This window comes from Petromyzon marinus, chromosome 15 (assembly GCF_048934315.1).
Source record: "Petromyzon marinus isolate PM22_M1 ecotype Great Lakes invasive population chromosome 15, UKy_Petmar_22M1.pri1.0, whole genome shotgun sequence".
In the NCBI taxonomy this organism is placed as follows: domain Eukaryota; kingdom Metazoa; phylum Chordata; class Hyperoartia; order Petromyzontiformes; family Petromyzontidae; genus Petromyzon; species Petromyzon marinus.
The window spans coordinates 13,767,256-13,883,531 of NC_133681.1; the positions used below are offsets into that span (position 1 = coordinate 13,767,256).

Genomic DNA, 116,276 nt, shown 5'->3' on the forward strand with positions numbered 1-116,276 from the left:
GCCGTTGTGTATTTCCGACCGAAACTAAAAAATAAGTGTTCGTAAGTTATCTTTGTGGGAGTAGAGGGGAGGTCGGATTTAAAAAGATGACCACCGCAACGAAAACACGGCGAGGCAGCGGGTCTCGCCGTGTGTGTCAGCCCCAGCTCGAAGATAAACACAGCCGGGGCTGGGAAAATAAACGGGCAGAGCGGCGAAGAGATAACGGGGCCATCCCGAGGGGCGAGCGGAGAGAGAGGGAGAGGAGAGGACCCTGCCGAGAGCGAGCGTTGTCCCTCCGTGCAGACATCCCGATGCGGAGCCCACAGCGGTGAGCGCGAGCCATCGGCGGTTTGTCATTGGGGCTCAGTCTCGCGACGTTCACAACCAAGCGACAGTAACGCCTTAAAAGTGAATTCTTCAATAAATCTAAAAAAATGTAATGTCTGATGGGTTAAACTGCTCAAGTGGTTTTTTGTATTTTGCAGTGGATTGGCGAGATATTTGTCCAGTGCTGGATTGACCATGGCTGATAACGATGTGTATTATTACATTGTAATATAACTTGTGTAGTGGCTCGTGTACGACGCTATGAACCCAGTGACCTGAGTTGAATTCCCCCCGTCCATGGCTATAATGATATATCAGAAGTGGTCGTGGGTTTCTCCCCCATACTTCACCAATCAGCGTATATGAAGTATGGTCAAACAACCCCCATAAACTGACAAGGCATAGTGGGTCCTACATCCAACAGTGGATTGCTAAAGGGCTGTAATATTATTTTCTTCTATATCTAAAAGACATTAAAAAAAAAACCCTTCAAATGTTCATTCTAGATTTGAAGTTTTCGTGACTGCAAGGATCCATATTCTTTGGTTCTTTCAGTAAACTCACCACAATAGCCTTAAAATGTTGTAAGATCCCAAAGCCCCAAAAAATGTGGGAATTTCATTATTGGCCCCATGATAACGGTGAGTAGAATTACAAATTCCAAAACGCAGTTTCCACGATTGGATGCTGGGCAAATCCTGGTGGTAATTATATCCAACACCCCCCCCCACCTCGCAATGTTAATATGAATTGCTCGGAAATAGTTTCACAAATTCGCGTTGAGATATCACCAAAAAAACCACGTCAACACACGTCGTGGGGAGAATTTCCAAATGAGGTTTTTTTAATGGTAAAATTCCATGTATCTTACTCCACGTAGCGCTATCGCGATCCTTTATTCCCTGCAGGAGGAATGGGGATGGGGGGTTGGAATAATTTTCCGCCCGGCGGTGTGGCCCAGCTGCTCGAACGCGACGTTTGATCCGCTTGTCAATGGCTGTCGAGTCGGCTTGACGGCTCCATCGCGCCCCCTTTTATCTCTGTCCCCTTTGCACTCCGTGGCTGTGCAAAACTGCATGGTGGCCCACAGAGCCAGACACCACGAGACGCTGGGAGGGCAAAAATATGTGAAACGGTTTCTCAAAAGTCAACAAATCAAAAACGGCGTTCTCGAGCAGGTGAATGAATGAATTAATAAAGTGCTATAATGGGGGTGTTTTGGCCGGGGGGGGGGGGGGTGCTCGCTGTGGTGACACCTACTGATACCGTGTGATGGTGGGGGAGGTGTGACTGGGGTGAGAGGTCAGGCGAGGCCAACTGATTAATTGTGTCTTGGTTGCCTGATTGTGGCAATGATACGGTTTGAGAGACGGGATAATTCATTACCAGTGACGAATGCCCAGTGATAGGGATAAATCAAAATGATTGTCTTTTAAAAGCCTAATACGTTGTTTTTGTGTTACCTACCACATTGTATTTCTACTGATTTGTTCACGATGCTTTTTTACGTAAAATAGAAGATACTATATGTGCGATAATGTGTCGACGTAAATACTGGGTTTTTTTCACAGATGTGAATTAATCACAACAAAGTGAGCTTGGAAAGGTGAAATTGTATGATTTATCAATGAACATCAATCATTAAGCTCATAACGCGTGCATTTCATCGTTTGTCTAATAATATGTTTCTATTCATATCTACTGTATGCAATAGACTCATGATGTGACCCCTCCTGCCATTCGAGGCCACTACCTTCACCACAAGGTAAGAAAGAAACTTGAATCAAATCGTAACCATGAATTAGTGACAGTTCAATTACCATTACGAGGCAGCATTTAGGATGAAAGTGCCGAGTGTACTGTGCTGTATTTTGCAGAGTGTCTTGAGATTTGCGGTTGCATTCAGACCGTGGCTCCGGGTTGGAGACGCAACAAAGGCAGCCTCGGCATTTCCCAGTTTCGGGCGATATCGCGTTGCAGGTGGAGTGATTGAGAAACTTGAATGCGCTGGCGGTAGCATCATCATCAGCAAGCGCTAAAGCCTCACACGAATCACACGGAGACGTATAGACTCGTAAAGACACCCATAGACTTACATAGAGACCGATTGAACAAAACTTGAATGCGCTGGCGGTAGCCTCATCGCCAGCGTTTTCTCCAGCAGACGGGGGCACTCGCAGTGTACGCAGGCTCCCAGGAGAACCGCTCTGGTGAGAACTCCGCACTGATGAAGCGTCATCCCCAAACGCTGCCTCTTTCTCCCAATTATTATCAACGAGTTCCACCCGCACGAGCTATCACCTGAGACTGGAAAACCCAAGGTGGACTTCGTCTGATCTGACCGGACACATGTATGTGCATCACCCCCAGCTATCCGCTTAAGAGCAATGCACGGTCATATTGGAGTGTGCGCGTTCACAGTGTGCTGAGCCTTGCATTGCCTAATCGCCCTGAAACAGAGAGAGAGACAGTCAAGGTGAGACTCACCACGAGAATGATTCCTCTCGTCTCGTCATGTCGGCCTCCCAATGAGCACTCGTAGTGCCATGACCTCAGTTGAATCGGGCGGTGCCGTCTGCTCCTTCGTGGACAGTTCGACAATTCCAAGGATGTACATTTCAGACACTTCAAAATGTGGCGTTGGTGGCGCAGTGGTTCGCGCTGTGCTTTGAACACAACGACCTGAGGTTGATTTTCATAACTACCACCACGACTAACACGGCGTTGGCTGTGTTTGCACATAGGCCTGCAATTCAGCACTGTGTATGGAGGCGAGGGTTTGGTGGATCACACATCCATGTCATGTGCCGTGTGGAGGTTGTCTCCAGGTGCTCCGGTTTCATGTGCCATACTCTGGCTTGCCAGAAGAAAGCGGTTCAGCCAAGTGCGCTCTAATCTTCATCTGTCCCATCTGCATGGGATAGAGTGCTGCACCCTCGCATGTGTCGGATTTCTCCGGGCGCTCAGGTTTCCTCCCACATGTGTTAACACTCGTAAATTGGCTGAATACATCTTCATATATATCATAGCCACCCCCGCGTGTTGCGGATTGCACAGCGTTTTAAGATGCAGTTTGCACGAATAATGCAATATTAAAACACTGATATTAATTGTTGTTATTTACTACATTGGCGAGTCGTATCTGAACCTGGGCTCCAACCCCTCCCCCCCACCCCTTCACTGTTTGTATTTAAATTTTGATTTAAAGCTTTCGTGACTGCAGTAATTCATATTCTTAGTTATTTCGGTAAAGTCACGTTGAAGGGAAACAACAAAATAATAAAATATATATAAAACAATAAAAATTCTCAAGACGTTTCGACCATAACACAAACGGTCGTCTTCAGGTGTTATGGTCGAAACGTCTTGAGAATGTTTTTATTGTTTCATATATATTTTATTATTTTGTTGTTTCCCTTCAACGTTACTTTACCGAAAAAAACTAAGAATATGTTTGTGTTTAGTTTGTTGTCCTTCCCCCGCACCTCCAATGAACACGGTTGGCTACGTACGGTGCGAACGAAGTTGTGCATACATACTACCTCGTACTGTCCTGCGTAGTAGAGTGTGGTCAATAACCACCGTGACCAGGGTAAATATTTATCCAGCAGTGGATTTGATGAAGGACGTGCTCAGACAACCAGACTTTTGATATCCACACTGGGACGGTGACGGCACATTCAGTTTCGTGTCTGCGTCAAAGCACTCACATTCTGTAAGATATACTTTCAAAATTGTATGTGTGTACGGTGGAACTTCTTTTGCGCCGTACGTAGCCAACCACGCCAATCGAAGGTGCGGGGGAAGGACAATAAACTAAACACAAAATAAATGATAATCACCTTCAAAATTACATCAGATATGTGAGATTGCCTAATTTGTGGAACTCCCCTCGTGTTATAATATACACAATATTGCCCAAGCTGAGTGTGGCTTATTGAGGGACACCTTTAAACCACACATTATTATTTTTTCTGACCTCAATTAGTCACAGGTACGACCACCAGTATATCCATAACAATAACAACGCTGTGCGAAGCGCAGCTCGACAAAAATAAACCCCGCTAATGCCTTTATGATCAACTTGAGCGGGCCATTCACATTTTCGCTTCGCGACTCTGTTCCTCCTTCGTGTGCAACTCTCAACTTTAAACCACGCTGCACGCTGCGGGTCGCAAAGGGACACAGCGCCATCTGGCGGCTCGGCTAAATCTCTTGTCCAGTTGTGAGTTTGGCTGGCCACGCACGGCGCGAACGAAGTTCAACGTATATGCAAGTGATCACTGACTGCACTTTAACGAGTCACCACGCTCCACGATACAATACTGCGCGGTCTGTAAAAGGCCCTCGTGGGTGAATTATTAGAGGCAAAGCCATACGGTGAAGAACAGAAGTCGACGGAAGCCCGCAAATGTGTTTTAAAAAAAATAATAATAGAGGTTGTTGGGTTAGATCGCGTAAATATATAAACGTTGTGTCGTTAAACCCGTCGCCACCCGACACAGCCAACTAGTAAGGGTTGTCACGTAAACAGAACGTGGCCAATTCGTCACTAGTGCAGCACACCGGTGTGTTGGAGATCTGGCTGTCCGGCTGTCTGGCTGTCGCCTGATGAAGCTAGTTATAATTACTAGCGAAACGTCGTACTCTGATTGTAAATGTTGTCGCTTGGCTCTCCAACACACCGGTGTGCTGTACTAGTGACGAATTGCCATGTTCTATTTACATGACAACCCTTACTAGTTGGTTGTGTCGGGTGGTGGCGGGCTTTAACGACACATTTATATATTTGTGATCTAACCCAAAAACCCTCGATTATGGATGATATTGGTCGCAAAAGCCTACGTGTTAAACTGTTAAAGAATGCTTAGTATAATTCCATAGCAGTCATTACAAACCATGATGTTGTCGTAAACAAAGACATCCTCCGACGAAAGTTAAATCATTAATCAGTCGACACTTTAAAAGCACTGACATTGCAGTGTTATTGCGGTGTTACTGTACAACAAACACCTACTGATAATTGTACAGATATTCTGGTGTCATTTGCATGTTGTGACTTTCTCCCCCGCATGATTCCCTTTAAGCCTTCCATCATCCACCGCCGGAGTGTGGAAAAACAACGTCGCCTTTGTGGCCGACGGAGACCTGGTGGCAGGATGGCGACTCAAGTGACAACAAAGACAAAGATCCCCCACCCAGTATAGCCTTAACAGACTGTAGGGGCAAGTGTTGTTGGCGAGCACCTACGAAGGCCGGCACGGCACACGAGTGGGGTGGGTGGCCAGCACCACGCACGGCCGCCTTTGTCTCCCCAGTGGCGATGTTTTTCCGCACCGCACCAGGTCCTCATTTGAGGCTGAGTCGACCTAGGGGATGCCCAGGACCGGTTCAGATAATCGTCACTGGGTGTTCGTAGCACACCGCGTCGGCAGGTTCGTAGCGCAGCGCGCTAACCGCTGCACTACCGCTCTCCAACACCCATGAATAATAAAGTTAGAGTATGAATTATTCATTCTCATTGTCCGAAAAACAAATGTTAATCTTTCCTTCTACGTGAAAATAGATAGACGGTATGTACTGCATATTAAATGTCCCCACAAATGTACAGGATATTACTTTAAAACTCATTCCGACGGTGTGGCACTCGACCTAAAATATCTCAGTTCAAATCTTAGCTAAAATATTCGAGACCGCACCATTACTCTATATTATAAAAGTGCACTTAAAATATGTTTATCGGAAGCCCTTTTTAAAATGCTAAAAATGATTTACCAAAATCTCTGTTTTCTGTTTCACTGACTTACAACATTAACTAAAATGTTCAGAGGAATTGAAGAGGAAATGGTAATACAATCACATTACAGCTGACGGTAAACATTGAAATTGTGGAATACCGTACAGTGTTTCAGGAGGGCTTCCTAAGGATAACTGTTTCCTAAATTTACGTTTGACATTGAGGAACAGGTAGTTGATTATGGGGACTAATCACAAGGCAGGCTGACTTGCAGGGAGAGTAGGTGTTCTGTTGTTCAATGCTTTTGCCTCATGATATTTACGTCTGGTTTGAATAAAATCACCGTGGCGAGATGTTAACTATCTCGCCTGATTTACAGGAGGTCATTGGTTCCATCCCAACTCTGGCGCCTGTATATTTGGAGTTTGCATGTATTTCTCTCTCCCCGTAGTTGTAGATTTTTCTCAGGATCCTCCGCTATTTCCCTCCACATTTCAAAACATTCATTTCGAGTATTTGGCTGCTTCAAATTTCCACGTGATAAGCCACTTCGTTGAGCTATAATTTATGATAAGTTTAGTTGTTTTTAGTTTTAAATCCCAAACTTAATGTCCACTGTGGTGGGGACATTACCAAAAAGCGCAGACTGAGTGAGGATGCATTGAGAGTTCCCATGAGGATTGCGAGAGTAAACCATTTTACATCACTGCCATTAGTGACACCCTGTTTAGAAAACTGCCCTCACATTTGCTAAATCGTCTCTTTGGACACTTGCCTGAGATAATGGTCCATTTGAGCTAAGAGCCTTGGGGGATTTTCCAAGGCCAATCTGTCATAAAGGGGCCCTGGTGACTATGGAAGTCCCCAAGTGACGAGATTGACTACCAGGCCAGACGAACGGCCGGGCAGCACAGCACGTGACGCAACAAATTCACGGCAGCTGGGGTTTCAGTCGGTGATGCCCAGAGGGTGGCTAGGAAAATCCACCCAGGTCCTTTCACAAACGATAGCCGAAAAGCTCCAAACATTGATGAAGCTTGTTGTAATTACTGACGAAACGTCGAACTCGGATTGTAATATTGTGGCTTTGCTCTCCAACACACCGGTGTTGCTGTACTAGTAACGAATTGGCACGTTCTGTTTACGTGACAAACCTTACTAATTGGCTGTCGGGTGGTGGCGGGTTTAACGACACATTTATATACTTACGCGATTTAACCCAAAATAAACCTTTATTGTGGAGGTAGTTAATTATTTGCAGTGCAATGTAATTTGTATGTTACAAGTCCTTCAACACCCACGATAATGGTCATACAGCGTGTATTTGTCTGTTTGGTTGTTCTTTTCTCCACAAGTTTCAGGACTCACCGAGTAGCGCCTCAATTACTGTTTTCAAGCCAATGTAGTTGAGTTTATAAGAAACTGACGTTTTATAATGGACTGACGTTCTTTAGGCTCTTCACTGAAACCTATTTGAAACCCAATTTCATCTCAAAATGCCTTTTCTAATGCTACGTCTTGCTGATGGATTTCGGAGTAGCTCCAGTTGAATATCTTGAGTGACGTTGAGGTGGATGGATGGACGGATCTGTAACGAGAGCATTCAGCCAGAATCGCTGAGACCCTGGGTTTGAATCCAAGCAACAACCACCTCTGTTTAAACTGTACTCTTAAATGTATACATTTGATGATGTCGGCCAAATCACCAATGACTACGCAAACATCACACTAAAATAGTTTTCACTTAATTTCAGCCAAATTCCACTTCTACAAATATTTTTTTTCACCATAATTTGACTCATCCAATAAACACGTTTTTCTCCTCATTGCAGGGCATGATGGAAAGCGTGCCCCCCTCTGGGTGTGTGTGTGTGAATCAAAGGTCACCTGAAGGGAATCTCAGAAACGTTTGCCAAATCCGCCTCCCAAATTGCCGTTCTCGAACGAGCGGGGGGGGGGGGAGCTTGTCGCACCGCCCTGCGAGACTTACAGACGGAGACCGCGTCGAATGAAATGATACGGAACGCACGTTTGGTATAGCGTTCTGGGGGAAAAAATCAAGGCCGTAGCCATGGAGTCAACATTGGGGGGGGGGGGGAAATCTTCCAGGGGGTCTGGGGTCCCCCCCCCCACCAGAAAAAAAATCTAAAGTTGAAAACGAATTTTCCTGCCATATCTTGCCTAAAATATAAAAAAAATTCACTAACACATAGGATGGACCTTTTTTTTTACAATAATCTCTAATAGTGTATTGTATTACATTGCTCTGTTTTGTATTTTTTAAACTTTTTTTCATTGTATTATAATGGCAGAGATTAGGGATTAATAAAGTACAACCATAACCACAATCATATAAACAGAAATCTCTTTTATAGCAATATATTGGGGGGGGGGACATTTTGAGCATATTTGATGTATCCCCCCCCCCCCCCAATATATATTACAATTACGGCCTTGGAAAAAATACACCAAAAACATATCCGATTATAGTTAGGGCGTGCGTGCAACTGTCCCAATGAAGCAAATCGTGTGGTAAAGTGAGCTGGCCTGCCTTTGCTTATCAGCATGAAAGAGGTGTGCTTTGTATAAACCACGTGGGCCCGACATACAAACACCGTGTATCTAACCATGTTAACAATCTCGACAAACTGCACACCTCTGTTAAATCTAAGAGTTCACTCCGTGTAAACGCGCCGTGGGTATTGCTCGCAGCACAGCTGTTGTGCGTCGTGCAAACGCACTATTTACGCGTGCTGTGCACGATAAACACACACACACAGCACGTCGGTCAATCCCCTGCTAGGTGAGGGCCTTCCCCATGCCTTGGGGGCCGTCCATAAATGACGTCACGCGATTCTGGACGATTTTTGCCCCCCCCCCCCTCGTCACACGGCGTCACAAAAAGTCAGACCCCCACCCCCCAAAAAAAACACATGCCTCAAATCGCTTTAAACTCTTAGTCATCGTAGTGCGTATTTAATGTGGCGCTGCACTCTGATGTTGTAGGAGGAAACATTTATTAAAAAGTCTAATTCATTAAGTAGAACGTTTTGTTTATCACCCCCCCCCCAGGTGCGTGACGTCATTTATGGACGGCCCCTTGCTTGCTACGAGGAACGTTTGTTCATACTTCACCACATTGGTCAGTGCAGGTTAGTGAAGGCGGCGTGGGTGGTGGGGGGGGAGATACAACACAACAAATCATTCTGCGCTGCCCCGCCACTGCCTACAAAGCATTGGATGGTCGCCCATCCAAGCACTATCCAGGTTCAACCCTTGCTTAGCTTCCGAGATCTGACAAGAGGTTGGGCACATTAATTCACGTACGCGAAATGAACTGCTTAAATCGGCATCACTGCGTAAAGAGCATTGGACTACTGCAGCAGTTCGTGCTTTTGTAAAAGAAAGTCGCGTTATTTTCAGCTGTTGTTGACATTGCTGGCTGTAAAGCACGCGAAGGTTTATATGGATGTAGACGGATGCATGCCGCTATATGCTCTTCATTTTGCTCACATTGTGAAGGGGCTAAAGGTGCGGCCTTGCAATTTCTTGCTCACACGACTGCTCGTGCAAGAGCCTCCGCTCGAGGGAGCTCTAGAGAATACTTTTTACAGGGTAGTTGGCCTACTCTTCCATGCTGGCCAGACGTCGTAGAAAGGGTTAGGAGTACCCACACTTTACCCCACCACACACGACACGCTAATCGACCGTAGTGTCCTGAATTGCACTGCTGGGTGGACAGAGAACGGGAGATTTAAGAAACTTGCACCATCGATTCAACAGCCGCGCTGGGAAGATGAACCAGTGACCTCGGGATTGCCAAGTCCGGCGTGCCACACATCACACAACGGCAGCTTTCAAAATTCACCCCACGTCACTTGAAAATTCAAAGCGTCGTAGATTCCCCTTTAAGTACACACCCATTATTTTGTAACGATGTGACCCGTGATCATTCGTAACCAATCCGTGGCCGTGGCTCTGCCTGTGTGTGTGTGTGAGCCGTGTTTATTCAGACTCGGGAGAATTTCCCCGGAGATGTGGTGATCTATGTCCTCCACGCGTCCCCACTGTGTAAGCACCAGGGGGTTGGTGTGTAGTGGTCGTGAAATATTGAGTGCTCTTGCTGGGCTGCCGACTGACATGTCATTCAGTTTTAATTTCTGCGGTCCCATCGCATGTGCCTTTTGACACGTTGCTCACAGCACGATGTGCAGGAAAAGGTGGTGCTTTCAGCCGATTATTGCAGAGAGGACGTAAACCTTTTTTGGCCTCTTGCCTAAAATAAAATCCGAATGGTGTGAACGAATTGATCTATTTGCCAGGTAAGGCCCCCACTGAGCTGTATAGCTCTTTTTTTTTCTTCAGAAGCGACCACAAATGATAGCTCAACGACGTGGCTTATCGCGTGGAAATGTATTGCGAACAAATACTCTAAACGCGTGATGTTGATTCTAAAAGTGGAGGGATAAACCGGAGGACCCGGAGAAAAATCCACACGACCATGGGAAGAGAACATACAAACTCCAAATACACAGGCGTCAGGGTAAGGATCAAACCCACCACCTCCTGTACACCAGGCGAGGAAGTTAACATCTCGCCACCGCCGGCACCCCAAATAGGTCTGGAAGCACTCCAAGTGTCCTTTTGTTAGATGGCTTGGCAGACTTTATGTTAGTCCCCATTGCATTTTACATTTCACACGTCACGCTTTTCATGTATGGCCTTATTATATTGTTGGGCACATGCTTTTGTTTTCATTCATGAATGCTTGCAAAGGAGCGCTTAAATCATACGCTCTTCCCATTTATCCCCTGCTGGCTCAGGATAAACTTAGGTGAGTGCACTTCCTTCCATAAAAAAAACCCAAACATAATGGAATTTTTATATCGCATTTGGCACCATGTGCTGAACACTTGCGTATAAATTTGCTGTCCTTGAACACTTCATCTTACTACTCTGTGTATCATAATATGCATTTATTGGCGTATTAGAAGTTACCTTTGGGGTAATTTCAGAATCACGCTGGGATTGTAATAATAATTGTTCACTTATACAAAAGCAGAATTCAAATAACCTGCACGACAGGTGTACGCCATCTGTAACCCTGTGATAGTGAGGTTCATATGAATGGTTCGTCCAGAAAGGTAGGTACAAACATTACATCAGAGGATATATCAATATTTATCGATACAAGGCACAGAAATTCACTGTAATATTGTCAGGTGTAAATAATGACACTGGATCGTTTCAGTGTTGCTTTCACATCGGCATGTTTACGCACCGCATCTTTATAATAAATGTTGCAGCCAGAGGGGAAAAAATAAGAGGGGAAAAAATAATGTACTTGCTTCTGTAAACTGCACTCGGAATCCGCGCAACCGATACTGACGGCTACCTATTGGACTGCTTCATTTCATCATTACCGTGTTCAACCACCGTACTGCATATCAAACACTTCTCTGTTTGCACAGCTCGACTTTGGAATTACCTCCTATTGTCTATTTTCCCCAGCTGTGACCTTGTTCAATTCAAGCAATTTTTAACCCTTATACCATGAATAGTGCTGTTTGTTATTCTTGGTTCTTTCGGTAAAGTCACGTAGAAGGGAAACAATAAAATACAAATATAAAACAATAAAATTCTCACGTTTCGACTGCAACACAAGCAATCATCATCAGGTGTGAAAACCACAAAAAAAATTGAAAAAAATGGCAGGTTTTTTTTACCTTAGCACCACGGAGAGCGATTTGACAGTTTGTTCAGATGGACGAGTCCATATATGTTCGGAAAAGAGGGGGGAGACTAAAAATAATGGATGCGGTCTGAAAGCCACCTTAAGCGTGATCAATCAAATAAGACCCGAAATGGTTTATCAAATCCTTCCAATGATTGCTAAGCCAGAACCCATCTTCTCGGTTGAAATTGTCTGTTTGTATATGTGGATAACCTCATGAACGAATCTCTCATGGTAGCCAGATGGCTTGCAAAGAACCTCTGTCTTGGAGAGGAAAAAAAAACGCCACTTTTTTCAAATTTTCTTGTTGTGGTTTTCACACCTGATGATGATTGCTTGTGTTGCAGTCGAAACGTCGTGAGAATTTTATTGTTTCATATTTTTATTATTTTATTGTTTCCCTTCTACGTGACTTTACCGAAAGAACCAAGAATATGAATCCCTGCAGTCACGAAAGCTTTAAATAAAAAGTGCTGTTTGTTGCTGGCCGCTTAACTTTCTGGGCTTTTGTGCTCGGTAATTGTGATACAAAAAAATAATCCACCTTTATTCTTGTAAGAAAATGCATTTTGCAAGCAAATTTGTGTACCAATTAAATGATGCAATACAACACTGCAAATATTTACAAATGTAGTGGGTAATAACACATACATGCATAAATGAATGATATAATGAAACTTTAGTCAGATTATATTTAGCTAAGTAGCAAAGTATATTTATTTGTTCACGTGAATCTCATACATCTGATAATTTCCAACTTTACGTAACTACAGCGGACTGGACACATAAAATTATTTAGTCATTCAACCAAGGGTGAATTAAGAGTTGTATGTACAAACAGTAACGGATAACATTGTGTCTTTATAGTTAGACCATTGATATTAATGGTGATACTGCATATGTATTTTGAACTTCTCTCGCACCATATGTACTCAACCGTGCTCTTAAAGCTACAAGAAATGTTCTTCCTTAATGACACACATTTGGTTATTTGTGGTCATTTTATCAATTAACGATAAAACTCTAATTTAAATACTGTACGAAATATTGGTTCCAGTTAGAAATTCAATGGTACAGTATAAAAAATAATTAATTTCCAGATAGAATTTTTTTCTGGAATACCAATTTTAAACCCAAGCAAAATTAGACATATTTTTTATACTGGAATCAAACTTTTAACCTCTGCAGTCATATTAGCCACATGCACTAGTCGCCTTACTCCAGTGAAGTACAACACAAGCATCTGCTGATGCACTGGTGAATGTGAAATCCTGGGATTAAACCACTAACAAACATTAAAAAAAACTTCCTCACCAATCACCCTAATACCAATGCACAATTCACTCAGGTGAGTTCGCTGTAATGGATACGAACAAAATCTCAGCATCAGTTAGGAGGAATGTAAATACAATTTTTATCACTGGCTTTGTGTTCTGCTCAAGAAAAAACACTTTGGAATGTACATTTTGTATAATGGACACAACAAACGTTTAATTTCATGTACCTTTCAATATCAAAACAACGTAAACAGACTTAACATTAGAGCACAAATCCTTTTTGAAAATTATCTGCCCGTTAGCTAACATGGAGAGCTCGTTAAACGTCAGCAATAGTATATTTCATCTGATGCAGCTTATATGTTGTTGACATGAAGAAAATAACAGTACAATGTACAGAGAAAGGATAATTTTTTTTTTTATAAACATCTTAGCTGCTGTCCAGTTGACAGCTCTTCAAAATCAACATTTTAAATGGCAGCAACTTAAAACGACAAACGTGGACACTCCGCGTTTCATGCTTTTAGCGTTCATAAGCACATACATAGTCAGGCTGCACAATTGCCAAAGTGTACACCAAGACATTATGGGAAAGAGCAAACACAAATGCATTTACCCTCCCGAATACTAAACACATAAGTGCTGCTTCACAGAAGTGCTCTTTCAACATTTAGAACGAAAGTGCTCTACCACAGGCACAGCCGTGAGTATTTGTAAATGGAACATTAATTAAGCTCGTTTCAATTTTACTCGCCAAAGCCGCGTGAAATTGGGGGCCGCGTCTTCAAATGGAGGCATTCTGGGCTTGACAAGGGGGGGCTTCCTGCCGTATGCCTCAAGTGTTTAGACAAGAGGCGTCATCTCAGACGATGCCAATAACACAATTAGTGCAGTGCCTCATGTTAGCCAGTGCAGGTACTCAATATAAATAAAAATGTACATTTAATGTGTAGATTTATATATGCTCTAATTAAGTGGATTGAATGTTATCATTTTAACCACAACATAACTCTTAACTGAAATCCTATTTAATACATTTTAACGAATGTTCGTGTCCAAATCGCCTTAGATACAGCCCAATCTCATCAGATCTTGAAAACCAAGCAGGGTTGAGCTCGGTTCGTAGTAATAGGATGGGCGACCAGCACAGATTGCCAGGTGATGTAGGCATGGGGCTGCCAGACGGTCAGAAGATTACATGCGACGTGTCAGACCCTTGTATATACGACTTTCTCTGGGTTCTTCAGTTTTTGCGCACATTAAACCATCCCGCTCATCAACCGTATTTACCAACCATCCCAATACAGGACCCTCCTAAAATTTAAGTAATGTTCTGCAAGTATTTAGTGTTATATGCTTATTATATTTCACCCGGCCATCAATTCTGCCAAGCTACCACAATTTAACCTTTACAATTAAAATAAAGAAATGTAGCAGTGAAAGGCCGACAAAAAATTAATACCGCACCTAGGTGGTTATGCTTTTTAACGGAGCTTGGTACTGGCAGCAAATCAAAAGTGTCAGTCCAATAAATCGTTCCCCCCCCCCCCCGCATTTTGAACCTAGCAAGCAGATGGATAAAATGTAAATATTTATAAACTATATTTTTTAATCCATGTAATCTGCACAAGTCTGTACAATTACCTATCTAAAATTACTGTACACACATTTATCACATTTTAAATAACATTTTAAATAATGCCTGAAGTTCTGCAAGAAGCTCTAACAATTTAATTTCCACTGCGAGATCATATGGTTAAAAGTTTCTTCATTAATTACAAATCCAATGACTCGGGCATAGGCCACTTGTGAAACCAAAATTCATAACAGTTATATAATTACTTCAAAGCTAAAGTTTGTTCAGAAAACACATCGCGAGTCAAGAGAAAACGCAGAGCAATAAAGCTTCAGGGCACAACTTTAACCAAATAATGTTACATTTCTGACATTTTCACACCTGGTAATCTCTACATTAAATTCTCACAAAAACGAAAGAGCAATGTCGAGTGCATTAAGTAGAAAAATAATATATTATTGCTCTCCGATGTGTGTTCGGGTTGTACCGTATGTTGTCCAGCACCACGTCTGACGTTTCGCTTTACGTGCTGGGAGTTCGTTCCCAAAGAAGTTTCGGTTTCTAACACTGCTCCCAACGCGTGAAGCGGACGTCATGCCGAACAGGTACAACACAACCCCGAAAACACATTGGAGAGTTATACAGCACAACTGCGAAAAACCTACACAGTAAGAATATATTATAATCATTTTAAAAGTCGAATTAGAAAAATCTTGGTTTAACACTTGACACATTGTTTTAAGTTTACAAGTTCATAAACCCCCGCCCTGTACTTCTCAAAATATTGCAGAGGCTCCTCTTGGCAAGAAGCTAAAGCACTGCAGCCCCAGCGATGTGAGAAATGTCCGAGCCGTCGCCTCCTCCTCCTCCTCCTCCCATGAGCTGCGATGGCGACAGGGGCGACGCGTGCTGTCCGTGCATCGTGTTGAGGTGCCGCTTGAGGTCCGACGTCTTCCCGAACGCCTTGAGGCAGACGCGGCACACGAAGGGGCGCTCACCGCGGTGCCGCCGCTCGTGGTCCTTGAGGTGCGACTTGTGCTTGAACGCCTTGAGGCAGAGCGGGCACATGAAGGGGCGCTCGTTGGTGTGGACGCGCTCGTGTTTCTTCAGGTCGGGCCCCCGCGCAAACGCCTTGCCGCAGCGCGTGCACGCAAACGGCTTCAGGCCCATGTGCACCTGCTTCAGAGGCCAAACAATAGCGAGGCAAACACGTAAACTGTTTGCATCTCCAAAGGCGGTAGTAGAGGTGCCTAAACATTACTTAACTTTGAAAAAGAAACAATATCGAGTGTATCTGGCGTGGAGATGGGGAAGCTTTAATACAGCAGCAGCAGATTAATCATGGCTGATGATTTGAACGGCCTCAATTAATGCCAATTTGTATGTACCATGTTAACAATCACTTGTTAGCTTCTGACTAATTTTTGTTATCTATAATGTGCTATTAACCCACTTCTTCCAATTTGCTCAAGATTATAGTTACTGAATGGGAATGTATCACGATCTCCAAGTCAGAAAAAAGCCCTATAACACCTGAGAATGCATCCCACTGCCTGAGGCTCAGTCTTTTGTAACAAAAAAAACTTTTCTATCCGTGGAAATGTCTTCCTCCACCTCTATCCCCACTTTATCATTTCAAATGCTGGGTATGTCATAAGTGACAAATTAGTACTGAACAAAGTGAGAAAATCCTCATGTTGTCAAGTAATGCAGTAAATGTGAAAATAATTGATTAAAACAGTCATGGATAATGAGAGTCCTTTATTTACCTGGGAAAACCTTGCCAGAGTCGCTAGACATTTTCAAGAGTGTTGTGGCCAAATCTTTATTGTGTTTGTGCTGGGGGAAAAACTAAATTGTCACAAAAATCCCACATATGTACTGTATACGAGAGGAGGGTAATACATCAAAAATCCACAAATGGGTCAATAACCTAATTCTTTCTTAAAATTGTCACGTGCCGTTTCAGTGAACTGGAGGTAAAAAAAGAAAAAACACAAGCATCCATTTCAAAAGCATTAAAGGTCGATGTGACCAAAAGGCTTTCCAAGCTAATGTGTTTCAGCTATTGGTCGACAAGGCATTGGTCCAGGTTTTTCTGGTCGATGGCCATAAGAATATTTTTAATATATATTAATCACAACTTCTATCTCACCATAACATGGCAAGCCATATGAAACAGACCCTTGTGCGTTGATTTACATAATACGTTCTGCACTGAATTAAGGCCATTTCGTAACCCTAAACCTGGGAACATGACGGACATGGCGACCAACCGCCACCACCTCCAAAGAGCTGCAGCGAGATGTCTTCTGCCACAGCGATCGTTAGTCAAGACGGCATTGGTACCATGTCCACACTTAACAAGATGCATAACTCAGCTACGTTCAGAGCATCTGGACACATCCATCAAGGATGATAAAGAGTTTGAAAGAGCCCGGAACCTCTTTCTTAAGAAGTGTGGTGAAATTGTAAATTGACAGGACGACTTGGCTGTATTCTGTAGTTGCCTCTCGATTTGAAACGTTGCAAGATATTTTTAGCTGTGGCACCCCTTCCCACCCCACATAAGTATTTGTCACTGAAAAGGCAGGTTTTAATGATGGCAATGGTTAATGAAATAAAGATACTGACTTGGGATGCCTTATCGTTGCACAGAAGCTGGATATAAGCACACCTCTTGGGAGCAAGTCCAGGTGTGCTAATATCAGAAGTGTGCTTGTATCAGAATTTACCCGTTTCCATTCCCCACCAGTGTAATGTAATGTGTTGCATAAATCATAACGGCGGTTGTATGAGATCTGCTTTATTCAGCTTCTATTCGATGTTGTTGTATTATTGTCATGAATTAAAGTTTACACCAAAACGCTGGCACACACACTCACCTTCATGTGCTCTCTGAGATGGGGCTGCTGCATGTAGGCCTTGTCGCACATGACGCACGTGAATGGCCGCTCGGCAACATGGTGCTGCTCGTGAGCACGCAGTCTCGGCTCGGACGAGAACGCACGACCGCACTGCTCGCAGAAGTACGTTCCGCCACCACCGCCACCACCGCCGCCGCTGCCACCAACACCCACGAAGTAGTCCAGGTTCTCTGTGGCCTCCGAGTCCACGGCAGCTTTGCGCAGCGCGTCCATGTCCTCTCCGCCTAGGAAGTCCTGCTCGCTTGGCATCAGGTGACGGTGGTGGTGGTGGTGGTGGCGTGACTGCTCGGCCACAGAGGCGAGCGCCACAGGGCCGGCGAGGGCTCCCGGTGTGCTGCAGCGGTAGAGGCCGCCACTTACGCCGCACGCGTGCTCGCAGCTGCTGCCATGGCCGCTCACTCCAGAGCCCAGCGCTTCGCCAAGGCTGCCCGAGTAGGGCCCGCTCACGACGATGGCAGCGGCTCCCTGCCCTTTCTCCGCCTCCAGGCAGTCATGCGAGCGACGCCTGCACGCCAAAGCGACCGACCGCAAAGAAGCGGGCGCGTAATTGTGCACCGATTCGCCGATTGATACACGGTATTGACTGATGTGTGTGAGGATTGATCACTTACAATCTATGCAGATTACATGTAAGTGGCATGCCGTTTCCTTTCAGTGCATCTCAAGCAAAAAAAATGTAGAGGCAGCAACAAAGGAGAAACAATAATAAAGAGACAAAATAGAATAGATTTGACTTGAATCGTGACCCACAAAGAGTGGCAGTTAATGACATTGCTAGGGGGTGAATCGTTACATGCCTACAACAAAGGTGCATTGTTCTCATAACAGCTCTGCAACAGCAGTCCAAATACTGTCTCCACCGCACTACTGCGGTCCGTATTATTGGGTGACGTTGCAATGGCAGTAGTGCAGAAGCACAAAGAACCAAAAAAAAACATTCTTCAATAACACTTCCTTAGAAGAAAAAAATGTGTCTCACATATTTGTACACGCTGTGAGGAAGGGCCATTGCCTGAAACGTGGCCTACTGTGATTCAGGTTTCCCTATAACTGCTCTATTCTTATGAAGATATAGGCAGTACAATAAATAAATAAAAACACATTTCAATCATCTGCTGATTGGCAATAACTCGATCTGGGTTGCGGTCGAAATGTGGTTTAAATGAAGATGAAATGCAGCAAATAGATTGTTTCTTGTCGTTTAGTACCGAGGCTGCGATCTGATTGTCCAACACCAATTTAAAGCAATGTTAATGAGAAAAAAGCTATAAAGATGTGGTCAAGCACATGATAGTGAGTTTCATCTCTGTTTAAAAAACAGTGAAACTAAAGCAATACTTCCTTTCATCAACTTAATATATTTTCCAGATTCACAAGACAGCCTAAATTGCAGACAGCAGTGCAGAATATCCATTGTGCTACTGTACCATACACCCCCGGCTATGCTTCCCACCACCAACCCAAACTGACTAGTGAGAAATATGGTCAAATAACCCACGTGACCGATACGGCATGGGGGGAGGACCTAATCAAGCAGTGGATTGACAAAGTGATTTTACTGGATATGTACATGTCACAAGACAGCCGGTAATAAGAACATAAAATAACCTAAACATCTATGCTGCTTTTATAAACATCCTCATTTAGTTGATGTGCCTCTCTCGAACAATTACACTATGCCTGCTGCCATCCCCGTGCATGGCAATGAAACAAATAATTGACTCAATAACATTTTACCAAGAAACTATATAAATAACGTATGAATGCCTCACATGAATGTAACACGTGACATTTATAAATCACCAGTGCTGCTACAACCAAAGTAATGGCTTCGAAATGTTTTGAGGCACAAATTCATAACCAGCTAGTTGATAATACAACTACAAAATCAGTTGCCACGTTGAGAAAATTCCACAGCTACTTATTATTTTATCAGCATAGCCTGAACTGCAACAAGCCAGAACGAGTGAAATATGGGAAGATATGTTGCGCTATAGCCAACAAAAACAAAACGTGAATCTTCACTGTCAACAGATACCCGACTGGTAATCTTCTATCGGTAGGTTTTCTCTGTGTCCACTGCATGGAACACACGAAAGTGCACATTAAGCATATCTTCCAAAAGGAACTGCATTCATGAGGCTTAAGAGTGTTGTTTGGGAAATATTTACTTATTTTAAACAAACCTTTCAATAAAAAAATGAATCTCACATTGTAGCATAATGCCAGTGAAAATATTTGATTTAAAGGCAATCTAACACTGTGCTATGAACCCAGTGAATCAAGTTTGATTCCCTCCTCGGCTTACATCATTGGCGAGGGGTATCTTAACCGGTCCTCAGCACAACCCTTCACCAACCTGCACTGACCAGTGAGCTAAAGTTTGGTCAATTAAACCCCACGACCCACAGCATGAGGAGGCCCTCATCAAGCAGTGCATTAAATTTCATGTTACATTACTCAATGTCACCGCATTACAGTATTACGCTCTCACATGTCCTGATACAATTTTACGACGACCTTTATAACCAAATAAGAGTGCCCAACAGCTCTTACAACCAAAATGTGATTTGGCAAAGTGTTGTAATTTTTTTTTAAATCAATGCCTTCCTTGTAAAATTTTCCCTACATTTCGTGTTGACCGGTACAGCTACCTGCAGGGTGCCATGACGGGCCGGTGGATGCGATCGCTGATGCTGTAGGGGTAGCGCGCTTTGCGTCGTCCCTCCGATGGTGAAACCGGTATGGGTCGCGGAGCGGACCCTGCCACGGACGACGGCATCGGCTGGCAGGAGTGGCCCTCGCACAACGCGCCGCGCTTCTCCGCACAGATCTCATCGACGAAGGCCACGCCGAGCGCCCGCCCGGACGCCACTACCAGCTCGAGGTCCTCGGGCTGGACGCTGATCTCGGCCGTGTACATGTAAGCGAGAACGGCCTCGAACACGGCCGGGCGCACAAAGTCGAGCTGCAGGACAGCCGGCCGGTCTGTGCCTGGGTGGCCGCACAGCAGCCTACGGAAGTAAGAGCTGCACGCAGCCAGAACACAGCAGTGCGCGGGGTAACACACGCCCTCGACGATCACCGAGACGTCGCACAGCGCACCGCCCTCCATGCGCTGGTCGTTCAGCAGGCGCAGCAGCGTGCTGGAGTGGCGAGCATCGCGAAAACGCCGGCGTTCAAAGGCTGCCATGGCACCACCCTGTTGCCGCCAACCCTACACCACCAGGTTCCTGCAACAGATGTCTTGGCTTTTAATACAGTAAAGTGTATGGCAGAACCGTGAGAGATGGCTATGATTTGAGGCCTCCAACCAGCAGTGGGCTGATCTGGGCTGATGATGTTGAATGGGAGGATTGGGGAACCGATGGCCCATAGGCCAGACCGCTTCATATGGCCTGCTGCTACATGCGGCCCAACATTAAAAATGGGTCACAAATTATACTTATCACCGCAGGTATCTTAGCCGCGTGCCTACGTTGCAACTGTGACCCGACATCAATGTGTGTAGTAAAGGTAAGCCTTCACCATATTTTGTATTCTTATTGTATAATTACAAAATGTGCGGTTTACCAAATATATTTCAAAGTCCTATTTGGCCCTCACGGAGGAAATGCTTCCCCAACTCATGGAATTTATTGCACTTACACAAGCACGGAGGTAGAACTGTTAGCATCGAAAATTTATTGTCCAGCAGTGGATTGGGAATGTGTAACACGCCAGAGCTTGGACCAAAGTTAAATCCATTTGCCAACTAATTGGAAAGGTAAGTAAATTAAGTTTACTCATGCTAATGCCTTTTGATATGAAATGCATTTGGCCCCTTTTATGTGGGCTACCAGAACAAATTGATGGTACATTACTTGCAATTAGAAGCACTGTCTTTTCAGTTATGCTTAATTACTCAGGCAAATATTTTTAAAAGTCAAACGTTGTAGTGCATTACTATATTAAGCATAATTGGCATTCTGTCTATTTATTGTAGTTTTTACAGAGCTGGTCGATTAGGGATGCTAAAGAGTCTTATTGTGTAGACCACGCTAAAATGGACAAACCTGGTAGTCCCAGCCCGATTCCTAACCCCACCAACAGAGCCACTTGGTCAATAAATGAGGTCTTTGACCTCCTTCATGAATGCATGGCTTCACCTTTAGACCCATAAAGTTGAAGATCTCACGTGGGTGACCTCGTGACAGTCACACAAAGTCACTTGTGAGGACCAGCAGCAAAATTCAATGTGGAGAGGAACTTGCAAACGGCACAATATACAAGCAGTGCCCCAAGATTGCATCACAGCACCTAATTCCATGAAATTACAGTCCAGTATCTGGAATCTAGTTACTACAGTATTATATGATGGGGGAGTGGTGGCATAGTGGTCTGCAAACTGTGGTATCAACTGGAAATCGAAGTTTAATTCCCGGCCACAGCTAACATCTGTGATGAGTGATATTTAAACCAGTATTGGGTCACTCCCTCCACCAACCTGCACTGGCCAGCGTGATGGGAGTACTATACAGGAAAACAACCGCCTTAACCGAAAGGCATTGAATCATATTTATTTATATTGGAGGAATCCAATGCGCTACAAAGCTCTTGTTCACAAGTATCCAGTTGGGGTGGGTCATCTAGTAATGGATGACAAAGGGCTGTACATTAAACTTTGCATTACATTCGTTAATGCTATTGCATTGGTTTTATGGTTTAGTATTTTATGATGTAAATAGATGATGATGTAACCGAATAAGAGCACCCATTGAGCCCACAAGGCTATTTTTCAAAGGAGACCTGCGATTAAACACTCCTTATTGTGGGAATTGGACAAACATGTCAATGAAAATGTCTGGATATTATGAAGCTTTTACACGCATCATTATCATAAATATAGCAACATTAATATTGCAATGAAGGCATTGTAATTATTCTAGTGTGAACTTCAAGTTGCTATTTTTTGGGTCAGTAAGATTAACACTAACTTGCATTTTTAAACGATATAATGCAAACACTTAATATAAAACAAAACATTCGCCAAAAGTATTGGACTGTAGCTAACAGGAGGCAAACAGCCTTAGCCCAACAATATCTTAAACTCAAACTAAACTATTTTTTTTATTTTTACCAGGTAAGGCCCACTGACCTATAATGTATATCTCTTTTTCAGAAGCGGCCCGGCCACAAATTATAGCTCAAATAAGTGGCTTATCATGTGTGAATTAATAGCAGCCAAATACTCTAAACGCAATTTTTAAAAATGTGGAGGGAAAACCTGGAGAAAAATCCACGTGACCGCGGGGAGACGATGCAAACTCCAAATATACAGCAGCCGTCAGGGTCGGGATCGAACCCACGACCTCATGTATACCAGGTGAGGTAGTTAACATCTTGCCGCAGTGTTTTTAAAATAACGATCAGACCACCGGACTTTCTGGACCAATATTTGACGGCACAATTTGTTCAGCAGGTGACACCCTGCTGATGAAGCTCAAACAAGGCAAAAACGGCCAAGGGTTTGCTGCGTAAACAAATACTGTTGGGGAAACTCTGATCCAGAAGGCCTATATTTTGAGGGATCTAAGTGTTATTTATTTTTTCATGCCGACAAGATATAACCTTGTCTCTGCTTTAGTTATCTTAACGTGCATAATAGTCCAAGTCCTAGTCTTGATTCTGAGCACTCGATCCATTACACACACGAACACACACACACCAATATGTACGTATGAAGAAGTGTTACGTATAAATAAAAACAATAATTAGAAAACAACATTAACCCAGCACAAACTAAAAAAACCACAGCAACGGGCAGCACCACGCCCGTCCGTTCGTGTCCAGCCAACCCCCTGGCGGTAACGGAGTCAGAAGCGAGCTTTGGCACACAGGCTGTCCGTCCGTCGGTCAATACGCAACACTTAACAACGAACACCAAAACAGTGGAACACTGACCAGCACAGTAATATTAACTTAAAAACAACCAAGACCCGCCGAGCGAGGCCTAGGCGGCGCGTAGGCCCCTCACGTCACCACGGCAACTTTTACACGCGGGCTGGTTTTTAACGTTAAAAAGTCGTTCAAGTTGCACCGCGGCACGGCGAGTGTGTTCGCCAAACACGTGCGTTGTCCTCGTTAAGCAATTGTTTGCGACATTTGGCGTGCTTTCTGTATCATAACTGGTACATGCTCACGACGGTTAAAGACGGTTGTGGGAATTGCATGCGGTCTATCGCAGCGTGTGTGTTGTGTGTGTGTGAGACACACGTGAGGTAGCCCTCATCCCAGCAGTGGATGTAACACAAAGGTGCTTCAGATGTACATGACTTGTGTTTGTGTACAACACGTACGGTACATAACGCGTACACGATTGCACGTGGATACTGTAGGTACAACCTATGCGTGTTCGTTTTGTTTGCGTGTATGCAGGTGTGTAATGTTTGTATGTAACACGTGGGTACTGTATACACATATTTTGTACGTATGTTGTTGTTGCAAGTGTGTGTGTGTATATATATAACGTGTCTAACGTGTGGGTAATGTCTGTGTAACCTATGTGTGTGTGATTATAACATGTGCATACTGTAAAAAATGTGTATATGCAAGTGTGTGTATACTGTGTATAACATGTAGGTACTGTATGTATACCATGTGTGTAATGTATGTAAGCTTAAATATGTATATGGCAGGACCTGTGTAAATGTATCTAACACACGTGTGTGTTAAAATGTGCATATAACAAGTGTGAAAAACGTTTGCGTACATAACGCTTTTAATGTATTAACATATATGCTTAGGTCATTATACTATTATTGTTTGTGTATTAAAACCTAAGTGTATAGTGTCATGATGTTGCTGTTAGTGTATGAATACCCGCGTTGTTGTACTTATGTGTTATGCTATTTATGTATATTACTATATGTATTCCCTGGTCGTAGAGCTATCACTGTTGTCTACCAGACATCTGTGTACGCTCCCACAGTCATTCCTAGTGTACTAACACCAACCAGGGGCATGTGTAATCACAACGTTGTCGTTATCTACATGTGTAGATATATATTGTTACGCTACTACTTTTAACTAATTCACACGTACGTATGTACGCACGCACTATGTATTATCACATTGCCATCATCGTTAGCCTATCAGCTGATGATAGCAGCTGACAAAGCGGCAACAAGCAGGCGTGGGTGGATGTGATCACTCTACCTGGACGGGGACACGCGGCCTCCTCCCGCGGCCTGGCGGGTGGGCGGGCGCGAAACGTCGGGGACGGCGCGCCCGGGGTCGCGGCTCGGAGGCTGTGAGGCGCGAAGCGACGCGCAGGGCCCTAGAGCCCCGCCCCCCCTCCACCACAAGTTCCCCCGCCCCCCCACCACAATTTCCACCGCCCCCCCACCACAAGTTCCCCCGCCCCCTCCACCACAAGTTCCCCCGCCCCCTCCACCACAAGTTCCCCCGCCCCCTCCACCACAAGTTCCCCCGCCCCCCTCCACAAGTTCCCCCGCCCCCCCCACCACAATTTCCCCCGCCCCCCACCACAAGGTCCCCCGCCCCCCACCACAAGTTCCCCCGCCCCTCCCACCACCACAATTTCCCCCGCCCCCCACCACAAGTTCCCCCGCCCCCAACACCACAAGTTCCCCCGCCCCCCACCACAAGTTCCCCCGCCCCTCCCACCACCACAATTTCCCCCGCCCCCTCCACCACAAGTTCCCCCACCCCCCTCCCACCACCACAAGTTCCCCCGCCCCCCTCCCACCACCACAAGTTCCCCCGCCCCCCCCCACCACAATTCACGTCGCCCCTAATTCCCCCCGCCACAATTCCCCAACCCCCGCCTCCATTCTCTCCCCCCGCCCCTATTCCCGCCACCCCGCCTCCTTGGCGCTTAACTTTGCCCCCAACCCTCCACCCTGCCCGCCCCCGAGAGCACGCCCCTCCCTCCCTCCCGCTTGATTATTCATGCCCCGCCCCGCTTCCCCCGAGTCCTGAGACCCCGCCCCCTTTCCCTCCACCACCCACCGCTCTTTAGTCCCGCCCCTTCATAATGCCCCCGCCCTCTCCGATTATTTAACCCCCCCCTCACCCTTTCTCTCGCCCCCTCCCCACCGGCCCCGCCCCGCCCGTTTGTCGCGCGACTCAACTCCACAACCCCCGCCCTCCTTCCTCACCCCTCCCCTCAACCCACTCCGTCGCCTCCCCGCCCCGCCCCTCCGCTCACACGGGGGGGGAGGGGGGGGTGTGCCCAGACGCTCCCTGCGCGTGACAAGAAAAGAGCGAGCACGCGCGCGCGCCCCGTGACCAACGTTGCCAGGGCAACAGGCGCCCCGGTTAACCCGAGCGGAATACCGAAATTAGAGTTATAGAAAACGCGAAACAACGCAATCCACGGTACCGTCACCAGAAGCACTAAATGCTACCGAATACTTGCATCTAACTCCGGCCCAAGAGGGAGGTCGGCCCCTTCTCCCGTGCTGCGTACAATGTCCGAAAAGGGCCACATCTCCATTTAATGCGACTTTCAGACAAATGCTGTCAATTACATTGCAAATGCTGAACTCCATACTTTACGCAGGATAATTTTCACTTGTAACGCACACTTTTCTCACAACTGAGGCGTGAGAAACCACGCTGGAAGGCAGCGGTGGTGCAACAATTTCCCAAGCTCTGCGGTCCTGTTTATATTAAGGCGTTATCGGCCAATTGGGAAGCAAACAGAGAACCTGGAGAAATATTCTTGGTTCTTTCGGTAAAGTCACGTAGAAGGGAAACAATAAAATAATAAAAATTTAAAACAAAATTCTCACGACGTTTAGACTGCAACACAAGCAATCATCTGATGATCATCGGATGATCATCGGATGATGATTGCTTGTGTTGCAGTCGAAACGTCGTGAGAATTTTGTTTTAAATTTTTATTATTTTATTGTTTCCCTTCTACGTGACTTTACCGAAAGAACCAAGAATATGAATCCCTGCAGTCACGAAAGCTTTAAATCAAAACTTGGAGAAAATCCACGCATACAGAGGGAATAGATGCAGATTAGTCCACATGTTCTGTACTGCTTTTTAGCAAACCAGAGTATAATGTATCACGTCGACACCCGTGGGAAGGGAGTTTCAAAACATTATCCATTAACCCTCACCTCCACAGTGCTGGATTACAGGTGTGCACCACCACACACTTTATTGGTTTACTTCAATAGAGGGTTCTTTGGATATCTGCCATAGGAACTTTGGACATTTCCACCACCTAACCATATGAAACAAAACAAACATACCATATTCGTCATCAACACTGCCTTATTAAATAAAAGTTACAATTAATGGTTACAATTTTAGATCTTCAGTTACAAGGCAATGTTAATGACGAATTTGGTGCTTAATTTCTGTGTACAACTGCCAATGTGGTTCCTTGATTTTTTTGTAAACACCATTATCCATATTAATTGCATAATTATAAGAATGTATGAGCATACTAAAAAAAACTACTAGACCATCAACTATAACCAATCTGAACTTTTAAAATTCAACAGAGTCTTTGAGGTAATCTACAGCAACATCAACTGAACCCAATTCCTGGATAAACGATCAGGGCACAGTCTGATAAGGTGATATGCATCCAGGTAGATGAAAGAAGACCTTTGGCCACGTGCCCATATTCAAGGCAGGAGATGAGTACTGTACTGACCATCGTTATACAAAGCATGGGGCATATAAATTGGTTGGCTTTTGTTGCATTAAAGCTGCTGCTTAGGTTTAAGCCTACACAATGGAATCGACATCATCAGGAACAATGTAAATTGTGCAGAAAGAGGAGCAACCACATCATAAAGGGGCACCCATATAATAAAAATAGCAGACCTTGAAGGTCAGTATCAACTGTCCAATCGCTATGGGATCTCGCAGAATGAAGAAAGTGATGGTAAAATGTTGCGGCATCAATTGCATTGGCTTTCGTGATCTTTTTTTACTTTCCTGAATAGTCAACATGAATCCCTGCAGTCACGAAAGCTTTAAATAAAAAATGATTATTCTGTAATAATAGGGGTTTTCCCTTTTTTCTGGCAACAAAACTGAAACCTTTTTACAAGGATTCATGTCTGCATTAACCACAATACCTGCAGTCAAAATGCAAACAAAAAACATACTATGATAATATATGCATTGTCTTTGAAACTGATTGGGCCACACCAAGGGACGGCTTTCTTTTGAGCCTCGACCCAATTGGTGCTCGACCAGGTGACACCTTTATTATGAATGATGCTCCTGTTTTGTATTTGTTCCCTCATCCATGGGTTCCTTTTTATATCTTTCAGTGTAATTTGAAGCACACTTATCTTATATCTTTTCTGAGTGTACTTTTCCAGATTCTGATCCATATCGCATTTCAGGTAATGTGCACTGATTGCTAAAGTTCTTCTTTAGGCCCATTGGTTTGTTGCTTTACATTATTGAATCCCAGCTTTTAATAATACTCGATACACTACATGTTCACTTTATTTAATGCTTTTCACGCCAAACTATATCAACAATAGCCTTAGGTAATCGTATTTTGCTGTTTTCTAGTATTATCCCTCCAACAATTATTGCTTTTTATAAAATTGTTGTACATGACTTATGCTAATATATATTCACCCCAACTCTGTGGAATTTTTTTGTTAAGTTATTCCATTAGTTTCCATAGTTAATTATTTTTTTGTTATAATGACTATTTCCTCACCAAATCTGAGATGGCTTTTGCTTTCTGCATTTATGTTCATACAGTACGGTACTCTTTCTATTTCTCAAATTTAATCTTTAGAATAACTTTCCTAATGTTGTGATAGATAATATTGGTAAGGGCATATTTCATTGCCTAACTGATTTTCTGGCTTGTCTTTTTTGTGATCTTCATACAATATTATTGTAAAAGTTCCCTCTTTGTAAACGGTCCCTATATTTTCTATATATTTTCATGAAGGCCTTGGTTTTTGTGACCTTGGATGGCTGCATAAATTTCCACTGCGTCGAATTGCCTTTTCATATTCTGCAAATTCTAGGTATGATATGTGAAATAAATTTGCCTTTTCCGGAATCTGAATGACAGTCTGTATGTAGTCGATGGTAAAGCATTTCTTTCGTAACCTTGTCTGCTAACATGATAGGGTTGGAATTGCAGCATCATGAAGGATGGCAACGGCTTGGGGAGACCTTCACCTAGCAGTGCATTGACGATAGCTGATGATGCTAATGAAGATCTACTTGATTTTGTGGTCAATGGTACCATCTGATACTTTATCTATATGGCATTCATCTAACATTGTTACCCCTTTGAGCTCAGCTGTTTCAGAGTCCCGGTTTCAGTCCCCCCGCCCACACACTGATCATTACAAGTGAGCAGTAAATTATTTACTCTGTGTACAAGAGTCGGGGTGAGGGCAACACTAGGGGGTTACCCCGAGGCAATGGTTGTCTCAACTAGGGGTCTGTGATTACAGCAAATCCTCACTGGGGCGCTTTTGGCTCTTCCGTGGCTGTCGGCAGATGTCGCTTTGTCTCTGTTATTACTGGTTCACACTTTATAATATCTTCGTGTTAAAATTTATAAGCCACCTAAAAGCCCTTAATGGGGATCCTTCAGTGTTTGATAGTAAATGCCTGGAGGGCACTACGCGACCCTCTCTCCACAGTTCATTTGTTTCAATTACTAGAGAAGCATTGTTTAAAAGCATCGCTATAAATCGCCCAAAATAATTAACACATACTCTATATACATTATGCTAATTGCAGTGCACTTGGTGCGTGAAGAGAATTGAACACTAAATCATGACATAGATTACTGTACAATATTTCTTTATCATCTAAGATAAAAGTACATAAACAACATACATTACGTAGTGTAATACAATTGAATTGTGCAACATACGTAACAAATACTTACCCTGAGCAATAATGCTAATTATGAAAAGGACGGTTCAACTCACCAAGGCCATGGTCATAAATCGAGCAAGATTTAACTGAAACTGTGTTAAGGATTATCCACAATTGAGGAGACAGCAAAGCAACATTACAGTATATGGCTTTTAGCAGCCATAGAAAGTGATGGAAGCAAATTGCTCCAATGTGAAAGTGAAACCCAGTAATCTTTGCATATGGTATATGACATCAGAAGCACTTTCCCTCTTGTTACAGACATTTAGAGTTATGATGGAGTGGTAGTGCAAATATAAACAAAGGAGCAAGGGGAAAATATCTTCCTGTTATTTTTAAGTTATGCAGCCTTGCATACAAATGATAAAGGAGTGGTGCCAAGTGCTGCGTTTGGCACCGGTTGCAGTGCGCGGTCTACTAAAAACGCCTGTTTATTTTAATAAGGCTGGGAGGCGAAGAATACTGAGCTAGCTAAACACTGAAATCCTGAGTGTGAATATGGGGTTGGCCGCCTATGATCAAACCAAGCTCAGTTTAACAATTCAGTGGGCTTTGCCTGGCAGGATGGGGATGGTTTAGCTTTATTTGTATGTTTTTTGATGATTTGCTTACCTTTCTTGTACTTTGCACTCCTATCGTGTATTGTTTGTTGTAACATTCTTAGCCGCCCCTGCTGGACATCTGTGAAAAGAGCTTAATAGAGTATCGGATTCCTCCAGTATAAATACATCATCTGATTCCGAGAAGTTAATATCCTCGGCCCAGTTTTTACTTAATTTGGCTAAATACCAGCTGTGACAGTACATTTTTTTATTTGATTGAAATGCAGCAAACATTTTTCTGTCGTAGGGTGTATGGGAAAGTGCATACCGTAGTGTGTGGATAAATACATATCACTTGAAGGGAACTAAAAAGCAGTTTAAGATTTCGAACACATTGTAGTTGCACAGCTATGCCTGTTCGAATGGATACTGTATCGTGCTATGATGCCGAAAGGAGAACTGGAAGCAAACTGTGGAAAAAACAATTAAAGTAAACAAAGAAAATTGGTCTGGATGACTGGGTGGTTCAGAGGTCACAGAACTGAGCCGGCACCACTGAGATTCTGGGTTTAAATCCAAACAGCCTGCCATGATTAATTAAATCAGGTTTTAAAGTTGTCAGGAGCATATCATCTCAGCCCAGTGAACAATTACTTCACAAAAAAGAAATCACTTTAAATTTTATTTGGCATTTGATTGAGATAAATTCAAGGTCGGATCATTGAAAATACTGGGTTGACTGTTACGTGACGTACACTTCTCTTCGTGGTAGAGCAGATGGGAGAGTGTTGCATACTAGTGTGAATAAGATGTCACTTTCAGAAGCAGTGCTGTGATATCTCCTACCACGGGCTGTTCTAGAACAAGGGGCGATGCACTGCGAGTTCCCAAAATACTGTTTGTTTCATGCCATGACGTAGATAGCACTGTGAGGATACAATTTGAGTGAAGAAAAACGACCCCATCACATGATATCACGGTTCACAAGACCTTGGCCCTCGTCATTTGGTGGCAAATCCCAAATTTCAAAGACAGCGCATACAATTTATACAGGTAAGGGACGCCCATATATGGCTCAGTGGCATAAAAGGACAAGGTGCAGCCCAATATTTTCATGCTCATCTAAAGTGGCATCTGACCGGGTTAAATAAAGCTCATCAATCAAGACAAAGATCTCCCGTATAGCCTTAACAGACTGTTGGGGCAAGTGCTGTTAGTGAGTACCTATGTAGGCCGGCACGACACACGTGGGGGTGGGTGGCCAACACCACGCCCGGGCGCCTTTATCTCCCTAGAGGCGATGTTTACACATGGCACCTGCTACTCATTTGAGGCTGAGTCGATCTAGGGGAGGCCCAGGACCGGTTCAAATAATCGTCACTGGTGTTGGCCGTGAGCGGGAATCGAACCCGGTTGCCAGGTTGGTAGCGCAGCGCGCTAACCTCGACACTACCTCTCCCCACCATCACATGTAAACACACAGGTAAACGCATTCAGCTTGGGATGCTGGAATGAATAAACACGTGAACGTTGACCCCTAGAGTGGGCGTGGCCCTGCAACGCCCCTTGCTCTCATTGGCCAATGGCCTTTGCTTTGGCGCCACATGGAGCGCACGTGTTGGCCACTACCGTGGGCATTTAAGCTCTCGGCTGAGGCTGCGCGATTTAAGTTGCTCGGGACACTCCTTTTGAACAACAACGGCAATTGTAATATCCCAACAACAGCACGCTACTTTGTGCACAGATGGCGCGGAACTGCGTCCTGCTGGTGCTGGAGAACTACATCAATGGCGAGTTCGTGGCCAGCGAGACGCACGTGGACTCGTTTGAACCATCAACCGGCAACGTGTACTGCAGAGTCCCCGACAGCGGCGAAGCCGAGGTGTGTGGGCGCGTAATCTTATTATTGTCGTTGTGGGTAGCCGTAGTGTAGCCCTGAACATACTACTTGTTCATGCAAACGCCGGTGGAAGGGATTCCAACTGCAGGGAATTTCTAGAGCTCAACTCGTGGGTATTTGGCCTACTCTTCCACGTGGACACACGGGAGGATGGCCATTTTATCTGCGACGCGAGTAGAACGAACCAGCGACTTTGGGCTTCAAATTACATTGTTGCCTCCCATTAGAGCTGCATTCTAATACGTTACGAGTTTGACTTTAGAGCAGTCTTTCTGAAATGTGTTTGGCTCGCGGACCATTTGGCCGATGCAAACATTTCCACGGACCACCCGGCCCCTCACCCCTGATGGCAAAACGCATTCACTTCTCTCTAAATAGCAGTCAAAATTATTTCGTATTACCCGTACGTGTAAACTTTTTTTTTTAACGCAGCTTTACGTTTTTTAGTGAGGTGGGGGGGGGCATTTAGACCATATGGCGCGGGTAGCTCAATATGGGTGGTTTGCCTAACTTAAAATTTGTATGTAAATATCATAAGTCAAATCTTAATGTTTTAAAAAGGTGATTGTCTGGATCAACCTCCATTTGCATCACAGCTCGTGGACCCACATGGGAGGTCCGTGTCACGGACCACTGGTGGCCCAGGGGACCACACTTTGAGAGCACACCACTGCTTTTAACAACACGCGCAGTGTACGGTGTTGCATGACATCTCTCTCCTCTTGCTGCCGTTGGGAGCAGGTGAACGCCGCGGTGGAAGCAGCCAAGCGTGCCTTCCCGGCGTGGGCTGCCAGGAGCCCCCAGGAGCGCGGCAGGATCCTCACCAGGCTCGCTGAGCTCATCGAGTCCCGGCTGGAGGAGCTGGCAATAGCAGAGTCCCATGACCAGGGTACGCCTGTTACCTCTCGTCCACTTGACAACCGAGCTACGGCGGTATCATGCCTTGCCAGCCATGTACGGCTCAGGAGGCACCAGGTTGTTTTACCCTGCCCTCGCAGTGTTTGCTCCTGAGCGAGCTAGATTTAGATGTCTTTGTGGAGCCGATGTTTCAGTTTGCTTCTGGCTCGGCTCGGTAAATTGCCATTGGGAAAACCCACCCTTGCCACGAGAGCCCCGCACTGGCGTGGCTCAGATGCGCCAGTGGAAAAGGGATATGTGTGACTAGAGCCATGCCACACTGATACCCAGTTTTCATGGGCAGCAGTCGCTGGTCTTTTCCATAAACACGACTAATGAAGAATTTCAAGAGAAATACTTGCCAGTCAAAGATCAGTCGGAGTGCATATCTGACGAAATGAAAGTCAAATGAAGTGTAAAATTAACTATTCCAGACACAAACTTGATTTGATGCTTCCGTGACTGCAGGAATTACTCTTTGGTTCTTTCGGTAAAGTCACATAGAAAGAAAATAAATTAAATAATAGAATACGACGTTTCGTATGCAACACAAGCAGTCGTCATCAGTTAGAACTAAATTTGAGAGACAAAACACAGACACGGAGACACACAGACATACACACAAGCGGAGAAAGACAACACAGAGACACACAGAGGTATACACACAACATAGACACACATAAACCCAATGCCTCTGTGTCGTGGCCTTAAATAGAGAGGGGGTGGGCGCACGACATGTGTAATGATGTATCTCTGCTCAGCCTGGATTCTGACGTGGACTTTAATCTAGCCCACAAAGCGAAATCGGTCTGCAGCATTTGGGCTTTAGCACAATGTCAGTTGAATAAAATTATGGAAATGCGTGGTTAAAGGTGCAACTAGAATACTGTAAAAAATGTAAGAATACTTTGATACTGGCAAAAAGGTTCCATTTAGAGTAATGTACATACTCGAGTTGTGTCGCTCATGGAAACATATCTAATTATATATCATACTAGTTTATTATGGGAGGTATCCTCCATGATTGGAAATGCTCACCCCCAAATTAGTTTGGCTTCCAAAAGGCTTTGCTGTATTAATAGTGCGTTATTGGAGTGTGTAATTGTATTGATTATAACACGGCATACTGTGTATATCGGCAATGCTCTTTAATGTGAGCAGTCGCTGCATAACTATTAACAATAACAAAGACAATTTCTCCTGCACCGAAGAATGGCAAGCCATAGCACGGGTTTGCCACGTGACGGTAATGTATTATATATATACTGACTAGCTTTACTACCCGACTCGTCCGAGACTTGGATTCTTGTCTTGGATTAATACACGCCTACGCGGAGGGTGGAGGAGGGGGATGCGTGACGTCAGCAGGCACACTACGTAACGCTTCCGCATGCGGGTGACATCACAGATGTGACGTCATCGCTCACTTGCCATGCAAAATATTTCCATTATTGCGCCTACCCACCCCCCTCAAAACACAAGTCTATTTTTATACTTTTTGCATTGTGTACAGTCTGGAAGCTACCCACATGCCAAATTTCAAGTTTGTTGCATGTCGGGAAGTATGCTAAACATTTCGAACAGACACACATTCACAAATTTCCCTTTTTTATATATACACTGTAGCTGATGCTCGTGTTGTTGGCCTTTACCATTAAACAGTACTGTACATATATTATGCAAAGCAGGACTTGCCTGCCTGCATGTAAATTAGTTTTGCATTCACAAAATGTTAACCTTTCACAAATGCTAACATTTTGACGCTTTGAAAATGGGCGCTCACATGTTTTGTGAATAGATGAGGTTTAGTGGATCATCCACGTGATTTCATATAATTTCTAACTGCTTGTTGGCAGTGCCAATATTTGAATGTAAGCTTGCGTTGCAATCGAAACGTCGTATGCTATTATGTAATTTTATTTTATTATTTCTTATTTCTATGTGACTTTACCGAAAAAAACAAATTTGTATTTAAAAATATGCAATGTTATTGTAACAAGCGTCACTGGCAGATGCATTTGAGCAAATTTGCAATTTGTTTTCGAACGTTCATTAAAAACTTGCTCGTTTGCAAATGTTGTATTGCATCGACCAGGAATGTTTTTTTTTTACAATAACATTTGGCTCCACTCATGTTTCTGTTTCCAGGCTCATACAATAGAGTAACTGGAAACAGTTTTTGCACAAGAGGCATTGCATAAACAATATACAATTTAATAATAGGGTTTTCCCCCTTTTTTCTGGCAACAAAACTGAAACCTTTTTTTTTACAAGGATTCATGTCTGCATTAACCACAATACCTGCAGTTAAAATGCAAACAACAAACATACTATGATAATATATGCATTGTCCTTGAAACTGATTGGTCCACACCAAGGGACGGCTTTCTTTTGAGCCTCGACCCAATTGGTGCTCGACTAGATGACGCCAGATGACGCCAAAAAGCCTTTTTGCGTCATCTGGTCGAGCACCAATTGGGTCGAGGCTCAAAAGAAAGCCGTCCCTTGGTGTGGACCAATCAGTTTCAAGGACAGTGCATATATTATCATAGTATGTTTGTTGTTTGCATTTTGACTGTAGGTATTGTGGTTAATGCAGACATGAATCCTTGTAAAAAAAAGGTTTCAGTTTTGTTGCCAGAAAAAAGGGGAAAACCCCTATTATTAAATTTTAGTACTGGCAAAGGAGGTCTAATGAAATATACAATTTTTTCGTGTGTAGTTGTCCTTCCTCCGCACCTCCGATCAGCACGGTTGGCTTTGTAGGGTGCGAAAGAAGTTAAACATACGATGATTTTTTTCTGAGCTGTTTGTGCACACAGATTGTCGAATGATCAACAATATTAAGTAAACAATTCTTTTAACTCGGTGCATGCTGGCTAAGGCATTCCTGAGTATTGGAGAACAGTGTTTAACCCTGGTGCGTAAACCAGCAGATAATATATTTAGCCGTATTACATTTACAGAAACTTATTATAGAAAAAAGGAGCAGTGTAGTTTTGAAGATCGGGATCTTGGGCCCTGTTTTGTCCCGCTGGCTTCACCTTTTTAGCAGTGGTAGTTGAAATTGCGGCAACTTATACCTGGACAAACATTTTTGAATTCTCTCTCACAGTTGGACAAAAAATACTTGACCCCAATTTAACATTAAAGTGCGATTTCATTAATCTGTCAAACACAATCCCACCCCCCTCTTAATACCGAGCTGTTTTAATTATGTACTTTTAAGTTTATCCATTCAATAAATTATAGAGTGAAACCACTCTTAGCTGTGGAGACATGGGGTGTGTGCTCTTCACAGCTCCTGTTATCTTTGTTGATCTACTTTAAACCCTGTTTTCTGTGCAAACGTCTCAATAAATGCAGATGAGTGATTTGCCCCTTGAGTGTGATGTGATATCTACCAATTGACATCACCACTGTTACTATCTTTATCATGATCATCTTTGTCATGGCATCATCCCCCATTAGTCTAATGACTGCAAGTAAAAAAAAGTATCCTCATGCTGTCGCTGTTCTTTTAATGGTTCTGCGACGCAATACTCCGTCTCACCTTTACACATGAGTTGCCTTCGTTGCTGTGTCTCCGCTTTAGTCGCCCTCGGTGCATTCTCTTTATCGGCAAAGTATCTAATTAATCGCAGACTTTTGCCAGCAGTGGAAACATTTTAGTGTGCCGTGGCTGAAGACGGATATCAATAATCCCCCCCCCCTCCACCCCCTTATCTGTGAAATGGCCACGAATAACAGAAAATAAATGTCCTTTATAATAGGAGTTTCTACTGATAGATTCTGGCCATGGAAAACAGAAATCGTGCGTAATCGGGTTGCTGATCATTTGAGTGCCATTGTGTACACTTTATACTGTATACTCTCCATACAGTATGAAGTGCATACAGTGGTGCTCATTTGGTTAAATGATTGTTTTGCAATCACTGTACTGTGCCACTTTCATAAACCATCGGATAGGTTTTATTTATAACTTGATGAAAGGCCGTGAGTGTGCAGTAATGGAAAACAGACCTTTGTGTTTTGACATTCAGACCTGCCCTTGACTCTGACACAATGAATGAAATAATGATTGCAGTGCTGCTTTATGAGTGCTGGCCTCATCCCAAATGTCAGGGCATGTTATCTGGCCAAACTAAAAGCCCTGGTGGCATCAATAAGCATGGGGCTTCACTAACAATGGAGTTGGAGGATCTTTTTATAATTCTGTTCCCTTTCTCGAAATGTATCAATATTATGCTATCGGCATTGTGTATCGAGACAAAATAGTCCATTGGGAATACTTGCAGAGCAATGCATCATCACACCCTAGAGAATGGTTCGTGGAAGGAGATATCACAGAAGATCGACTGAATCTCAAGTGACCTCTGATCCATACTTAGGAGCATTCCCACCCCCTTTCTTTCTGCAGAAAGAAATGTTAATCACATGACATTCTACCAGCTGTTTTTTTTTCTTCTCAGAGCTGGAATGTAGTTGAATCAAGCACAAAACCAATGCAACATTACTATATGCAATAATTCCCGACCAAGACTATCAACTCATTACACTTGAGAACCTGGTATAATCAAAGCGGCTGGCCCGATTGAGCCCAGCCCACTTGGCGCTCTTCACTGTTGAGCCTCCTAGAATCTCGGTGTACAGTTGCCATGTACCGCAATGATAAAATGAAACAATCAGTTGCACTTATGTTACACTCATCAAAGCTGTGTGTGTTAGAATTAATTACATGTATATGTAAATTATGTTATAATTTGCATATAATTATATGATACATTAATGTTGGGGTGCAGTAGGGTTAAGTGCTCAAGTGGCGAGATGTTAACTACCTTGCCCGGAATACAGGAGGTTGTGGGTTCGATCCCGATCCCGACCCTGACACCTGCTGTATATTTCGAGTTTGTGTGTTCTCTCTCCTCATGATCACATGGATTTTTTTTCCGGGTCTTCCGGTTTTTCCCTCCGCATTTAGTAAAATGCTTTGAGAATATTTGGCTGCTATAAATTTCCACATGATAAACCACTTTGTTGGGCTATCATTTGTGGCCAGGTTGCTTATTAAAAAGAGCTATATAGCTCAGTGGGCTTTACCTGATAAAATAAAACGTTTTTTTTTAGTAGTTCGTTTTTAAGTGGTCTGCCTATAAAATGTTGTTGGTTGTCTGAGAAATATATTGTGAATTTTAAGTTGGTGTGCTACTTACTTCCTTTATGCTGTGCTTTGCTCAATAGTGCTTCTTCATTCCGTTTGCGCTGCAAGGGTTGTGTCGTACGCTTGTGCGAGAGGCGTGATACTGAGTACCAAACGATTGTACGTCGCCCTACGCGTTCCGGTCGACTCTGAGCGTCTTTCGCTGTCATCGCAGGAAAAACAGTAGAACATGCGAGAACAGTGGACATCCCGCGCGCCGCGTACAACTTCAGGTTCTTCGCGTCCGCCGTGCAGCACTACACCACGGAGTGCACGCAGGCTGACCACGTGGGCTGCATGCACTACACGGTGCGCAGTCCCGTTGGAGTGGGTACGTAACCGCCTGGCGTGAAACATTTGCAGGACATTGCACACACGGACAGCAGGAAAGTTTGCGAGCGAGCCGCAGTGCTTCATGTTTGGGGCATTGAGTTCATTCTTAACTGGGAACACCAGGCATGATGTAGTAGTCGGTCACGTTGGCATGGTGAGAACTGCTATTACTCGATCGTGTATCGTTTTGTCGTTTGGCATTGTACTATGTTTTTTTATACTATCATAGACTCGTGAATATTTTTTCGGAGAGCAAAACTGTGGTTTTGGTAATGCAATTGTAGGTTATGGATATCAATTGACTTTCATAAAACTGTATAGTCTAAAATTGCTGCTGGTGATGTTAGCCAATTGCATATTCGTATTAGTCTGCATATACAAAGTGTCTTGAGTTTGTTTTGTATAAAGCCACTGGGTGAATCTAAGTTTGTTTTACTTTTAATGTTTTTTCCACACAATGGAAATTAGTGTTAAGTGCGGTGAACATATAAAATATTTGGATTCTTACATTTTGAAAATAGAAACAACTTTTAAATAACTTTGATGTCCGACACAAAGACTGTTGATTATTGGAATAAAATTAAACATGATTTGAGGACAATGTTTTACTTTTATTGTGGAACAAAACAGTGGCACCAATTTTGAGTGCTTACATCAGAAGCATGAATCGGCTGTAATATAACATTCCCAGCGAAGGGTCAAGTACAAGACTTGTACCTCCTGCCATACTGAGCTCCGGCACACTGCGGAAACTGGTCGCTTTACTTTGCCCCCCCATACGTGTGTGGGCTCACGTACTGAACCGTGTAGGTCGACGAATAATGAGCGTGTCTGGTGTGCACGTGTTTCGCCAGTTGGGCTGATCAGCCCGTGGAATCTGCCGTTGTACCTGCTCACGTGGAAAATCGCTCCAGCCATAGCCCTGGGAAACACGGTGGTTGCCAAGCCCAGCGAGTTGACCTCTGTGACCGCGTGGATGCTCTGCATGCTGCTCAGGGAGGCTGGTGAGGTGGCCTTTTACATTTTGCTTGTTGTGAAAAATCTATAACTTTGCTCATTTCTTGTAATAGCCGTTACATTTACCTGATGCTATTCCGGTTGTGCTATTGGCTACAGATTTATTGTTTATGTTACATTTTTACAATTTTAATTTTACCAGTTAAGGCATACTGAGCTATGCGGCTCTTTTTCAGAAGTGACCTGGTCGAAAATTATCACTAAATGAAGTGGCTTATCACGTGGACATTCATAGCAAGCCAAGCACTCTGGCATAGTTTCACGAGTAGACATTGCATCGTCATCCCTGTCAACGATGAACGTCCATTAATGGGAGCTGCATTTTGTTGAATAATCACAGCTACGATAAAACCGAATATACTTTATGGTCAGTTGCGCGTATCTTTGATCAGTTTTGATGATCGTAAAAAAATAATGACGTTTGCAACAACTTGACTCTAGTATACTACGTTAAAGTCCGAACAAAAGAATAAGGGTCTCATTCTTGTTTGCCATACTACAGCTTGAGGGATTCTCACGTTACGAGTCAATGCAGTTCACATTATGTTCCTGTGTTAATTGCTGAACATGTAATCCATGGAGACTGGCAAATTGGAGGTTATGAACTGCTTGCTATACAATTGCACAACTATTTTAATGATATGGCCTGTGTAAAATTAACGGAGTCAGTAGGCAAAACTGTTGATGAGGTATTTAATTATTCATCCCAGCAGTGATATTATGAATTGTTCCAAAATTATGGTCATTCTTTTCAAGACTTTATTCTTTTTGCCATCTCAATGGTATTGTCTTGTTTTTTTTTAAATTAATTCCATTAAAATATATAGCGCATAATTGCTGAACAATTCCCATAAGTAATCATCCATTCTCCCGCGCAAAATGCAATGCACCTATCGCGAACGTGAGATTCTGCAATAACCGAATGAAGCAACGCATCATTGAGTGATTCTACGGTTCAGGCGTGCCGCCCGGCGTGGTGAACGTGGTCCTGGGCACGGGCCAGAAGGCGGGCGCCGCCCTCGTGGGCCACCCCGACGTCCCGGCTATCTCCTTCACGGGCAGCACGGCCACGGCGTGCGACATCACCGTGCGGAGCGCCCTCCACTGCAAGCGACTGTCCCTGGAGCTCGGCGGGAAGAACCCCGCCGTCATCTTCGCCGATGCTGACCTCGACGCCTGCGTGGCGACCACCGTCCGATCCAGCTTTGCCAACCAGGTCGATGGGGGGGGGGCCTTTTCGCTTACAGCCGCGGGGGGGCTCGTCCGGCTGTGTTTTTCCGACAGGCCACGTGCCATCATCGCTCTCGGTTAAACGCTTTCCCGTTCCGATGACGTGTACGTCTACGTTATCGGAACGGAACCGGAATAAAAAGGAAAAAAAAAACTTTATCAGTACCAATAGTTCCCTCAAATTGGATACACACCAGCACACGTGACCTACTCTTTTTTTTAAAGAAAATAACTTTACAGAATGTTTAGTGTCCACTACAAAATAGACGGCATGGATCATGGCGGCCGCAGAGCTCGAACTGCAAATTTTTGAAACAAGCAGAAAACGTGCTACCACTAGGCCATGCTGCTGCCCATGTGCGATGGGCTTTTATTCATAGCAAAGTTCATCAGCTATATTTTCCCATTCGGTTGTGGTGCAATGGTAAGCACACTGGACTTAAATCCCCCTGCCTCTTGTCCATGCAGCAGTACAAATGTGGGTACACCACCAGCACAGTCGATCGGCCGGTTGCGTGCGATGGGGTAAAGTTTGGGTGCTTAGCTCTTCCAAGATATCTGGCCAGTGTGTAAGTGGAGGCCAAAATACCCCCGGCGTTTCTTTAGAACTCCCCCTAGTGGAGGCCTTTCTGTGAACGGTGGTGCGAACAAGAATTTTCAGGGCTGCATTTCCACCTCGACCAAAGGGGAGAGGCTCAGACCAGTTTGAGATACTAATAGCCGATAGTGTTGTTATATCATTACGATAATTGAATATATTTTTTTACGTTGTCGTGAATCTAGCAGCCTCTAGTGGTTGGAGGGGTCATGCACACTCGTTATCACATGTAAACTATTCTTACGCACCAGATGATGCAGTTATAGTGAGATTAAGGTCACCATTAACTAATGATTTAATGAATGTTTACACCCCTAAAAGGCACATGAATGATTCACCCCCTGCTGCGTCATTTTGATGAATTGTCAAGATTGGGAGTCGTGATTATTGCAATAATTATTGTTTTGTTTACTGCATCTTGTTTGTGTTGGCTGCCTCAACTATATTCGCCTTTTTTATAATCTCATAAGATACTGTGTATCAACTTACTGTGTATCCCTTAAATTCAATTTTGCCGTTTATTATGATTGTGCTAACCATCGACCTTCTGGTAAAATTTGCATATAATTTACTTGAATTGAAAATAATTGTTAATATGATTGAGTCGATGCATATTTTGTGAGCATAACATATACATTTTATTCGATGCATCAATTAATCTTCAAATGCCTAGCAGTGGCTTATTATGTCCATGTATAGATGAATCGCATGTGTATGGATATGAATTGAGTATCGGCAAGAAATCTATATGTAAGTTGTAAATCCAGCTGATGGCTTCAGAGGACATAATGTGTATACTACTCGCAGTGAACATGCGTTCACCACGTGTTCCACTGTTGAAGTGTACCGCAGTGGCATTTGGACGATTCTTGAATTTACCACTGGAGAATTTCTTCTTCGGATCAAGCGCCACTGAAATGATGCTGGATTAAGATTTTTTTGCTCTCTAACGTTTCTTCCTGCAGGGAGAGATCTGCCTCTGCACAAGTCGCATCTACGTGCAGAGGCCCATTTTCAAGGAGTTCCTGGAAAAGTTTGTCAAAGCAGCCCGTGCATGGAAGGTGGGACCTCCAGATGACTTCACCTCCAACATGGGACCCCTCATCAGCAAGGAGCACCTCGCAAAGGTGCGTGTGTGGTGCTGTGGTTAGGGCAGGGGTGAGGTACCGTGCCTTTAATCGGGTGCCCAATCGGACTTGCAACCGCACATTAACACGCACCTCAGCATCATCGAATAATTACGCAAAAAATTGTGTGCGTGTTGATGGGAAATAAAGAGGCCCCTGTAGGGACAGAAGTCCTTGCAGGGGCCTCTGAGTATGCTAAAACTAGGAAGACCGTTTTTGCCATGTCGAATTTATACCCTTCAAGTACCTGATTCGTGTGGCTAAGATGCTTGCAGTGATGGACATATATCTTTGTGGGCCGTTATGCAGTGGTAATAATGTGACCTATTGTTGCAGGACAACAATTTGTACCCTTTGTGTGTGTGTATATGTGCGTAATTATGCGTGCATGTAGCCTGGCACAAGAACGATGGTGACCTCAATGCCACGAATTGGTGAATGGCAGATGTTTTTGCTCTTGTCCTTTAACACTTGGTATCCCCCAAGCAGAGTACCCTACACTAGTACAAATTCGTCTCAACCCTACTCGGCTTCCTTGATCTGGTAGCTACAAACTCCCCGACCGGTGCGATGCCGCGTGCGTGCGTTGGCGTGCGCGCAGGTGCGGGGCTATGTGGAGCTGGCGGAGCGGGACGGCGGCCAAGTGCTGTGTGGCGAGGGAGTGGATCCCCTGCTGCTGCCCCCGCGGTGCCAGGGCGGCTACTTCCTGGCGCCCACGGTCATCACGGGCGTGCCCGACGACTCGCCCGCCATGCAGGAGGAAATCTTCGGACCGGTCGTGTGCGTGTCACCCTTCGAGGACGAGGACGAGGCGGTGACCCGCAGCAATGGCGTGCGCTACGGGCTGGCGGCGGTGGTGTGGTCCAGGGACGTGGCACGAGTGCATCGCGTGGCCAAGCGTCTGCAGGCTGGCATCGTGTGGACCAACTGCTGGCTCATCCGCGAGCTCAATCTGCCCTTCGGGGGGATGAAGGCGTCGGGCATCGGGCGCGAGGGGGCCAAGGACTCGTTCGAGTTCTTCACCGATGTCAAGACGATCACCATCAAGCACTGATCACACGTGATCTGTGTGCCACCTGACCAAGCCAATCGGCGTGCTAAATCAAATTAAAAATCCTTCATTCCTTTTACAGTGAGGGAAAAAAGTATTTGATCCCCTGCTGATTTTGTACGTTTGCCCACTGACAAAGAAATGATCAGTCTATAATTTTAATGGTATGTTTATTTGAACAGTGAGAGACAGAATAACAACAGAAATCCAGAAAAACGCATGTCAAAATTTTTATAAATGGATTTGCATTTTAATGAGGGAAATAAGTATTTGACCCCCTCTCAATCAGAAAGATTTCTGGCTCCCAGGTGTCTTTTATACAGGTAACGAGCTGAGATTAGGAGCACACTCTTAAAGGGAGTGCTCCTAATCTCAGCTTGTTACCTGTATAAAAGGCACCTGTCCACAGAAGCAATCAGTCAATCAGATTCCAAACTCTCCACCATGGCCAAGACCAAGGATGTCAGGGACAAGATTGTAGACCTACACAGGGCTGGAATGGGCGACAAGACCATTGCCAAGCAGCTTGGTGAGAAGGTGACAACAGTTGGTGCGATTATTCACAAATGGAAGAAACACAACAGAACTGTCAATCTCCCTCGGCCTGGGGCTCCATGCAAGATCTCACCTCGTGGAGTTGTAATGATCATGAGAACGGTGAGGAATCAGCCCAGAACTACACAGGAGGATCTGGTCAATGATCTCAAGGCAACTGGGACCATAGTCACCAAGGTCCCCCTGCTCAAGAAAGCACATATACATGCCCGTCTAAAGTTTGCCAATGAACATCTGAATGATTCAGAGGACAACTGGGTGAAAGTGTTGTGGTAAGATGAGACCAAAATGGAGCTCTTTGGCATCAACTCAACTCGCCGTGTTTGGAGGAGGAATGCTGCCTATGACCCCAAGAACACCATCCCCACCGTCAAACATGGAGGTGGAAACATTATGCTTTGGGGGTGTTTTTCTGCTAAGGGGACAGGACAACTTCACCGCATCAAAGGGACGATGGACGGGGCCATGTACCGTCAAATCTTGGGTGAGAACCTCCTTCCCTCAGCCAGGGCATTGAAAATGGGTCGTGGATGGGTATTCCAGCATAACAATGACCCAAAACACACGGCCAAGGCAACAAAGGAGTGGCTCAAGAAGAAGCACATGAAGGTCCTGGAGTGGCCTAGCCAGTCTCCAGACCTTAATCCCATCGAACATCTGTGGAGGGAGCTGAAGGTTCGAGTTGCCAAACGTCAACCTCGAAACCTTAATGACTTGGAGAAGATCTGCAAAGAGGAGTGGGACAAAATCCCTCCTGAGATGTGTGCAAACCTGGTGGCCAACTACAAGAAACGTCTGACCTCTGTGATTGCCAACAAGGGTTTTGCCACCAAATATAAGTCATGTTTTGCAGAGGGGGTCAAATACTTATTTCCCTCATTAAAATGCAAATAAATTTATAACATTTTTGACATGCGTTTTTCTGGATTTTGTTGTTATTCTGTCTCTCACTGTTCAAATAAACCTACCATTAAAAATATAGACTAATCATTTCTTTGTCAGTGGGCAAACGTACAAAATCAGCAGGGGATCAAATACGTTTTTCCCTCACTGTATGCCTGGTTTAGCTATTGGTGGTCATTCAATGATTAATTATAAGTGTGCAGTATATTGGGACTATAACTTGCAGGTGGGACTGAATGTTGCCTAATGATAATTGTATTCTCTTTATGAAAACAATCAGCTGATGCTAATTGTCTGTGTCTCTTGTATTATGAGTGATCAATTGCCGACTTAATCAAATTTATCCTTGCAGAGTTTTCTTGCATTGTTTAGCTATTCATTGCCATTTTGTTTTTAGAAGTGAGCAATGTATTGTACTCTAACTTGCAGATGGAAGCGGATGTTTGGTGTTAAATATGAAGTACGGAAGATGTTTATGCGCTAAAATTGTTAGAGCTTATGTTTAATGCTGTGATTGTCAGATTCTCATCTATTATGAACACCGCCTTATATTACACTTTTTCTTATATTGATTCAGTAACTAATAATGTGCACTTTTATAATTGGTAGACCCAATTGGTCTGTGATAACGGTAGGCGAGAAACGCTGGTTTAATGTGCTTTGAAAAGATGCAATTTCTACCACTGCCATGTAATATTTTCTTGTTATTGCACTCCTTATGATTCTGCTAAATGCACACTGCCATGTGATCCTCATTTTCGATTATATTTTTTGTTAGTAGAAAATGCCAAACCAGTCGAGGTATGCGAGCCAGACACGCATTGCATTCTAATCGGTGTTAACCAACAAGCATTGACACGAAGTACCCGTGTTGCCTTGATTTTAGTTTGACGATTATACGCACGTCTGTTTTAATTTTTGTCTGAATAAACGCCGCTTGCAAATAACGGGGACTTTTGTTACTCTCTCGTGTGGCTGCATCGGCTCGCTGCTGATTCCAAGTGACCTTTGCTCGAGGCACTCGAGGCGGCCACATGCCCGGAGTTGATGGTACCCAAGCGCTCTTGCGTACAGCGGTGAATGAGTTGGCAGATCTTCTCCCGCCGAGTGACGGGCAAACCTGTTCAACCTCGCGCCGGCCGATTTGCGCGGTTTGGTCGACTTGGGTCGCAAAAGAAGTCCAGCGAACATACGTCCTCGCGGTGGCTTTTAGCTAGCCATCGAACAAGGACGGGTTACCGCATCGCGCGCTTCCAGGTGCGCTTCTGCGGCCGTCTGGAACGCTCGTTTCAATATAAGGAAGCCACTGGAGCTATATGGACGTTTAAATCTGAGTTGAAAACTTTTTTTTTTTAGAACTGCTTTTTGTGTTTAGTTTGTCCTTCCCCCGATGTACTACTGTTCATCCGATGTCACGACTCTTCATCCGATGTACTAGTCACACAACACAATTCAATTTTCCTTGCACGTATCACTATATGACTGGCATTTGCTCTGTTTATCTCTCCCCCCCCCCCCCCCCCAAAGTTGAATGATTTTATGATTATTCCAGAATACAATGAAGTGCATGTATTAATTCAAGTACAGTATAGTACAGCTATTTGTCCGAGTGGTAATTTCGTGATGTTGATTGCACAATAGAAAGCTCTTCTCAGTGGTTGAGAGCAGAATTGACACTCCACCCATGGTTTTATCTTCACATTCGCCGGGTGTGTCCTCGCTTCGTTCTAAATACTTTACAGTAACACTGTGGTTACACATTACAGAAAGAGTACATTTGCTTGGGGAGCCTGTGTTAAGCGTGTTTACTCGATGGTCTGATAGTATCACATTGTTCCAGCACTGAGAGCTGCAATGCAAACTTGAGGATTGTATTAAATCGCTTTGTTAAACATGTTGGTAGAAAATCGAAAACGTAGTAGGAAAATCAAACCTCGCAACAAATCACACCATCGTTTTTGGTTCTCTAATGTCTGCTGATGCTGGGGGACGTGGGCCATGGGGGACGGGGCGGTTGGGATGGACGTGAAATGAATCGGAATCTTTATGCTGGAGGAATCCGATGAGCTATAAAGCTCTTTTTCACACATGTCCAGTAGGGGCGGGTCAGAAAGTTACAACAATCATACAAAAAAACACGGATAGGAGTGCAAAAGGGCCGTCCATAAATGACGTCACGCACCGGGGGGGGGGGGGTCAGACATTTGTGACGATGTGTGACGATGGGGGGGGGGGGTGATAAATAAATATAAACACGTTCTACTTAAATTTTGATTTAAAGCTTTCGTGACTGCAGTAATTCATATTCTTAGTTTTTTCGGTAAAGTCACGTTATGCAAACCGACACACCTGATGATGACCGTTTGAGTTATGGTCGAAACGTCGTGAGAATTTTTTATTGTTTTATATATATTTTGTTATTTTGTTGTTTCTCTTCAACGTGACTTTACCGAAAAAACTAAGAATACGTTCTACTTAATTAGACTTTTTAATGTTTTCTCCTACAGCATCAGAGTGCAGCGGCACATTAAGTACGCACTACAATGACAATAGTTTAAATCGATTTGAAGCATGTTTTACATTTTGGGGGGGGGGGCAGAGCTTTGTGACGTCATATTTGAGGGGGGGTCTGACTTTGTGACGCCCTGTGACGAAGGGGGGGGGTAAAAATCGTAAAAAATCGCGTGACGTCATTTATGGACGCCCCCCCCCCCCCCCAAAGTATCGGAAGGGTAAAAACATAAATCACACAATTACTTTTTTGTGTTCTCTTTCTTTATATATATAAAACTAACTTTACTTAAATGTTTTTAGGGCTAAATAACCGTATTTTGTTTGTGTGCGCACAAGGACGTACAGTAGTCCCAAGCGCATGGCACGCGGTGTGGGTTGTGCAATGTAACTCGAGGGGCGTTCCTCCTGGACCTATAAGGAAGGTGGCACGTGTTGAGGCGTAGTGTCTGTGTGTCTGTGTGGTTGACGAGACGCGTGAACGGTGAGTCCCACCTCGTCCTCCACCTCCTCCACTCGTGTTCACTCGCAGTCTCTTGCCGTCGGCGCGCGGGTTTGGAGTGGGTCTCACGCAAGAGCAACACGCACAGCGATACACACAGCTACACACACGCAGCAACACAACACACACTGCGACACACAGCAACACACACACAGCTACACACACACAGCTACACAACACAGCGACACACACACAGCGACACACACACAGCTACACACACAGCGACACACAGCTACACACAGCGACACACGCACAGCAACACACAGCGATACACAGCGACACAACACACAGCGACACACGCAGCAACACAACACACACAGCGACACACGCACAGCAACACACACACAGCGACACACACACAGCAACACACACAGCGACACACAACACACAGCGACACACAGCAACACGCCATACGCAGAGCGCTGTGTGTGTGGCTGCTGCTCGAGTCCAAACAACGCTGCCGAGTGGCTGCGAGGACGACGTTTTGCGATCGCCCCCTTTGTAAGTTGCACCCGCAGTAGACGTGTGTGTGTTGTGTGTGTCGTGTGTGTGTGTTGTGTCGTGTGTGTGTGTGTTGTGTCGTGTGTGTGTGTGTTGTGTCGTGTGTGTGTGTTGTGTCGTGTGTGTAGTGTCGTGTGTGTTGTGTGTGTTGTGTCGTGTGTGTGTGTTGTGTCGTGTGTGTGTGTTGTGTCGTGTGTGTGTGTGGTGTGTCGTGTGTGTTGTGTGTGTGTCGTGTGTTGTGCTCTGCAATCGACGACTGCCCTTGTGTCTTGTGTGTGTGTGAGGTTTGGTTGGCTGTCTGTCATCTCGTCAGCGCTCGTGTGAGTTTGCACATTTCTGCCCCTCCACACACACACATGGTGTGTGTAGCAGTGTGTGTGTGTGGTGTAGCAGTGTGTGTGTGTGGTGTGGCAGTGTGTGTGTGTGTAGCAGTGTGTGTGTGGCAGTGTGTGTGTGTGTGGTGTGGGGCAGTGTTTGTGTGTGTGTGTGGCAGTGTGTGGTGGTGTGTGTGTGTGTGGGGCAGAGTGTGTGTGGGGCAGTGTGTGTGGGGCAGTGTGTGTGTGGTGTGGCAGTGTGTGTGTGGCAATGTGTGTGTGTGGCACTGTGTGTGTGTGGGGCAGTGTGTGTGTGTGTGGTGTGGGGCAGTGTTTGTGTGTGGCAGTGTGTGGTGGTGTGTGTGTGTGTGGGGCAGAGTGTGTGTGGGGCAGTGTGTGTGTGGTGTGGTAGTGTGTGTGTGGCAATGTGTGTGTGTGGCACTGTGTGTGTGTGGGGCAGTGTGTGTGTGTGGCACTGTGTGTGTGTGGGGCAGTGTGTGTGTGTGTGGTGTGGGACAGTGTTTGTGTGTGTGTGTGGCAGTGTGTGTGTGTGGTGGTGTGTGTGTGTGTGGGGCAGTGTGTGTGTGGTGTGGCAGTGTGTGTGTGTGACAGTGTGTGTGTGGCAATGTGTGTGTGTGTGGCAATGTGTGTGTGTGTGGCACTGTGTGTGTGTGGGGCAGTGTGTGTGTGGTGTGGCACTGTGTGTGTGTGGGGCAGTGTGTGTGTGGTGTGGCAGTGTGTGTGTGGCAGTGTGTGTGTGTGGGGCAGTGTGTGTGTGGTGTGGCAGTGTGTGTGTGGCAGTGTGTGTGTGTGGGGCAGTGCGTGTGTGTGGGGCAGTGTGTGTGTGGCAGTGTGTGTGTGTGTGGCAGTGTGTGTGTGTGTGGGGCAGTGTGTGTGTGTGGTGTGGCAGTGTGTGTGTGTGGCAGTGTGTGTGTGTGTGGGGCAGTGTGTGTGTGTGGTGTGGCAGTGTGTGTGGGGCAGTGTGTGTGGGGCAGTGTGTGTGGGGCAGTGTGTGTGGGGCAGTGTGTGTGTGGTGTGGCAGTGTGTGTGTGGGGCAGTGTGTGTGTGGCAGTGTGTGTGTGTGGCAGTGTGTGTGTGTGTGGCAGTGTGTGTGTGTGGTGTGGCAGTGTGTGTGTGTGTGTGGGGCAGTGTGTGTGTGTGGTGTGGCAGTGTGTGTGTGTGTGTGGCAGTGTGTGTGGGGGGGGCAGTGTGTCTGTGTGGGGGGCAGTGTGTGTGTGTGTGGGGGGCAGTTTGTGTGTGTGTGTGGCAGTGTGTGTGGGGAGCAGTGTGTGTGTGTGACAGTGTGTGTGTGGGGGAGCGATAGTGTAGCGGTTAGCGCGCTGCGCTATGAACCCGGCGACCCGGGTTCGTTTCCCGCTCACGGCCAACACCAGTGACGATTATCTTAACTCGGTCCCGGGCCTCCCCTAGGTCGACTCAGCCTCAAATGAGTACCTGGTGCGGTGTGTAAACATCGCCACTAGGGAGACAAAGGCGGTCGGGCGTGGTGCTGGCCACCCACCCCCTCGTGTACCGTTCCGGCCTTCATAGGTGCTCGCTAACAGCACTTGCCCCTACAGTCTGTTAAGGCTATATGGGGGATATTTGTCTTTGTACGTTGCGTGCTGTAAGCTGCGTGACCTCGACTGTATGTTATCAGCCGTGTTTGATTTACAGGTGTCGAGATAGTAGTATGAGGTTTACTCCTTTGATACGTGGTTTTTTTTTATTTAAATTTCGATTCTTTGTTTTTTTTGCTTGGCCACAGGCTCCTCGACTGCAGGGCGATTATCGTGAGACCAAGTTGCCTCGAAGTCCTTTGGTCTTCAGATAAGGGCTGCCTGCTGCTGCTGCTGCTATCACCAGGTGAGCGATCTCACAGTCCACAACGGTGTTCACCAACTCGCCCGGTGTGCAAGGTGGGACCGTGGCGTCCGTCTCGAGCCTGACCATGCCTGGGTGTTCTGTGTTCGGAGCAAAGGAAAATAATGAGATCATATTTGATTTGGAGCTTTCGTGGCTGCAGGAATTACTCCTTGGTTCTTTCGGTAAAGTGACGTAGAAAGAGAAAATAAATTAAATAATAGCATCATCATCTAATGATGATGATGATTGCTTGTGTTGCTATCGAAACGTCGTATGCTATTTTTGTTATTTATTATTTACTCTTTCTACGTGACTTTACCGAAAGAACCAAAGAGTGAGATCATAATTGTTCTCTTTGGCAATAATCGGATACGTGCTTTAAGATGTTCGCGCACCGAATAGGTGGGTACCCTTTGAAAGGCATTCGCGTCTGCATTAACACGTGCTCGTGGCAAAAACGTGCAAACAAATATGCTCTGATAATATAGTTTACGTGCCTCCTTTTTCTCCCGTAACATGAACATTTAGAATAAACATCACGCGTTCAGGGTGTCTTGGCTGATATAAATGTTCACGCGATAAGCCACGTCCTCCAGCATTCATTTGTGACCAGGTCGCTTCTGACGAAAAAAGAGGATCTCTGTAGCTCGGTAGGGGATCGAGCTGTAAGATTTAACAAGCAAAAAACACTTTTGAGTTAATTTGCTCTGCGAGGTCAGCAGATTTGTAGCGTGGCGTTGCCAGATTGTGGGGAGCGGAGGCGCAGTCTATTTACGCACTGCCCTACGAAGCCGGAAAAGGGCCGAGTTGTATTCCCGTGACAGTGGTGAATATATCTCTGTGGCTGTCCCTGGGTCGTAGACAAGGTCGACTCCGGCTTAAATGTAAACATCGGCACTGGGGGAGACAAAGGCGGCCGGGCGTGGTGTTGGTCACGCGCCACCCCCTCGTGTGCCGTGCCGGCTTTAGTTGGTGCTTGCAAGCAGAACTTGTCCCAACAGTCTGTGAAAGGGGGATATTTGTATTTGTAAGAATGTACATATGCAAAGGAATATGTCCTGTACGTGACTGCAAGTATACTGACTATTTGTAGATGCAATGTATAGATACAGCCTATGTATTGCCCAATAACAAAACAGCTGAGATACTTAAACTTATTTATTCACTCAAGAGGACGCTTTTCATCTGTTCATGTTACTTGATTGGGTCACGAATGGTTGTCAAACTGATTTTGGATCTGGGAGTCATCCCGGATGCAAGTTAATAAATGGAGCTGCTACTGAAACAACCATTCATGCCATCCTAACCCTGTTGAGAAGTAATTATAATCATCTGTAGAGCCCCTTTCATGCCACTAGTTTCATTGCCACATCACAAAAATTGGGATGAAAAAAACATTTCCAGATTACACAATCCGTAAAGCTATCACCCCAACTGTTGGGAAAGAACTATCTGAGGACCCAATCAAAACCATCACCTTGCCATACATAGCAGGGGTCACCAAAAATATGTACAAAATCATGAGCAAACACAAGATCCAGGTGCGATTCAACACAGTACATAAAATTTGTGATTTCATCCCATCTGTGAAGGATGTTATCCCTGACATGCAATACCCCGGTGTCTACAAACTAAGCTGTGTCTGTGGCAGCAGTTACATTGGGGAAACTAAGCAACATGTCTCGGACCGGGTTCGTGAACATAAGGCAGATCTGAAACACGGTAGGACCAATACCTCAGCCGTGGCTGATCATTATTTTAACGTTGTGGGCACACACGAAATAGATTTTGCCAAGACGAAGATACTCTGCAAACCCACTGGCTATCAGCAAAGATTTGTTCATGAAGCCATCCAGATATATAGACAGACACAATTTCAACCAAGAAGATGGGGACAAACTGAGCAATCATTGGAAGGACGTTATTAACCAGTTTAGGTCATAACTGGCTGTGTTGTTCCCTTCCTATGTAACTATGTTAACAGTTATTTTCGACTCTCTGACTTACATTCACTAACACAGCCACCGTTAGCTACAAGGCCGTAATTATAATATTGATTGGGGGGTACATATCCCCCCCCAATATTTAAAAATGCGGTCAATGTCCCCCCCCATTATATTGATATTAAAAATATTTAAAAAATAATAATTGCTATGCTACGACAGGCAACCACACACCGCCATCCGAAATTATTAGCAAATGTAATTATAATCATAACTAAACTTAACAAATTTCCATTATTACTACTACCGGTTCTTGTATTACGGTGTACTGCAGTTCTGCGTGTGGATTGTCCAAGTGGTGTTGCCGTACCCCAGCAGAAGCTGTTGCTCGACTGCTGTGGGTAGGTACAATCTATGTCAAACACTGTCCTGTCTCTCCATTTCATTACTTTAAAATTAATAAAAAAGTGGAAAACTAGAATGTAATATGAGTGTTACGTAGGCTATATCACTGTCGAGTTGAACAAATTTTTTTTCGTGAAAATGGGCCGATTTACGATTGCTAATCAATCAACCATTTGGAAAGTTACTTGGAAAGTTAATTAGCCACACATTCACCCAGCGACCAATAATGGCGCTCATGGGTGTATTGAACTAATGTGAATGTATTTGTCAGAAAGCCCACATGAAGTCTGAGTAAAGTGTCAATCATTTATGTTGTGTTGCATGTGTCATATTTGTAGTAGCTTTCATTTATTGCATATTCGTATGGTATAATGTATAGGTGTACTTGCTTATGATAAATAGCATTATTAGTGTTTCTTTGATTAAAGTGCAAGCAGTTTTATTACAGTCAGCTATCATTTACAGTGAGTGTCATCATGAGTAAGAGGAAGGGTGGCAGATTTTTTTCTGGGGGGGGGTGGAACACCCCCAGACGCCCTGGAAGATTTGGTCCCCCCCAATATTGACTCCATGGCTACGGCCTTGGTTAGCTGTGTTAGTAAATGGCGGCTTGCCATTCTTTTTCACATCCATGTGGCGATGGCTCTTTCCGAGCTCTTTCCGAGATTATATTTACATTCAAATTTCTTACATTGACATGCTAATCTCTCACAATACAATGGCCATCTCCCCAGCTTCGTTTGTCAAGATTTACATGCAAATTTTATCTCTAGCCCCGCCCACTGACCCTTGGGCTACACCCATCTCTAGCCCCGCCCACTGACCCTTGGGCTACACCCATCTCTAGCCCCGCCCACTGACCCTTGGGCTACACCCATCTCTAGCCCCGCCCACTGACCGTTGGGCTACACCCGTCTGAAACATTTTATAACTCCCTGCCTTAGCAGCGCTCTCGCCATATAATTTTTCCTGCCTCAGCAGCTCTCCCGCTATATTTTTCACCTGATGACAATTGCTTGTGATGCGATTGAAACGTCGTGATATTGTTATTATTTTTATATTTTTTCTATCTACGTGGCTTTACCGAAAGACGCAAAGAATATGAATTCCTGCTGTCACGAAAGCCTTAAGTCAAGATTTAACGCACAAGGTCGCGCACTCTACATTCCGCACCCCTCCACAATAACCATGAGGGGGTGACGTCACTCCACATGCCGCACCCCTCAACAACCATGAGGGGGTGACGTCACTCCACATGCCGCGCCCCTCCACAACAACCATGAGGGGGTGACGTCACTCCACATGCCGCACCCCTCCACAACAACCATGAGGGGGTGACATCACTCTACATGCCGCGCCCCTCCACAACAACCATGAGGGGGTGACGTCACTCCACATGTCGCACCCCTCCACAACAACCATGAGGGGGTGACGTCACTCTACATGCCGCACCCCTCCACAATAACCATGAGGGGGTGACGTCACTCTACATGCCGCACCACTCCGCAATAACCATGACGGGGTGACGTCACTCTACATGCCGCACCCCTCCACAAAAACCATGAGGGGGTGACGTCACTCCACATGCCGCGCCCCTCAACAACCATGAGGGGGTGACGTCACTCCACATGTCGCACCCCTCCACAACAACCATGAGGGGGTGACGTCACTCCACATGCCGCACCCCTCCACAATAACCATGAGGAGTCTTCTTTGGTTCTTTCGGTAAAGTCACGTAGAATGAGAATTAAAATAATAAATTGTTAAAATAAAATAACACAATAAAATTCTCACGACGTTTCGGCCACAACACAAGCTGCCTTCATCAGGTGAAGGGTCGAGACTGTCTGGAGGACAGCGCTGGAGCGAAAAAGCGACGCTCAGATCGCGACCTTTAAGCTGTGTGAGAAGAAACAAAGCGCCTTGACAAAGGAATTAGCATAGAATTTAGCATTGAAATAGCTGAGTGATGAGCTTGTGACTGGTCACAGAAATAGCTATGTTAAAGTCAGAGCATACACATTCACAGAGGCACCTAGTACAAATCAAACAGGAGAATTTAGCATTGAAATAACTAGGTGAATTTAGCATTGAAATAACTGAGTGATTAGTTAAAGCATACACATCAGCTTGTGACTGGTCACAGAAATGGCTATGTTGAAGTCAAGGCCTACACATCTGAGCTATTCACAGTAACTGGGTATACACTAAAATATATAATGAATACTACATAGTGAACCAATAAAAAACTAAAATATAAATTACCTCAATGTTATCAATAAACTCTATACATTCTCCAATCAGCTAAGCTACTAACAATACGTCGTTATATATCACAATGCTATATGGTGAAAAAATGGGTGGATTCTTACCCTCAACTTTAGCAACACGGATAGCTACGGGCCCCGTTCAGACGGACGAGTTCATCCATGGTCGGAACAGAGGAGGGGGAGAGAGACAGCTGCGAGGCGCTGTTATACTCCATGTTGTAAACCATACCATTAACCGTGGTGTGAGAGGTATTAAGAGTCAATGCCAGCGAAAGAGCTGCGGTCTGAAGGTCATCGTAAAATACAATTAATTAAGAATGGAAATGGTTTAAAACATCTTTCCAATGGTTACTAAGCCAGAATCCATCTTCTCGGTTGAAATTGTCTCTGTGCTTGTATATGTGAATGGCCTCATGAACGAATCTCTCATGGTAGCCGGTTGGTTTGCAAAGAACCTCCGTCTTGGAGAAGTCAATGTCATGTGAGCCCACTGAATTATAACAGTGATCTGCCACGGCAGAGGAGTTCGTTCTACCGTGTTTCAAGTCTGCTTTATGTTCGCGGATGCGGTCCGAGATATGTCGTTTGGTTTCTCCAATGTAGCTACTACCACAGAGGCACTTTAGTTTGTAAACGCCCGGGTACTGTATGTCTGAAACAGCATCTTTTACAGATGGAACTAGATCATGGATTTTATGTACTGTGTTGAATCGGACCTGGATCTTGTGTTTATTCAGGATTTTGGAGATATTTTTAGTGACCCCTGCAATGTAGGGTAAGGTGATGGTTTTGAGTGGCTCCACAAGAGGATCCCTCTTCATGACTGGAGTGATGGCTTTGCGGATTGTGTAGTCGGAGTAACCATTAGCCCTGAGAGCCTGGTGTACGTGCTTGAGTTCACTGGTAATGTGTTCCTGGTCGGAAATGCATTGGGCTCTATGGTATAGAGTCTTGATGAGGGAGTTCTTCTGGGATGGATGGTGGTGGGAATCCGGTTTCAAGTAAGCATCTGTATGGGTAGCTTTCCTGTAGACAGAGTGGCTCATTGAACCATCGTGTCTCCTTTTAATTAAGACATCCAAAAAGGGTAGTTTGCCATCTTTTTCGACCTCCATGGTAAATCTGATGGCTGGGTGTATGGAATTGATGTGGTCGCGGAATTGGTCTAGAGCAGGCTGGCCATGTGGCCAGATGACAAAGGTGTCATCCACGTACCTCTTCCATAAGGTCGGTCGTAGAGTGGCATTCTGGATGGCGTCATGTTCAAATTTTTCCATGAATACGTTGGCTACAACCGGAGATAGGGGGAGCCCATTGGGGTGCCCTCAGTTTGTTTGTAGGAAGTTCCATTCTAGGTGAAGTATGTGTTGGTTAAGCAATGTCTCACCAGGGGGGGTACATCAGTATGCATTCCTTGATGAACCAGGTCTTCAATGATAGCGATGGTGTCAGGTACCGGGACTTTGGTGAACAAGGACACCACATCAAAACTGACAAGCAGGTCGTCTGGGGACAGGGAAATGCCTTTGATTGTCGATACCAGGTGAGTAGAATTTAGTACCGCAGAGGTGTTTTTTCCAGTGAAAGGTCGCAGTATATCAGCAAGAAAACGTGCCAGTTTATAGGTGGGGGAGTTGATAGTAGAGACGATGGGACGAAGGGGTGTATCTTCTTTGTGTATCTTTGGAAGGCCATATAATCTTGGTGGTCTGGCAGCAGAGGGTTTCAACGAGAACTGTTTGGTCTGATCAATTAATGCTGTTGAATCAGAGATGATTTTGTTCGTTTTGGTAACCAGGCTGTTGGTGGGATCTCTTTTTATTTTTGTATAGCTGCCATCGTTGAGTAGTTCTTGAATTTTGTTGTTATATTCTGTTTTGTCCATGATGACAGTGGCATTGCCCTTGTCGGCTGAGAGGACGACAATATCATCTCTCTTTTTTAATTGAGATAATTCAAAACGTTCGTCTTTGCTGATGTTGCTGGGTGGCAACTTAGCGTTTTTGAGGGTTGCAGCGATTTCAGATCTTGCTACGTCGGCAGAGATGTGACTCAAGCCCTTGAGTGCAACGTCGACATGGGCAATGATATCATTAACCGGTAAGTGTCTCGGTGTGACAGCAAAGTTTAGACCTTTAGCTAAAACGGATTTCAGACCATCAGAAATGGAACTGTTACTGCAATTAATTACGACTTTGTTGACGTCTATCTTTTCGGTGTGTGGATCCGATTTTTTGTTGGAGAGGTGATTGAATTTGGAAATCAAATTGTCCCTACATTTGGTCGACATAGTGGCAGCCGAAGAGGTAGTCATATTGTCTACATGTTCTCAATCCGATGTAGACATTGTTGCTGTCAATGTTAAGTGTGATTTGTAGAGTGTCTTGTCTAACTGATCGAGTTCGGTGCGTGTAAGTCTGATTTTTTCCGAGATAAGAGCGAAGCTAGTTCTATCTAGAATTCGTTTTGCATTGAGAGAAGTTGCAGCAGCAGAGGTTAGTGTAAATGCGGTTGGTATTACCTTAGAGTCGCGGCATCTCTTCAGAAAGGTGAGAGACTCGATTAGTTGAGCCTTCTTATCCCGGAGTCTGTTGAATGATCTTAAGGTTGTGTGGAATCCCTCCCCGTAGAGGCGGTTAAATTTCGATTTAAAGCTTTCGTGACTGCAAGGATTCATCTTCTTTGGTTCTTTCGGTAAAGTCACGTAGAATGAGAATAAAATAATAAATTGATAAAATAAAATAACACAATAAAATTCTCACGACGTTTTGGCCACAACACAAGCGGCCTTCATCAGGTGAAGGGACGAGACTGTCTGGAGGACAGCGCTGGAGCGAAAAAGCCACGCTCAGATCGCGACCTTTAAGCTGTGTGAGAAGAAACAAAGCGCCTTGACAAAGGAATTAGCATAGAATTTAGCATTGAAATAGCTGAGTGATTAGCTTGTAACTGGTCGCAGAAATAGCTATGTTAAAGTCAGAGCATACACATTCACAGAGGCACCTAGTACAAATCAAACAGGAGAATTTAGCATTGAAATAACTAGGTGAATTTAGCATTGAAATAACTGAGTGATTAGCTTGTGACTGGTCACAGAAATGGCTATGTTGAAGTCAAGCCCTACACATCTGAGCTATTCACAGTAATTGGGTATGCACTACAATATATAATGAATACTGTTATAATTCAGTGGGCTCACATGACATTGACTTCTCCAAGACGGAGGTTCTTTGCAAACCAACCAGCTACCATGAGAAATTCGTTCATTAGGCCATTTACATATACAAGCACAGAGACAATTTCAACCGATAAAATGGATTCTGGCTTAGTAACCATTGGAAAGATGTTTTAAACCATTTCCGTTCTTAATTAATTGTATTTTACGATGACCTTCAGACCGCAGCTCTTTCGCTGGCATTGACTCTTAATACCTCTCACACCACGGTTAATGGTATGGTTTACAACATGAAGTATAACAGCACCTCGCAGCTGTCTCTCTCCCCCTCCTCTGTTCCGACCATGGATGAACTCGTCCGTCTGAACGGGGCCTGTAGCTATCCGTGTTGCTAAAGTTGAGGGTAAGAATCCACCCATTTTTTCGCCATATAGCAATGTGATATATAACGACTTATTGTTGGTAGCTTAGCTGATTGGAGAATATATAGAGTTTATTGATAACATTGAGGTAATTTATATTTTAGTTTTTTATTGGTTCCCTATATAGTATTCATTATATATTGTAGTGTATACCCAGTTACTGTGAATAGCTCAGATGTGTAGGCCTTGACTTCAACATAGCCATTTCTGTGACCAGTCACAATCTAATCACTCAGTTATTTCAATGCTAAATTCGCCTAGTTATTTCAATTCTAAATTCTCCTGTTTGATTTGTACTAGGTGCCTCTGTGAATGTGTATGCTCTGACTTTAACATAGCTATTTCTGTGACCAGTTACAAGCTAATCACTCAGCTATTTCAATGCTAAATTCTATGCTAATTCCTTTGTCAAGGGGTGCCTCTGCGGATGTGTATGCTTTAACTTTAACATAGCCATTTCTGTGACCAGTCACAAGCTAATCACTCAGCTATTTCAATGCTAAATATAATGCTAATTCATTTGTGAAGGCACTTTGTTTCTTCTCACAGCTTAAAGGTCGCGATCTGAGCTTGGCTTTTTTGCTCCAGTGCTGTCCTCCAGACAGTCTCGTCCCTTCACCTGATGAAGGCCGCTTGTGTTGTGGCCGAAACGTCGTGAGAATTTTATTGTGTCATTTTATTTGATCAATTTATTATTTTATTCTCATTCTACGTGACTTTACCGAAAGAACCAAAGAAGATGAATCCTTGCAGTCACGAAAGCTTTAAATCGAAATTTAACCATGAGGGAGTGACGTCACTCCACATGCCGCACCCCTCCACAAAAAAGCATGAGGCGGTGACCTCACTCCACATGGGAAAACTCCCCCCCCCCCCCTCATTAATAATCATGAGCCGAACAATTTTTCTATTGAATATTTCAGATTTACTGCAATATACACCCGTCCTTGGACGGGCAAAAAAGCTAGTGAAATAATAACGATACATCGAGAGAAGGAGAGAGGAGTGAAACTGTAAGATGACAGAAGGAAATCAGAAGGCTACATTATAGAACAAAGTATGTCGTAAGCCTTGATTTCAGAGTGGCCGTTTTTAAATGATCCTACATTAATATGGTCTTCCTGAGTCATTCAGATGATTCTAAGGCAGTGAGTGGTGGGGGTTGTATGTACAGTATATACCTGCATGTTGAACGTCTTCCACGCCGTACGTAGCCAACCGTAGCCAACCATGCCAATCGGAGGTGCGGTTTGGTTGGTGACTCAGTAGGTGAGAGGTCACGTGGGCGGGGGGGGGGACTCACAGTAGGTGAGAGGTCACGTGGGCGGGGGGGGGGACTCACAGTAGGTGAGAGGTCACGTGGGCGGGGCGGGGGGGAGACTCACAGTAGGTGAGAGGTAATGGGGTGGGGGAGGAATCCATGGTCCTGCTGATCTAGCAGAACTGGTGGTGCTGCTGCTGCTGCTTCTGAGGGCCTGGAGTGGGAAGTTGGACCATCCAGGGAGTTGTTGGTGACTTTAAACACCTTCCTGGGTCATTCCCTGGACTTTTTCTGATGTCGGGAGCTCAGTAGTTGCCTGCCACCCCATGCCGTTCCGTGTCTGGGGTGACTGCGGGATGGACTGTCCTATACGCTACAAGACTGCGGCGTAGGAATAGTCCGTAACATAGTTCACGAAAAGTTTGTTATATGTTTACCCCTGGACCCTTGATCACGTGTTGTTTTGTTATGTATGTGTTGGTTATTTGTGGTGTTCACAACCCTTTTTACGTTAAAATGTTCACAGTGTTCGGCATTTTTAGATGCAATTTGCATGAAATACACTAAATATAAGAAACTTACTATTATAGATACCTGATATATGTGCAAACAACAACGCACTGGGAGAGTATACTGTATACCACATTTAAATCTTTTCATTGAGCAGGGAACCAATAACATCAAGCCTGACTGCTGATGAGACCCAGAAGGTTGAAACCGGTCTAGCATTTGCCTGCTTAAGAAAATGCTGCTGAATAATATTGGCCTGCAAAACCAATGGGCTGACGGACTTGAAACATTAAAATTTTTACATGCGGAGACAGAACGGAGTTATAATCATATCCTTTATGCTAAGACACCTATATGCAGGCTCCCTTACTGAAGTTTCGTTGATGAGAATGCTTTACGATTCTGGTCAACTGCTTCATTATGCAGCCTACAACAACCTGTCATGCATGTGAAGAGGAGTCGGAGACTGGTTAAGCACTTCTTTATTTATCCAACCCACAGCAACACCCGTTCCAAAACCCACCCCCAACACGCGTCTCACAGCCCCTTTTAACCCCTCCATCTCCGCCCTCGTTCCCAATACACATCCACGTATCGCACGCCTGGTCGTGGTGACGTCAGTGCCCTCTAACCCTTGACCCCCATCTAGTCTGTTCCCGTGCGTGTGATTGGTGCGTGTTATACTGAGTGCGGAGATTTCATGTCTGCGTGGTGTGTGTGCGTGAGGGTGGCTCGCCGATCGCTTACACATGCATGGTGGGCACCCATCCAAGCATTATCCTGCCTCGATCCTCCTTAGCTTCCAAGAAGAGACGAGCTTGGGGACATTCCTGTTCACGCTTGCCTCGGTCACTAATGGGCTGCACCTACAAATGTAATTGCAGCGCTGTGGTTGTCTCCTTAATGAATGCTTGCACTTGTATTGTTTGCTGCCACCGTGACACGTCGTCTACTGTTGTCGTGGTGCAGGAATATGGCAGGGATTCCGCCAGGAACGGGACCGTACCCGGTTGGCTGCACGGATGTAATGACTCCACACGGCGTGCAGGTGAGCTGGCTGAACGCTGGGGTACTGGAGGTGTTCACAGTGGACTCGAGGGCGAAGGAGGTAGTGGCGTGGGGCACATTTCGTGATTCCAGAAGTGTTTCTCTGAGTTAAAAAAATAACAATCAAACTGAGCGTTGAAAATCCGCAGTGTGTTTTAACAAGCTGCAGTGTGTACATGTTTTGGCATGTGTTGTGACGGGTAATCCAAGAGCAGACCATGTCCGTCTAGTGTCTGCCGAGCTGCATTGCCTTCCGGTTGCCGAACGAATACATTGTACAGTCGCACTCATTATATACAAAGTGCTTGCCGCAAATGAACCACAATACCTTGCTGATCTCGTCGGGGGGCAGAAACCGGTTATCCGCACCTCCGATTAGCACGGTTGTCTACGTACGGCGCGAAAGAAGGTCAACATACACACATCCTCGCAGTGGCTTTTGGCTAACCATCAAAGAGGGTTACCACATCACTCGCTGTCAAATGCGCTTCTGCGGCCGTCTGGAACGCTCTTCCTTTTGATATGAGGAAGCCACTGGAGCTATGGACTTTTAAAAGTCTAAATTTCAAACTAATTTGTTGAGAACTGCTTTTTGTGTTTAGTTTGTTGTCCTTCCACCGGTTGGCTACGTATGATGCGAAAGAAGTTCATACATAAGGGTTGTGAACACCATAGATAATCAAAGTGACACATGATGTAACGCACAGTATTTTGGTCAATAACACAGCCTTAAAGGAAATTAATCAATAATGGGTGACATTTTGGGCAATGGTCCTTCATAACACATTATGTGTGCATCTATATATATTTCCTTTTTAAAGTAGTGTTATTGACGAATGTTAGTTTTTGTGGTTGTGCAGATATTAATTTTGGACACCAACCACCACCACCACCACATTGATAAGCAAGAAGGCTTTCAGTGTACTCCGGCAGTAGGAATTACAAGTCACAAACAGGAAGAGAAAATTGAGAGGGTGGTTTAGGACCGTGCACTTGGCCAGTAATACCCATAATACAGGGTGCTGTGATAAGGATGTCAACAGGTGCGTTGCTATGGCAGGCCAGGTTTTTTTTGATGGGCTATGCAAACCACTATGCAAGAGAAGAGAGACAAGTCTTGAGTGTAATAAAAGCGAGTGTTGCTGTATGTACGCGTTAATACAATTATGCGAATCCTGGGTGGATTATGTGCAGGATGAGGGAGGCACATTTTGCCGGGACTAGCCCCGGGGGACTCGGGGGGACACCTAAAAGACCAAATGGTGGGATACTTGCAGGGAAGCTCTTGGGAGGTAACCAGTCTACTGTGCAGCAGCTGAGAGTAAAAAAAAGCATTGCGGAGGTGTGGTGGTGTCGACAGCTTTGGCCATGGTGATTATTCTTGATCATAGTGTTGAGGCGTAAATTATGACTCGGAGGCAGATCTTCGTGTAAGGGCTTGCGCCACGTTTATTAAGGGCTCACCCCAGTTGTTTTATTAAAGACCTCTCTTCGCACACGACTCAGTGTACTGCACACTCACTGCCTACACTCCACACCCCAGGGGAAAGGTACCGGGGATTCCCTAGCACACCCACAGGCTACCCTAGTCTGGTGCCAATTTCCCCCTACCCCGGGGTCCCATCGCTCCCCCGGGGGAAGGGTACTGGGGAGGTCCCTAGCACACCCGCAGGCTACCCTAGCCTGGTGCCAATTTCCCCCTACCCTGGGTCCCATCGCTCCCCCGGGGGAAGGGTACTGGGGATTCCCTAGCACACCCACAGGCTATCCTAGCCTGGTGCCAATTTCCCCCTACCCTGAGTCCCATCGCTCCCCCGGGGGAAGGGTACTGGGGAGGTCCCTACCACACCCACAGACTACCCTAGCCTGGTGCCAATTTCCCCCTACCCGGGGTCCCGACTTTTACCCTTCACGTTCCCGGACTCTCCAGACGACCCTGAACCCGTGACGGGTTCCAGCTGAAATCCCCCAGGGGGACATGACGTCACTGTCCCGCCCCCTGTGCATGACGTCACCATCCGTGACGTTATCGTACCAGAGAGCGAGCATGACATGACGTCACTCACTCCTACTCTACAATAGTATAGTTGACAACCTGTTGAAGTTTAGTCAAGTTCAGGACGAGTTCTCTTAGCCCAGTCTTAGTGGTTCAATGTTGGTGTCAGAGGCGTACAATTTCCCATCCCCACCCCACATATTTCAGGTCAGCCAATCAGTGAATTCACTAAATTTTGATGTATATACGTACACTTGGTCTTCTCCAGTGTACTGCAGTCTCTGATTTACTAAATTGAAATCTGCATTTTCATTCCGACGAGTTCAGTTTGTCTCATCATAGTGGGTAGTCTTAGTGACCGTTGTGCTTAATTTCTGTCCACTCATAGTCATCGCTGACGAAACAAAACGCTGTTGTCGAATACCTGTCACTAATTTCATTGGCAAAATCAATTGACGGAAAACCCCGCTGTTGTCGAGCACTACTGTCGCCAATTTTTGAAACAAAATCAACTTTGCTAACAGGTGGCCGACCAGCTCGTAGTAGCGTGGAGCTGGCACCGCTAACAAGCTCCTCCATATGAGGCTCAAGTGCTGTCGTGTCTTCCTTCCTCCCTTCCCGTCGCGTCTCTTGGCGTCGCGTGTGTGCGCGCGCAGGGCAGCTTCATGCGCGTTTACTACCCAGCTCGTGATGCCGTGGTGAAGCAGCCCAAGGTGAACCCGCAGCCGCTGTGGATTCCTCGCCGGGAGTACACGGGCGGGCTCGTCAACTTCCTCAACCTCAACCCGTGCTTCACGAGCTTCTTCACCTTCATGTTCGGTGACGATCTACCAGGCACACGGACACCGCTTGCGCTCCTTAAGCTTCAAGCTAAATGTGGTGTAATTTTTTTTTAAATGTCACGAGAAATAATGTTGTGTTGTGGTGTTTGCTTCGTTTAACTTACGGGGCACCGCCGGGGGGCATGAACTTCGTTCAACATTCTTTGAATTGCTTTGTTTTTTTACACAAGCAACATGCACTCTGATTGGCTGGATGGGATGATGTGGTCATCATTAAAATCTGCTCCAACATGCATGTTTTAAATGCATGACAAATAGGAAGATGATTGATGAGAACATTTTACTAATCTCAGTTAATGGTTTCAGCCAAGCCACCAATGACTGTACAAAAGCCCAATCACGTAAAATTTGGTTCTACATTTCAAAAGGATGAATTCCACATTAAGTGCAGGCTGGGTGGGAAAGTGATGCCCCATACTTTTGGATCACAGGACCAGACCAGGAGTCAAGTTACCTTTCAAGAGGTGGCTCTGTGATATCCACTGCCATGGGCCATTCTCTAACACAATGGACCACAATGGACTGCATTGCTCTGCGATCTGAATAGATACTTTGTCTTGTGATAAAATAGCAATAGCACAATCGGGATCAAATTGGAGAAAGCATAATAAGGACATTATTACGTGACACAGACATCGTTTTTAATGTCACCATTTTAATGTAAATGATTGACCCACACTTGCTTACTAACTGCCATGTGTTGGATATTTGTTTTCCTAGCTTCGTACCATGTTCCTGTGGAATGGAACGCACCGTTTCGTTCTGGAGAGAAGTTTCCGCTCATCATATTTTCTCACGGCCTGGGGGCCTTCAGGTACACATAGGGCAGGGCTGGGAATGCACCGTGGCTTCTGACTTTGGCTGTGGACAGGTCGACCCCCCCCCCCTGTTCATGTGCCGCACACCCCTGTGCAGTTATTAACAGTAAGTGGTGTGCAATTATTTATTGTTAACAAGAAAAATAATGATTAAAAACAAGCTTTATCATGCATCAGCTATAATACAGAAAGTATCAATGATTAATTATATCATTGTTTATGCGCTCATGATGATGTGTTCAATCACGCACATGATACGTTGCTGGCAAATGAAGCCGTACAAACGAGACAGAACGTAAAAATAAATACTAATGTAAATAAGGTGGCAAAAAAGATGAAATAATCTAATGAAATCGTGATGCGGAATTCTGACAAGTCATCGAATCGCCGACGCGTCTGTGAAGCGTTACGTTCCTGCTCGTGTGCCGTGCTGGCCGTGCCGACAGACTGTGAGACCGAACAACGGGTGTCTGTGTGCAGGACCCTGTACTCGACAGTCTGCGTGGAGATGGCGTCACGGGGCTTCATTGTAGGTGCGGTCGAGCACAGGTAAAGTTACCATTGATTCAGCTGTCGCAACACCTGCAAAGAATTGACACTTGAGTCACTTCAATGAGCCTGTTTTCATCAACACTGCATTAAACTGCATTTGCCGGTCATCCAATTGTATATACAGTTCAGTCTTGAACTTGACAATGTCAAATTGAATTGAAACGACTACATTTCTAATGTTCATTTGCACGGACATTGATTTGATAACCGGGCCAAGACCAAGAGATGCGCACTGCACTTTAGAACCAGGTTAAATTACAGGTGACCGCCAACATTCAAATCCAGGATATCGGTGGTGCTGGCTCAGAACGGCACCAGAGCTCATGGGCCAGAGCGGCCTCGGCGCCGGGGTGCAAAGACGTGAAAAATAAGTTGGCGGGCCCCCGGCTGGATGAGAGCCCCTCCCTATGCCAACTGCGCTATGCCACTGACTCAACGTGACGTTCCCCGCTGGTGATTTTTTGTCAACGGTCACGTCTGCTCTCCCTGCCAGAGACCTGTCTTCCTCGGCCACTTACTTCATTCGGCCAAAAGAGGGCGAGGGAGGGACAGCGGCTGAGGCGGCGGCGTGTGATGGGGAGGAGAAAGCGGCACTGCACAACGGCGAGTGCATGCAGGAGGTGTGGCTGCCCTACCGCAAGCTGCTGCCCGGAGAGAAGGAGTTCCCCCTGCGTAACCAGCAGGTGGCGCAGCTCGCACATCTGACACGACAACTGCGCTCTGGGGTGGAAGAGAACCAACTGCTGCCCTCTGTTTACCACCAAGCGTTGGCTGACGCGTGCAGGTGGATTAGCTCAGCGACGTGTTTCCGGGTTGTGCCGCGTGTTAACACGGCACAACCTCGGAAAACGAGGGGACACGCAGTGTTGCCATTGACAGTCGAGATGAGCAGGCAACGTGTGATAATGCGCCATCACATTCTCCCCCTCTCTCCCTAGGTCTCTGCCCAATGACGGACCTTTGGCTCAAACTCCATCTTGTCCAGCTCCTAGCTTCATCTTCATTTTACTAAACGCGCCCTCCCGCGATAGCCACGCCCTGCCCCCCCTGCCGTCCTTCAAGTTGTCATAGCTTATTTCTTGTTCTGCCAGGTCCCCCTCGCAAAAGGGGGTTTTTAACCTCAAGGGTTTTTGACCTGGTTAAATAAAGGCGAAATAAATAAAATGTTGGCCTCTTTGCAAACATTCTTCCTTCTAGAACGTCCTTCATTGAGCTGCCACCTCTGAGATTATACTTTGGCCGCATATTTAGCTATTGCTGGATTGTTCTAAATAGACGTTTCTGCATTGCATTCCTCCGGTGAATCGAGTGTCGACGAAGCAGTTCCGTTACACATTGAATCCCGTTGCACGCGTTGGCTGAGACTGGACAACCCGAAGCGGAGTTAGAGCCTACCTCAGCCCCGGAGAAACGAGCTGCCATTCTATTTCGGTGCACGGCCCCCTCGGTGGAGTTATTTGGCTCATTAGCCTGATTTCAGATTAATTTCACATTTGGCCAACAACCTTGTGCCAATGCAGAATGTTCTTTGGCACTGATTTTTTTTTGTTTTCCAAAAAAAATCTGTAAGAAATATCGGAGCCAAGTGCCGTGCGCCTGGTATTTGCGATACTGTGGATTTTGAACACGTTCTGTGCCCTGCGCAGGTAACAGGTGTGTCGCTTTGGAATGTTTGGAGTGCGGCCTTGAGGCCAGGTTATGTTAATCCACCCCAGTGGATGAGCGGGAAAAAATCTGACGGGAGAGACTTTGTCCCCTAGGTTCACCAGCGCGCGGATGAGTGCGTGCGCGGCCTGCGTCTGCTGGAGGACATTAACGAAGGCCGTCCCATTCAGAACGTGCTCCCCTCAGGCTTTGACTTCCAGCAGCTGAAGGTAAAAAACAGCGCCGCTGGCAAAGGGGGGCAGTGCCTTTGTTTTATATCAAGGCAACTCGGGCAATAATTCAAGTGCTCAAATAAACTGTCCCGGTGTCTAAATTCACGGTTCATTGGGGCAAAGAGTAGTCTCATTGTCAAGGACTTCTTGGCTGAGACTTTGCATTAATGGTTCGGAGAGCTTTGCGGATTATATACGTACATGCGCAAGTGTCGGATAGATGAGAGCCTCCCTATGCCGTGCAGATGGAGTGGGAAGTGGGAATTCGATCGTACTTCGCCATGCTGGTTAGTGCAGATCGGTGAAGGTGAGGAGCATGGGTTTGGGAGCATAGACACAGCATAACAATGGACTTTGCTCCACTGCCCTCTGCTGCCCACCACTTACAGGACAGTCAATCAATCAGTATTCATTTTACATGCCAATATCACCATCAGTAAAGTAGGCATCAGTGCAAATTACAACGGAACGGGTACAGGGGGCACAGATCAACAGGAATTAAAAAATAAACCCGTCACGACATCAGCAGCTTACACTGACTTCGCCGCCAAGTAAATTGCAACCGAGCACAAAATAAAGTACAACCGTGCCCCATGAATAACAAAAATAAATTAAAAGCAGAGAGACCGTTTCTATTTCAAAATTGTTATTTCATGGTATATATTTTTTTTGTTTTAGATTTTCGATTCACAGCACCTAATCACTATTCACCTTCCAGCAGCAGTTCAAGGCTCTCAACTGTCCAGGCTCTCATCTGTTGAGGCTCTCATCTGTTGAGGCTCTCATCTGTTCAGACTGGCGTTTGAGCTCTGACTCTGCACCTCTTGAGTCCTCTATCGAACAATGGGTCCGATTCGTGAAATATGTGCCCATTATAAATTGTGTTTGTTATTAACGATAATTCTGAATGTTTTTTTTAGACGTTCTTTTCTTTTAACTGGTGACCTACTCGTATCTGCAATTCAGTATCAGCTGTTACACTCGGTGGCGCCCTTTGTCACCATTGTGCAGGGAAGCATGGACCTGGAGAAGCTGTCGGTGATGGGGCATTCGTTTGGAGGAGCCACTGCAATCGTCTCTCTGACCAAAGAGCCCCGGTTCAGGTGCATTTTGCTTGTTGACGCCTGGGGGTGGGCGTGGAGGTGGTGGTGAGCTGGGGCTGCCCAGTGAATCCTTGGAGTGCACATGCCTTGCATTGCACCATCAAATGGTTGTGGATGAGCTTGGTGGTTTTGTTGTAATGAGTAGCGTTTTTGCTGCATGTCCTGGTTTTCTCATAATCCGTAGTTCTTCCGTCTGCTGGTATTGTGAGATTTTGTCATTCCACGATATATCCTGGTTTTTTGTATCTAAGTGCAGCCCTGGTTATGGGTAGTGATAGAGTAGATTGAATGCTGTGCTGACTACTGAACCAAGCAACAAAGGTCAAATTCCTGGTCACGGCGAACAACGGTATAGAGTGACATCCAAAACTGGCAAAAGCTTCATTCGGATATACGTGACCTCATACTGTGAATTCTGGTCAAATAGATTTTTGCGAACCGCACTTTCCCTGCTAACACTGGATTGATGTGGGATCTTTGTGTTCATCGCTGTGTTTTGCCAGGTGTGCTGTGGTCATGGACAGCTGGATGCTGCCGATCGAGAGGGACCTGTACCCCAACGTCACGCAGCCGATCTTCTTCATCAACACGGAGAAGTTCCAGTGGGTGGCGAACATCCAGAGCCAGCGGCAGCTCGACTCCAGCACCGTCGATCGCAGGATGATCACCATCCTGTGAGCGGCCGCTGTTCCCCTCACCTATTCTGTACTCGTGTTGAATGATGTTAGCTCATTGCTGAGTAAGCACAAAATGTTGGTGATGGCCTTAATAATTGTCCCTAAGCATTGTGACTCTAAGCATGGTCCCAAAGCATTGTCCTGAAGCATTGTGTGGAAGAATTGTTCTTTAGCGTGTTCTTAACCCAGTGTCACTATTTATGCTTTGTCAATCTAAGCCAGTGGGGCTGGGGACATTGGTGGTTAATTTCTGACAAAAAGTCAGATTGCGTGCAGGACAATGTAACGGACAGAGCAGGGCCACGCAGCAAGATCCATATTTGTACTGTATTTTCTATGCTCCCTGCCTTCATCAACCCGCACCGGCCAGTGTGTCGAAGTACGGTCAAATAAAGTCCCACGACTCGCACGGTTTGGGGACTTCGTCATCCAGGTAGCGGACTGACAAAAGGGTAGGGCTCTTCTTGTATGTAAATACTTGCAGTCAATTCTGTTGGCTTCTCAGTGGAAGATGCCCTGCAACGAATCCTAGAGCCTAACGAGTGCCTAGAAGGTGGCATTTGGCAGAGAGACACGGTCCTGTAAGCCCAGTGGACACTAAAAGCCACTATTCAACGAAGAGCAGGCATCCTGGAAAGAAATCCTGCTGCGAGTCAGATACTTCTTTTGGGCCACATTCTCTTCCATATAGATAACAACCTTTAACATTCTTTAAACATACTTTTCCCTGTGACCAGGATTTATTAGTTTCACTATCTCTGTCCAGCATACAGCGTAAAAAAAAAGATTTAAGGTATAAAAAAAATGCGTTAAAGCTGGGGTTTGTAAAACTCGATGGGTGGGGGGGGGCATTTGGAAAACTTCCAGAATATCCCGGGACCCAGCGGCTGTTGACTGCTTGCCAACCCGTCGTGGCCTCGCGACGTGCAGCCACAATCCCCCACTGCAGCAGCAAGTGTTTGGTTTTTGCGAGCGAAATAAGTGATGAAAATGTTCCTCGGCAAGATGTTGATCTCGTGATGGACCCTGTGAGTGGATGAATATCGTCAAACATGACAATTACCCGCCGCTGTCCATTCGCAGACCAACCAACGCGTGAATGACTGTGATGAGCCAAAATTGATGGTTCTGAATTAAGACCAGAATGATTTCATTTAGTAACGTTATCAGACACTACAGTGCACTAAGGAAGACCAAACATGGAAATTGGCCATACACGTATATCGAAAGATTTACCGAATTTAATTATTGGCTCGCCTTATTATATAAAGGGGAAAAATTGCATGCCTTCTCACGCTAGTATTTATAACGTATGATTGGACAAAATGTTTGATGGCTTTAGACCGGTGGTTCTCAAAGTGTGGTCCCCGGACTCCCGGTGGTCCTTGACGGTCCTCCAGATGGTCCACGGTGCTGTGATGCAAATGCAGATTGATCTGGACATGATGACAACTTTCATGATACCTTTTGTTATGGACTTTAATACATATTTTGTGATGTTTAATTAAAAAATGAAGTTTGGTAAACTACCCTCATTAAACTACCCTAATCCTAAGATATAAATGGCACTCCAAAAAATGTACCTTCTCGCTGCGTTTAAAATAAAAAAGTGTTTATGTTCCGGTAATAGGAATCATTTAGTATGAATGGTATTTAGAGAGGGAATTAATTGCGTTTTGTCACCAGGGGTGGAGGGGGGGGCAGGGTGGTCTACGGAAATGTTTGCATGAATGGTCCACGGGCCAAAAAAATTTGAGAAACACTCCTTTAGACTAAGAGAATGACTAAATCAAAACCACAAGTTGTTGTTGACTCTACCAAGACTGACCAAAATAAAACATGCTGACTAACACTGCAGCAGCAACAGTAGCAGACAATCGCGGCTCACCTTACATTCACTCCACAGCTGCTTTGAGTCACCAGCTCATTTTGTGATCTCACAGTTTAGTCTGAGTTGTGACGGAGTAACCGTGCTAATCGTGCCGGTAAAACGACGCACGATTCGTAATATGTTTATTTGCCCTGAGACCGTCACGCTGACGCGCACGCTCAACGTGAGTTATTGCCGCTCGGGCGATTTGTGTTCATTTGTGTTGCTCCACAACTGTGTGCCGTTCTTGTGCTCTTTTAAAGTGGCCTCTCTCTGATTTAATGGATGCTCCTTTGTTCAGCTCACCACTGCTTGCCTGCGCTTTTAAACATGCCACTCTTTTTTTTAGGCCATTAACTGGATGTGCACAATTGTCGTTTGTGGGTGTGTGTTAGGAATACGTTTTACAAGTGTCCATTGTTCTAAGGGTAATTTGCGTGTTGTGTTATGTCACGATGTGTGCTAAAAGGGAGCCGTGCTATATTGGTTGGTGAGCTGAACTATGATTCCACAGACCCAGATTCGATTCCTAAGTCATGGTGTAAAAATACCACTGGCTGTTAGTATCTGAAGCTGGTCTGGACCCTCCCATTGGTCTAAGTGGAGGCGCAGCCCAGAAATGTCTCCCTCGCACAACTGTTGGCAGAAGGGTCTCCACACGAGGGAGACTTTTACCCCACCACACTTGCGCCCTGCTGATCGACTGACCATGATATACCCATTTATACAGCTGGGCGGACACAGGCAGTGGTGATTTAAGAAACGTTTTCTCCATTGATTCAAAAGTCGCCCTGGGAAAATGAACTAGTGGCCTAGATTGCAGGTCTGGTGTGGTAACCATTGCACCGCGGCAGCACCCCGCCCTGGTCAACTCGGGCCAAAAAACGAATGCAAGTTTCCCTCTCTTGATGCGGTGGTAGATGCGTTCCACAAAAAGGGCGCACAAAGCGAAATCGCACGAGACAAGGGCGTGCCGAGTAGCGCATACAGTACACACACCAGAATGTTGTCCCACGTCCGACCCGATAGCCGCATGTAAAGTGAATTCAAACCGCAGAGAGCAAATTTTTTGAAAGAAATAGGTGAGCCCCATGTTCGCAAAATCGCACAAACCGAACCCGTTAAAAGTGAGGGAAACCTGCACCTGATACGGTAAAGTTGAAGGTGTGCGTGGTGTTAACCACATAGTAACCTCGTGTGTTGTTCTGCCTTGAATCTTTATCTTTTCTTTGCTTGTCCATCGCAAATGATGACAACTGTGGAGAACAGCGAGTAGCATTTTCCCGTGCGCTGGTGGAATGGGGAGAGGTCAGCCCTCTAGCGGAAGCATCAGCCTGAGCTCTGGGCAAGAGTTTATTAGTCTCCTGGATGGGATTTATGTTGTGCCGCTACGAGTGTTGATGCTGGTATTTTTTTATTTCTGCCTTTTAGCAAGTGCTCGCGAACACAGTTTCTTCCATCGGTCTGCGCGTTTAACGACAGGTCTCTGTCCTTGTGTTGCGAAGGGGCACGGTGCACCAGAGCCAGGCCGACTTCACCTTTGTGACGGGCTCCTTTCTGGGAAAACTGGCCAAGACGCGGGGAACGCTGGACCCCTTGACCGCCATCCACATCAACAACAGGGCCTCGCTGGCCTTTCTGCAAAAGCACCTGGGTAAGCACAGCTTTGGCCGCCTCGACCGCTATGCTTAGTTACTGGTTTTACTCTTCTCGTTCTCTACTCTTTGGTTCTTTCGGTAAAGTCACGTAGGTATAAAATAAAATAAATCACGCCGTTTCGGGTGCAACACAAGCCCGTGTGTTGCGCCCGAAACGTCGTGATGCGCCCGAAACGTCGTGATTTATTTTATTTTCTACCCACGTGACTTCACCGAAAGAACCAAAGAGTATGGATTCCTGCATTCACGAAAGCTTCAAATCAAGATCTTCACGTTCTGTTTATTTTCATTTCCCCCCCATCCACCCTTTCCCCACGGCCCCCTCTCCCATCCCGCATGCAAATATTTTTTAACCCGCTGGCCAGGCCTGTTCACTCGCACTCAGTATATGCACGTATGTAATTGTGTTTTTGCAATAACTAAAATATTTTTTTTACCTCGGTGAGCCCCTCGCTGAGCCCGTCACACTCGTATTCAGCAGGACCTTGTTTGCGGTATTTGAATTGTTTCTTGGCCATACAGACTCCACATTAGGATTGCCGTAATTGCTCTCCATGCGGTTTACTGAATTTTCGAATCAACAATCGTTTTTATTGTTTTGCAATGTGTTGTGAATGGTACCACCGATGGAATCTGCATAGGTCTTGAATTCAATGCAACTAGTGGCAACATGTACAAATAGAAAAAGGATAAATTCTCACATGCTGCATGTATTGCGAGGCCAAAGGAATATATTTGAATCGATGCATCGCTATATCTCTGCCATATACGTTTTCTTTACATAGGTATGTACGGTGCATATTTTCTCCTGCACGTAGCTATGGTCATTTAATACAAGGCCACACATTTTAACTTTGGCAGGATATTAAAATAAAATAAAATCCCGTTGAGATGCTCATTGGTATTATTAAAAATGCCATGGGTCTTAACAGCTTTAACTTGCACTCCCATTAGTGCCATTTGAGCCGAGCCAATTGGAGCATCTGAAAAGCGTTTTGAAAATCCGGGCCGCGTTCGTGCCGTTTGATGCCGTCCAATCACAAAATGCTCGGCCGCCTGAAAACAACACGCCCAGCTCTGCAAGTTACAAGCAGAGGCATTTTTCCCCAACACTGAATGCGCAACACTGTACGTCTGGCGAGAAGGCATGGAGCTGAAATTAAACATGCCCTTTTGTGCCCTCCTGCTGGTTAGTATTGTGCCCCTAATGGCAAAAAGACAAATGGGGTAGTGCAAAGGCCCATATTTTTTGTTACGGCATAACCGGTGCATAGATTATTGGAAATTGACTCAAGCCAGCGGAAACTCTTTTTTTTCCTTCCCTGCAATGTCACGTGCAAAAGTTGGACACTGAATAATCATCCAAATGATGTTTCGTTCTTATTTCGAGGGTCATTGCCTTAAACGTAAGACTGCCATACAGCAGAAATAAATATATAATAGTGCTCACGACGGACATTGTGACTTTATTTGACATGTGCCTTTGCGCGGCTGCCAATGTGGTGCTTGCGTTTTGCATTTTTAGACTACCAGGCTTTAGTCTCACTGGATGGATACACGCCAAGTCAAAAGTGTCTCCATGCTCAATTGAGCATCGGGCAGCATTCCGTTTGGTCTTCACGGTTGTGCTTTTTTGTATTCAGTTTCTTTTCCTTCCCCCACACCTCCGATTTAGCACGGTTGGCTATGCACGGCACTCCGATGTGTTTTGAGTCGTACCGCGCGCCAGTCAGCACGACTTCTCACGTTTCTCCCCACGTGCGAAGAGCTTTTAAGAATTCTGAATAATAATAACAACACGCGGTACAACCCCCTAAACAACACATCGAACAACCTTGCTCCTCCATCGGTGGGCCTGAGCCATTGACGAAGCTTTTACGTTCACGTAACGAGGAGACTTGTCTGACTAAAGCTTGCTGCAAACGAACCGTCGGAAAAGCCTTTTGAGGTCAGGTGCTGACGTTGGGGAAAGTGTGCGTGATGAATATGTGCATAAACAAATTTTTTTGTTTTTACCAGGTAGGGCCCACTGAGCTATTTAGCCATTTTCAGAAGCGACCTGGCCATCACAAATGATAGCTCAACGAAGTGGCTTATCGCGTGGAAATGTATAGCGGACAAATTCTCTAAACGCACGTTTCTAAATGTGGAAGGAAAAAACAGAGGACCTGGAGAAAAATCCACACGACCAAGGGAGGGGGGAGGGGGGAGGGAGAGAGACACCGCAATCTCCAAATATGCGGTCGTTAGGGTCGGTATTAAAACCCACGACCTCCTGTATACCAGGCGAGGGAGTTAACATCTCCTAGCCACCGCTGTGCCCCCCTGTGGTTGCGACATGGGCAGAAGTCGTGCAGCCCCAGCCTCAGTCCGCCCCCTGCCTTGTCCGCTGGCCTTTTAGCGGGATAATCGGCTTAGAGAATCACACAACTCACGGGGAGTTAATGAACGTGGAATTCGCAGCAGAATGCTAAAAAAAAGAGGCTAAAATTGCCTTCCTCTAAAGAATCCCTCGTGATGAGTGGTTGAAAAGCAAATATTTTAGTCATATGGCTCTCAAGATGTACTTTGGAGAGTATGAGTTAAATTTAAGTCGTGTAATAAGCCATAATTATAATAGTATTTTATGCCCCAAGAGTAAAAAAGTGGATTTGAAAATGTTTGCTTTCTCCCATGGAGCTGCTTGTAAATGAATAACGTTTGCATCACTTTTATGATGAATAAACAATTCTCTCAGAGTTGTTTTTTTGTAAGAACGCTAATACAATATGGATGCAAGTTATTTTGAGCATTCCCTCCGACTCCCTTTTCATTTCGATTTTACATTACGCCCTGATTTATAACCGATAGCACTTAACTGTATTTATTATTGCTTAATGTCTCATTTTTACGTTGCCTGGAAGCATGGTGCATAGATTGCTATGTTGGCATTCTGTCAATCAATATTGACAGGAATCCAGAGGGTAACCTTTTTTAATCACGCGCACCTGACTCTGAAATTGTGCACATCAGATGTGAAATGTATCCAATTTGTTTGTCATTAGCAGCATTTCATTTTTGTTGTGTGTTTTTATTTCATTTGCTGGATGTCAATGATATACCGTGTAGGATTTTTGCTTTGATGCACTTTCATTTGTCTTCCTATTGCCCTGTAAGTTTCCATGAAGCAGCACTAGATGCAGCTCTAAGGAGTGAGAAACATGCCTTTATTAGAGAATTTGGCAGCGAGAAATTCCCACGTGACAAGCCACTTCGTTGAGCTATTTTTTTGGCCAGGTTGCTTCTGAAAAAGAGCGATACAGCTCAATGAGCCTTACCTGGTATGATAAAAATAGTTTATATTCTTGGTTCTTTCGGTAAAGTCGCGTAGAAGGGAAACAATAAAATATTTGTATTATTAAATAAAATATTTTTATTATTTTATTGTTTCCCTTCTATGCGACTATACCGAAAGAGCCAACAATATGAATCCCTGCAGTCATGAAAGCTTTAAATTAAAAAATAGTTTAGTAGTTTTCTGTTTTGGCCACTGTCCTGATTTGCTCCCCTGTTTTGGAATGAGAATCATTGTTAACGTAATGCAAACGGCGTTAAGGTTCATATGATATCAATTAGGCTTGTAAAGTGCTTACTTGAAGATCAAACAGTTGTTGCCCATGTTGTCTGTATCATAGTACAGTAAAACCTTGGATTGCGAGCATAATTCGTTCCGGAAACGTGTTTGTAATCAAAAGCACTCGTATATCAAAGCACTCGTTTATCAGTTGTGATCACGTGACGCTCGGCAGACAAAGCGTCTATACGTACTGCTCGTATTGCAAGACCCTCACTCGTTTATCAAATTAATATTAATTAAAAAAAATTGCTCGTGTTGCAAAACACTTGCAGACCAAGTTTCTCGCAATCCAAGGTTTTACTGTATTTTCAAAAGGGTGGAATATGAACTAAATAAACTTACGCAATTTATTCTTCACGGGAAAAAAAACCCCTGTAGATGTCACGTTTAAAGATTCTGAGAAACAGGATTTTTGTTAACCCGATGTGGGAATTCCCAACACAATTTGAACCATTCTTGGTAACCAAGCTTCAGAAATTCAGTGACTTGACGGCCTCACAGAGAGCTTCAGATGCACAAATACACCTCAGCCTTCAGACTGTGATGTCCACTCATTTGAGAAGTTTCCCCTCTGTATTGTCGTTCAGGAGAGTTTGAAGTTTAGAAAAACATAGGGCAACTGAAAATAACACGAGGTGTCGGGAACCCTAAATAATGAGGCCTGAGCTCCCAAACTAAAGGTTTCGGGTCTCTTTTGATTTGTATTTCGACCCTGCATGGCATTTGTTTTTAATTCTTAATCATTGCCTACAATCCTTTTACGTCTCAGATGCCTCTTTTTTTAGAAGAGACATTTAGTTTCAGTGACCTCTCACCCAGTTTAAAATAAAGATATGATTGACGCAATGCGTGCAGGTAGTCCCCGACTTACGACGGTCCCCGACTTACGATATTTCGATCTTACGATGGCGATAGCGATATGACAAAATTGTAAAATATTTCTAATTTCACGCGGCATGCAAACGCAGCAGCGTATGAGGTACGATACTGTAACTTCGCCATCCTCCTCTTCCGACAACTAAGTTAATGTAGCCATCAACAACCTTACATCGTTCAAGTATGCAGACGACGGACATAATCTTGGTGAGTACAGTAGAATATGATACGTAACGATACGTTCAATGCGTGTATATGATACGTAGCTTTAGCGATTTCATTTTAGGGTTACCACGATACGATACGTTCAATGCATGTTAAAAGTTTTTATAGCAGATAGGATTGTTTCCTGAAAAAACTTTCTATTAAATTGCAGTTCATATAGGTAGGCTAAGAATTTACCTTGTTTTTACTTTACATTTTACCGTGCAATACGGTATTAATAAATACATACAGTATATAGTTTATACAGTACGGTACTGTAAATTGCTCTGTTTTGCAAAATTATCACCATTCTTTAAGACTCCTGGGTAGGCTAGGCCATCTTCGACTTACGATAATTTTCGACTTACGATGAGGTCGTCGTAACGCATCTCCATCGTAAGTCGGGGACTACCCTGTACATATTTTGCCAAAGCATCTCAAGTGGACCTTGCTGTCCGATGATTGGCCAATTTTTGTGAAGTTTTCTCTGCATGTGGGGAGTAATTCACAAGTTTCGTAAGAAATCCCACACGTCTGATTGAAGAACGGTCAAACGCCATGTGAAAGCTACTCGCTGTACCTCTTCCACACCTGCAGTCACAACCTGGCTGCCTTGCAAGTGGATGTGTCGCGCTGACCAGACCTCCACGTGATCCACCAATCCACCTGCACATTGTTCACAGTCTGCCCACACGTAACGCAAAAACAGGTTTTAAACTTGGGTAGTAGTTTTTTGTTGTTGTGTGGTAGCGTGGTAGGTTTTTGTTTTCCCCCTCGTCTATCTTGTTTCGAAATCGAGAATTTTTCCACGGTGGACATTTTTTGTCGAACTCGAATCTGTGTCTTGGCGCACGCTATGCTGTTATCGAAAAATATGAATAGGTTTTACCCCTTTCTAGCAACATGTTCAAACGCCAAACGGAAAACTTTTGCAAGCAACCAATGTTATTGTGTTCTCGTAGCGCAGCAGATGTGGATCTTTATCAGACGATGAAGAAAGTACCCCACGAGTGAGCCGCTACACCACGCACACACACACACTCGCTTTGCGCGCTGTACCGTCCGTCAACAACACGGATTTTCTCAACAGCCAGAGGCCACAGCAAGTGAGCCGGCACCATGTCTTCTGGCATATGTGACTAGGTAGTGTGTGAAAGGCTTACACTTGAACTTCGAGATGGCACCACTGCCCCGTTGGGCTCGAATCTGCGTATCACCTGCCCGCGGTTTAAACAAGATCTCCAGTGGTACGGGTTGATGGTCTCGGCGCAGTCGACAGTGATATCACGGGGACCTTGGCGAGTCCATAGAGACCTATTGACTCACAGAGGAGACCAATGGACTTACATAGACTGAGTTGTGAATGGATTGTATTCTTACACGTAGCAAGTTGCCAATATATTTTGGGGTTTTATTCATTTGGATAAATCGATACCCTAATAATTGAAACTAAATGTTGATTTGATTGTCAAGACAAATTTCTCTTTTGCAGACCATGGGGGGTAAAGGGTAGGAGAACCCCCGTGTTGTGTGGATACAAATGTAACTTTTTTATCCACACATTGATTTGAATTGGAATTTAACAGGGGTTTCTGCCATGGAAGATCCGTGCATCCTGATCACGCATTGGCCTGGGCCGGCCTCCACCAAGCTGTCCAAGTCCCACAGGCCCCCTCCCATCTCTCCTGAACGACACCCTGGAATCACGATGAATCCGGACCAATTCCCTGCACTGAGCATTGGCCGTACATTTCAACGGCAACACTGGAGAAGTTTTGAACGCCAATTCTGGCTGCCTGATATCGGGGTCTATTTCAGCTTCGAGCAGAGTCTCCGCTGAAACAAACTACCTGGGTATTGGCTATGCGATTCAGTGGCGATTTTGCTCAGAATCAGAATCTTTACATAGCCCGGAGGAATCTGATGAGCTACGAAGCTCTTTTTCACCGATGTCCAGTAAATTCACAGATGACCACTCGGCCGGATAGCCCCCCACAGGTCCTCCCCCCTCCCTGCCTGAATGTCAAGCTGGGCTCCATGTAGCCCCCCCATACCCTCACCCCAACGATTCCACCGATCCCACAGTCGCATTAGGAAATGGTATTTGATTCTCAGGATCAACTTGTTATTCGAGGCCAATGTACATGCTATGCAGTAGCTAAAACTCCTGCATGTTTTTTTCTTCCAATTGTGCAATAAGACGAACCCCCCCCACCCCCCCCCCCCCCCCCCGTGACTGATGGCCATCAGAAAAGTGTCGAGCAATCGGTAATTCTGTCTGTCGTGTGCCTCACCAGCTGCGGCCTTCCATTTAGATTCATATCGAGGAAAGTCGACCCCGGGCTCGTTTCCGATCTCGTGCTTGACACAGACTCTGCGCCCCGTAACTCACTTCCATTTGGAAATTGCTAATCATCATTAGTGTGGCGTAATTCGATTTCAAATGAGCAAGCGTGTCCCCGGCTGTGAGCTTTCCAGCGTGTTCGTGTCGGTCACGGTCTGAACGCCCGTGCCCAGGAGGACCTGCTCGATGCGGACACTTCCATCGGCTAACGACCCTGAGCTTTTGGCACCTTTTGCCGCGAGGGGCCGGCGTGTACTTTGCGAGCGCGAGGGTTAAATCGAGCGCCGCGCCGCGCGTCGTCGCATCGACACACGGCGGACACGCTCCGTGCGGCCCGAGGGGAGGTGCTTGTACAAGGAAACGCTGCGTTGAACAAGTCTGGGATGAGGGAAACGTCATGCATACGTGTGGATTATGTAACCAATTTCAACATGCTTTTGACTGCCAATATTCAACGAGCAGCTTTGAGGCCCAACGGGTATCTGTCTGGGCAAAGGGCATTTGTGCTGTTGCGCATAGTTCTGCGGTTCATGTCTGCAATCCTTTGATCAACTTGCCCTGTTTTCATTCGAGTTAATGTTCCTATATGTTTGTGGAATTAATCGCTGATTATAAAAGAAAATGGAATCCAGTTCAATGTTAGTTTCGATCAAGCTGACTCGCACGAAAAAACGTTCAGTGTGAATGATTACGTGAATACCTATTGCACGCAAAATGTATGCTGGAAAATGTAGTCCTTTGTCTGTCCACTGCTGGATCAAGGCCCTCGTTACACAATGGCAACCATTGAGTTTGTCACGCTGGTTAGTGCGGGTTTGTGATAGTCGATTAAACAATATATTTTCGTGCATGCCATTCGAAAATGCTAAAAACACCCCGCAAACCCGCATCTAAAGGAACGTCTCGCTGGTGTACTTTATATTGCAGGCTAAAGGCCACTGCCGATAGCCCACGTCGACTGTAACACAGATTTATCTGACTGCCCAGTACTGGATGAAGCGGTTTCCCACCACAGTGCACGATGGGCTTCACGTGAAACAATGGCAGGGGTGGCATTGAGACGGGGGGTGGGAGGAAGAGGAGAAGCCCCATGTCCGTGTGCGCCGTCTCGTTTTCCCGCTGCAGAACTCGACAAGGACTTCTCCCAGTGGGACAGCCTGTTGGACGGGAAGGGCGAGCACGTGATCCGTGGGACCAACGTCGTCATGCCGAGCGTTCCCCCGTCGCAGCTCTGATTCCCAGGGGGCGGGTCTTCGCGGCATCCCCCTCCCCGGCGTTCAAGGTTTGGCTGTGGAGGTCGCAAATTCTTGCCGGTGCCACCGTGGTGAGCGGCCCTAGCGCCTGCTCTTTTTTTTATTATTATTATTAAATGGCCTCATTTGATCCGCCTGCACTGTATTATGTAACGCGACATTCCAGAGCGAAACGGACAAGTGTATAATCGCGTGTAAAAACAACAGATTGTTCGCCATACGTTTTACGCGGGTTGATATGCAAGTACCTTAGGTTAGCACGGTTGGCTACGTGCGGTGCGAAAGAAGTTCAGCGTACATATACATGTTGAGCTGTTTATAGACACCCCGCTGATTTCTAACTCCCCTTCTCACTTTCTTCTCAGCAGGTGCTTGAATATTGTGAAGGCGGTTGCTCCGTGTCTTGCAGGGGAGAGTGAGTTTTTTTGTTGAGTAATTTGGGCTTTGGTGGGAAATGTGTCAAGGCTCTCCAGCAAGATGTTGTCATCTGTAAAGTTTCTAACGGTAATTTTAGTGTGGTATCGACAATTAGATCACCCTGTATGATGACGGTACGGGAAAAGAAATGTAACTTTACTTGGAGAAGTTGACTTAACGTCTGACGTGTAGGCTTTCGCGACCAATATTATTCGTAATAATGTTTTTTTTTGGTTTAGATGGCGTAAGTAGAAATGTGTCGATAACCTGCCACCACCCGACACAGCCAATTATTAATGTTTGTCACGTGACTAAAAGGTGCCAATTATTAATTACTTCAGCACAAGTGGTGTGTTGCAGAGTAATTCCATTACATTTACAATTTGAATGCTGTGACGTTTCGCTGGTAACTGCATCTGGCATCATCAGGTGATTTGCCAGAATTGTCAAAATTGCCCGATGATGCTGGATGTAATTAACAGCAAACCGTCATGGTACTCCGATTGTAAATATTGTGAATTTACTCTCCAATACACTGGTGGGCTGAAGTCGTAAGTAATTGGCACGTTTTGTTTACGTGACAAACCTTGCTCATTGGCTGCGTCGGGTGGTGGCGGGTTAACGACACATTTATACTTCCACGATCTTAGCCCAAAAATCGTTATTGTGACTTACCGTCTGTTTAAATTTTGATTTAAAGCTTTCGTGACTACAGTGATTAATATTCTTGGTTCTTTCGGTAAAGTCACGTTGAAGGGAAGCAATAAAATAATTAAATATATAAGAATAAAATATATAAACAATTTTATTGTTTATGTATATTTTATTATTTTATTGTTTCCCCTTCAACGTGACTTTACATAAAGAACCAAGAATATATTACCGTCTGTTTGTTATATATTCATTACGTAACTATGAGTAGCTAATAATGCATTTTAACTGCCTAATGTAAAGTAATGAAGCCTTCATTTAGGAAAGCTTCATTGAGTTATGAAACACTTTTTTAAGGAGGGTCTTGCATTAACCAATTCGTCAATGAGTATGAACACAGTATATTAGTGCGTAGGTGTTCGTGATATTTCTACGGAGCTCTCCGATGTGTTTTTTGGGTTGTTCCGCGTGTTGTTCAGTGTGATGTCCGAAGTTTCGCTCCATGCGCTCACTTCCTCCCTTGATTACAGAGCTGTTGCTGGTGTTGTCTGCTCTCGATGCTGATTGGCTCAGCTCTCTCTACCTAGTTCCCTCTCAAGCAAAAATGTGACTTTTGCTCTCAAGCAAAAATGTGACTTTTGCTTGAGAGGAAACCAGAGTACCCGGATAAAGCTGTTCATCTGAGTATCTGGGGACATGTCAGACCGTGCAACATCTCGTGAACGATTGCCCAATCAGATAATTTAACGGCGATCTGAGACAAATCCACGCGGCTACTCCTGAAGCAGTCGAATGCGATATGAAATCGCGATATGAAAACTCGACGTAAATTTATAATCTGTTGAAATCCCCAAAAAATGCCATACGGAAGAAGAAGAAGATCTGGGTACTTTGTAAAACACACCGGAGAGCTCTGAAGGCACAAGCGTTGGTGCTGTTCAGTCGAGGCACGTGGTCTTAAATACAACCAACGTATTTTAAACTCACTGCTGATAAGGACTGGCATATTTTGCATTGTATTTTCCTGCATTTGTTTAGTCTTTTTTTAAAGTTCAGAATAATGAAAAGTTGTTTGAACCGCTTTGGGATTTTATTTTATTTGAAAAAAAAATCCCTTCTCACTGTCAGTTTTTATTAATACTCAATTGTAATCGTTCTTTTAATATTGTGCATGATATGCAAAACAGCATCATAAAAAATATATATGTAAATTCTATTTTCAGCCTTCTTTAATAACTAGGAATAAATGCCTGGCATGTTATATAACACTTGAGTTGTGAGATAAAAACATGTGTTCAAAGACAAAGAGGGATTAATCTTTTCTGGCAAGAGAGTGTCCATTCTGTGCTTTTATTCTTTTTAACGAAGTTAAATTTAGACAAATGTGTGGCATTTTCATCGCGTTTTGGGAGCACAGAAATAAACGCAACTGTTTACAGAAATAATGAAATTTGCACAAGCAAGGACCTCTGTTACGAGCCGTTATTTTCACCATGGCTCGAATTAGTGTAGCCAATGGAGCAGAAAATAATCTTCTCGTTGACCGATGTTTACGTTTATATTCAACATCGAGCCTGGTTCATAATGGACAATCGAACTGGAGCCTTGGAATAATAATTGCGGTGGATGTAATGTCTTCATATCATACATTGTGTGCTCTTTGCATTACCCAACAAATTTGCACGGTATTGTACGCAGTGAAAACAAATGTGGTGCCATGGTTAGCGAACCGCGCTGCGAATCGAGTGACCGTTTGATTCCCAGTCACAGCTAACATCAGTGGCGAGGGATCTGAACCGGTCCTGCCCCCCCCCCCCTCCTTTCCCTAACCCACAATGACCATCGTGGTGAAGTATGGTCACACAACCCCCACGACTGGCACAGTAAATGTCATGATTCGAGCGCTGTAATTAGCCGTGTTTGCAGTAAAAGGTGGCGATGGCAAGGTAAGCGCAGCGTGCGACAGAGAGCTACCACCCTTGTGGTATCTCTCGTCTTGCCATGCAAACCAGTGGCCAAGAGTATCTTAAAATAATCTGGGCCCTATCTGAGGTCATCTCGGCCTGCAATGAGTGCCTGGTCCCGTGTGGCCAAGAACTTCCCTGAATAGGTGCTTGCTAAGAGTGTTTGTCCAACAGCCTACGTAGTCTCGCTATTTCGTAATTTAAGTAGTGCCTCATCGTCTGCCTTTATTAGTTACACATTTTTAACTGTAATGTGCTTTTTTGATAAACAAAATGCTGTCTTGATAATTCTGTACTTTGTTACCAAAAAACAGATTAATTCTGTACTATCTTTACAACAGTAATACAAAGCTAATTGATGTAACTTTGGAGAGTTTATGAATTATTATTTTATTAACCCGAGTGAAAATGTATCCCCGTATACTGCAGATTAGTTATCAAAAATGTCTGGAACATTTAAAACATTTACAGATGATATTACTTGAGAAACATCCATTTATAGTTCATGGAATTGCTGCTGAAACAAAAATGTGTGTTTTTATCATAAGATAAGAGGCTGCCCCTGAACTCTGTACAATGTAATCCCGCATTAAAACGCTACTCTCCTATTGCAAGAATAAACATGGATTGTTCATACTGTTTTTTTTTGCCGGGAAAAGATGAACTGTTCCCGGCATTGTTTAAATTGTGATTATAAATTCTTGTTGGGCTTAGTCATGGGATATAACAACTCCAAATGTCGCACTTGTGCATGAGTCACACACGTGGCATCAAAGAATAAGCAACCAATTAAAGTGCGTCATTGACGTGGCTCAACAGAACTTAATTGTACTATATATTAGCACCACATACTAGCGTGTGGGCGCTTGAATGCATCTTTAAGCGCAGCAGTTAAAACAAATTAGGCGGGTTTCTTAACTCACTGCCGTCTCTGTCCACGCGTCAGTGTATATGGGTACACCACCACAGTTACTCATTTGGAAGGGGAAGGTCTCGTTTGGTGGGGTAAAGTGTGGGTAGGATAACTTTTTCCAACACGTTCAATCAACGTGGGAGAAGAGGAGACCCAGTACCCTCCAGGGTTCCCTGTCTTTCCACTCGCAGTGGCGTGAGCACCTTTACCTTGTATGTACTATGTTGAACTTCTTTCGCACCGTACGTAGTCAACCCTGCTAATTGGAGGTGCGGGGGGAGGACAACAAACTTAACACAAATCAGTTCTCAAGAAATTAGTTTTCAATCTAGAAAATAAATTGTCAATCTTCATGCAGCGCATACCAAGGGTGCTTTCTAAAAAAAATAGCAAAGCCATTCCCAATCAATCTGGCTCCACAATGAGTGACCTCTCCGAATTTAATATCTAAAAGTTTTTCGGGTTGTATGCAACATCTTGATTGGCAATTTGCTCCACATGCTGAAGAAGCTCCCAGCCCGTGGAGCGAAATGTGAGAAGTCGGGCTGAACAACAGCAACACATGACAACCCGTAAACCCACATTGCAGCCGTGAAGACCTACATGGGGAGGACTTTTTTAATGACATTTAAAAGATAACGTTTTTTGGCCGCCCAATCTTCCCCCTTCACGAAACCCTGGCGCGCCGATCTCGGGATTTTGTTTGTGGAATTTCTGCCCCCCCCCACCCACCCATTTTTGTTTTGCGATTATTGCTCTGTACCGGGCTCGCGTTGAGTTGAAATTAAATAAGTAAAACTATTTATATACATGCGTATAGTTGTGCCAGTAACATCGTATGCATTGAAAGAAAGATCCAGAAACAGGGAGCCAAACAACTGAACACCCTGAGCCCTCTTGATTTTAAGTGACTGACTGAGACGTTTTACTCCGCCTCCGAATTGCCACCACGATCAATGGGCTCACACGATGGCACGTCGGTAATGTTCACACTCCGAATTGCAAAGGCGATGGTCTTGCTTGCCCGTGCACATCATGGCCCCCACGGGACCAGGAAGATGATGACAGCAGAGGCACCCCAAGGGTATCGGCCCAATTTCCACTTGAACGCCACAAGTTTGGTCACATCTCGAAGTGTTGCGCATTAGGATCAACGGGATGACGGCCACCTCTGCTGGTGGCTGATGGAAAATAATTACTGTGACCTGCACGGCATAGCAAAGCCCTCATCCGACTGTGTATATATTGTGTCACCTTCATTCATATAACCCACGTATTCAATATAGGGTACAGCATACAGATTTTTTTTACAAGCATTCATACTGACACAAGTAATCTGGCGTGCACTCTACACAGATTCCATCTTCGCCATCTTACGAGCCCCGACCGTTAACCCACACACTCGGCAGTGGAAAACATCGGAACGCGTGTTGTGTAATGCGCGCAGTACTAAATTAGCAACTCGTGAAAGGGAACGTGTTTGTCTGTGAGCCACACAGAGAGGGGCGAATTCTAAGAAACTGGCAGCTTCCAGGCATTTGACTTAGTCTTCCAGCATGATTCATCTCTACTTTGCCCTTGCTGATGGAAAGGTTATGAGCAAAATAAAACCTTTAAAGACACGAAACACTAAACAAATGTAATATTTAATAATAGGGTTTTTCCCCTTTTCTCTGGCAACAAAACTGAAACCTTTTTACAAGGATTCATATCTGCATTAACCACAATTCCTGCAGTCAAAATGCAAACAAAAAACATACTATGATAATATATGATGCATTGTCCTTGAAACTGATTGGTCCACACCAAGGGACGCCTTTTGGCGTCATCTGGTCCAGCACCAAATGGGTCGAGGCTCAAAAGAAAGCCGTCCCTTGGTGTGGACCAATCAGTTTCAAGGACAATGCATATATTATCATAGTATGTTTGTTGTTTGCATTTTGACTGCAGGTATTGTGGTTAATGCAGACATGAATCCTTGTAAAAAGGTTTCAGTTTTGTTGCCAGAGAAAAGGGGGAAACCCCTATTAATACATTTTGGTACTGGCAAAGGAGGTCTAATGATGATGAAATGTAATATTTATTGATTAACTATGGCCTTGCTTGGTTTTACACAAAGGTTACATGTTTTTTGGATATGTTTTATCATTTTTTGCTACAATTTTAAATACAGTAAAAACGGTGTATATCCGACCGTCAGAGATATCTGCCCAGATTCTTTAACCACCCATACCTCCAGTGCGGTGTTTGTACGTGCTCTCGCTTCCATTTAATGGCAAAATATTTTGACCTTTTTCACGTACAGAAATTTTAATATCAATCGAGCACACAGCCACTTGATTGATAAAAGAACATTTCACCACGTTCAAAGCAGTTTCCGCTTTCCACATGTTTCCCAGCAACCCACATGGGCACAGTTCAACTCGTTTTCTATAGATGTTAACATATCCGCCTCTATAACTTCACGTTCCCCAGAAGTCAAGCCGGATGAGAAACATTCTTCTGTACAGTATACATTTGTATGAGTATTAAGTAGCATGATATAACCACGCCTTAATGAAAAAACAGTCAATTGGGTTTTTTTCCCTTCCGGCTAAGAGACCTTCTTTACTTGCTTGAGGTGCACACACAGATTTGTTTTACTTATTAAGAGAAATATTTTTGGCTGGCGTAGCCATCCATTGCCAAGTTTTTTTTTTAAGGGGGGCTGTACCGGGTCACGGTGATCCGTCCACCCCGTTTCTCTTTCTCCCTCCCGTCACAGTACCACAAAGATCACGCGCCTGGACTGAGTGTCGATTCATCTTGAGAATACAGCACTCCAATGTGTGCCCTTGATGCGTGACTACATTACTTCTCATTCTCCTCCCCATGGTGGCATTTCATGAGCGTCATTTCTTCCCTCTGACTTTACTTCCTTTCTGTCTCTCTTGCCAATAATTTTTATTTCCTTAATTTCATGCCTAGACAGAAACACATTGCAACGGTGGTCGTACAGTGTATTTCCGCATCTTTATTTGTATAAACAGTACCGAGAAATGAAAGTGTCTATTTTTTAGTCAAGGCTGAAATCATGATAATGTGACATTTCCCGCACCTCCGATTAGCATGCTTGGCTAGGTACGGTGCGAAGGAAGTTCAACATACATCATGACTCGATGTATGTATTCAAATTCTGTATTTATGTTACAGTAGCTTCATTCAGATGTTGGAAGCCAAGCAGGGTTGAGCTTGGTTAATATTTGAATGGAAGATTGCCGGGGATTATTCTGATTATCTTAGGCTCGGGGCTGGAAGGTAACAAAGAGATGGCAGTGCTGAGTGATAGCACGTCGAAAGCATTCGTTTTCTCCGTGTTCTAATATTTTCTCTCACATGCCAAATGCTCATTAAAAGTAATTAGCCAAGTATCTTCATCCAGGACCCTCCTGGAAAGGAAGCTAGACCAGTGAGCACCTTCATAAAGGGAGATGGATATCATCTCACTCTATCCCCCCCCCCCTCCCGCTCTGGATTTGTATAATTCGAGGAAAGCATTTACGAAAAGGCCACGTGCCCGAGAATTTTGTATTTCCTGTGCGTCTGGCATTGCAATGGCACAATTCGTGGATTCACATGCCACGGCTTCGAGGTCCATTTGTGGATTTCTATGTGTCTGGACGCAACATGGTGTATGCATTGTTTCATCGATTCATATCGATTCTTACGTTCACGAGACATGCATTGCAATCACGGGGTTTATAAATGATCATGTTTCAACGTATATGGAAATTATATGCCATTGTCAAATTTAGGCTCACATAGCGAACAAAACTGCATGGACTGAAAAAAGCCAATACAAATGAGATTTGTAAAAACAAGGCAAGACTCGTGACCTCCAAATCATGAAAATTCTAAAACTCACTCCCGAGGGAGCGATGGAGGGGGCACGGGGGGGGTTGGTGAATTGAAACATGCCGGGTTACTTGGCAGTGCTGTGGCATGGTATACAGCTTTATCGAGAGGTTATGGCCATTGCGTAGTCATGGGCACGTATATATCAACGGGCTGCCTAAGCTCTCCGATGTCCAACTTTTCACTGCGTGGTCCTGGGAGCATCTTCACAAGGTTCGTCTTCGGATGAGGCTCTCAGCGCGTGCGACGAAACGTCGGACATCCTGCCGAACAGGCACGCGGTATAAACCCGCCCGTTCGTCGCTTGACATCGAAGAGGGGGAGGGAGGGAGGGAGCGGTCGAACAGCGCGACCCAGCCAGTCGCATTAGTCCACTGCCACCGGCTACCGCGAGGCAGCGCGAGCTCGCTTTGTTGACGGGTCACGAGTTAATGTGTAACTCTGCTAAATGCTGCGTGACCACCTATTAAGGTGGTCGGCTCTGTGACTTATAATGCGCGCACAATATGTACCTTGCATGAATTCGTTGCGAAGGAATATTCCAGAGTTTGCTAGTTTGTAGTTTTCTAATGCGGTCCGTGAAAGATTAATATCCAAAATGTAAACTTTCGCGACGAATATTATGATTCCTGATTGATTTGTTGGGTACCCAAACATATTATCAGTTGAAAGAATACTATTTTCACTTAATTTATTTTTTTGCGATGAATCAATTATCTAAGAGGCACAGACTACATGGCATGCTTACATTTGGTTGTTTCGTTTGCAGTCTGTGAGAGGATTTTGTTCCGGCTATTTCTTAAGATGGAATTAAAGTTAAAGAAGGATTACGGCCAAGGTGGCCGAGTGGCTCAGGGGTCAGATGACTGAGCAAACGCCGCTGAGACCCTGGTCAGCCAATCAGGATTAACGTGGATTCTCACGTGTAGTGAGGAGGTGGACCCAACCCCGCTAGCCCCATGATTTCGCATTTCGTATTTTTTTCATTTGGCAAAAACGGTAGTTCTGAGAGTTAATCTAATTGGTTTGATTACTATGCATGTGGGATATTGCAGTACTTCTCATCTGGATGATGGGTCATTTGCAAGGTTCTCAGAAGTTATCTGTGTCTGTAGAGCTTCCTCTAACAGGCTGTTGTCCTGACGTGTGATAATTTGGAATTATGCCAATGCTGTAGAAAAACTGGAATTAAAATTGGGAAACAAATTCAACAATGCTTTTGTTTTTTTACAACTGACATTAAGATTATGATATTTTCTATCTTAATGGACGATGCAGTGCTTAGCCCATTAGAGCACGTGGTACAAAATCAGAAGGTTGTGAATTTCAAATCCCAGTCGGGGGGGGCATGAGGGTCAAATCACCCCAATTAAATAAGGGCATTAACCCTTAATATTCGCGGGATCATTTTGTGGTTAACGGCATGAATATTAATTCCATGAACATTAAGATTATTCTAAGCTTATGAGGAAAATAGGGTTAGAGGCTTAAATATATAATTTCGTTTAAACATAAACATATACACTTTATGTACATGTTAATGAATACATATGTTGTATACAAATAGTTTATAGTATACACCCTATTATTGTGTTTATTTTACTTTAATACTGATGAACATCAACATTTTAAAGTGTAAATATCAATGAACAAATAGATTTATATTATAAAGGACGTAATTCTAAAACATTGCAAAGCACAGCACTCACGTGTGAACAGTGCGGCAGACAAAGGCAGAGTGAGCGGGGGAGCGGTGGTGCGTGAGCTACTTTTGCACTCTCACCATCCACGTCGCTCCCATGTTTCACGACCTCTTAAAATGCAACCCCGCGATTTGAAAATAGCACTACAATTAATTTGTCGCTAATACACACACACACAATCGCGATTGGAAACCCCGCGATTATTCCGTGTGTACTGTGGCACTTTGTGGGAAGTCACGAGTGTTTGTCTTATAAACTAAAAAGCATTTTTTTATTTTACCAGGTAAGGCTCACTGAGTTATATAGCTCATTTCCAGAAGCGACCTGGCCACAAATAATAGCTCAATGAAGTGGCTTATCATGTGGAAATATATAGCAGCCAAATACTCTAAACGCATGTTGATTCTAAATGTGGAGGGGAAAAACCGGAGGGCACGGAGAAAATCCACGAGACCACGGGGAGAGAGACATGCAAGCTCCAAATATACAGCAAGCGTCAGAGTTGAGATAGAACCCACAACCTCCTGTATACCAGGTGAGGCAGTTAACATCTGGCCACCGCAGCATCCATGCTTAGATCATCCCTTCCAGGGGAATGTGGAATTTCCATCACTGGTTAAGGGCTGTAAATAAGAGGTGAGCATCTCCCTACTCTCATTTGAGTGGGAAACCACGTTGATGTCCATGTTTAGCGAAGGGCTCACATTTTTGGAATGATTGTCTTTGGTGATAACATTCTCGCCTTCACTTCTGAATTAAAATGTAATTGTTTAGCTTTTTTTCGTCATGAAATATCGGTCTGTTGCGCAGTATTTCAATAGACACCTGCCCCTGTGACAACAGCTTATTTGTACACCTGACATGTTCCAGATTTTTTCAGGGCTCCACAAGTGTAACCTCCGTGTTCAGGTCTTCCTCTCTTTGTCCCACCTCTCTCTCTCTCTTACTGGAGAAGGGTCATTGACCAAAAAGCCAACGAGTTCACGTTGTACGGCTGCACGAGTGGCGAATGGTGTTAATTATTTTCGTTTGTTCTTGCCAGCTGCTGGAAACAAAGTTCCTCATTTTTTTTGGCTCGTTCTCACAAACACTCTTACACACACATGGATGTACCGGATACAACTGGTTCTTGTTTTTTTTATGACCAAGGAGCGCTGCAATGAGCCTTGTCCTATTCCGCAGTCACTTCATGACGTACGTACTGATGTTTAAAAGCAAACTTTGTCTGTGATTAAAAAGCATTTATATACCGTCTGTGGTTTTGGTAAATCATTGATTGATGGTACAATGAGATGGCAATTGAATACACACGTAACAGCACGAGCATATTCAGGCCGGTTGCCTTTGACCAGATCATTTAAAATATGCGCGCAGGTGATGCAGTGAAAACCTTCGCAGGTAAAGTGAGTGGTCGTCATTGGATCTGTCCAAACAGCTAGATGCAGGACCTTCCTGAATAGAGTCTCGAGATGAGGTGAAGCGTTCCCGCGCAAATACGGGACTCGTATTATTACTACCCTGACTTAAAATTAAAGTGGAACGCGAAAGAATATCTCTTTCACCCCAAAATCTAACGAGGAATGCCGAAGCTCACTGAGTGTCCGCGTTTCGTGGCCTGGGGTTTGTAATGGAATGCCCGGACTTTGACCTTTCCATGTGCTGTGAGTAAGAAGGGCGGCTGGTGTTTATAGACGCGCGTGTTTTCCAGTCTGCCGAGTCAAACCCAAAGGAATAGTGGTCGCTGTGATCAGAAGGAGACAGACTGCAAACAAGGGAACACACACGAGTCCTAGGCTTGTCGGTAAAAGTCGTAATCTAATTGAATAATAATACTAATTTCTCGTGCTTTGTTGATTCATGTGCTATATGAGGGCATATTCACGCCGTGTGCCGGTCGTGGGAGATTTTGTCTCGCCAGACCTCGCCACGCCGGTCCGTGCGGTTTGGTGCAGCGGGGCTGAAGGGTGCGAAGAAGATTCGCCACCCGCGTTCGCCACCGCCGGGAATCGAACTCACTTGGCTGGCTTTAAAGTGCTCCCCGCTGCGCCAGCCCACCACATCGGCCACACGCGCAATCACGTCGTGAGACGTGATTGGTCCACTGCTGGATGAAGACCACTCCAACAAGTTATTAATTATTTTAACTGGGGAAGAGATTTTACCGCAGTGATTACGAGAATACGGGGGGGGGGGAGGGGGGGTCTAAGTGAAGTACACTTGATCCGAGGCTTTGAATGGTTTGAAGATAACACGGTTTGCACTCATGCTCAATCTCTTGAATACGTTGAAAACGTCATTCAAATTACACGGCTGGGGTGCATCGTTCATCTCTGAAATTCTTACCGCCACGTAAGCGCGCCCACAAGCCGAACAACACCAGTTGCTGTGGCACCCTCCTTGTTAATAATAGAACCAGAGAAGGTGGAGGGGGGAGCTGTCGCTGGCCGATGAGTTACTCTTTCTGTCTTTCCCTCTCCCTCTCTCTCTTGGCCACGCGCCATTCGAGGTGTCTGCCGACGAACAAAAGTCTTCGGGAGTCATTCGGCCGTCTTGCTCTAATGTGGTTTGACCAGAAGTTAAAATGTCTCGACCCCCCCCCACCGCAATCTCCCAACCCCCCACCCTCTCTTCCTCTTTACTTTGTTCCTTCTCCATTACCTTCCCTTCCCTGCCCGTAAGTGGGACGGTGAGCACAACCCTCCACCCATGAGCTCTGTGTTTGGGGCTTTTGCCCCCCGGCGGAATTTATGTGACCACCCCCCTCCCCCCTTCCATCCATTGTCATTGCTCGCCTTCTGTCTCGGGCTCTTGTCGAATGAAAATAATGCCGCGAGTGAGATGAATGGCTCACCGAGTGGACGTGGATCTGTGGCGTGAAGTTTGGCTTTGATGTGCATGGTGGATGATAAGCGAAGAGGGCTTATTTTTTTTGATCTTCTCACTCGGGCGCGGGCGGGGGGACCGAAATTGCGATGTGTCGCTGAGTGAATGGATCCGGCAGTTGTTTTTTTTCCTTCACCTGGTCACGAGGGTTTGCCAAAAAATGGTGACTGAAATAATTGGACGGTAAGAGGAAGTTACCCTTTAACGTTGGATGTTGACAACGAGTCAGAATGTATTTCTTCAGAGTATTTCATGCCAACCTCGGCACGTGCTTTTTTTTATTCTGCTCATCTTAATTATTGGTTTTGACCCAGCTGTATGGCATGACCAGGACAATATCTGTTGACGTCTCACAAGGTAGTTATAATTTCAGCATCGCTTGGAGACCAGATTTTGGAGTCAGATTTGAACCCAGAGCCTATTACTTCGCCAACTTACCCGTGGACTCTACATTAATAAGACATTTGGTATGATGGGTTACATGTTTAAACGTAATAAGAATTAAAATCCCGACTTAATCTCTTTGGTTTGTTGTTTCTTAAAGGAACGTTTTGTAACCTTATTGTATGGGCACCACGGTGGTGAGATGTTAACTACCTCGCCTGGCATGCAAGAGGCCATAGGTTTGACCCTAACCCTGGCGCCTGTATATTTGGAGTTTGCGTGTCTCCCTCCCCATGGTCGCGTGGATTTTCTCCGGGTCCTACAGTTTTCCCCTCCACATTTATAAACACGCTTTTAGAGTATTTGGCTGCTATACATTTACACGTGATAAGCTTCTTCGTTAGGCCCTCGTTTGTGATGGCCAGGTCGCTTCTGAAAAAGAGCTACATAGCTCAGTGGGCCTTACCTGATAATAATTTTTTTTTATTTATATTCTTTGGTTCTTTCGGTGAAGTCACGTAGATAGAAAAATAAAAAAATGAAAAAAATAATAAACTAATAAAATAACAAAAAACATTCATATAGACTGTAGCCTGGTTCTTAATGTTTTTTGTTTTTTTAAATTATTGTATTATTTATTATTTTTCTATCTACGTGACTTTACCGAAAGAACCAAATAAGGCGAATTCCTGCAGTCACGAAAGTTTGAAGTCAAAACGTAATTTTATTGCTTTATTTTTTTTTATTGTATTGTTTCCCTTCTACGTGACTTTACCGAAAGAACCAAGAATATGAATATCAAAATGTAAAATGTATTTCTGTTTGTATCGCTTGTCACCTGCTCCGTGGTTTGTGTAAAAAATTTTGTTGCGTGACTTGTCCACCAGGTCTTCTTCGGTGACTCAATGAGGGTGAAAAAACCGCACGAGAAAGCAACACGTACTGTACGTTAAGTACACGTGGCCTCCTGTAACCTCAAGGATCCCCCCCCACACACACATCTCCCCGTGCTAAATTCAAGGAAATGGAAAAGAACCAGCTGAATGCCAGTTTTTGTTGTAGACGTGAAAAACATGTTGATTTTAAACTTAGGGGCCGTCCATAAATGACGTCACGCACCTGGGAGGGGGGGGGTCAGACATTTGTGATGATGTGTGACGGGGGGGGGGTGAGAAATGTGACATCACATCACAATGCGCAACTTTAAATATAGACAACACGTTCTACTTAATTAAATTGACTTTTTAATAAATGTTTTCTCCTACAACATCAGAGTGCAGCGCCACATTAAATACGCACTACAATGACAATAGTTTAAAGCGATTTGAAGGATGTGTTTTTTTGGGGGGGTGGGGGGGCAGAGCTTTGTGACGTCATATTTGAGGGGGGGGGGGTCTGACTTTTTGTGACGCCGTGTGACGAAGGGGGGGGAGGGGTCAAAAATCGTCCAGAATCGCGTGACGTCATTTATGGACGGCCCCTTATCCCGTGCAGAGCAGCGCGAGCTGTAGGGACGGGCCCAGCCGGTGCACAACGCGACGGGAAAGAAGTAAAATCCAAATTGAGACCGGAGGGCACTTGGGCAACATGGGGCCAGAGAACGCGTCACGCCACATTTGCGTAGTAATAACCCTCTCAGGCACGAGTTATTCAAAGCTAAATGTAGTGTAAAATGTTCCGTGTTGATACGGGGTTACAGGGAACCCCGCCCTAACAAGGGTGGACCAATCAATTTCAAGGACAGTGCCAATACATTGTCGGCGTTGTCTTTTTTGTTTGCGTTTTCTACCGCAAGTGTTGTGGTTAATGCAAGCATGATCCCTTGTTAAAAGGTATCAGCTTTGTTGCCAGATAAAAGGGTAAAAACCTGTTTATTATAATATTAAGTGTTGAAAAGCTGTACCCTCTAGCACGGTTGGCTAACGTGCGGTGTGAAAGTAGTTCAACATACGTGCGTGCGTACATACGTGTTCCTATCATTTCACATGGGGGTCCTATGAATCCCGGGCAGGCCGAGGCAGTGGAGGCGATGCATCGTGCGTCACAATGGGATTCTGCCGTCACCCAGCGAGAAGCAGCTGGGGCTGGTTGTTTTGTAATCATCAAGTAGTCAACAAGACGACTGGTCACACGTTGCCGTTTTTATTTATTTTCTTCAAGGGTCGGGTTGATACGTAAAGCATTTCAATATTCTGTTGCCTCCGTCGGTGCAATTTCTTTACACCTGCTTCTTATTGTTTAGTTTAACACGTGGGCTTTCGTGACCAATATTATTCATAATAAAGTTTTTTGGGTTATATCGCGTGAGTATTGTGTTGTAACCCTCCACCACCCGACACAGTAGATTTGCCAGAATCGCCCGATAATGCTGGTCGATGTAATTACCAGCGAAACGTCGTACTACTCAAATTGTAAATGTGGATTTACTCTCCAACACACCGGTCGGCTGAAGTAGTAAACTAATTGGCGCGTTGTTTACGTGACAAACCTTACTGGCTGTGTCGGGTGGTGGAGGGTTACGACACAACATTTATACTTACACGATCTAAACCAAAAACCTTTATTATTTTTATTGTTTAGTTTGTCCTCCTTTCCCCGCACCTCCGATTGGCTACATACGGTGCGTAAGAAGTTCAACATACATACAAAATTCAGCAAAAATATAAATTTACTCGAGTCGTTTTCTCTCCCGATTTTGCTTTTCGATAGCAGACATATCACGTAATCAAAGACTTCCGTACCCTCACACAGCCGTGAAGTGTAAGAGCAGCAGCAATCAATTATGTTTTCGTGTTCTTTAAGGATGCGAAATAAGTGACATGTATCGACTAATGATGCTGCAACGTGACAAAAGCTGCGTTAATCGTGACAGCATTTAAAAAAGAAATGACTGGAATGGCTACAATCAGGACGGGAAATTGTTGTGATGACAACATGAATGGTTGGCCAGTTGACGCTTTACCTCCAGCCAATGTTTCTCGTGTGGAGTTGTTGGGTGCCACAGTGGCGAGGTGTTAACTACCTCGCTTGGTATACAGGAGGTCGTGGGTTCGATCCAGTCTCTGACGCCTGCTGCTGTATATTTCGAGTTTGCGTGTTTCTCTCTCCCCGTGGTCGTGCAGAGTTTTCCCCTCCACAGTTAGAAACATGCCTTTAGAGTATTTGGTTAAGAGTATTTGGTTTAGAGTATTTGGTTAGGAGTATTTGGTTGCTGTCAATGTCCACGTGATAAGCCACTTCGTTAAGCTATCATTTGTGGCCAGGTCGCTTCTGAAAAAGAGCTATGCACTCTTTGGTTTTTTCGGTAAAGTCACGTAGAAATAAGAAATAATAAAATAAAATTGCATAATAGCATACGACGTTTAGATTGCAACGCAAGCAATCATCATCAGGTATAGAAGAGCTAAATTTAAGAGAGAGAGGAAACGTATGCTATTATGTAATTTTTTTTTATTATTTCGTATTTCTACGTGACTTTACCGAAAAAAAACAAGGAGTAATTCCTGCAGTCACGAAAGAACCAAATCAAGTTGAACCACCTCTACGGGGAGGTATGAAGTATGTGTCTTTGTGTTGTCTCTGTTTGTGTCTCCGTGGTACGTGTCATGTCTCTCTCTCTCAAATGTCACACTTAACTTAAGTTTGTGTCTCTATGTTGTCTCTACCTGTGTTTCTGCCTCTGTGTCTACGTGTATGTGGCTTGTTTCTCTCCACAGTCCCTGTGGGCATGCTAATCTGACTTCTGCATGTACGGTGGCTCCCAGTACATCTAATTTGTATTCCTTTGGTCTGTCTCCACCCCCCCCACTCCCTCCCCTCTATTTAAGGCTTCGACACAGAAGCATTGTTTCACTGTGTCCCATTTGTGTGTCTCTCTCTGTGTGTCTCTGTGCTAACTCTCTGCTTGGATGTCTATATATGTGTCTGTGATCTGTACTCTATCACTGTTAACCTATAATTTAGCAATCTTTGAAATAACGTAATCAGCCAGACCATGCGTTAATTGTGTTTTGACCGACCCTCTGTGCTGCATTATATTGTTTCCAAATTTCACTAAATCTTGTTCAATTTGATGTGCTTCTCCATCTCTCTGTGTTTCCTCTCTCTCTTAAATTTAGCTCTTCTATACCTGATGATGATTGCTTGCGTTGCAATCGAAACGTCGCATGCTATTATGTAATTTTATTTTATTACTATTTCTTATTTCTACGTGACTTTACCGAAAAAAACAAAGAGTTATTGCTGCAGTCATGAAAGCACCAAATCAAGAGCTATGTAGCTTAGTAGGCTTGACCTGGTAAAACATTGTTTAGTTTAAATAGTTTTAGGTTATGGACAAGTGAGTTGGAAGCATATATCAGAGATTATCGGGATAAGTGTGGAAGTGGTTAATTACATAATCCATGACAAGTTGCATTTTGAATGCGGTTCATCAATGATGGAACTCTTGAAATCTAAACGTCACCATTCGTGTTTTCATCTCCGGATGTTTCGACAGCCAACCACGAGACCTTTAATTCCGGCCAGGCCACGCGCCAGTTTCCGAGGGTTAACTGCTTTAGAATAACTCAACGGTGCTCACGCTGTACTCTTAAATGTCTCACGATTGGCTGTCGAAACGTTCACAAATGAAATCACTACGGTGGGAGGAAGGATCTCGTTGGCGAGCTCGGTCCTTACCCATAATTGTCTAGACATTTAAGTCTAAATCCCAAAAATACCACAAATGAATGGTTGTAATGCGACGAGGCTGTGAAAGCAGTAGTGCCATCAATGGATTAAGGACACAGCCACAATTACTTCTGTGCTGTTGGCATTAGGAATAGGTGTGGGCTGATGAGGCGCGTGCATATTAGTAACGGATGATTGTGCGGGGAAAGAGTGGTAATGTTCTTTTGTTCTTTCGGTAAAGTCACGTAGGTATGAAATAAAACAAAATAAATCACGACGTTTCGGGCGCAACACAAGCGTCCGTCATCAGGTCGTGATTTATTTTGTTTTATTTTATACCTACGTGACTTTATCGAAAGAACCAAACAGTATGTATTCCTGCAGTCACGAAAGCTTCAAATCAAGAGTGTTAATGTTGATGCTAACAAACGTTGTTAGAAGAAGAAAAAAAAGACCAACAACAACCCCGTGTCTCTTCACATTTTGAAACACTAGCATGCACTGAAGACGGATTGCTTTCAGAATAAGCTAACGCCGCCTTGAGAGCAGAGAAGAAGTTGGATACACTCCGTTCCCCGAAGTGAGTAAGCCCAGCTTCAGTACACTTTTGCGGTCGGTCTGACACCGTCTGACATTGAACAGGGAAGGCAGCCCTGCAGTGTGACCTTGTTTAAAGGGTGGGGCGTTATACATAAACTTAGGGGGCGCGACAAAGGCAATGTTGGCTATGAGATGTTAACTCCTTCGCCTGGTATGCAGGTGGTCGTGGGTTCGATGCCGACCCTGACACCTGCTGCTGCTGTTGTGTATTTGGAGTGTTCGTGTTTCTCTCTCCCCGTGGTCGCCTGGATTTTTCCCCTCCGCGTTTAGAAACACGCGTTTAGAGTATTTGGTTGCTGTCAATTTGGACACGATAAGCCGCTTCGTTGAGCTATCGTTTGTGGACAGGTCGCTTCTGATAAAGAGCTACATAGCTCAGTGGGCCTTACCTGGTAAAATATTTTTTTTAAAATAGTTTTTAAACAAATGTTAAACTCTAAACAGAATGAGTACAGATACCATTGCTCTTAGTCGATCATCCTTTTTTGCTCAAGCTCGCATTCTTTACTCATATATATGAAATATGGACAATATTTATCATCTTTCATTTAGAACGGGGGAGGGGGGCTGAGCCCTTAGCAGAGGGGCTTTTAGCCCCCCCCCCTCCCCACTGAAGCTACATGGCTGAGGGGAGTGTGAGCAGTGGTGACGTGACCCCTGGGAACATTTTGAGGGAGTAGTTGGGGCGCGGCGTCGTTGGCTGGGCCAAAGGTTTCCCGGTCCATGATACAGGCTGTTCTTTTGGGGGTTAGATCACGTAAATATATAAATCGTTAAACCCGCCACCACCAGACACAGCCAACTAGTAAGGGTTGTCACGTCAACAGAACGTGGCCAATTCGTCACCAGTACAGCACACCGGTGTGTGTTGGAGAGCCAAGCCACAACATTTACAATCTTGAGTGCGACGTTTCGCCAGTAATTACAACTACCTTGATCAGGCGACAGCCAGATGCCCGGCGCTGCCACAGCAACCGTTATATTGGGAGACGTGTTCTTTCCGCAGGTTATTCCCAAGGTGCCAGGCCGTATGTGACCAGACTTATCTCAAGAGAGAGAGAGAGCAATTGGAAGGCTATCTCACACCGAGCGGGCATAAAGCAGAGTTTACAGCCGCACTGGGAGGATGTCCCCGTGAACCCGGTGACGCGAACGTGTTTGCTTTTTGAATTTTTTTTTTCCACACGCAAATTTGTTTCGTACTGGATTCATTTTCCGGTGCCGGCGGCAAATTCATACATTCACCCAAAAGATAATCTTGCAGATGTGAGGATATTTTTTACGGATATATGCCTATAATGGGATTCGGTAATACCACCACACCTTCCTGTTATCAACGCGGATTACAGCCGTTACACTGCATTTGTTCACACGATTCGACAATTACACACGTGTGAATGCAATCCAGATTGTATTTACATCACGTGTGTTTTCTGTTAACTTCCAGCATCTAAATGCAACCGCATCTCAAAAATCTGCAGATAAATGTATGTAGTTGTAAGAACACTGCGGGTGGCTGACAATTGAGCCGCTTGTAAGCCACACAGCACCTCACGTCAGCACGCACTCCTGATGGATGTCTTCTCGCCCCATTTTGATCTGATAGGAGAGGAACGCAAAGTTTAGCGTCATTATCCTGATGTCCCAGGCAGCACAGTTTGTGCATTGTCAATACGTGTGACATAAACACGACATGGCTCAGTAAAATAACACGTGCGGCGATAAATCACTTCTTCCCGACGCAAGACATTTGAAGTCGCCGCCTCTCCGAATGCATATTCCTATTAGGACGTCATTAAAGCTATCAACGCGGTCCCCCCCCCCCCTCCCGGTTCAGCAGGTGTAAGCCTATCCCTGTCTCTACGGTGCGCCGATTGATGCCAACTTGGGCAGCTGAAGACATAATTGTGTTCTTGTCGGGCAATGCGTACGATGCCCTCCTCATTGGGTCTCGAAAGGCGAGGGTGATGATGGCCTCCGCTGGACAAGCCGACATCTGCCAGCGTGCCCTGCCTGGGCCAAAATTTATTTGTACTCTGCCCTCTTGAAATGTAGTGCCATCGGAGACCGTCCTGTACAAGAAGTGCTCATAAAGCTAAGGATAGTGCGGCGTGACGTCATAGCGCTGCTGCCCTTATACTTACTCCAACACGAGGGAAGCGTGTTGAGACAAGGCGCTAATCAAAGTTGCGAAACTCTCCATCTACCCATGAACATCTCACTGAGGCTCAAGACTATTTTCAAGAGAGTCTTGCATGGGGATGTTTTGGACATATTCCATGAATGGGTGTTTGGATTTTTTTTTAATCGCACGAGCAGGGTTATTTGTGCCTGAAAAAAGCACGCCACCCAAATGTGTGTTTATTCCCAAGAGTTTAATTGAATGCCGCTTTTCAGGAGGAGTTAATGGTCAAATGAGAGAGAGTTACACAATGCCATTTAGAACCTTTCATTCAACTATTGCTGGAAGAACCTCCCCATATCACGTCGATCGTGGAAGCTGATTGACCATACTTCACCACGCTGGCCAGTACGGGTTTGTGTCGGGGGCCCACAATCGGTTTGGGTATCATTTGCCACTGATGTTGGCCGTGGCTGGGAATTGAACTCAGGTCGCCGGGTCTACAGCGCAGTGCCCTAACCATTGTTCCAGTGCTCCACCTTCAATGGACTCAGATACACGCCTTTGGATACTATTTATATTTTCTCTCCCCAGCTCACTCTGTGTAAAGACAACCGCTCCCTGATCTCATTAATGTGGCCTCCTCGCAGTTCTTAGCCACTGAATGGTGAGTTGGGTGGCATTAATTCCGGCTAATTGGGTTAAATATGGGCACATAGTTACACACAAAAGTCCTGCATTTAGCATTCCTTAATTGTTGTAAATGCTTCATAGTAATTTTAGGCGGTCTTAGCTGCCAAATAAGCCCAAATTAAGGGCATTTAAAACTTTTAAAGAATACAATTCCCGTGCCCCAATACAAAGTTCGTATTCAAATGTGGCCAGTGCTCTGTGGCCAGCATATGTGACATTACTTTGAAACGATGAAAAATTTAGTGGGTGCCAAAAAAACAAGTCTGTGCAGGCTCTGCTTCCGCGTGTTTAGATTTTTGTTACATTATTAATCAACATCTGTTGATTAACTGCCGTCTATATTATAGCCACCCAATATTTCAAAATCAAGCACATGTCTGTGTATTATATATACAATGTATTCAGCAGGGAAACTGCTTTTCTTTAATATATTAAAAAAAACAGCTAAATTGCAGAGAACACTAACGCAGACTGGAACTAAGCGGACTTTGTTTTTGTATATCCAGCATGGCGTTGAAAAGCTTTTTAACTTCCGTGCCTCACGTGTGATCTTGTGCATGATGCAGCAAAGTGCCGAGCCAAATTCCATGTTAATGAACAAAATGTTCTCTCCATTTTTTTCCCCCAATTCCTTTGAGACCTTCCCAACATTAGCGAGCTATTCCGCAAGCGGAAGTAACCCCATCACAACAAAACACACGAGTGCTTGCTCGTTCCTGGCGCATGTCTTCGGTCACTTAGAATTTCAAACGTTGTAACCTTTGTTGCTGGTTTTAATGTGCCTGAAACAGACACCGCTGCACTGCGGCTTCGGGAGGGTGTAGACGTGGCCCAGCGGGGAGCGCGTTCGCCGCTCGTTGCAGAGGCTCACGGTTCGAATCCAGCGGCCGCCCCAGCTATTACTACATATGTATTAACCGTAATGATACTATTTGTATACTTAATTTACCAGGTGGAGCCCCCTGAGCAACGAGCACGTTTTTCAGAGGCGACCTGGCCGCTTATGATAGCTAATCGAAGTGGCTTACATCATTACCTCCAATTATCCCGCACCTCCGATGAGCACAGTTTTGCTACGTATGGCACAAAAGAGGTTCAAAGTACGTACATAACATAGGGGAATTTATAGTCGTGGCAAAATAATCTGAAAGGATGTTTCTAAATGTGGACGGCAAAACCGGAGGACCCGGAGAAAAATCCACACGACCACGGGGTGAGAGAACATGCAAACTCCAAATATGTAACAGGCGTCAGGGTTTGGATAAGGAGTGAACCCACTACCCCCTACATACCAGGCAAGGGAGATAATGTCTCACCACAGTGTACATTAAAGATCCCTTGATATCATTGCCAAAACTAGGCCACTGTGTGCCGTTGTTAAAAACGTATCCGCAAAATGACAAATTTTGGGATTATACATAGCAATCATCGCCTCCCACTGGCAGGACGCAGCTCCAGGTCACTCTAGAAAATGAGACTATTCTGGTCTCTTGAAGTTCTCACCTGGTTGAACTCAATACGTTGTAAACTCGCAGTTAGAGCAGCGAGCGGAGTTGCAGAGAGGTAGCCAACAACGCTCAGTGTTTTCATAATAGACTTGTTTTTTTTAACCCCCCCCCCCAAAAACAACTATTGTGGACGATGTTGGTCGCGAACGCCTACGACGTGTTAAACTGGTCAGTGTATTGTCAGCCCATATGTTGCCTGTGCCTTTTGGTCACGCGTATCACTCTTGAGGAGCACGGGTTGTTTTGCCCCATTTTTGTTATTGTGCATTCCTGTACTTTTCCGAAAACTTTAAGCAAACGAATAATGAAACAAATAGATGAACGCCCATGCTGTACGTTTGCTATGTAATATTTCTCGCTCGAAGTTCCGGGCAAAAATAACATCCTCTGCTTATTGCAGCGTAAGTAGTGTTGTAATTTTCGGTCCAGAGTTTTAGCAAAATTTACCCAGGAGTATGCCAACTTAAGTCACCCAAATACTCGTAGACATTCGAGCGCAAATACAGTGAGGGAAAAAAGTATTTGATCCCCTGCTGATTTTGTACGTTTGTCCACTGACAAAGAAATGATCAGTCTATAATTTTAATGGTAGGTTTATTTGAACAGTGAGAGACAGAATAACAACAACAAAATCCAGAAAATCGCATGTCAAAAATGTTATAAATTGATTTGCATTTTAATGAGGGAAATAAGTATTTGACCCCCTCTCAATCAGAAAGATTTCTGGCTCCCAGGTGTCTTTTATACAGGTAACGAGCTGAGATAAGGAGCACACTCTTAAAGGGAGTGCTCCTAATCTCAGCTTGTTACCTGTATAAAAGACATATGTCCACAGAAGCAATCAATCAATCAGATTCCAAACTCTCCACCATGGCCAAGACCAAAGAGCTCTCCAAGGATGTCAGGGACAAGATTGTAGACCTAGACAGGGTTGGAATGGGCTACAAGAACATTGCCAAGCAGCTTGGTGAGAAGGTGACAACATACTCTTTGGTTCCATTGGGTAAAGTCACGTAGGTGAAAATAAAATAACAAAAAAGACGTTTCGGCCACAACACAAGCAGCCTTCATCAGGTGAAGGGACGAGACTGTCTGGAGGACAGCGCTGGAGCGGAAAAGCCACGCTCAGATCGCGACCTTTAAGCTTAGAGTCGAGATGCCGCGACTCTAAGCTTAAAGGTCGCGATCTGAGCGTGGCTTTTTTTTACAAATCTAGAATTGAAGGTGACAACAGTTGGTGCGATTATTCGCAAATGGAAGAAACACAAAAGAACTGTCAATCTCCCACGGTCTGGGGCTCCATGCAAGATCTCACCTCGTGGACTTGCAATGATCATGAAAACGGTGAGGAATGAGCCCAGAACTACACGGGAGGATCTTGTCAATGATCTCAAGGCAGCTGAGACCATAGTCACCAAGAAAACAATTGGTAACACACTACGCCGTGAAGGACTGAAATCCTGCAGTGCCCGCAAGGTCCCCCTGCTCAAGAAAGCACATATACATGCCCGTCTGAAGTTTGCCAATGAACATCTGAATGATTCAGAGGACAACTGGGTGAAAGTGTTGTGGTCAAATGAGACCAAAATGGAGCTCTTTGGCATCAACTCAACTCGCCGTGTTTGGAGGAGGAGGAATGCTGTCTATGACCCCAAGAACACCATCCCCAACTACAAGAAACGTCTGACCTCTGTGATTGCCAACAAGGGTTTTGCCACCAAGTACTAAGTCATGTTTTGCAGAGGGGTCAAATACTTATTTCCCTCATTAAAATGCAAATCAATTTTTAACATTTTTGACATGCGTTTTTCTGGATTTTGTTGTTGTTATTCTGTCTCTCACTGTTCAAATAAACCTACCATTACAATTATAGACTGATCATTTCTTTGTCAGTGGGCAAACGTACAAAATCAACAGGGGATCAAATACTTTTCTTCCATCACTGTACAGTCACGTGTCGCTCGGGCAACGCTGGGTACTTCCTGCTAGTAGGGGGCCGTCCATAAATGACGTCACGCACCTGGGGGGGGGGGCAGACATTTGTGACGATGTGTGACGGGGGGGGGGGTGAGAAATGTGACGTCACATCAAAATGCGCAACTTTAAATAACTATAGACAACACGTTCTACTTTATTAAATGTACTTATATATATGTTTTCTCCTACAACATCAGAGTGCAGCGCCACATTAAATACGCACTACAATGACAATAGTTTAAAGCGATTTGAAGCATGTTTTGTTTTAAAAATTGAAATATGGTTGGCAGAGCTTTGTGACGTCATCTTTGAGGGGGGGGGGGTCTGACTTTTTGTGACGCCGTGTGACGAGGGCGGGGGGTCAAAAATCGTCCAAAATCGCGTGACGTCATTTATGGACGGCCCTTCGGTAATAAAACACAACAGCCTTGTCCACAAAAGGCCTTTTTTAAGTGGGCATAGTAAACGCCACCCCTTTGTAAAGCCAATGTTATTGAAGAATAAAACACGTTAACATTGACCAGTGGCTTTAGCCTAACCCTGACCCCTGACTATAGGACTAGCTTATCTGGCTGTCACCATGCAAAGTTGTCGCTTCCAGTAAGAGTTCCACACACATATCGAGAGTAAATGTTCTCCGTTATAGTTTACAACACAAGTTATACACGTACAATTGGCAATGAAGAAAGTGTATTCTTTGGGTCTTTCGGTTAAGTCACGTAGATAGGTTCAAAGAAAATAACAAAAAAACTACGACGTTCTAGCCAAAGGGTTGAATTTCCCAGTAACCCTTAAACACATCCCAGTTGATGATACAATTGCCCAGGTCGGCGTAGCCCTTCAGGGTTTGGGACACATTACTGCAAACGTGACAAGATCGGAAATCGCTGTAATCCTCAAAAACGCTAAGCCACCTATTAGCAACATCAGTAAAGATGAGCGCTTTGAGCTTTCTCAATTAAAAAAGAGATATGACATCGTCATCCTCTCAGCCGACAAGGGCAATTCCACGGTCATCATGGACAAGACCACTTACAATGACAAAATTCAGGACCTACTTAATGATGGCAGCTATACCAAAATTAAAAGAGATCCCACCAACCACCTCGTTACGAAAACCAACAATATCATCACTGATTCCACATCTTTGATCGAACCACCCAGATTGTATGGCTTACCAAAAATCCATAAAGAAGGGACACCCTTCGTCCTATCGTCTCCACCACTGACTCACCCACCTACAAACTGGCCCGATTTCTGTCTGAGACCTTACAACCATTCACTGGTGAGACCACCTCAGCTGTACTCATCTCAGCTCACTTGGTATCGTTAATTAAGGACATCTCACTATCTCCAGGTGATTTGCTCGTTAGTTTCAATGTGGCCTCTTTGTTTACCAAAGTTCGTGTGCTTGACACCATTGCAATCATTGAAGATTTGGTCCAACAAGGACTGAATGCTGATGTACCGGCCCTGGTGAGACACTGCCTCACCAACACTTACTTCACCTGGAATGGAACACTCTACAAAGAAGTTGAAGGTACCCCAATGGGTTCTCTCTTATCTCCAGTTGTAGCCAATGTTTTCTTGGAAAAAATTGAGACAGATGCCATCCAGGCATCCACCCTACGTCCGTCCTTGTGGAAGAGGTACGTCGATGACACGTTCATCTTCTGGCCACATGGCCGACCAGTTCTGAACCAATTCCTCAACCACATCAATTCCATACACCCAGCCATCAAATTCACCATGGAGGTGGAAAAGGATGGCAAGTTACCATTCTTGGCTGTTTTAATCGAAAAGAGACCAGATGGCTCAATGGGACACTCTGTCTACAGGAAAGCCACCCATATTGATGCCTACCTAAAACCTAACTCCCACTACCATCCATCCCAGAAGAATTCCCTCATCAAAACTCTACACCACAGAGCTCGATGTATTTCCGACCATCATCACCTAGCCAGTGAACTGGAACACATACACCAAGCTCTCAAGATGAATGGATATTCAGACGACACAATCCGTGAAGCTATCATCCCAACCGTTGGGAAAGAACCATCTGAGGACCAAATGAAAACCATCACCTTGCCATACATAGCAGAGGTCACTAAAAATATTTCCAAAATCATGAACAAACACAAGATCCAGGTTCGATTTAACACAGCACATAAAATTTGTGATCTGATCCCATCTGTGAAGGATGTGATCTCTGACATGCAATACCCCGGCATCAACAAACTAAGCTGGGTCTGTGGCAGTAGTTACATTGGGGAAACTAAGCAACATGTCTCGGACCGTGTTCGTGAACAGAAGGCAGATCTGAACCACGGTAGGACCAATACCTCGGCCGTGGCTGATCATTGTTTTAATGCGGTCGGCTCACACGAAATTGATTTCTCTAAGACGATGGTACTTTGCAAGCCCACTGGCTATCAACAAAGATTCGTTCATGAAGCCATCCGTATATATAGACCCAGGCACAATTTCAACCGAGAAGATGGGTACAAACTGAGCAATCATTGGAAGGACATTATCAACCAGTTTAAGTCATAATTGGCTATGATGTTCCCATCTTACCACCTTCCGATGTTAGTTGTGCTTTACGCCCATTTCAAACTTGCGCTTTCACAGTCACTTCGCGCACCGACCCCTTGGTTGCGGCTCTGCGATCTCCCATTAACATGGTAATCTCGCTTTAACATGCTAATTTTCACCTGGCATCCCTTTGATTGGTGGAAAACCAACCACCGTCGGGTTGGCTGCCCACCACTTAGATTATCATTGGCTGCTGACATCTGGGCTACGCCCATTTCAGACCCTTACAAACAGTTTGCCTTGTAAGCTAATTCCCTTTTCCTGTTGCGATTGAAACGTCGTAGGTTTTTGTTATTTTTTTGTTATTTTCTTTGAACTTATCTACGTCGCTTTACCGAAAGACCCAAGAATATGACTTCCTGCAGTCACAAAAGCTTTAAATCAATATTTATATATTGTTATCTTATCAGGTATAACCCGCTCAATAATCAAATGCGTTTCGAGCAGCCCTCGTTTCTTACGTCCAGTCGGACAGCATTCAGCCATCAACACCCATAAACAGATTGTTTTCAGGTTACATTTCTCATCATCATAATCATCCTGTGGCTATGTAGCACTCTGCTCAACAAAACAATTATATATACAAACCCCCTGTGGACACGACACAAAAAGACCCCTGTGGCCACGACACACAAAGACCCCTGTGGCCACGACACTCAGAGACCCCTGTGGCCACGACACACAAAGACCCCTGTGGTCACGACACACAGAGACCCCTGTGGCCATGACACTCAAAGACCCCTGTGGCCACGACACTCAAAGACCCCTGTGGCCACGACACACAAAGACCCCTGTGGCCACGACACTCAAAGACCCCTGTGGCCACGACACACAGAGACCCCTGTGGCCACGACACACAAAGACCCCTGTGGCCACGACACACAGAGATCCCTGTGGCCACGACACATAGAGACCCCTGTGGCCACGACACACAGAGACCCCTGTGGCCACGACACACAAAGACCCCTGTGGCCACGACACACAGAGACCCCTGTGGCCACGACACACAGAGACCCCTGTGGCCACGACACTCAAAGACCCCTGTGGCCACGACACTCAAAGACCCCTGTGGCCACGACACACAAAGACCCCTGTGGCCACGACACAAAGACCCCTGTGGTCACGACACACAAAGACCCCTGTGGCCACGACACACAAAGACCCCTGTGGCCACGACACTCAGAGACCCCTGTGGCCACGACACACAAAGACCCCTGTGGCCACGACACATAGAGACCCTTGTGGCCACGACACTCAAAGACCCCTGTGGCCACGACACACAGAGACCCCTGTGGCCACGACACTCAAAGACGCCTGTGGCCACGACACACAGAGATCCCTGTGGCCACGACACACAGAGACCCCTGTGGCCACGACACTCAAAGACCCCTGTGGCCACGACACACAGAGACCCCTGTGGCCACGACACACAGAGACCAATGTGGCCACGACACACAAAGACCCCTGTGGCCACGACACACAGAGACCCTTGTGTCCACGACACACAGAGACCCCTGTGGCCACGACACTCAGAGACCCCTGTGGCCACGACACACAAAGACCCCTGTGGCCACGACACTCAGAGACCCCTGTGGCCACGACACACAAAGACCCCTGTGGTCACGACACACAAAGACCCCTGTGACCACGACACACAGAGACCCCTGTGGTCACGACACACAGAGACCCCTGTGGCCACGACACACAAAGACCCTGTGGCCACGACACACAAAGACCCCTGTGGCCACGACACTCAAAGACCCCTGTGGCCACGACACACAGAGACCCTTGTGTCCACGACACACAGAGACCCCTGTGGCCACGACACTCAGAGACCCCTGTGGCCACGACACACAAAGACCCCTGTGGCCACGACACTCAGAGACCCCTGTGGCCACGACACACAGAGGTCCCTGTGGCCACGACACACAAAGACCCCTGTGGCCACGACACTCAGAGACCCCTGTGGCCACGACACACAGAGACCCCTATGGCCACGACACACAGAGACCCCTGTGTCCACGACACACAAAGACCCCTGTGGCCACGACACACAAAGACCCCTGTGGCCACGACACACAGAGACCCCTATGGCCACGACACACAGAGACCCCTGTGGCCACGACACACAGAGACCCCTGTGGCCACGACACACAGAGACCCCGGTGGCCACGACACTCAGAGACCCCTGTGGCCACGACACACAGAGACCCCTGTGGCCACGACACACAGAGACCCCTGTGGCCACGACACACAAAGACCCCTGTGGCCACGACACACAGAGACCCCTGTGGCCACGACACACAGAGACCCCTGTGGCCACGACACACAAAGACCCCTGTGGCCACGACACACAAAGACCCCTGTGGCCACGACACACAAAGACCCCTGTGGCCACGACACACAAAGACCCCTGTGGCCACGGCACTCAGAGACCCCTGTGGCCACGACACACAGAGACCCCTGTGGCCACGACACACAAAGACCCCTGTGGCCACGACACACAAAGACCCCTGTGGCCACGACACACAAAGACCCCTGTGGCCACGACACAAAGACCCCTGTGGCCACGACACATAGAGATCCCTGTGGCCACGACACATAGAGACCCCTGTGGCCACGACACACAAAGACCCCTGTGGCCACGACACTCAGAGACCCCTGTGGCCACGACACACAGAGACCCCTGTGGCCACGACACACAAAGACCCCTGTGGCCACGACACACAGAGACCCCTGTGGCCACGACACACAGAGACCCCTGTGGCCACGACACACAGAGACCCCTGTGGCCACGACACACAGAGACCCCTGTGGCCACGACACACAGAGACCCCTGTGGCCACGACACTCAGAGACGCCTGTGGCCACGACACACAAAGACCCCTGTGGCCACGACACACAAAGACCCCTGTGGCCACGACACTCAGAGACCCCTGTGGCCACGACACTCAAAGACCCCTGTGGCCACGACACACAGAGACCCCTGTGGCCACGACACACAAAGACCCCTGTGGCCACGACACACAGAGACCCCTGTGGCCACGACACACAAAGACCCCTGTGGCCACGACACACAGAGACCCCTGTGGCCACGACACACAAAGACCCCTGTGGCCACGACACACAGAGATCCCTGTGGCCACGACACACAGAGACCCCTGTGGCCACGACACACAAAGACCCCTGTGGCCACGACACACAAAGACCCCTGTTGCCACGACACACAAAGACCCCTGTGGCCACGACACTCAGAGACCCCTGTGGCCACGACACACAAAGACCCCTGTGGCCACGACACACAGAGACCCCTGTGGCCACGACACACAGAGACCCCTGTGGCCACGACACACAAAGACCCCTGTGGCCACGACACACAGAGACCCCTGTGGCCACGACACACAGAGACCCCTGTGGCCACGACACTCAGAGACCCCTGTGGCCACGACACTCAGAGACCCCTGTGGCCACGAAAAACGCTGTGGGCCCGGTGGGGTGCGCGCAGGTCTCGCTCGGGTTGTGCCGCAGCGAAGCAACCGCGCCGGGAGGGCGCCCGAGTCGACGACGTTTCGCATTCAGAGCACGCCCGGTGCGGCACGCGGCTGCGACTCAGCAGCCTTGGCGGAGGGAGGGAGGAAGGGAAGTGAGGTGCGAGGGGGGGTGGGTGTTGTGTGCGCTGGGGCGAGTCGTTTGGTGCGAGAGAGCGCAGAGTGATCCCCTAATCGGGCGGCACGACGAAGCAAGAGGTGCAGACACGACAACAACAACAACAAGACCGATCCACGGCAAACGAGACCCACCCCACCCTCGCCACTCCCGCCGCGTGCCCCGTTGACAACCTCGGACATGTACAGGGTGGTCCAGATGTCCTGTGACTCCCTACGGCGTCGAGACGTTAACTACTTCGCCTGCTAATACAGGAGGTCGTGGTTTCAATCCCGATCACGTCGATCGCTGTATATCTGGAGCTTGCGTGTTCTCCCTGTGGTCACGTGGATCTTTCTCCGGGTCCTCCGGTTTTACCTCCACATTTAGTATCACGCGTTTAGAGTAGTTGGCTGTTTTACTTTTCCACGTGACAAGCCACTTCGTTGAGCTATCATTTGTGGCCAGGTTGCTTCTGAATAAGAGCTATGTAGCTCAGTGGGCCTGACCTGGTAATATAACATAATTATAGATTTGACCCCATTTGCATATTCATTCATGTTTTCAAATAAACCTTACTTAATAAAATATATTACGTCTTGGAGAATTAAAGAGGGTCACATGACACCTGGCTTCCATGAGAGATTCATGAGAATCATGAGAGATTCGTTCATGAGGCTATCCACATATACAAGCACAGAGACAATTTCAACCGAGAAGATGGATTCTATCTTAGCAATCATTGGAAAGATTTGATAAACCATTTCAGGTCTTAATTGATTGTTCACGCTTACAGTGGCTTTCAGACAGCATACATTATATATATAAAAAAAATTCGTCTCCCCCCTCCTCTTTTCAGAATATAGATGGACTAGTCCTAAATAAACTGCCAAATCGCTGCGCGTGGCGCTAACGTTTTATATAAATAAATAAATGCGCCGTTTTCAAAATAAATTTATGCGAACCAACACACCTGAAGATGACCGTTTGAGTTATGGTCGAAACGTCGTGAGAATTTTTTATTGTTTTATATATATTTTATTATTTTGTTGTTTCCCTTCAACGTGGTGACTTTACCGAAAAAACTAAGAATATGAATTACTGCAGTCACGAAAGCTTTAAATCAAAATCTGGACTGCTGTTTGTCTTTCAATTTATTCTCCGTTCCCCGCACCTCTGATTGGCATGGTTGGCTGTGTACGCTGCAAAAGAAGTTCAACATACATACGGACCACCCTGTGTACATCCTCACTAATTCACGCGTGTGGGATTTGAAATATCCCTTCTTCTCAACAGTGTCCTTTTGAAAGTGCTGCGGTGTAACATCAATTATTAAGTGGACAAGCGTTGCAGCCGGAGTGAACGAGTCTGTGAAACCACTGGTAAATGAACCTCGCAAAAAATATATATTTTTTTATTTTTGTTTAACCCTTGGAGGTGAAACATCTACACGACTACTGCACATGTGTACATGTCAATCCACTGCTGGATGATTTCCGGCCCACGCTGCATGGGTAATCGTTGTGGTAATTGCTGGGGTCACGATTCACAGCACGCTGGTCGGTATAACCACGGAAACGTTGGGCCCACGGTTACAATATAACATGTCAACGTTGACACAACGTTGACACAACGTTTGCATGTTTACAGTACAACAATGTATTTTTCTGCACTTCCTTCTGCTGCTCACGATGTAGTCCCACAGCAGCCTATAACCATGCATGTGGTGCTCGTTGATATAACTACAATACATACGTACCCAGTCTCAAACCCTCTCAACGCCCTGGGATATGACAAGATCGGGCACATGTACATCACGGCTAATTTGGTCATTAGCTGTGAGATATGTACAGCACATGAGAGAAAGTAATTTCCACAGTTCGTATAATTTTCTTCAAGAGTGCTTTTTACAGGATCCCCAATTTATAGAATGTACAGAAAAAAGCACTCATATTTTAAATAAGTATACAAAAAAATGTTAAACAACACCTGCAAGTTTTGATTTAAAGCTTTCGTGACTGCAGGGATTCATATTATTGGTTGTTTCGGTAAAGTCATCTAGAAGGGAAACAATACAATTATAAGAAATATAATAAACAATAAAATCCTCACAACGTTTCGACTGCAACACAAGCAATCATCATCAGGTGTGAAAGTGTTAAACTGAGTGACAACTGATGTGGCCACAAAATACTGCACATTGAAGATGCATTGCAGCATTTGCAAATATGAAAGCACGTGGTATCATTTGAATGCATATGTTGAATTTCAATGTTTTGAATTTTTTGAAAATAATTATTATTGAAATAACTTTGGAGACGTGCGTTAAATTGCAGCGGCAACAGGGATGTGTAATTGGAGAAGAAGTCCCTTTAGGGGTTTAGGAGAGCCGGAGGTCAAGGATTCGATCCCAACCCTGACGCCTGTATATTTGGGGTTTTCATGTTTCGCCCCCGTGGTCGCGTGGATTTTTTTCTCCAGCTCCTCCCATTTTTCCCTCCACATTTAGAAATGTGTTCATTTAGATTATTTTGCTGATATAAATGTACAAATGATCAGCCACTCTGTTGAGCTATCATTTGAAAACTAAGTTAATACCTCAGTGGGCTTTGTCTGGTAGGATGGGGATGGTTTAGTTCTATTTGTAAGTTTTTGGGTGAATTGTGTTGCCTTTCTTGTACTTTGCACTTCTATCGTGTCTTTTGTACTGTTTGTTGTTGTAACGTCCTTACCCGCCCCTACTGGACATCTGTGAAAAAGAGCTGTATAGTTCATCGGATTCCCGCAGTATGAATACAAATTCTCATTCTGATTCTACAAGTGCGCATACTTATACAGTACTGTAATTACATAATGAGCCGACTGGTTGGACGCGCACTCCTTTTACGCCTGGATTGGCACTTCGATATGATGGGCGACTGATCTCTCATTCGAAGAATTTTACCCCGAAGTTGCCTCGAGATGGTTTCGCTTGGAAAACACGCACACGCTTACTTAATCAAATTAGAATTTGGCCGTGTTCTTTGTTTGTGGAAGCATTTGCGAAAACTCTTGGCACGCTCACAGTTAAGGTTTTAAAAAAACAAATGCAGAACGTGGTGTTTTTTTAAAATCTAGATTGTGATTCGTTATTATGTAGCATTTATGGGCTACCAAAGTGTATGCGGGGGCTGCTGCCCCTCGCCTGTACCGAATTGTCGGGGCCGCCGTCCCCCGACTCCCCCGGTAAGCCCTCGCTACTGCGGGTGCTGCTGCGCCACGCCTCCGCCGTCCTAATCCCGCCATCCCCCGTCTCCTCCGTAGCGGTCGTACTGCTACCCCCCGACTGCTCTGTCGGGTCCGGGCTACCGACCCCCAACTCCTCGCCCCCCCCCCCCCCCCCTGTACCCCTGACTGTGTTGTCGACCGCGTAGGCATGGCTCAACTAGTGGGCTCGTACGCTTCACGCTTGCGGCGCGCTACGCGGGTTCAGTGGCGGCGCGCTGCGGTGAGCGCGCTCGCGAGGCAGGACTCCGTCCCGCGCGTGAAACAAACGGGTACGGCGCGCCGATGCGTGACTCACGTACGTAAACAAATGGGTACGGCGCGCCGATGCGTGACTCACGTACGCAAACAAATGGGTGCGGTGCGCCGACGCGTGACTCCGTCACACACACGCTCCACGCGCCCAGGCAATAACAAACCCGACGCCGCTACCTGCCCAGCCCCGTACACCAATCACACTCGAGGGAGTTGGGGTCGGGGGTGAGAGGGCAAGGGGCGTCTGCCGTGCGCGCGCCGCTGACTGGAGGGAGCCACTCCGCTCCGATTTAAAGGGCCGTTTAAACAGCCGCGCGTGTACGCGCACACCAGGCGCTTAGCTCTTTGCTTCGCTATAAACAACCGCGCGTGCACGCGAACGCAAGGCGCTACACTCCCTTATTCGCCGCAAACAGCCGCGTATGTGCGCGAACACAAAACTCTCCACCTCCCTCTTCGCACTCACAGCGATCACGACACAGTTTTATCCTCTATTAGCGGTTTTATTCCCCGCGAATATCCCGCTAAACTACGTGTTTTCGTGTGAGTCAGCAGACCCTAACTAGCCTATCCTTTGGGAATCCTAGGTTCAATCTATCCTGCCTGGCGCTTCCCTTTCTTCCCTCTGATCGATTAGCCCAAACTCACCTGTCTCTCACTTACGCTTACTTCCACTCTGATGTGCTGGGAGCTGTAGAAGGGCGATGCTGTGGGTCGTCTCCGCAGAAGATCGTGCCTGGCTGCGCTGAAACTCGTCACACGGACGATCCGAACGGCCGGCTCCAATGCTCCGTGGACTTCGATGACTGGAAGAACTCCTCCTTTACTGTCCCAATCACCTGCCTTTTATCCTACTTATCACAAAGGCATTCCGCGGTGCCTGCGCTTGCTCACCCGTGCCCTTCTG

At 45.3% G+C, this 116,276-nt stretch overlaps 3 protein-coding genes across 12 annotated transcripts; 2 read left to right on the top strand and 1 right to left on the bottom strand.

Annotated features, from left to right (window-relative positions):
• Positions 1–11,208: 11,208 nt before the first annotated feature.
• LOC116942697 (zinc finger and BTB domain-containing protein 14-like) lies at positions 11,209–24,890 on the bottom strand. Of its 2 annotated transcripts, none has more exons than XM_032954950.2 (4): positions 24,758–24,890; positions 20,215–20,793; positions 17,519–18,065; positions 11,209–15,809 (listed from the first exon to the last, which is right to left on the bottom strand). In XM_032954950.2, the coding sequence occupies exons 2-4, from the start codon at positions 20,751–20,753 to the stop codon at positions 15,444–15,446; spliced, it is 1,452 nt and encodes a 483-aa protein (XP_032810841.2). In that variant the 5' UTR covers positions 20,754–20,793; positions 24,758–24,890; the 3' UTR covers positions 11,209–15,443. The 2 variants fall into 2 exon arrangements, with proteins under 2 accessions (XP_032810841.2, XP_032810839.2); XM_032954948.2 differs by having other exon boundaries at positions 11,209–15,812.
• Positions 24,891–31,601: 6,711 nt separating this feature from the next.
• Positions 31,602–45,764, top strand: ALDH8A1 (aldehyde dehydrogenase 8 family member A1). The gene is made up of 7 exons (XM_032954951.2): positions 31,602–31,888; positions 32,648–32,795; positions 38,179–38,334; positions 39,191–39,340; positions 40,313–40,569; positions 42,147–42,308; positions 42,910–45,764. Exons 1-7 carry the CDS (start codon positions 31,751–31,753, stop codon positions 43,360–43,362), a joined length of 1,464 nt encoding a protein of 487 aa, XP_032810842.1. The 5' UTR covers positions 31,602–31,750; the 3' UTR covers positions 43,363–45,764.
• Positions 45,765–47,624: 1,860 nt separating this feature from the next.
• Positions 47,625–84,883, top strand: PAFAH2 (platelet activating factor acetylhydrolase 2). 9 transcript variants are annotated; one of them, XM_032954958.2, is made up of 12 exons: positions 47,625–47,812; positions 50,414–50,511; positions 61,467–61,545; positions 64,197–64,359; positions 65,103–65,196; positions 65,681–65,749; positions 66,246–66,435; positions 67,513–67,626; positions 68,641–68,732; positions 69,236–69,406; positions 72,785–72,933; positions 81,103–84,883. In XM_032954958.2, the coding sequence occupies exons 3-12, from the start codon at positions 61,471–61,473 to the stop codon at positions 81,210–81,212; spliced, it is 1,227 nt and encodes a 408-aa protein (XP_032810849.1). In that variant the 5' UTR covers positions 47,625–47,812; positions 50,414–50,511; positions 61,467–61,470; the 3' UTR covers positions 81,213–84,883. The 9 variants fall into 9 exon arrangements, 7 of the variants coding, with proteins under 7 accessions (XP_032810849.1, XP_032810848.1, XP_032810844.1 ...); XM_032954957.2 differs by lacking the exon at positions 47,625–47,812 and adding an exon at positions 47,903–48,331; XR_004402839.2 differs by lacking the exons at positions 47,625–47,812; positions 50,414–50,511 and adding an exon at positions 52,835–52,855 and having other exon boundaries at positions 81,103–81,301; positions 81,596–84,883.
• Positions 84,884–116,276: the final 31,393 nt, after the last annotated feature.

Excerpts from the sequence above, each read along its gene's own strand:
- LOC116942697 (XM_032954948.2), bottom strand. The coding sequence starts at position 20,753 with ATGGCAGCCTTTGAACGCCGGCGTTTTCGCGATGCTCGCCACTCCAGC. Across the intron at positions 18,066-20,214 it reads CCCGTCATGGCACCCTGCAG|GCGTCGCTCGCATGACTGCC; the intron begins GTAGCTGTACCG and ends TTTGGCGTGCAG. Across the intron at positions 15,813-17,518 it reads ATCTCAGAGAGCACATGAAG|CAGGTGCACATGGGCCTGAA; the intron begins GTGAGTGTGTGT and ends TGGCCTCTGAAG.
- ALDH8A1 (XM_032954951.2), top strand. The coding sequence starts at position 31,751 with ATGGCGCGGAACTGCGTCCTGCTGGTGCTGGAGAACTACATCAATGGC. Across the intron at positions 39,341-40,312 it reads CATGCTGCTCAGGGAGGCTG|GCGTGCCGCCCGGCGTGGTG; the intron begins GTGAGGTGGCCT and ends TCTACGGTTCAG. Across the intron at positions 42,309-42,909 it reads GCAAGGAGCACCTCGCAAAG|GTGCGGGGCTATGTGGAGCT; the intron begins GTGCGTGTGTGG and ends GCGTGCGCGCAG.
- PAFAH2 (XM_032954955.2), top strand. The coding sequence starts at position 61,247 with ATGCATGGTGGGCACCCATCCAAGCATTATCCTGCCTCGATCCTCCTT. Across the intron at positions 65,197-65,680 it reads CACGGCCTGGGGGCCTTCAG|GACCCTGTACTCGACAGTCT; the intron begins GTACACATAGGG and ends GTCTGTGTGCAG. Across the intron at positions 68,733-69,235 it reads ACCAAAGAGCCCCGGTTCAG|GTGTGCTGTGGTCATGGACA; the intron begins GTGCATTTTGCT and ends GTGTTTTGCCAG.